This window comes from Podarcis liolepis, assembly GCF_965112155.1.
Source record: "Podarcis liolepis genome assembly, chromosome: 1".
In the NCBI taxonomy this organism is placed as follows: domain Eukaryota; kingdom Metazoa; phylum Chordata; class Lepidosauria; order Squamata; family Lacertidae; genus Podarcis; species Podarcis liolepis.
In genome coordinates this window covers 44,421,503-44,551,902 of record NC_139554.1, presented here as the reverse complement: position 1 = coordinate 44,551,902, position 130,400 = coordinate 44,421,503, and the positions used below count along the sequence as shown (strand labels likewise).

The 130,400-nt window shown below is 42.4% G+C and overlaps 3 protein-coding genes across 8 annotated transcripts; all 3 read left to right on the top strand.

Moving 5' to 3' along the window:
* Positions 1 to 5,549: 5,549 nt before the first annotated feature.
* LOC310708665 (cytosolic phospholipase A2 epsilon-like) lies at positions 5,550 to 43,073 on the top strand (the record flags this gene model as incomplete). 5 transcript variants are annotated; one of them, XM_083507287.1, is made up of 21 exons in its annotated part: positions 5,550 to 5,714; positions 9,662 to 9,734; positions 11,147 to 11,283; positions 12,452 to 12,580; positions 14,380 to 14,420; positions 15,086 to 15,128; positions 16,549 to 16,606; positions 18,313 to 18,455; positions 19,724 to 19,810; positions 21,916 to 21,953; positions 22,471 to 22,606; positions 25,543 to 25,679; positions 26,385 to 26,607; positions 27,795 to 27,909; positions 29,784 to 29,921; positions 32,505 to 32,612; positions 33,024 to 33,215; positions 34,578 to 34,747; positions 35,737 to 35,920; positions 37,770 to 40,570; positions 42,007 to 43,073. In XM_083507287.1, the coding sequence occupies 20 exons, from the start codon at positions 5,685 to 5,687 to the stop codon at positions 37,985 to 37,987; spliced, it is 2,400 nt and encodes a 799-aa protein (XP_083363413.1). In that variant the 3' UTR covers positions 37,988 to 40,570; positions 42,007 to 43,073. The 5 variants fall into 5 exon arrangements, with proteins under 5 accessions (XP_083363413.1, XP_083363414.1, XP_083363416.1 ...); XM_083507290.1 differs by having other exon boundaries at positions 5,706 to 5,766; XM_083507288.1 differs by lacking the exon at positions 42,007 to 43,073 and having other exon boundaries at positions 37,770 to 40,653.
* An 8,360-nt stretch (positions 43,074 to 51,433) lies between these two features.
* LOC310708536 (cytosolic phospholipase A2 epsilon-like) lies at positions 51,434 to 97,899 on the top strand. 2 transcript variants are annotated; one of them, XM_083507038.1, is made up of 21 exons: positions 51,434 to 51,574; positions 53,333 to 53,419; positions 55,297 to 55,369; positions 65,694 to 65,830; positions 66,470 to 66,598; positions 70,515 to 70,555; positions 72,403 to 72,445; positions 74,033 to 74,108; positions 75,635 to 75,804; positions 75,924 to 76,022; positions 79,471 to 79,508; positions 81,009 to 81,144; positions 81,793 to 81,929; positions 84,395 to 84,620; positions 86,912 to 87,026; positions 87,154 to 87,291; positions 88,560 to 88,667; positions 90,643 to 90,828; positions 91,152 to 91,318; positions 96,129 to 96,309; positions 97,174 to 97,899. In XM_083507038.1, exons 1-21 carry the CDS (start codon positions 51,548 to 51,550, stop codon positions 97,386 to 97,388), a joined length of 2,529 nt encoding a protein of 842 aa, XP_083363164.1. In that variant the 5' UTR covers positions 51,434 to 51,547; the 3' UTR covers positions 97,389 to 97,899. The 2 variants fall into 2 exon arrangements, with proteins under 2 accessions (XP_083363164.1, XP_083363165.1); XM_083507039.1 differs by lacking the exons at positions 51,434 to 51,574; positions 53,333 to 53,419; positions 55,297 to 55,369 and adding an exon at positions 57,576 to 57,865.
* Positions 97,900 to 102,722: 4,823 nt separating this feature from the next.
* Positions 102,723 to 130,165, top strand: EHD4 (EH domain containing 4). The gene is made up of 6 exons (XM_083508545.1): positions 102,723 to 104,125; positions 112,669 to 112,845; positions 118,787 to 118,884; positions 120,492 to 120,904; positions 123,464 to 123,628; positions 125,459 to 130,165. The coding sequence occupies exons 1-6, from the start codon at positions 103,893 to 103,895 to the stop codon at positions 125,993 to 125,995; spliced, it is 1,623 nt and encodes a 540-aa protein (XP_083364671.1). The 5' UTR covers positions 102,723 to 103,892; the 3' UTR covers positions 125,996 to 130,165.
* Positions 130,166 to 130,400: the final 235 nt, after the last annotated feature.

Here is a 130,400-nt window from a genome sequence, read left to right as displayed (position 1 = left end):
TGAAGATACAGGTGAGCTGGACACGATGTGAAAGGATGGCAGTGGCTGTCAAGCATTATCCAGATACCCACAGCGGTGACACGAAAGGCAGGATGCTGAAATGTAGGGCAGGGCTCTGAGACAGAGGGAGGGAGAACAGAGAGATATTTGAAGGATTTATAGACCACAGAAAGGCTACAGAGCAAGGCAAGTGAAATAAAGAAACTTGGGGAGAAAACGTCAGATTGCAAGGTGATATAATGTTAAAGGTGAAAGGTAAGGAAATAAGTTAGGAGAGAGCATGAGGGTGTGTGTGGAGGAAACCACTATGCACCGATAGGGCTGTGGATGGAAAGAGCTACGATATGGAAAAGAGGGTAGCTTACAGCTTCCTGTGATGAAAAGGGTACCTAATCCCAACTGGTGAAGATCTTACCAGGTGATCTCTGATAAGAAGAGAGAACCTGAACTTGCACTTGAGGCACCACGGAAGATGGCTGAAAATTCCATCGCTCTGGCTCCCACGGGGTAATTAGAGACTGACAGGGGAGTAATCAGCCTCCCAAAATCTTCCCAGGGTACGGGAAGACACAGTCTCATCCGCGGATGCCCAATAAACCAGTCTCAATTTTGTAAGGAAGGAGGGGCTGGGGGCACTGGAAGCCCCCAAGAGAGTCTGGCTCTCCTGGACACTGTCTCTGCGAGCCATCAAGTTTAATTTCTTAAGATGAAAAATTGGATTTAAGTTTTGGACATGCTTCGAGCGAGGAGGGAGAAATTACTCTGCCAATTAAGCCAGCCACTGAGGTGCCAAAAAAAAGACTGAGTAGAAGAAGGATTAACATCTAAGTTGGTATGTTGGAACGGAACGGAAAGGGGGGTTAAGCCTCTCCTACTATTGTACTCCTACTATTGTACAAGCTGGATTTCGAAGGGGCAGAGGAACCAGAGACCAAATTGCAAACATGCGCTGGATTATGGAGAAAGCTAGAGAGTTCCAGAAAGACATCTACTTCTGCTTCATTGACTATGCAAAAGCCTTTGACTGTGTCGACCACAGCAAACTATGGCAAGTTCTTAAAGAAATGGGAGTGCCTGGTCACCTCATCTGTCTCCTGAGAAATCTCTATGTGGGACAAGAAGCTACAGTTAGAACTGGATATGGAACAACTATTTGTTCAAAATTGGGAAAGGAGTACAACAAGGCTGTATATTGTCTCCCTGATTATTTAACTTATATGCAGAATTCATCATGCGAAAGGCTGGGCTGGATGAATCCCAAATTGGAATTAAGATTGCTGGAAGAAACATCAACAACCTCATATATGCAGATGACACATCCTTGATGGCAGAAAGTGAGGAGGAATTAAAGAACCTTTTAATGAGGGTGAAAGAGGAGAGCGCAAAATATGGTCTGAAGCTCAACATCAAAAAAACGAAGATCATGGCCACTGGGCCCATCACCTCCTGGCAAATAGAAGGGGAAGAAATGGAGGCAGTGAGAGATTTTACTTTCTTGGGCTCCATGATCACTGCAGATGGTGACAGCTGTCACAAAATTAAAAGACGCCTGCTTCTTGGGAGAAAAGTAATGACAAACCTAGACAGCATCTTAAAAAGCAGAGACATCACCTTGCCAACAAAGGTCTGTATAGTTAAAGCTATGGTTTTCCCAGTAGTGATGTATGGAAGTGAAAGCTGGACCATAAAGAAAGCTGATCGCCAAAGAATCGATGCTTTTGAATTATGGTGCTGGAGGAGACTCTTGAGAGTCCCATAGACTGCAAGAAGATCATACCTCTCCATTCTTAAGGAAATCAGCCCTGAGTGCTCACTGGAAGGACAGATTGTGAAGCTGAGACTCCAATACTTTGGCCACCTCATGAGAAGAGAAGACTCCCTGGAAAAGACCCTGATGTTGGGAAAGATGGAGGGTACAAGGAGAAGGGAACGACAGAGGACGAGATGGTTGGACAGTGTTCTCGAAGCTACCAGCATGAGTTTGACCAAACTGCGGGAGGCAGTGGAAGACAGGAGTGCCTGGCGTGCTCTGGTCCATGGGGTCACGAAGAGTCGGACACGACTAAACAACTATTGTACTTTGCTTCATTATAAGTTGGCTCCTATGGGTGGGAGTCAATCACATACTGGTAAACTTAGGTTGTACAATTAAAGTTTACGGGGAGGTCTTGTGCAGCAAATTCAATTCCCCCTAATATTTGCCTTTTTGAAATAAAGGAAATCAGTTGGGAAATACAGTGGAAAGTGTGACAAAACACTCTTGATGCAGCATTGTCCAGCTGCTGGGGGGGGGGGAATCAGAATGAATAAACAGAAGCACCTTGAGTCAAAACTACAAGCAAACACAGCAGTTATGTAAAACAACAATTAAGGTAAAAAGAAGTTGTGCCAAGTCTGATTTTAGAAATCTCCAGGTATGCCTACTGGTACTGTGGCTCAGGCACAAGTGAGAGCAAAACAAGTGATGTGATTTTAACCAGGTTTTGTGTTTCAAAGTCACATCAACCTGTGATGCACTTCCACACATAGATAAATTTGCTGTGATATTACTCCAAAGGCTGAAGGCAAAACAGATTGTGAGCCATCTCTGCCTTCTCCATCATGTGTCTAAACTCTCCTTTCCAATTCCTGTGACCCGGGATGACTTTGTTATGACCACTCTTTTCAAATTAGCTTTTAAAAGTAAGCTGTAATTGCAATTGCTTGCATGTCTAGAGAACACACTAAGATTATGTCTCTATTGTGGTATTTGAGGTGCCCAAAACCTGTTATACAGGTATTATCAGATGAATCTGAAGCAGGTGATTCTTCTAATTTTGAAGTTATTGTGCATGCAGAAGTCAAACTCAGATTGGTACATCATCTTCCACACACTCAGTTCTTTGGCCTTGTGATCTGAATGATTAACAAACCCTACTTCTCTAGTTTCATGTAGAATATGCCAACTGCCCACTCTCCGAACGTACACCTATTTGTTCTTATGTCCTCCTCACTTTAGTAGCTCCTAGTCAGCCAGGACATAGGTGTGTTTCAGTTAATTACATAGCATGTTCTCCCTGAAGGAGAGCACGTATTGCGGTGGGGTCCGCTGAGTCACCCCTCTGTTGCCAGGCAGGGTGGCCCAAACTGACCCCAGGCAATTGATTGGTTGGCTGGATTGCTGGGGAAATTTACTTGTTGCAATTTTGGTGGAAGGGATCGAACCTTTTAAATTCTGGGTGCTTTCTCTTTCGATGCGTGAACCGGATCACCCATCCACCCACCCTGTGTCTTGAAGGTTTTGCTTTGACCTTGCTATGCCTGTCATGGGGTTGTCTGCCGTTGGGGCAGGGGCCTGGTAGGAATTTTGTCCATCTGACCGACTGGCTGGGCCATTTGGTTTTTGCCTACTGCGTAGCAAATCATCACAGCTTGTAAGGTTGCGGTTAGGCATTGGTTATCAAATTGATTGGAGGAGGGGTAAGGATTGGCTGGGCCTGCCCCTCCAATGCTGCTGCGGAAGGGAATTCTGTTAAAGGAATCCAGGGGCTTGCCACGATTTCGTCCGAATCCCTGGAATGGGGCTAGGGCCGGCAAGCCCCCGGAAGCATGCGGGTGAGTGCTGAGGGCCTGTGACTCAGCTCCATTGCTCCCCAGTATTGTTTTCCCTTACTGGCTTCCGAGGGAGTTCGGAGGTCAGTTCTGTCCCCAGGCGGGGGGGACAGATAGTCTTAACCAATGCCTAAGCAACCACTCACAGATATGTATTTTAATAAAGTTGTGGCCAAAATTATGCAAAAAACCTTAAACAAAAATCATGTATGAGTTGTGAGTTATTTGAGGGGTGGCTTGGGGACCTCAACACGCAACTATTCTTGCCAGTAATGCATATCATCCTGCTAGAATTTCTGTAACATAAAATACAGAATAGAACAGGAACAAAAATCTTCAAAACTCAATGATTTTGTTTCAACAATACATTCTTCTATGACAAAACCATCGCCTCTTATCTAGTGGAGATTCCTTCCAGGGGAAGTGGGAAAGGCCATTCTTCCCAGTCTAACCTTCCCGTTGCATCCTTTGATACCACCAGCTACACTGGAAGGATCTCCAACCTACAGGGATGGGGCGTGGGTGGGGGGGAAGGCTATAGGGAAAAGGGGGGATATCATTTCTCCCACCATGCCCACTGCCCAGAACTTACAATGGGTTCTGAACAACATATTTTAGAAGACTCCGAGGGCCTTCTGGTGGTTCCCTCACTGTGAGAAGTGAGGTTACAGGGAACCAGGCAGAGGGCCTTCTCAGTAGTGGCCCCCGCCCTGTGGAATGCCCTCCCATCAGATGTCAAGGAAATAAACAACTATCTGACTTTTAGAAGATATTTGAAGGCAACCCTGTTTAGAGAAGTTTTTAATGTTTGATGTTTTGTTGTGTTTTTAATATTCTGTTGGGAGCCACCCAGAATGGCTGGGGAAACCCAGTCAAATAGGCAGGGTATAAATAATAAATTATTATTATAAGACTGGAATTAAGAGATTCCTTCCTCCTGCCTGGCACATGCATACAGATACTTTGACATGGAAAGATGACCCTCCAGCAAGGGAAATCCATGCATAGAGCCAGGGGAGGTGTGCATCTATAGCATTGGGTGGCGATGTGGGTTAAACCACAGAGCCTGGGACTTGCCAGTCAGAAGGTCGGCGGTTTGAATCCCCACGACGGGGTGAGCTCCCATTGCTCCTGCCAACCTAGCAGTTCGAAAGCACATCAAAGTGCAAATAGATAAATAGGGACCGCTCCAGCGGGAAGGTAAACAGCGTTTCCGTGCGCTGCTGTGGTTCGCCAGAAGCGGCTTAGTTATGCTGGCCACATGACCCGGAAGCTGTACACCGGCTCCCTTGGCCTATAGCGCGAGATGAGCGCCGCAACCTCAGAGTCGTCTGCGACTGGACCTAATGGTCAGGGGTCCCTTTACCTTTTTACATGACTAACAGTGCTCACCCTCCCAGACCCTGCTGCTCAGAGCCAGTATGGCATAGTGGTTAGAGAGTTAGAATAGGATCTAGGGTTCAAATCCTCACTCCACCATGAAGTTCACAGGGGAGCCTTGAACCACTTGCCAACTCTCAGTCTAACTTACCTGAGTTAGGTAAGTCACATAAGGGTGATATGGAGATGGAGAGAGCCACTTAGACCGCCTTGAGTTTCTTGTAGGAAATGTGGCATATAAGAGACATGCAATAATAAACAAATATAATTACATAAAAAGGACAGCTCTTGAGGACATAGTTTCAGCCAGTTTAACCCGGGAGAGAGGACATTCATTTCTGATCCAAATCTGTGTTAGGAAAACACATGCATATTGTATTTCAAAAGAAAACTGGAGGGTGGAGGGAGATGCAATAGCGTAGTTTAGAAGGAAAAGGAACACCTGTTCTTAGCAACTTCATTGCACCAGCTCTAGCACATTTAAAGACACTTCACGCTGACTCTTGTTCCGCATAGCAACGTAACAACGGAGGTGGGAGGGAATTTTTTTTGTTTCTGAAACGAGAGGGTGTGTGGCTCTGAATCACTTTTGAAACAGGCATTTATCCACCTCTGCCAGTTTAAAGCCTGAAAAATGTGTGTGAATATTTACAGTCTTATCCTTGGCTCCATCGAGAACATTTAGCCTGCACAAACTTGCACGGAAAACAATAATGGAAGCATGTGGAAGTTTATCACATCTGGTAAGCGTCATGGGTATTCCGGTTCAGATAGGCGGAGCAAAAAGCAGATTGTGTATGTTCTTTTCTTTCACTATAAAATTGTAGTGCATTTGTTGTTGTTTGTTAGCGTATACACACTACAAAATGACATTGGTTTTGTACCAATTAACTAGGGAATGACAGCAGGAGAAACTTGTTGTGCTCACATTCTCCTGCATGGTGTTCTATAGGCATGTTTCCTTATGGGATGCTGGTCTTTGGTCTGATTCAGCAGGGCTCTTCTTATGGCTGAGGATTCTGTTCCATGAGTCTTTCCCTGCCACCCCCCAGATTACAGTTTGCAATATTCCTTGGGGACAGAAAGTGATTGTTCAACCAATTCATGCTTTAAGTCGCAAGGTATTTCGTAGTGAAGATGCTTGTTTTTATTTTGGTTCTTTTGTCTTTGTTCTTTTTAGTTTTTATTGTATTTTCTTTGAATAGTGGGGCAGCTGCTCAGCTCAATCAGGAGGACACGAGACTCTTAATCTCAGGTTTGTGGGTTTGAGCCCTTTGATGGGCAAAAAGATTACTGTATTGGCAGCGGGTTGGAGTAGATGACCCTCGTGGTCCCTTCCAAACGTTTGATTCTGTGATTTTGTTATCTTTAAAGTCATTAGCAGTCTAGGCATTGTGTGTGAAAGGGTGGGATACAAAGCATAAATAAATTAGGATAGTGGGGAATGGGTCCCCCCCCTCTTGGATAGAAAATACGTAAAGTATTGGCTTTGAGTGTGGCGTTTAAACTGCTAAATGGTCTGAGCCTAGGATGCCAGAAGCAGGATCTCCTCTGTGTAGACCATTCTAGCTTTGAGATATTTTTTCTAGATGATATCAAAAAGAAGAAAAATTCAGAGGCTGTTTTCTAGAACATGTTAGAAGAGTGGGGAGGAGAAAGACTACATACACAACATACATTTAAAGCACTCCTGCAACAGAAAAAAAAAAGAATCCTGTGAAGGCAGCCCTGTTTAGGGAAGTTTTTATTATTTAATGCTGTATTGTTTTTAACACTCGATTGGAAGCCGCCCAGAGGGGCTGGGGAAACTCAGTCAGATGGGCAGGGTACCAATAATAAATTATTATTATTATTATTATTATTATTATTATTATTATTATTATTATTATTATTATTATTTGTACCCATGTGTTTACACATTGGGGCATGTGAACCTGCTAGCTGCTGCCCCTTCTCTTGTCTTGGGAGGCCATCGCGGAGCAGCAACATTTGTGAGGCTTCTCTTTCCTGTCGCAAGCCCTCAGCCGCAATGCAAGACAGGAGGGTCAGCACCAAAACTCCCTGGCCAGGCCCTCCATGATCCTCCAGAGACAGTGGCGTAGCGTGGGTTGTCAGCACCCGGGGCAAGGCAAGTAATTTGCGCCCCCTAACCCGTGGATTTGCACCCCCTAACCATAACCCCCATATGTTGCGCCCGGTGCGGCCAGACCCCCCCGCACCCCCCACGCTACGCCACTGTCCAGAGAGGCAGGCGGGCGGGCAGGCGGCTACTTGACAAAATGGGATCCTGCATATTTAAGAGCCCCTTTGTCTCTGAAATATCCTAAAGCAGTGGCGGGTTTGTCCCACATCGTCCAGTGCTGTGTGCAGTTGAGGAAGGATGGAATGGGGCGGGGTGAGAGAGTGTGGCTCCACATGGTGCTCTTCCCTGAGGTGGGGATGGAACCTGGCGAGGCAGGGGGCGCGCACAAGAGGATTAGCATGAGTGCCGAACAGTGCTGTACTGTTACTCACGGTAACAGTAAAAGGGAGGTCTGGGGGGGTGAGGAGTGAGGAGGAAGAACAAGAGTGAGCTCCCTTTGCTCTGATGAACAGAGGAGGGCCGGATCCGCAGCTTCAAAGTTCTTCTGTTTGCTTCAAAGTTCAAGGAGACCCTCATGCTAAAGGGGGCCGGTGCTAACGTTGCTACCTCACAGACTCAGATTGGCTCCCCGCAGCAGCCATGAGTGGGTGTCTGGCATGATGCTCAGATGCATGTAGTGTCCTTGTCACAAGGGAGTGCTTGTGTGGGACGGTTAGTTGAGGAAGAGGGAAAGGGGCCATGTTTAATTTGGGTGCTGCCTTTCTCTTTAAGTTAAAAAACCAAAAAACCCTGGCCATTCTGCCAAATTTAAAAAATCCACCTGGACAGAAATTTTAGCCCTGAAAAAGAGGACATGTCCAGGAAAAAACGGACACACGGCAACCCTAATTGATGAAAATATATGAGTGAAACGTAGTGGCAACAATTTCAAACCAAGGACCATTTGTTGCTGTGCTTGCCCTGGTCAAAGATGTTTCAAAAACGTTATAATAATAATAATAAATAATAAATTTTATTTATATCCCTCCCTCCCCAGCCAAAGCCGGGCTCAGGGCGGCTAACAACAACTAAATAATCAAACAATCAAATAATCTAACATCCTAAAACATTTCATTATAACAATTAATTAAAATCAAATTAATGGCAACCGTTAAGCAAAGTTCTGTGCAGGTTGCCAGAGGAGGGAGTCAGGCTGGGCCCTGACCAAAGGCCTGGTGGAACAACTCTGTCTTGCAGGCCTTGCGGAAAGATGTCAGGTCCCGCAGGGCCCTAGTCTCTTGTGACAGAGCGTTCCACCAGATTGGAGCCGCAGCCGAGAAAGCCCTGGCTCTAGTTATTTTGAATTATGCCGATGGGAACAAATAGCAAAGATCTGTTGAGTAAAATTACGCTTTTATTTGCACTTGCCACTCCTGTGTCTTACTCTAAATGCTAGCAATTTTATAATTATTTCATAATTGAGGCACTAGTCGTTCCTAAGTGCAACAAGTGGATACACTTTCTTCTTAGCAGGGACTTGGAGCTTATCCACCCTTACCTTCCCTGGAGGCTTCCCAGGCACAGTCCACGCTTTCAAGCTCCCTATTTGAGAGCTCTTTTTAGTGCTGAATCAAGGTAATCCACAGAAAACCCAAATTGCCATTTGTTGCGTGGGTTTTTGCAATAAGTGCTCAGGGGCAAAGAAAAGAGCTTTACAGCACAGACCTGTGCCAGAAAAGCATGGGGCAAAATGTAAGTGTGGGTAAGCCCTCAGACTACGGGCACTTCAATCCTATTCTGCACTAGTAAAGGCTTCTGTGCATTACAATCTAGGGGAAGAAAATTACTTGCATGTAATCCCCAGTTGTATAGGAAAATTTGCTCTCATGAGCAGGGCTCTCGTCTCCTAGGGGTGAGATTTCTACAGCCTAGCTCAGGGGTAGCTTGCATCATGATCTCCAGCTCTTCTTGGATTCAAACACCCAGCGTGGCCAATGAATGATGGGAATTATAGTCCAACAACATCAGAAGGGAACCATGTTGCGTGCAATAGCTGCCTTCAAATATCTGAAAAGGTGTCAGCCACTAAGTAGGTGGAGTGAGATTTGTCTTCTATTGCTCCAGGGCAGGACTAGAAAGATCGGTCAGGTATTGCAAGAAAGTCAATTTCAGCTTAACATTACAAGAGGCTTCTTAACAGTAAAAGCTGTCCAGCAGTGGAACAGACTGGGGATATGGCTAGAAGCTGGAGGAGATCCAATATTGAGAGGATTGGCCTGGATGACTTCCAGGGTCCCTTCGACTCTATGATTCACCCCCAGAGCTGTAGACAAAACTATGCCCAAACCATTCACTGTTCAAGATAACTCACATCCAGTGCCCCACTTCCTTGCATTGGTGTACATACCTGCTCTCAGAATACAGAGGATGAGACCATTAATGTTTATACCATTGAATTCTAAAATTAGCCAGAGATGGGGCAGTTGTATGCCTCCCCCAATAGCCATTAAGCACACTTTAATAGTCATCTATGGTTTTCGCCTGCTCAGTTCTTCTTTCCTCATCACTTTGATTCCCTGCTTTCAATCCACATTTTCATGTTGACTTTTGTACACAATTTGCATGCAGGTAGAAACATCACCTTGTTGTCTGCTTAGTGTAAGAGTGATCAGAGCAAAGAATCTCCGGCGAGCAGATACCCGTAAGTAGCTTTCCTATTCCTTTGTGGTGGGCTGGAATGCAATGAGACTATGGTGCCCAGTAAGGCTTTCACAGGCCAGTCTTTTACAGTGGTACCTCAGGTTACAGACACTTCAGGTTACAGACTCCGCTAACTCAGAAATAGTACCTCGGGTTTAGAACTTTGCTTCAGGATGAGAACAGAAATCATGCGGCGGCAGCAGGAGGCCCCATTAGCTAAAGTGGTACTTCAGGTTAAGAACAGTTTCAGGTTAAGAACGGACATCTGTAACGAATTAAGTACTTAACCTGAGGTACCACTGTACTGAAAAGGAAAAGGCAATTACCCTGACCCATGGCCATGCTGGCTGGGGCTGATGGGAACTGGAGTCCAACAACTTTCAAACAGCCACTGGTTCCTCATCCCTGTGTTGGAATATTGATACTAGACATTTCACTTAATATGATGTTGTGAATTTTCTACAAATTCTGATTAACTAAATCTGCATGCTGCACTTTAAATAATCAGGGATAATAGGAGGTGTAATACATGGAAAGAAGCAGAAGTCCCAGTAAACAAAGAATGGATACAAAAACCTATGGACTATGTAGAAATGGTGGAACCTACTGGAAGAATAACAAATCAAAATAACAAACTTTTTATAAAAGAATGGAAATGGTTTATTGAATATTTGCAGATAAATTGTAAACAGATAAAAACATTAGCAGGATTACATATTGTAATAACCTGCAGTTTTATAAGAGTATATATTTACAGTAGATAATTAAATGAGCAAGTTAAATGAATTTGGATCTGCAGAAGATATTAAAAAATAAATTTAAGGAATCGCAGAAAGAAGGGGGAGGAAGTCAAATTTTGAAATGTTAAATGAATTGTAAAATAAATAAAATGTATAAATTTGAAAACTATAAATAAAAAAACCTATAAAAAGGAGTTGTAATACAGTGACATCTGGAAGGCCACAGAATCCCTACCTGTGTTCAAACAGAGAATTTTTTGAAAGGATATTTGCCAACATTGGGTATGAATTAATTCTGTACAGATATCAGCCCAATGCACAAAGTGATATATATATAAGTGATATATATATATATATATTTAAAAAATAGTTGCAAGGTATACAGTGGTACCTCGGGTTACATACACTTCAGGTTACATACACTTCAGGTTCCAGACTCCGCTAACCCAGAAATAGTACCTCGGGTTAAGAACTTTGCTTCAGGATGAGAACAGAAATCGTGCTCCAGTGGCACAGTGGCAGCAGGAGGCCCCATTAGCTAAAGTGGTGCTTCAGGTTAAGAACAGTTTCAGGTTAAGAATGGACCTCCGGAGCGAATTAAATACGTAACCCGAGGTACCACTGTATTATATCAGCTATCACACAGTTAAAGTGCTACTTTCTCTCCCAACAGTAAGCCATACTGATTGCTATTTGACCCTATGGCTGCCAACGGCTTCTTCTGAAAGGTTCCAGACAAAGACTGTTCAAAATTCTAAAGACCCAGTCTGGAATGAAACTTTCCATTTCATGGTCCAGAGCAAAGTGAAGGTCAGAAACTGATGGTCACTCCTTGTAGGTATATCATAATCTCACTGAAAGTGATTTCTTGTGAATTTGAAACGTGCCTTGATTTGTAGAAGATCACCAGCTCACAGAACTGAGCAGCAGAGTTCCGACGTCAGTGTCATGACACAACCTGGCACAATAGGGCAGTTGGTGTTTCTATGCCTGTTGTGGCTTTGCGCCGATTCTAATATATGCATACAGTCCTTCACAAATCCTATTGTATGTGAATGATTGCTTCTTTGAAAGAATCATCAGTCTTCTCCCTAATGTGTGAGTTTTCCATGTGCAGGGAAATTTGGATGCATGGATGATTTCAGATGAGCAGTCGCTCACGCACATAGGCTCACATAAGTATTTGAATTTGCTTCCAGGACTGATTTAAATTTGGCAGTAGCCCTAAACTGTGGCGGAGCTTCATGCTCCGGCACTGGGGGGCGGAGAGCAGGCAGGGGCGGGGCTCGCATGCGTCCCGGGGGCATGGCGCGCCGCCGCAGGGGCATGGCGCATGTCCTGGGGGTGTGGCGCCCAGCACGGGCAGGGTGGCAGCAGCGATGGCACCCCACCGGGCTCATGCTGCAGGGGCAGTGCACTCCCCCCACACTCCTCTTCCTCTGCCAGTGGCCCTAAAGAAGATCCCCAAAGTACTTATTCAGGTTATGCACACAGTCTGTTTAACATTTAAAATCTTCATCCCACGCACTGGCTACATGCATGAAATGTCTACACAACTTCATCATACATCATTAGTGCAAGACTGTTGCATATGAATGGGATGAGTCAGTACATAGGGAGATTTCACCTTACATGATTGCCACCTCATTTAGAACAGTCCTTAGATATGCCATAGGTCAAGTGGGGAAGGTGTGGGTCAGCAGTTTCCCAAGGTCCAAAGACCACAAAAGCAATGAAGCTGTTGATGGAATACATGCCTATTTTTGAAAGAGCGGAGAATTGAAGGAAAATGTACCCCATGCCTAATTTATATTCCAGTTATCCAATTCTTTTCTAAATTGAACATGTTTGGTCTCTTCTTGCATGGAATTCCATGCCATTGTAAAATGTTTTCCTTTTCGGTCTGGGGTATACAGAACTGTAGAAAAGCTGTACAGTTCTTTTAGCATTTATTTATAGGTCTTTTCTCTCCTATCAGAACATGCTGGAGCTGGGTGTCTTCGATGAGGATGTCTGCCAAGACGAACAACTTTTCACTATTCGCTTTGATATAGCTGGACTCCCACTAAATGAAAAAGTGCTCTTGTCCTTTAAGTCCAATCCAAAGGTCTGTATAAGCAGAAAGAATGTTTAACAGGGCAATCCTATGCATGTTCACTCAGAGGTTCAGTAAAAAATTACTCACCAATAAGCTGGTTTAGCCCAATGAGAAAGGAAGTATTATTATTAAGTGGAACTTGTTTCTGAGTAAACATGTTTAAGATTGTACAGTACTGTGATGTGAATAGTATTTGTTGCCTGAAATGTCTAAGTTCCAGAATTCACAATATTGATAGGTAATTAAGTAAAATAACTTAGCTGTAATGCGTGTATTATTTAGGGATAGGAGGGATTTTTGATTTGGTTAGTGTTTGAGTATGAACCCACCTAATTGGCACTTTCTGAAACAATACTTGAACCAAAATGCACCTATCCTTTGAAATTCACACTTCTCTGAATTTTGTGAATCAGTTCTCCAGTAAGATATTGATACAGAAATGTGCATACAGTATAGGGAAAGGGGGCATAAAAATGCCTATATTTGTGAAAATAATGTACAAAAATGTGTTGCATTAGGGGAAATTGCTTACAAAGATGAGTATATTGGGTAAAATTGCATACATAAATATGTATAATGGGAGCAATCATACAAAATGCTGAAAAAATTTCAATGCTGACAAATTTTCAGCAACGAAAAATCACAGGATAATACAGAAATGGGGCAAAGTAAACATAAGAGTTTCTCATGTTTATGAACAGGTGGACATCCATATCTGTACTACATGTAGTTTGGTTTTATAGTGCTCTCTTGCAATACAAATGCAAAACACACACACACACACACACACACACACACACACACACAACCCCATTGCCCCAATCCAGCTCTGGTACCATTCACATGGAAGTTGGCTCTCCTAGCTGGATGAGAAACAGTTTTTCAAGCAAGATGAGGTACATGCAGTTTTCTTCTTTAATCCAGAGTCTTGTGCTGTATGCATGCATACCTTTAAAGAAGCTAAATTTCCAGCTATCAGCTGTTCAGGAGAGGAAACTAGAACTGGATTCAGTCCTTCATCCACCAGAGCTCTCCTTCCCCAACAAGAACTGATACATAGATTTGGGCCTTGGGGATCAGGGAAGTTCAGGGGTGCATAGTACTAAATAAAATATGTGTTTGTGGGAGGGGGTTTAAACTTGTATTTTTATCTTGTGAACCACACTGAGATCTTTTGATGAAGATCAAAATCTAATAAATCTAATAAAACAACAACAACAACAATATACTAGCCAAAGTAATCCATGGGAAATTTAAACTGATTTTAATGGAACTAGGTTGCACCTAAAAAGTTGGTGAGAAAGGAAACTCTGTCAAACTAAAGAATTTTGGTATATAGAAAATAAATGGTGATCAAAAGAGGAAAACATGATTATAATTCCCATGCCTTTTCCCAACCTCATCATTCCCCCTTCTAATTTTCCATAACAACTGTCATACGTTTGGCTATGAGGAATTGCTGACAGCATATGTCAGGTCTCACTAGTCTGCAGTTACATACAGTGGTACCTCGGTTTTCAAACATAATCTGTTCTGGAAGACCGTTTGAGTTCTGAAACGTTCAAAAACCAAGGCACAAAGGGCGGTCTGCAAATTTAATAAAGAAAATTGGGGGGGACCCCCAGTGGAAGCCGTTCAACTTCTGAGGTGCGTTCAAAACCAGAAGCATTTACTTCCAGCTTTTCAGTGTTCGGAAACCAAAACGTTTGACTTCCAAGATGTTCAAAAACCAAGGTACCACTGTATTTTGTAGTCAACAGAGTCTGTTATTAAAAGGGTTTAATTCACTGACCACCCTCTTATTTCAGGATCAGGAAGAGCTGGAGGTGGAATTTGAGTTACGAAACAGGTGAGTAAATTCAGATACTACAGATTACTTAAAGCAACATACCTTACCCTTCTGATAACCAGAATGTAAATCCATAAAAATGAGTTAATTTTTAGTACTCAGGGAACATTGTCAACATTTCTCTCAATGACAGTAAAAGAAACATGTATTAATGCTCCAGGCCTGGCCAGAATTTTGACAAAGCCCCATAAGAAATGGTGTATTTTTAAATTTCCCAGGCTACAATGGCAAAGCTATGGTATCTGGTATGTGGAAGGAGAATCAAAAGCAGAGAAGTTGTCAAATTCAAAGCCTTACTGAGCTCATGCCAACAGACTGGAAAGTCAAGTCAGGTCAAGTAACCTTTATTGGCATCACATAGGAACATTCAGAATACAAACAGAATAAATAGGCCAGTGTGATCTCGTCACCATTTCAACAGCACAGGACTGGAAAGTGTATTTTTCTTTATTTTTTTTCTCCTTCTGCCAACGTTGAAAATAAAAAAATTGTCTGAAGGGAAAATAAGCATGGCGGCAAACTTGCCCTCACACCATTCAAGGACCCCTCTTGCTCTCTCTGCTGTTGAACACTGACAGCACCTCAGCAATAGTTCCATTTTCAAGAGGAACATAAACATTTTATTACATGAATGTATATTCATTTATATTCCATTTATTTTTCAGTTTGAGTGTTCCTGAAACCATTGTTACGAATGGAACTCTTGTGGTAATTTTGTTATTTTCTGTCTGCTTTCTTGTACTTTAGATATATAGTGCAAGGGAAACAAAGAGATCATAAATTATATCAAAGTTAATGAAGTATTATATACTCTCTGAGACAGGAATAGTATAAAACTGAACATAATTTTCCTACTGAGCCATCAGGCATCTTCTCCTGTATGGGATGCTTAATTACTTGAGGGTTCAGTTGAAGTTATCATGACCCTTCCAAGCATGTGATAAACCCTATGAATACTTATTTCTGGAATAAGTCCAGTTGAAAAAGGTTTATTGTGGCCCTATTAAAAATATATAATCTGAGAAACAGGTTACTAAGCATGATAATATATTGATAAATCCAATCATTATTTTTAATCCAGTCAAGTGTGGGTAATATGTCATTTGTCATTCCTGATAAATTTACTGTCCATTTAGATTTGAGCCTGACTGAATAGGTCCCAGCAGAACCCAGCTTAGCCCTATTGGATGTATTCCCTGTTTCTTTAACCACAGACATTGGGTTTTTGTTCCTTTGAGAATCTAAAATATGGGCAAATATAAATACCATCCATAATACATTTGTCTGTTCTTCATGGATTGAGGTTCTGAAATTAAACATTCCATAAAAACTGTGATCCAGGTGGCAAGCCTATGGCCACAACTTTCTTACTTGCTTCCTTTTTTAAAAATGCTCTTCTTGTTAAAAAAAAATTAAATCAATACATTGGATCCAAACTAAGTTGTGTGTGTGTAGGCTCATTAATATCAATGAGTTTGGTTGTAAATTGCTTTGGGTTGCCTTGGGCAAGATGAAGCGACTAACAAATTTAATAAATAAGAATATTTTTTAAATGGGCTTAATTAAGTGGCGCTGTGGTGTAAACCACTGAGCCTAGAGCTTGCCGATTGGAAGGTTGGCAGTTCGAATCCCTGCGACGGGGTGAGCTCCCGTTGTTCGGTCAACTCCTGCTCACCTAGCACTTCGAAAGCACTTCAAAGTGCAAGTAGATAAATAGGTACCGCTTCAGCGGGAAGGTAAACGGCATTTCCGTGCGCTGCTCTGGTTTGCCAGAAGCGGCTTAGTTATGCTGGCCGCATGACCTGGAAGCTGTCTGCAGACAAACGCCTGCTCCCTCGGCCTGTAAAGCGAGATGAGTGCCACAATCTCAGAGTCGTCTGCGACTGGTACCTTTACTTTTACCTTTAAGTCTGACTTGTAATCAAACACTATATAAAATTATTTCAGAATCCTTGTTTTTTCTGTACTGTACTGTATTTGTGTTTCAGTCATTCAATTTTGAAAGGGATTGATTATTATGCCCCCCCCTTCCAAATGCTAACTTTTATATGGCGAAGAAAGTAATAAAAGGAAGTTTCAACTAGATTCTAAACTTTCAATGTTCTTCTGTCTTCTTGTATGCCTACAGGCTCGTGAAGTTTGTTGTTTGGAATTTGAAGTAGAGAAGAAAAAAAGACAGAAATCAAGTAAGATTTTCATCATAGTAATAATGGTTTCTCTAGTTTTCAACTAGTAATAATTATTTTGAAGAATGTTTAAAATGAATTAACACCATTGTTTTAAATATATAGAATGCCTAGTAAAACTTACCTAATCTTATATAAAGCCTAGTTCTCTTAAGTTGATATTTCTTCATACTGTATCTTTCATCAATATATTCTGATCATTACATTTCTCCTTGATTAGCCACATCATACACTCCAACTTTTGCAAGGCTAATATATCCCATACATATTTCTCTTGATCCAGCAAAGGAGCTTTGTATATAGAGGCTGTGTGCAAATGAAGATTCACCTCTAAGACTACAAACCTATGCACACTTACTTGAGATCAAGTCCCACTGAACTCATTGACACCTCTGAGCAGTGCTTTTTTAGGGTGGTACGCATACCCCTAAACATTTTGTGAATCCAAGTTTGGCCTCATTGAGGGGCAGTATTTCAATACAGTGGTGCCCCGCAAGACGAATGCCTCGCAAGACGAAAAACTCGCTAGACGAAAGGGTTTTCCGGTTTTTTAGCTGCTTCGCAAGACGAATTTCCCTATGGGCTTGCTTCGCAAGACAAAAACGTCTTGCAAGTTTGTTTCCTTTTTCTTAACACCGTTAATACAGCTGCGACTTGACTTCGAGGAGCAACTCATAGAACACGGTGTGGTAGCCTTTTTTGAGGTTTTTGAAGACTTTGGTGATTTTTGAAGCTTTTCCAAAACTTTTCCGACACCGTGCTTCGCAAGACGAAAAATTCACTAGATGAAAAAACTCACGAAACGAATTAATTTCGTCTTGCGAGGCACCACTGTATGCGTAGGAAAATGAGAGTACCCCTAAACATTATTTTTTTTAGAGAAAAAGCACTGCCTCTGAGTATACATGAAGAGGATTGTGCTGTGAATGTGCCTTTGCATTCAAAGGGTATTGCTCACCTCCTGGGTGAACGAATATTTATGATGGATGGGAATGCAATGAGCAAGGCAAATTCAATAAGGAGCTGTATATATATTTCACTGTTCGTATTTGATTTCCTCAAAAGTATAGTTTTTGTTCTGAGTCTTGTTGTTTAGTCGTTTAGTCGTGTCTGACTCTTTGTGACCCCATGGACCAGAGCACGCCAGGCACTCCTGCCTTCCACTGCCTCCCGCAGTTTAGTCAAACTCATGCTGGTAGCTTCGAGAACACTGTCCAACCATCTCGTCCTCTGTCGTCCCCTTCTCCTTGTGCCCTCCATCTTTCCCAACATCAGGGTCTTTTCCAGGGAGTCTCCTCTTCTCATGAAGTGGCCAAAGTATTGGAGCCTCAGCTTCACGATCTGTCCTTCCAGTGAGCACTCAGGGCTGATTTCCTTAAGAATGGATAGGTTTGATCTTCTTGCAGTCCATGGGACTCTCTAGAGTCTCCTCCAGCACCATAATTCAAAAGCATCAATTCTTCGGCGATCAGCCTTCTTTATGGTCCAGCTTTCACTTCCATACATCACTACTGGGAAAACCATAGCTGAGTCTTAGCATGGTGCAATAACAAGGCCAAGTTAACTAACAGAGCAAGTAATATATAAATTAGTGATGTGGATGCCATTAAGAAATCTGATTTTTGCAGAGGCCCACTTTGAGTTTAGCACAAAAAGTTATTGCAAGCAACAGACCTGACATGAACATTTTTCCTTCTTTCTTTCAGAAGGTGAACTATCCCTTATGATGAAAGGATCCCATGAAGGACACCAGGAGCTTAGTTCAGGCCAGTCCTCATTCCACTATGCCAAATATAAGCACCCGACAATGGATGTTAAACTACCGAAGAAGGATCTAGATTATGCCTTTGTACGTTATTCATCAGCCAAACACTAAGGGCTTATCCACACTTCCAGTTGGTCCCACTCTTTCTGGGCCTGCACTTAAAATCTCTGTGTCTGAGTGGTTTTGTGTTTTTGTTTGTTTGTTTGTTTGTTTTGTCCCAGAGCTTTTCCCCATTATAACCTGCTCAATTGGAGCAAACATCCATTCAGATTTTACATGGATTGCCATTTGCTCCAACTGAGCTTTAAAGAGTGGGTGTTAATGGGGAAAGCTCCAGAGCATAAAAACAGGGGGGAGATGTGCTTGGACATGGAGATTTAAAGCTCAGACCATGCCTAGAAAGAGAGGAGGAATTGTAAGTGTGCATAAACCCTAATGATAAAAAGGTTCCTTTTTTTCATTTATGTTTTATTTCGGGGGGGGGGGGCAGGGGATTAATTGTGAAAGCCACTCTGAGAATATATATCATGTGTTGTCAGGGAGCTGACATCAGAGCGAGAGGTGAAGGAGAGGCTCCCAGATTCTGCGGGCGAAGGACCCAGCACCAGGGGGAGAAGCAGCTCGGTAGAGAAGGAAGGAAATCAGCGCAACACCAGGGATAAAGGGGGGCAAATGGGGGAAGCGGAGGGAGAGATACGGGATTCTTCTCTGGAGATCAGTGAGGAGAGCACAGGCCCTCCACCACCCACGCCCTCCCTGCGCAGAAGACTCCCGCGCAGTGAGAGGAGGAGGCGACTGGGAGTCAAACAGCTTCTATGCTGGAAAAGGTTTAAGAAACACCCACAGACAGATACTGCTAGCGACTGAGACAGCCATGCAGAGATGGGCTGTGCAGTCAGAACGGTTTAACCAAGGCAATTAGGCCCCAGAAAGGCGGCAGTTTACGCACGAGTAACTCATAGCCATTACATGTGTATACTAAAGGGAGAAGCATACAGTTTTTAAAAAATAAAAAGATACGGATGAGCGGACTTCCACCAACCCTCCGGAGCAGAATATAAAGGTGTGCAGGAAGATGCTGAAGGGTGGGATCGCCATATTTCAAACAGTGAAAATCCAGACAAAAAAGTTGTTGAGCACTGCTGACATGGGCTGTCATATGGATTTTCCCGGACATTTTACCAATTTTCGCCCAGCCACTGTATGGCCACCCTACTGGAGGGAGAAGTGGAAACTGAAATCCTGTTCCATAAGTTCTTTCTCCTCAGGTGCAAACAGCATTGGACAAAATCCTAGACATGCAACTTTGCACTCTTTCTCATAGAAACATGTGGGTTTTTTTCTTCTTCCAGGGGCCAAGCTCTTATAACAGGAAAGAAAGATCCCTCAGAGTGGATATAAATTCACTTCCTACAAGCAAGAAAATAGTGCTCGCAGAGGTGAGAGTCAGTTGCTGTCCTCCTGAATATTGCTTTGAATGGATTCTTTTGGAAGAGAAATAGCCATCATTGCTTGCTTCCATAATCTACAGCGTAAGAGGCCAGTTTATCACTATCATTGTTAATTGTTAATATAATGATTAGGTAGACTGTGGCCTCTGCATCATGGACAAGGCCATATGTACAATGCAGTAAAAAATATTTCAATTCCAAAGTAAAATTCCAAAGCTATCTAAATCCTTAAGTCTGAATCAATTATTGATTTAAGGCTTATTGAATCACTTGCTTCTTATTTTGTTGCTTTTGAGGAATAATGAAATAATGTAAAAGGATCAAACTATGTATCTTTGCTCTGGCAGTTTTAAATCTTTTAACATATTGCTTAACTAACAAATATGATAAAAGTCCTATTTTTTTAAAAAAAAATCTAAATTCTGAGTAGAAATTGTAGAAAGAAGGAAGAACTTCCCCTTTATTTATGATTCCCAGAAAGGCAAATTTATCGACATGTTTCAATATGGGGGTGAATATAATTTTAATCAATTAATTCATGAGTCACTCAGAAGCCAGTTTATTGATTGTTACAGTCTTAATTGGTTGATAGACACTGTTGTATGATTTCATTTGGTCTGCAGTATTAAGGAAACCAAACCAATTTACACCTCCTGGATTAATGCACTGATCAGATTATAATTAACCTTCAGACTTCTCACTTCCATGTATTAAAATGTGTACATTGGGGGCAGGGGGGAGTATGCAAAAAGGTATTTTGTGATAAAATGCATATTTAAATTTTAATTTCCATGCAGATTTTAAGAGGGGATCGCATCTTAATGTGGAAATGGGATGGAATGGATTTGTGACTAACCACATAGGATACTAACACAGATCAGCAATAGACTGATCCATCCCTGTTATGTTATAAAGTGGGCTGCCTAGCCAATTGAAATAATTGTTAGAAATTATAGCATTTCTTTTTACCCTTTATCTAGCTCTAGTCATGCATAATCAAGATGCTAACATTTACTTAGCTGCTTGAGAACATAGAAGGGGGTTTGCATTGGAATGTGTATCCCATTCAAAGTAATATAGCCTGCATAGAAGAGGAATGGGAAATCTCAAATACAGCCCGCCAGGTCTCTCTGTTCAGCCTGTGTGACTCTCCCCAGGCTGCGCACCTCACAGGCCTTATTATCCTTAAGTATCTTCCTGTACGGAATGTGTTCTGTAACTGTGGTACAGTAATGCCTCTTATCTAGATGAAGGACAGAGAGGGGTATGTGGGTGTAAATGGCTCACCTTTGCATAATGTAGCCTACTGTACAAAGGCCACGTCAATTGCTGCATCCGCTGTTGGCTTCTAGGCCATATAGAAGGTTGTTCAAGAATGTGAGAGGCAATGTGATTCTCAGGCTGAAGAAAGTTCCTCACCCTTGTATCCTCCTTTCAATATTTATCTGAATTTGTGTTAGGATTTATACCCAAGTAAGTGGAACGTGTGAACCTAAGAACCCCTGCCGAAACAAACCAAAGAACTATCTAATATAGCATTCTGTTCTCACAGTGGCCAACCAGATTCTGATGGGAAGCCCACTCACAGGTGGGGACTGTGCTGTTGTGCTCAAGTGCTGCTTTCGGGCATCTGATTGGTCATGGTAAAAACAGGATGCTGGGTTAGACAGGCCATTGGCTCAATCCAGCAGGCTCTTCTTATGTTCTTAGGACCTACGTGCAACCACATCCTCCCCATTTGTGATGCCCAGAAACTGGTACACTGAAGATGGAACATGGTTAAGAGCAAGTGATAGGCTTCCTCTCAAGGAATTCTCTAATCCTCTTTTAAAGCCACACAGAATGGTGGTGAATTCTGGTGCCTCTTTTTCTAAAAGAATAGCACTGATGGTGGCCCATCACTACATCATGTAGGAGTGAATTTCATACTGAATAAGTATATTTTTTGTCTTTCTTGAAACTTCCAAAAGAATTCTGTTTACATGCATGCATCTTCAGAACTGACTCAGGGCATCTATGCACCTTGTTTCAAAGGGAGGCAATGTATTCCTAGGAGTGAAATTTGAGTTTGTATTCTGTTTTTGTTTTTTCAGAATAAAAAAATGGCATTGCATGTGAAAACAGAAGTCTGGTAAGAGATCCTTCCTCTGTTGGATAGCTATAATCTTAACTATTTTTCTACTTGTCTGTCTGTTGGAGAAATATTCTTACAGGAGATTAGCCACGTGTTCAGGATATTAGTCATTTGTATGCAGTATGAACACTGTACCTAACATTTATTGAATAAACAGAGTTTACATCTATATAACAAGAGTCACATTTTATACAGAGAGGGCTGATGGAGCCTATAGCTTTAGAGCTCTAGTAAGCCACACTTTTGTGGTGTCAATCTGCTTAGTCTTTTTAATCGAAAGCACTGCTGTGTAAAAACCACCACATAAGCCTTGCTGCCTTGTAAAAGCAAATGACTTGATGCCCCGTGAGGCTTCGCCTGCCACACATTTTGTTAATTGGTCAGCTCAGGGATGTTGGCAAGCAGTCTCTAAGCTTGACTCTTGGATGAGTAGCACCTTTTAAAAGTTCTGAAACAGATTCTGAGATACAATATGCCTGTGTTCCCCCTACCACCTTCTGTGTGGCTATTCCAGCCAGACTGACCTAGATGTGCGCTTGGGATATGGCCTTTGTACACAGGAGCAAGATTTCTTGTGCAAAAGGCAGAAGATTGTTGCTGGGGCGTTGAAAAATGTTCTCAAACTAGAAAAGGATCTGCAGGATCATGAGGTACGTGATGCAGAACTCTGGCTATCGCTGCTGTATGAATTATCACAATATGTGGAACAGAAATTGCAGAGAGAGTCTGGGAGCAAGAATAATATGTTTCATGGTCAGCACACCACTGTGGTAGCCTCCCATACAAAGTTGTTTTCCTGTTCTCTGCAGTGATTTAGTGTTACGGTGTCAGAGTGCTGCATCTGAACTGGCCACAGTGCACACAGGGAATAATTCACCAATGATGCCATCTTTTCCAAGGCTTGAGTGAGAGCTGAACTTTCCAAGCGACTGCCCAAAGCGGTATCACACTCGTGCCATTATTCATTCATGTGCCCTGCTGAAATTGGCTTAGTCGCCCGTTCTATTTTCTCATCCTCTGAGATGAAGGCGAGCATAATAAAATGCAGGCTAAAAGAGCTGTAGCTCAATAGCATAGGTTCAGTCCTTGGCATTTCCAAGTATTATTTATTTATTAAATTTGCATACCAGACTCTGAGGTCCAGCTCCGAGGGCCTTCTGGAGGTTCCCTCCCTATGAGAAGTGAGGTTACAGGGAACCAGACAGAGGGTCTTCTCGGTAGTGTCACAAGCAATGAGAGAGGGGCATTAGCTCACCACAGCACATGCGTTTTTCTTGCCTCTGACTACTTCGCTAAGATTGCTGTGCTGCCTTTAACCCTATTGACCTCATTAGACTGAAGAAGAAACAAGTTAGTAAGTTCTCCACCACTGAAAACAGCAGCCTTGAATCTGCTCCTCTTTTTTGCCTTGTGACATTTTATCGTGTTTTTAATTTTCTGTTGTGAGCTGCCCAGAGTGGCTGGGGAAACCCAGCCAGATGGGTGGGGTATAAATAATAAGTTATTATTACTGCCCTTCATCCAAAGATCCCACAGAGGTTCACAACAGAAAAATACATAATGAGAATTCAAAATACATAATAAAAATGAAACAATAACCTCCCTCCCACAAACGCATTTTAAAAGCCATAGAATGTTATTTAGCCGAAAGCCTGGTTGATGAGAAACGTTTTTGCATGGTGCTGAGAAATATTCAATGCAGGTTCCAGGCGAGTCTCCCTGGGAAGGGCATTCCACAAATAGGACTGGGAGTGTCTCCAGTCTGAAACCACAGAGAGAGATACCATGGGCCCTTTGAGTTCAGTATTTTCTACCCTGACTGACAGGGACTCTCCAATGGTTGATATGTTTTGATATTCCTGACACATTGGGCATACTGAATGTTTCAATAAACATTTCCACTTTTAGCATCAATTGGAGGCTCCCCATTTTTCCTTTGACTTTTTCGGCTTCTTGTTGTTGCCCCTTCCTTTGCATGTTCTGCTGATCTCGACAACACCAGTGGTGATGACATTTAATAATAGTTATTATCTATCAGGTTTCCCAGGCTTCAGACCCATGTAATGAGTTAAGCATGCAATTAGTAAAGCGACTGTTAAAGTAATTGCTTAAGCATGCACTAAACTCTCCCATTGAAATCAGCAAGACTTAATTAAAAATGAGGGGTTTAAGTCAGTAGTCAGCTAAAGTTTTCATCAGTTGTGGCACAGAGAGCAATTTTATTGATTTGATTCATTATACTTTTATACTGCTTAGCCAACTGTGTTCTCTTTGAATTTTAATCAGTGCAGGAAGGAGCAGTGATGATTACTAGGGTTGAGATTTTTAAGAGCACATGACTGCTCGAAACCAGTGGAGCACTAATTAAACATCCCATCAGCACAAGGAAATACACTTGGGCAAGGGCAGTTTCTCCCCACTCCTTCTCCCACTCCTCCCTTAAATCTGCTCTGGGTTGTTTCCCCCACCCCCAACTCTCTGGACCAGATTGGGGTGTGGGGCAGAGAATGAAGTTGTTGAAAGTGACCTTCCATTCAGGAGTGGTAGCTGTTGTTTTCAAAAATTACAAGTTATATTCCAAGTTTAGATTGCTTCAGGATCTAAAAAACCCCACCCCTACTAAGGTGTTCGTAATGTGCAAATGTCTTCAAACAGAATAATCAGTTCACTGGTTAAAAAGCAGTTTCTGCAATTTATTTTATTGATTGACAGCCATAATTAAAATACTTCAGTTTCTTGTGCATTAGCCTGCTTTCTAATTTGTTTTTTTTTAAGTAATATATTCCTTACATGCAAATTAATTTCAAAGGGGGCATACATATCATGAGATGTGTGACATGTGTGTTGCATGTCATGATTACATATTTCAGACAGCTGTCCAAATATGTATACAGTCATGCCACACTTTATGTATTACCATAGATGAGATTTTCTATTCAAATTGGTAAAACATGTATGAAATTGTGGTCTGCGAATAGGCTTATGTAGGGAAGGAGAAGTTGTGAGATGGAGGAGACTTTAAAGAAGGCATTGACCAAAGCAAATGAATGAGAGGGATGTGAGAGAGATCGTATTTTCAGTTAGCCTGGTTATGGAATGCTCTGAACTGATATGCAATGTCTAAAAGAAAAATAGGCTAGCTGTGAAACTGGGTATGAAGCAACTGTTTACTAATATCACAAACTGGCAGAATAACTGCCTGAATAATAATGAAGAACAGCTGATTCATTCTTTGCAGTTTGTAATTTATCTCTATTATTGATTATATTGCTTAATTAATTAATTACCACCTTTATAAAGGCTCTGTGGAGTAGAAAATATTAACAGTGAATTATCAGTTTCCACTTTTGCATCATCAAGCATGATGCGTCCTAACAGCACATTTCTTTCTTGCTGCCAGTCTCTTCTAATCCAGAAATAGATTAGCTGCAGATTTACTTTGCCAGATCCCATCATACCCCAGCAGGGAGGCCAGACCCCTCATGGGATCATGGGGCCGCCATCTGCACAGAGGTCATAATGGTGTCCATATGTGAAGTGTCCCTGCATCTTTGTGTGCTCTAGCTTGCTTGTTTGTGCATTGCAGGTTCCAGTAGTTGCAATTATGACGACAGGGGGCAGTACAAGATCACTGACTGCGTGCTATGGAAGCCTACGAGGTCTTCAGAAGTTGAATCTCTTAGATTGTGCTACATACTTAACCGGTTTGTCTGGCACAACATGGTAAGGACACAGACATTGGGTTCTATGCGGAGTTATAGAAGTTAGCCTTGTTTGATCTGTAGGTTACTTAACTGCTTGGCTGAACATAAACATATCAGTATCAAAGCTCTGGCTTGCTATTGTTTGTGAACCTTTTCCAGTGTTGTTCTAACTTGAAGCCACAGGAGCCAGTAGAGTCATTTACATACTTGGCTGGATCTAGACTTATTTGCAGTGAACTTGCAGTAGACCCACTGAAATCAATGTTAGAAGTTAAATGTGATAAAAAATAGCATGGCACCAGCCCTTTCATTAAAAGCCATCAATTCTCCAAGAATCTGTAGTGATGCAAATAAGACTAGAATCTGAAGTTGCCAACTGAATGTATTTGTAGGTTTGGAATAGACAAAAGAAAGTTCCTCTTTCCATAACTGTTTATCAATAGCTAGCAGCTATGATCACTAAATAGAAATCCCATGTTGAGAGATAGCATACCTTTAGAATACCATTAGGGTACAATAGGAGAGCCGTTGACTTGTGGACTTCCTAGAGGCATCTGTCTGGCACCGCTATTGGAAACAGGATGTGTTGCTAAAAGGAACAACACCCAAATGGATTCCAGGATCAAGCAACATAGCAGCCCTCATCCAAGCAAAACAACTGGAAGGTACCAAACTGCATAAGCTTATGTTCTAACACTGTCCTTCCATGTCTTTCCTTTCTCAGGACCATGGGGAACTTGTACAGAGATGCTTGTTGGTCCAAAAAAGATTTGGATGAGCAAATCAAAGAGGTGAAAAGACATGTGACCAAGTGCAAGCTGGATGGCTTTTCCATAGAGCGTTTGAAATATTACAACAGGCAACTGCGTGAGCGGAAAGAAGAGGGACAAAAGACATCCTGTATAGATCTATGGGGGCTCCTTATTGAATATTTGTTACATGATGGGGTACAGTACTTTTGTTACTTCCTGAGTTTATTTTTAGCCTGTTAAATAGCACAGATCATCCAGGCATACTGGATATAACTTAGACATTTATAAATCTAGGCCTTTGAGTTGGGAGAGATGCTAGTGTGGATAAGCTAGGCTGACAGGAACTGGGTTTGAGAGGGTCACTGCTGCCATCATAGTACACTCACAATTTTGTTGTCTCGTGCCCCCTATGGTCAAATAAATTTTGTGGATAATTGAAAGAATACGGGAAAAAACAAAAACCAACCCACAAAGCCTGCTGTACCAGAGGTGAAAGTAGGGTGAGTGCATAAAGCATGAACAATAATCTTTCACCTTGCACTCAACTGCCTCAAAAAATAATCTGCCTCCAGGCTCAGCATTAGAAACAACAAATTAACAAATTAATAGAGAACATGATGCTTAAATGAAACCTTCATTATGCTCAGAGATGTTGCTCCTCAGTATAACATTCTATTTCGCCCACAATGTGATGCCAGAATCACATTGGACCAGTGGTTTTCAACCTGTGTTCCATGGCACCCTGGGGTGCCTTGAATGATGGCCAGGGGTGCTGTGGGCAACACTGGCCTCTGTCCCTCTTTCCTTGCCTCCCTCCTCTGATTCCCTCTCACATCTCTGCCTCCCCAAGGCTTGCACAGTTGTTTGTTGCAGCAGCCCTGGCTACAAGCTCCTCAGGGGAGTGGTGCCTCTGGAGCTGGCCAGGGGGTCCTGATTGCCAGAAGCTGAGGTGGTCTCAGAGTAAGCAAGCAAGTGGGTGAGGGAGCCCAGCCAGCCAGTCCACCAGCCCTTGCTTCTGGGAACGGACAGACAAGTCCCAGGCCCCTGTGGGGCAATGTGAGGAGGCACCTTTCTCTGGGGCTGGGGGAGGGGAAGGAGCTCAGAGACCAGGGGTGGCAGCAGCGGCTGTCTGGAGTACTCCCAAAAAGAGGGGGGAGGAGATGAGGCTGAGGGAACACTCCATGAGGGTATTTGAAAAAGGGTGAGGGGCTGCCAGTTCTGCAGGCAAGGAATGACCTAACTGGGCTCCTGAGCCCCACAGGGGTGCCGCAGAAAGAATGTAGTTGGTTAAGGGAGCCGTGGACTCAAAAAGTTTGAAAACCTCTGTATTAGACCACTTTCTTTTTCCTGAGCTAATCTTATATTTCTTTCAATCAACACAGAAAGACAACCATAAACTGTCTGATCAGCAGCAAGCAATTAATGAGGGCCAGAATCCTTTACCAATCTACACTGCAATCAGTGTGAAAGAGAAGTACAGCACTTTGGATTTCAATGGTAGGATATTTTGGTTTTTTAATCTGTCGCTAGATCCTCATCTCCAATTGTTTTTTGTGAGAGAAAAATGAGGGAGTAGGAGTTTGGTATTGCCTCATGATTGGAAAGCCACCTTAACCAACTATGTAAAAGTTGGGTAAAGGTAAAGGGACCCCTGACCATTAGGTCCAGTCGTGGCCGACTCTGGGGTTGCGGCGCTCATCTCGCTTTATTGGCCAAGGGAGCCGGCGTACAGCTTCCGGGTCATGTGGCCAGCATGACTAAGCTGCTTCTGGCGAACCAGAGCAGTGCACAGAAACGCCGTTTACCTTCCCACCGGAGTGGTACCTATTTATCTACTTGCACTTTGACATGCTTTTGAACTGCTAGGTTGGCAGGAGCAGGGACTGAGCAACGGGAGCTCACCCCATCGCGGGGATTCGAACCGCCGACCTTCTGATTGGCAAGTCCTAGGCTCTGTGATTTAACCCACAGCGCCACCCACGTCCCAAAAGTTGGGTACAAATGTAATAAATACATGAAGTCCAGAGGCAATGTGGGTATCATAACCCCACTGAGAATGCTGTCCCTAAAGATGTGTAGAAACGTAAGAGTGATCACTCTAGCATACCCTCAAACTGCCCTGATTTTCCAGGGGCAATCCTAGAATTACAAAAGCCATCTCGGCTTCTGATCTGATCCCGGAATGTTCCGCAACTGCTGATCCCGGAATTTCCTCCGCAACTGAGCTCAAAGAGGAGGATGAGCCAGAGCTCCTGCCAAGCGACGGCAGATGTGGCTGTGAGGGGAGCATCCTCTTGCCTCTCTCTCCATGGCTGCTGCTGCCAACTTCCTCCCATGGGAAGCTTGTAGCGGCTGCTGGAGAGCAGGCAAGGAGGAGGAGGAGAGGCTGCTGCTGCTGCTGCAAGACCCAGGCCCGTGTGGCGTGCTGGCTCTGAGGGGCTGGCTGAGGGCAGGGCTGCCCTGGGCAGGAAAAAGGGGGAGTGGAGCACAAGGAGTCTTGATTTAAAATAACAACAACAACAACAACAACAACAACAACAACAACAATGCTTTGTGCATCTGTATCTAATCTTGCCCCTTTCTTAAATTTATTTATTTGTGTGTGTTTTTCTTTTTGTAAATCTACCAAAGAATAAAATAAAACTGGGACAGTGGAGGGCATGTGTTCTGTGTCCCATTGGTGTGGTGGTGGGGGGGATGACAAAAATGGGTTGAGGAGGGTCAGTTGGGGGGAGTGAGAAATGTCCCTCTTTTGATCCGAGGAATGTTGGAGGGTATGCTCTAGCTGGCTTGCAGTTTCCACCTAAGGTCTGCTTCAGAGTTGAGGCTTCTCCACACTTACATTTTGCTCCATATTTTCCAGCTACAGGTCCACACTTTAAAGCTCCATGTCTGAGTGCTCTCTTTTTTTGCACCAGAAAAACCTGCTCTTTAAAGCTGGAGCACAACGAATGGCAATTTGGGCTTTCCGCGGATTGCCATTTGCTCCAGTAGAGCAGTAAAGAGTGGTTTTCGTAGGGAAAGCTCCAAAGCAAATAATAAAAAAAAAAAATAGAGCGCTTGGACATGGAGCTTTAAAGCACAGACCATGCCCAGAAAGCACAGAGGAAAGAAAGGTAACTGTGGCTAAGCCCTTATAATGCAATGACCTAGTTTGCACATGACATTTAACCAAGCTATGCTTTAATGTGAGCAACAAGTGTGCTACTGCACACTGTGATTTCTTTGGACAGGGTGAGCTATAAGTTAAGCTAAAGAAGAAAATGTGTCTTAATTCATAGATGGAGAGAGAGAGAGAGAGAGAGAGAGAGAGAGAGAGAGAGAGAGAGAACACTTTGCTCATGTTCTTCTAAATGTGATTATAACTGCAGAATGGGTTGAGTTCACACCCTATGAAGTGGGGATACTAAAATATGGAGCTTTTGTCCGTGCTGAAGATTTTGGAAGTGAATTCTTTATGGGGCGTCTGATGAAGAGGATTCCAGAGACTCGGATCTGTTACCTGCAAGGTTCTTATTATTTTTGTTTAATAATGAAGTAGCAATAATATAACCGATTTAGCAACCAAGTCCATGTAGTATGGGTAGTAACCGAGCTGTATGATCTGTCTAAAATCATATTGATGTACATGAGCATGTAGGGTATATGAAACCCACACCAAAACTGTAATGAATTACCTTTTCTATGAATAGGTCAGTTTAAGGCATAAATGCTAGCTGGAACATAAAAAGGGCCTGCTGGACGAGGCAGCCTGTTCCCACAGTGGCCAACCAGATGCCTGTGGAAAACCTGAAACCAGGACCTGAGCACAACTGCACTCTCCTCAATTGTGATTCCCAGAAACTAGAAATATCAATAAGCTACAACTGCAGCCCAAATTGTCACTCAACCAGTTCCAGTCATTGTTTAGTATTGGTAGAACTAGTCTAGACCATGTGAAACAAAAGGAAAACAGACTGTTATCTTTAATGTTAAGTTCAACAATCTTTGTACAATAGTTCAGGTACCTCTATACAATTGTACCCCAATTGTACGGCCTCGGCCCAGTATATCTGAAGGAGCGTCTCCACCCCCATCGCTCAGCCTGGACACTGAGATCCAGCGCCGAGGGCCTTCTGGCAGTTCCCTCACTGCGAGAAGAAAAGCTACAGGGAACCAGGCAGAGGGCCTTCTCGGTAGTGGCGCCCGCCCTGTGGAACGCCCTCCCATCAGATGTCAAAGAGATAAACAACTACCTGACATTTAGAAGACAGCTGAAGGCAGCCCTGTTTAGGGAAGTTTTTAATGTGTGACATTTTAAAGTATTTTTAATCTTTGTTGGAAGCTGCCCAGAGTGGCTGGGGAAACCCAGCCAGATGGGCAGGGTACAAATAAATTATTATTATTATTATTATTATTATTATTATTATTATTATTATTAATCCTTAAGAGCACCTTAGAACACTCAGGATGCTACACAGAGATTATCTCAGTAATTCAACAACATTGTAGGGTGGGCCAATACTACTGTCCTCCTATGGGACTGGGAACTGAGGAACAGTGACTACCTAGTGAGTTCATAGGAGAATTGATATTAGAGCCAGGAGCTTTGTAATTCATAGCTCATATGTCACAAGCAGTGAGAGAGGGGCATTAGCTCACCATAGCACATGCATTTTTCTTGCTTCTGACTACTTCGCTAAGATTGCTGTGCTGCCTTTAACCCTATTGACCTCATTAGACTGAAGCAGAAACTAGTTAGTAAGTTCTCCGCCACTGAAAACAGCAGCCTTGAATCTGCTCCTCTTTTTTGCCTTGTAGCCCAACAAGATATCGTCAGGTGAATTTCTCTATCCCTACCTAACTTCATTGGCTGGCATTTCTGGAGGCAGGGAAATTCACAATGCAATGATATCACAGCAGAAAGAAGAGATGCAAGCCTCGTGCTTTTGATGGCTAGAGAATCTCCCATAGCTTCAGTCACTGAGTATTTGTGCATGACAGAGGCCTATACCAGGAGCTACTCTGGGCCACCACTCTGATGTCTGGCATTATTTGTTCAGTGTTAAAATAACTTTGCATATGTTATGTCAGGATCCCTTCCACTGTAACAAATGCTAAGGTAATGTAGATGAAGTAAGGATTGAAACAATGCTTATAATCTGTGAAGGGATAATGATTTGTCCAATGCTACCAGTGAATTGTGTGGGTGTGTGGCTCTGATTCATAATCACAGTAGCGCTCACAGAGTCCCCTGATTAGTGGAAAGAAAGGCAAACATGTTCTGAGTTTACACACCCACACAACTGAAAGAATACACCCTGTACTTGCCTTAGCCAAGCCATTAAAGCAAAATGGGCAAGCCGCCACAAATAATCTGCTGACACAAGGGTAGGTACAGCAGAGGCAAATGGCGGCAGGGCAATTGATACATTGTCAGCACAATGCCAGGCATCAGAAGACTTGGGTGTCTCAAGACATGGAGCATGTGCAGCCGGTGGTAGCCTATTTAAGGCCAGTGAGGCTGCGGACAGGAAGGAGATGCCCAGAGTTGAGCAAGACTGCAGTACTGGAAGGGCGGAGGAGGAAGAAGTGCCTCCCCACCCTAGCCTGAGGTTACTACAGGGGTGGCTGTGTGATGCAAAGAGAAGACTGAGCACAGTGCATAGAAGATACAGCACATATGGCAGAGTGTATGGAAGCCCTCCAGGACCCTTGGCAAATAGTTTGCAGCCCACAGTCAACCTCTTCTTCTGACCACATGGTGACAGAGGATTCCTGCTGTGCCCCAGTCCTCTAGGGCAAGCCTGCGGAGAGTGGGGGGTAGCCAGGTGCACACTTGCCCCAGGTCTTGGGGGGCTAAGTTGGACAGAGGGCCCTGCCAGGGGCCTGCCAGACTGCCTGCTCTGGGGCATGAGCTACAATGGCACAAATGGAATTCCTAAAAGCAAGGACCGTTCTGCCTTCATCATAGTTCCTTAAGCATGCGTCTGTTTGAACATGGAGATTGCAAATGTGTGCTCTGATTAAACAGTGCAATTTACGCAAAAATTAAATAGTATTTTTTCAGTAGAATAATGCTAAATTGTTATCAATTATCCCTCACTGTACAGGCATGTGGAGTAGTATATTTTCCCTGAATTTGCTGTATTTCTGGAATGATTCTCAAAGTCCAGAGGACTTCTGGCACAAGTGGACACAAGACCAAATAGCTGACATTGGTTAGTTATTTTCCTAAGTGGCCTTTGACCTATTGATGGTGTTCTAAACTGATCTGTGAGCAATGAACAAATATTTTGGAACTTTGCTGCCTGTATATTATTAATGTTGGCTCCTTGTAAGCACATTTGTCTAAATGTTTTCAGATTTGTCTAAATGTTTTCAGATTTAGTCATCCTTGTATTAGACAACTGAAGCTCTAAATTGTGTGTGTGTGTGTGTGTGTGTGTGTGTGTGTTTAATGTTAAACGATGATTTTGAATGAGGGCTCAAAATGATTTTCTGCTTTTGCTGATTGAGCAGACACCTTCACAAAATATTTCTCTTTTGGAAAGGATTGTAGTTTGGAAAGGATTGTAGTTTCAGAAATTTATAAATTTTATAAATTCATCGTTGCTGCTTTTGCTTTGTAGATACAGAGCCTCATCTACCCACTCGACCACATGATCAAAAGACACATCTGTACACCCCTGCTGGACCGCTATCCAGTGCATTTAGAGATGTGCTTACTGATCGCCTATCAGTTGCCCAGTACCACAATTTTCTCAGAGGTCTCCAACTGGACAATGGCTACCTTGAGAATGACAGTTTCCGTAGATGGAAAGGTATTATCATTTGGGATATATATATTCTAATGTAAAAAACATGCTGCCTGAGCTCAGTCTGAAATTAGAATAAGCACACTGCTTGCCAAGGCTCCTCACTCAACATTCAACCCAGATGTCCAGTCCATGGGTATGTCGTGTTATTGTTTGTGCACATGCTAGATCATGCTATGGACTTGAATGCATTAGGTGGCAGTGGCTGTGTGCTAACTGAGCTTCAATGGGCCTTTGCCTAGTTACTGTGCCCCTCCTATGAGCCCCAGGCAGAGAGGTCAAGGGTCAAGGATGATGGGAGCTGTAGTCCAATGATATCTGGAGGGCACTACATTGGCTATTGTGTAACCCATTATATAGTGTTGATGCTTTGTTCCTAAATTCACTACATGAGGTGCTGTGCATTAAAGTGTATTTATACTTTTTCGGATTAATTAGCTGTGACCTTACGAACTGCTGTCCTTGTTTAATTGGTGTCTCCAAAGCACAGTAATGGCATAAATCATCTGATAATGAGACATATATAATAGCATTGCATTGATAATAGCAAATAGAAATGATTCTACATTGGGTTATAGCTAGGGTTGCTACCTCTTTTGGGAGGGGCTTGCTCCCATGCCTTTAATAGCAGCTCAGAAATTAAGAAGGTAATACCTTGACTCATTACTTATATCAGTTCCCAGAAAAGTTACATTTGTTGAATTTGTGCCACATACTTGATAGTGCTTCCTTTAAAGAAGAGCAGAGCTGTAATTATCATATAAATATTCTAAAAAATGAATGAGATTCCCCACCACCACCACCACTCTTCTAGAAATGGATAGCCACTTTGCAGAATTTTCTCTGAATAGTCTCCATCTCCCTCCTACCTCAATGCTTTGGAATGATGCTAGGTCCAGGGCATTTTGTAGCATGCAAAATGGTGGCCAGGCTGCCATGCAATTGCTGCCACTGCTATCTACAGCAAAAGCAAAAAATCTTAGGAAAAAAGACAGAAGCTGTGCTATTGCAATTGCCAATAGTTAGCCCCCACACCCAAGAAACCATTGGAGAAGTTATTTGCCCCAAAATAGGTGGAGAATTTTTAGGAGTCATTACTGGACAGCTCTAGTTTGGGGGCCTGTGTTTATTAAAACAAAGCATAGTTCCACCCTTAGGCAAATAACTGAAACTTTAGACAATATTTGTAAAGTACTCAACATCCGAAACTGAAGAAGAGAAGTTGTAGGAGAAAATTTCTAAGTACGGCTCTTCTTTAAAGTTGAGTAGGAACAAATAAAACTCCAGGTTGGAGAAGATTGCCTCTGTGGCAATGAAAACTCGAGCTTACTCTGTTCCACTTAAAACTGATTCTATTTTGCCATTTAGGTACTATACTCGATGCTTCTTCACCCAATCAGCTGACTCAAACAGAAGAGTACTTGTCACTAGTAGATACTGGATTCTTCATCAATACAAGCGTTGCACCTATACTGAGAAAAGAGCGGAAGGCAGACATTATCATACATCTAAATTACAGTGCAGGATCACAGAAGTTGGTGAGAAATGCATCTTTCCCATTTCTGCCCATCTCTTTATGATGAGTATCATAAATGATGGCTATAGCTAAGTACAGTCGTACTTGGATCCTGAATGCCTTGGCTCCCAAACAAATTGGCTCCTGAATGATTGAAACCTGGAAGTGAGTGTTCCAATTTTCAAACGATTTTCAGAAGCTGAATATCTGGCGCAGCTTCCATGGCTTCTGATTGGCTGTAGGAGCTTCCTGCAGCCAATCAGAAGCTGCACTTTGGTTTCTGAATGTTTTGGAAGTCGAACGGACTTCCGGAACAGATTCCGTTTGACTTCCAAGGTACGACTGTATATTACAGTCCAATTGCCCTGTATCCTTTCCCTCCAACTCCTATCTTCCTTCGGACATATCTAAGGCAAGTTTCAGTTGTGGGGGGAGGAGAGAGAAGAGAAAAAGTACTGAAAAGAGGAGGTCTAGAAAAGAAGGTAGGGAGGAAGCTGAGAGACGAGAGCAAGTTTGACTCAGGAAACAAGCTACAGGAGTAAGAAAAGACTAGGAGAAAGCCCTTGAATAAGTTGGAGGCTGGGGTTACTGTAAATGTCTCTGACTGTGAATAATCCTGCCCTGAAATCTGAATTGCTATGATGTCACAGAATGTTCAGGAGAAACTACTAACACAGAGCCTAAGGACACAAGGAACACATTGTTTCTCGTAGGACAGGCTGTGCAGAGACAAGATGAAATAATTTCCCCTGATCCCTCACCTACATATGAGTCCTTTGTGTTACCTCTTAGTAGCTAACATTTCCCCGGGGAGTTTCAAAGAGAGTTCTGGTAGGTGTCTGCTCTTGGAAGGAAATTGTACAGAGAAATGAGTACTGAATTTAAAATAAGCCTTTCCACATTTAGCATACTATTATATTACTAACCACCCAGAGTGGCTGGAGTGACCCAGTCAGATGGGTGGAGTATAAGTAATAATAGTTATTACTACTACTACTTCTTTCCACCTAGCCCCTGGAACAGTCATGCAAGTACTGTGAAGAACAAGGAATCCCATTTCCCAAAGCTGTGATACATGAAGATGACAAACACTTGAAGGAATGCTATTTGTTTGACAATGCAGAGAATCCAGAAGCACCAATATTAGTATTTTTTCCACAAGTGAATGATAGCTTTCGTTACTACAAAGCACCCGGTATGCCATTATTATTATTATTATTATTATTATTATTATTATTATTATTATTATTATTATTATTATTTGTACATTATACTTATAAAGTTATATTTTTAAAGGCAGTTCTGTATTTAGTGGTTTATTATCTACATCTTTACAGATGAGGAGAAAGAGGATAACAGAGGAAAGGGAGACACACAGAAAACCCATTTCCCCCACACATTTTGGAAGCAAATAAATTCCTCTAAAAACCACTAGAGTCAAGCATCTGTCCTCAGAAATCACAAAATCTGCAAATTTGGACTCAGTTATATATCTTATGAGGACCCACTGTTGTACATCTTCTTTAGCACAGCTAAGGAAGTCTAGCTTCAAAGGAACTACCGCCAGTGCCAACCTTACCATGGCAAGTCTAGCTAACATTGGCTGAGCTTAACCTGGCCTTTTGAGGTTGAATTGACCTGCCTCCTAAAAGCTAATCCTTCCCACCACTGTTCTCTAAGACCTTCCTGTTAGGTCGGGCCTTTGGAAACCAAGGTGCTGACGATGCTGATCATTGGGCTTCTGTCAGGGCAAATTATATTTAAAATGCTAGCTTTAGATATGTTGTGATGTATTTTAATTTTCATTTTTAACTAGTTTGTTGTTTTAATTATTCTGTATTTTATAATGGATGTTTCTAAAATGTTGTAAGCCACCTTGATTGAATCCCAACTCGGGAGAAAGGCACACTAGAAATACATTGAATAAATAAATAAGTTAAATCTGTATTCATGAGGCAGTGTGATAGTCAGATGGTTGGCACTGGCAGGTGGCAGAGTTTGCTCATCATCAGGTAGTGGTGGCTGGTCAGCCACCAGCACACTAATAATTCTCAGGCACCTTGCACCAGGCATCTTCTTCAACAACTCTGCATTTGTAATGCTCATAAACTTGGCTCATTGAACCCCTTAACCTCCTCGGTTCCTCATTAGACCGATCTATTCCTGAAAATGCCTTGATTATCTCCTTGGATCAGAGGTGTGAGGCATGCTGTTTCATCAAGATCTCACTGTCTTTCATCTTTTTTTGTTTTGCTTTTGATTGAATAAAACTGTTCTCTTAACACTATAGCAGAGTTGTAAATGGAACCTCCTCTTCTTCAAGGTTGTCAGCAATGGCCAAACTAGTCATTTCACAAAATGCACAGTGTGCAACTAATTCTTGTTTCATTCCCCTGCTTTATTTAATGAACTACAGGCACAGGGGCCCCAGATTGTCATCAAATCATCAGCTCCTTTTTCAGCCACGATCCACAACCTTCCCCCACCCCCAGGGATGCCTAGAAGACTGGGGGAAAGCTCCCATTTTTATCCTAAGCTTCATAGCCATGCCAAGGAGGACTTTAGTCCAGAGCATAGCTGGAGAGGGAAGGAATACACCTCTTCTCCCTGTGCGCTGTGGTCCTGATGACAATTCTAGATAAAGATATAGAGATAGATATAAGTAGAGGGGGGGAGAGATAATTGCTTGCTATTCACTGCAGAAAAGCCCCTTGTACAATATATGAAGGGTCTTAATTTCCTAGCATTGATGTATCAATAACAGTACCACTCAATAACAGTACCACTAGCAGACAATCCAATAAATTCAGTTTTTAAACAGTAGTAGTAGTAGTAGTAGTAGTAGTAGTAGTAGTAGAATTTATATACCACCCTATACCCAGAGGTCTCAGGGCAGTTCACAAAGAAGAAAACATGTCTTCAGTCAAACAGAACAATTTCCACAGGAAATCTGTGTGCCTTAGCTGCTGTTGAATATGCATGTATGAACTTAATTTTGGTAAATCCCATTCTTACAGCACTACCTTACTGCAATTTTTTCATAGGTGTTAAACGCTCTCCATCAGAAATGAAAGAAGGCAAAGTCGATGTCTCCAGTAACTGCACCCCTTACTCTACCTACTCCCTGACATTCACTGAGGAAGAGTACGATCAACTAGTGAAACTGAGTGAATACAATATTCTGAATAACCAACGTATGATCCTGGAAGCTTTGCATATGGCAGTGGAACAGAGAAAAAAACTGAAGAAATGCACGAAATGAGATGCTGGAATATGGACCCAAGCTCTCTGAGCACTCGTAAACCTCACTGAACTTTGGTTTGGGCCAAGGGGTCCTACAGGATAAGCCAAGCAATTCAGGATGTCAACAGAAGTTATCTTTTCCCAAGACTGCTTGTGCTTTCTTTGAGTGACTGAGATTCTAAATCAGCATGTCACTTATTTGAAAACTCAGCATCAGCTGTGCTGATTCTCCCAAGTTGGTTGCTGTGAATCTATCTGTACTTAGCAGGATTAAGGATTATTGTGTTCGTATCCTGTCCATGGACTTCCCATAGACATCTGGTTAGCCAAGATGAGAACAGGATGGCAGACTTGGATGGACTTTGGCTCTGATCCAGCAGGGCTACTATTATGTTCTTATCTCAGGAACAAACCAATTGTCATGCAAAACTTATAATATAGCTCCAGATCCCTTATGTAACAGGTACCATCTCTTACATTTCATTTCTGGGTTTGCCCTTACTATTGGACGGGGGAGGTGCTGACATTTGAAAGCAACCTTCAGTGATCTCCCAGCACATCCTTGTGTGTGTTTACTCCAGCGTAGGAGCTTATCCACACTTCCACTTGTGCCATACCAAGAAAGCAGACTGGGACTGTCTGTGTGCATGCTGAGGCTCTCAGCTTCTAATCCTGTCCTGGAGGGCCCTCCTTCTCCTGAGGTCCCTTGATGACTCAAGTCTCCTGTTTCTAGCCGCTCCCAGCTCATCCCTTCTGCTGACTGCTCCTCAGTGTCCCACCACCAGGCTCAAGACTCTAAGGTATCATCTTTGGAGCCTTCCTAGGGGGCTTTTGGGAGGCAGGATCCCACCACTCCTCCTCATCCAGCCTGTCCTTGACAACTGCTATAGATGTGGAGTTTATTTAACCTGCCTATTCTGAGATAGACCAATAACAAAAGGAATTGGGTGCCAATGTGGGGCTGCAGCTGCTTTGTAGGAGGCTTTTAAGTGGCAGATTCAGACTGTGCCACATGAAAAGCAGTGTTTTGCATGGGAATGCACAGTGCTGGGCACCATTAGAGTTGCCACCTATCCTGTATAATACAGGATTTTTTCTGTATTTCAATGTAAAATGCTGTGTCCTTCATTGATACAGTTTTGTCCTGTATTTCAGGTCTTCTCTCTCTCTCTCTCTCTCTCTCTCTCTCTCTCTCTCTGTGTGTGTGTGTGTGTGTGTGTGTGTCTCCCTCTCTGTTTCTGTCTCTGTCTCTCTCTGCCAAGTTAGGGATCCTCTCCAAATGCATGTGTTTGAATGGGTGTGGGAAAGGACATGCATTTAACCTCTGGGTAACCAAGCACAGACAGATTTACAAATTTGTGTGTGTGTGCACGTGCGTTTGTGTTAAATTCCAGAGGGGTCATCCACTTAGGCTGCAATAGATTGTAATGGATTGCTTTTGAGTCACTTCAGCACCAGGTTGAGGGGGGAATCACCCCCAACCGCTCCACCCTGCCCTATCCTGTATTTTGCCAGAACAAAGGTGGCAATCTTACAGAACTAATTTGTTTGTAACGTTGGAACATCCTGTGAATTCTGGTAATGATTTAGGAACGTTGGAACATCCTGTGAATTCTGGCAATGATGTAGAAACACATAACTGAAACGGAAGGCTTGGCACCGTACACACGATTCTGTATCTATAAGTAGCAAATGGCATTTCCAAAGTCAACGCGACTAGATTATTTTAATACTTTATTTATTGACAGCAGCCTGAACTCAGCAGTGTGGCTTGTGCTTCTGCTGCTGCTCTGTTTGGCTTTTGTGATTAATTCATCAATATTAAAGAAAACATGCTTGTTGGCTCAAGTTATTATTTGTAAGATTAGAAAAATAAAACCTGTTGGTTCAGTTGGATAATAATGATGAACGTAATGGAGCATATATAGTTTCTGACTTGAGAAATGCTCTTCCTGCTTTTGGGCTTCTCATGAACATCTGGGAAAACAGGTTGCTAAGCTAAATGGGCCACTGGCCTGAATTAAGAGGGCTTTTCTTATGTTCTTATGAGCAGTACATTTCTAGCAGCTTTCTTCAAGTATTCAATTGCAGTAACAGAGCAACCTGAAAGCTGACTCAGTACTCTGAGTATCACATAATTACTGCCAAATAAAATGGAAGTCAATAAAATCTCTTGGATGCAGCCATGTTTCCCATTAAGAATGCTTAATTATTCTCAGGACAACATGTCCTGTTGTGCAACAGAATCATGCTTCTGTCTCATGTTCATCCATCAGTATCACCTCAGTCTTTCTACCCAGCACAAATGTCTACTCAATCGCTCAACTTTTCCTAATTAAATTTGGCAGATGTCCATCACCCACTATCTGCTAATTAAATCTGGGGGGTGCATTTCTTCGATTTTGAAAAGACTATTAGCACTGAACCTAGCAATGCATATGATTGCTTCTACAAAGGTTATGTTGGAGTAGGGTTGCCATGTGTCCGAGAAATCCCAGACATGTCCTCATGTCCTCTTTTGAGGGGCCAACATGCCCATCAGGGTTTTTGTTTACATTTTAAAGGCAATGTCCTGGTTTGGGGTCTTTTTATTTCGGAGGGGGTTGGCTCAGGTGTAAGCAGATTGGGCTTGGGCTGCTCTACACGCCGTGGCCGGACTGAGCCGGGGAAAGAGGCACACAGGCGTGACAGCAGCCCCACGCGCCTCTATTCCCTTCTTGGATGGGCAGTGGCTCAGGCTCTATTTTGCTCTTCAAGATATGGCAACCCTTCATTGGTGAGAAAAAACGTTTTCAGCCTGAGGGCCTGAGATTCTTCTTGCAGGACCAGGCATTGGACTTCCTATACCCCAGCCTGTATAATAAGAGACCAATAAGACTGGTTTTGGGTCAAAACAAGCCACAACTTCATTGAATACAGATGAAAGAGGTTTGGCTTGGGCATGGGGCAATCGAAATACTTCCGACCCGCCGGCCGGAAGTGACGTATGGTCAATCCAGGCGGCGGTTCCTAAGACTTACATCCAATAGGGTGACCCCCGCAGCGACTGCCATCTGGGGGAGGAACAAACAGGCTGAGCCCCAGGTGCTGGCTGCTTAAAGGGGCAAGGGGCAGATCCGAGGGAGGCCCACAATCAGCTCCATTGGCTCTGCCCCCAGCACAGCCTAAGTCCCAGCCTGCATCCCAATTTGCCAAAGCAGGGTTCAGGCTAGGATCCAATTCCTGATAGGCAGAGAGGGCTTATGCCCCCTCCCCTATCAGGAAGGGCACAGCCTCCTCCACTCGCAAAGAGTGAGTGGGCTTGTGCAAACTTCTGAGGGCTGCATCCTGCAAGTGGCTGGTGGGCAACAATGTTTGGTGGGTGGAGCAACAGCACATTTTTGACCTTGACTCACCCACCACTTGGGAGGACAATAGCTCAAGGGTACAGCATCTACTTTGCATTCAGAAAGTCGGCTTCTCCAGGTAGGGCTGGGAGAGGCTTGTGTCTGAAACTTCCAGTCAGTGTAGGCAACAGTGGTCTGATTTTGTATAAGGGAGTTTCCTACGAGACTACAATAAGGGACATTGCAGCCACAGGAAAGCCATCTGCACACACTCTCCATCCTCCAGGCAAGAGGCATCATCAAAGTTCAAGGACCTGTTTCAGCCTCAAGGAGGCTGCAGATGTGGACCAGAGAGGTATGGCCCAGAGAAAGGACTATTGTGAAGAACTGATGCTCCCTTTGGAAATAACTGGTGTTTCCCATTTAATTGTCTTTGTAGCCAATTAATCTATATTTCAGAAAAGGAATGGTATTGTTGCATGCCACACCAATCTCCCAGCAGTGTGAGATTCCAGGGGTTCCAGGCACTCACTCAGGGTTTGCGTATCCTTTTGGAAGTGAAGCACAGTGGAGACTGTGGTGTCTTTATGATATATGGTTTATTTACACATATATACAACCTGAGCCTAGGATGGAGGGGTACACAGGATTTACACCCCAATAGGGTCTTGTTTCTCCCATATCCACAGCCTTGGATATCAGCAGAAATCAGCCATGGCTCTTACCATCTCTCCAGCTTGCCACCTTTACCACACTACAACCTTGGTGGAATCTAGACACATTTAAAAAGAAAAGTTATGAAAATGCTTTATAAAAAAAGTTTTGAAAAATGTATTGAATTTGTCATAGCTCACCATCGCCATCTGGTGTCAAATTTGTATAAGGCACTTTACAATACAAAACGTTTTATTTGTAGCTGTATAGCTGAGTCCCTTTTTCCTCCAGGTCACATCCCAGCCAGCTCTAAACCCCTGCTTTAACTCTAAGATGGAGGAGCGGCCCCATCCAGAAACGCCTCCCTTTAGCTTTATTGACAGGCCATCATCTTCCCTTTTGTTTTCTTAATGGCTCATCATCCAAGGTGATTACCTCATGAGGAAGCTGGCCTGACTTATTTGGCTTTCAGAATTTGATTAAGTGTCTGGCACCCACAAACTCATAATAACATAAATTGTTATTTTACTTTAGACTATTGTCCAGTAATTCTGGCAGCTGCTGTAGCCATCATATGATTCTAGCCACAGCTTGAAAGTGTTGAAAAAAACTAAGATTGCTGTTCCTTGAAGTCAGTGATAACATTCCATGCACAAAATTGCATGTTGTTGTGTTTATGTGGGATTACACAGCCCACAGTGGGTGGAGTGGGTTACAAATAATGCAATAATGTCAAAGGGAACTACAGCAACTGACATACAGAATCCATTATCATATGGATCTCTTAGATTCACTTTGCTGCAGTAATACATGTACACATCATGTTGATGCAATGATAGGGAAGGCGTCAGAGAGACATAACTTGTTAAGAAGCCTATTTGTCGCGCAGCAAAGGTTTTGGCCCTGATAAAATACAAGAGCTGCCCATCACAGCTGAGAAATTTGAGGTCAAGAAAAAAGCACAAACTCAAATGAACATTTAGATTTGCATTCAGAAAACTAATAGAATTTGCTAAAAGGTAGCATGACTCTCTTAGAGCTACATCTCAGGTGATAACACGAATGCAGCTCGCAAACTAATGCAGACCAGTGTGACTGGTGAGTATTTGGTGACCTTTATATTTTGCATTTCTAATTTACACAAAGTAGATAACAGATAGATAATGCATATTATGAAAAGCCAATGTATTGAAAGAAAAAAAAGGACTCAGTAAAAAAAGATAAGGAAGAAGCATGGAGCAGCAATGAATAATAATAATAATAATAATAATAATAATAATAATAATAATAATAATATCTTTATTGTCATTGCCCCCTTCGGGGACAACGAAATTACTTGACTGCTCCATAAAAACACTAATTAAACAATACAATATAATACAGCAAGGGAGATTAGATGACTTTCAAAGTCCGGGCTTCCCATTCAGGGCCGAGATCGCTCTGGAGAAGAAGCTGTTCTTAAGACGGCTCGTTCTTGTCTTCATCGTCCTGTATCTCCGTCCCGACGGCAAGAGCTCGAAGAGACAGTGACCAGGATGTGATGGATCTTTTACTATGTCCAGTGCCTTCCTATGGCACCTTGTGGCATAAATCTGCTCTAAGGTGGAGAGTGGGCAGCCAACAATGCTCTCTGCTGCCTTAACAACCCTGCACAACCCCATACAGCTTCCGTACCACACACATAAGCCATAAGTGAGCACACTCTCAATGGCACAGTGATAGAAGGCAAGCAGCAGTTTCTGCGGAAGATGGTTTTTCCTTAGTATTCTCAAAAAGTAGTCTCTGCTGCGCCTTCTTCACAAGCCCCCTTGTGTTGACACTCCAGGACAGATCCTCTTATAATTCAATGCCCAAAAATCTGAACATTGTTACCCTCTCCACACAGACCCCATCAATCAAAAGTGGCTGGACGTTGCTCTTCTGTCTCCTGAAGTCCACCACAAGCTCCTTTGTCTTCCTTGTATTTATGAGCAAGTTGTTAGCTCTGCACCACTCTGTCAGCCGCTCCACCTCATCTCTATAATCCGTTTCACCCTCCCTTTCAGCGATGAGCCCAATCACAGTTGTGTCATCTGCAAATTTGACAACCCTATTACTAGGGTGAGTAGCGACACAATCGTACGTGTAGAGAATATAAAGGAGCGGACTGAGTACGCATCCCTGTGGTGTTCCTGTGTTAGTCTTAAGCATATTAGAGGTATAAGGGCCCAGCCGAACCCTCTGGGGGCGGTCTGACAAAAAGTCCAATATCCACCCACAAAGTGATAACGGAAGCCCCAGATCTTCCAGTTTAGACATCAGACGTTGTGGTAGAATGGTATTAAATGCCGAGCTGAAATCTAAAAAAAGCAGTCTGGCATAACCCCCCCCCCCACTGCTCCAAATGTGCAAGGACAGCATGGAGGGCCGAAGTGGAGGGAAGTCGATACTAAAGACTAAGACTTAATGTAGCAGTATTATCTGATGTTGAATTATTTTGGATTCATGGTGTGTAGCTTATTATGTCTTCAATAACATATGGATTAACTGTATAAATAATGAAACTCAATAAAGAATATATGAAAAGAAAGAACAGACAACCATTTAGCTGGAAGAGCCAGAAGGTAAATTGGAATCTACCAGAGTAGATCTCTGGCTTGTTTTCAATAGATTGGCAAGGGCTCCTGGCTCTTATTTATTTAGCAACAGCAGCAACAATAAAGAATATAATGCTGAAATTAAGAAAGCTGGGGGGGGCAGGGGTGGATTCTCATGTAGATGGAGTGTGAGATCCATTCAGTTTTGGTACTCAAAACCAACCCCTAGGCTCAGGATTGTTTTGTTCTAAAGTGTATTACTTTTGCACTAGACTTCAATCTAGAGTAAAAAACAAAGTTGATCCTGCAAGCCTAAGGTGTGCCTACCCTTGCCTTAAGACACCTCATGTGTCACACCTCATGTGTCACCTCACAAATAAATGGCTGAAGGAAGTGGGATAAATGTTGTTCCACTAGAGGACAGGAGATCCCACTGGCAAGAGGCACTTAATAACACCAGAATCCCCACAGTACACAGAAAGTTGCACTAGTGTATTCTAATGCAGGGATGAGGAACCTGTGGAACTCCAGATGTTGTTGGACTCCAACTCCCAGCAGGGCTAGTGGTCAAGGATGATGAGAGTTGTGGGGCAAGAGAGGCCCTATGTCCTTACTTTATCTAAGTAACACATAAAATCTCTCTCCCCCCTTCGCCCGATGATGCCTTTGATAAGTAACTTACAGAAGGGAGGAGATGCTACAGGCTCTGCCTAAGATGCTGGGTTAGGAGAATTATTTCTGGGTGGAGGAACAAATTAAACTCTCTCTCTTTTAATATAGTCACCAGGTGTTCTAGAGCTGTCTCTCTCGCCGAAGCTTTTAATTATGCTTTATTGGAGAAGTGCATTTCAGATCTCAAAGATCTGAATGTTGTGGTTCAGCCATTTGGAGCACAATATATTGGCATGGCATTAAATGCAGCCCACTGAAATGAGCACGATCCCCCTTCAATATTGCATGCACATGAACTCTGAGGAACTCTGTTATGACCAAAGGGTACAAGATTGGGTGGTATGTAAAATTAGCCGAATAGAATTTCCCTTTATGTGGCATATTGGATGGCTTTGTTCACAGTCAACGTTTGATAAATCACACTATTTGGGGGAGTGAAAATGAATTTTCCCTGACACAACCTTGTCATTGTTTTGGCACCAGCCCCCCACCCTTTTTGGTTTGTTTGTTTGTTTTTGCTTTCACAGGGATTTGGGCAGCACCAATGATATGGTTGTACTCTTAAATCTGCTTTTAATAATGTTGAGGTGATTTTTTTAAAAAAAATTAATTGATCGTAACTCATTTTGGGACTTTCTTAGTGGGAAGCAACATATAAATCTAATAGGTAAAGATAAAAGGTAAAGAATCCCTGGACTGTTAAGTCTAGTCAAAGGAGACTATGAGTTTGTGGCATTCATCTCACTTTCAGGCCGAGGGAGCCGGCGTTTGTCCAGACAGCTTTCCGGGTCATGTGGCCAGCATGACTAAACCGCTTCTGGCATAACAGGAAACCATGATGGAAACCAGTGCGCATGGAAACGCCGTTTACCTTCCTGCAGCAGCGGTGCCTATTTATTGACTTGCACTGGTGTGCTTTCGAACTGCTAGGTTGGCAGAAGCTGGGACAGAGCAATGGGAGCTCAGTCCATCACAGAGATTCGAACTGCCAACCTTCTGATCAGCAAGCCCAAGAGGCTCAGTGGTTTAGACCACAGCGCCACCCACATCCCCTCATAAAACTAATAAATCTAAGCTCTTCAAAAAAAATTACCCTAATATTCCTGGGGAAAGAGTGAACCTTTGTAGTGCACTGCTGATAACATAAAGCTGTTATAGAAATATATTATACAACCACATTTGAAATACTGTGTCATGTTCCGGTAGCCTCACCTCAAAAAGGATATGGTAGAGTTGGAAATACAGTGGTACCTTGGATGTCAAATGGCTTGGCTCCTGAACAAATCGACTCCCAAATGCTGCAAACTCAGAAGTAAGTGTTCCGGTTTGTGAACGTTTTTTGGAAGCTTCTGCAACCAATTGGAAGCCGCACCTTGTTTTTCGAAGAGTTCCAGAAGTCGAACAGACCCCCTGGAACAGATTAAGTTTGTGAACCAAGGTAACACTGTAGTTCAGTAAAAGGCAACCATAATGATCTAGAGCAGCAGTTTCCAATCAGTGTTCCACAGAGCACTTGGTGCTCCACAAAGCATCTCCAAGTGCTCCGTGTAGAGAATGGAAATAAAAATAAATACTTGCCTTTGGCTTCACGACTCAAAATATTTGGGAACCACTGATCTAGAGAATGGAGCAACTCTCTGATGAGGAAAGGTTGGGACTTTTTGGTTTAGAGAATAGTTGAGTAAGAGGTGACATGATAGATGTTTATAAATGGGCTTGGAGAAAGGTTCTACTTGTGCAATTTCCTCTCGTTGGCCTCTGTGAAACCAGGATGCCTGACTAGATGGTCCATTGGGCTGTTCCAGCAGGCCTTTTCTGCGTTCTTATGATGTACTTATCCTGCCAAGGGCAGAGGAAGGGGGTGGGGGGGCGGGCTGTTGGGAAACGCCGAGGCATTCATGGTTATAATCAGGAGCCTTACCCAACTCTACTTGCATACCATCCAATTGCCCCTATTTCCCAGGGACAGTCCCAGAATTACAAAAGCCATCCTGGCTTCTGATTGGATCCTGGAATGACTCTATTTACCCCAGCAGTGCTGCCACCGCCGAGTTCAGGAAGGAGGATGAGCTTGGCATTTGTCCCAAGTGGTGGTGGTGGCAGCAGCTGTGGGAGCATCCTGTTGCCTCTTCATGGCTGCTGCTGCTGCTGCTGGCCTCCTCCTTTGGGCAGCTTGTGGCAGCTGCTAGAAAGCAGGCAAGGAGGAGGAGGGGCTGCCACACAGGCTCTGAGGGGCAGGCAGAGGGCCAGAAGAAAGAGGGAGCGGAGCACAAGGAATCTTGATTATTTTGGGAAACGCTTTGTGTGTCCACATCTAATCTTGCCCCTTTCTAAAATTTATTTACAGTGGTACCTCAGGTTACAGACGCTTCAGGTTACAGACTCCACTAACCCAGAAATAGTGCCTCGGGTTAAGAACTTTACCTCAGGATGAGAACAGAAATTGTGCGGCGGCAGCAGGATGCCCCATTAGCTAAAGTGGTACGTCAGGTTAAGAACAGTTTCAGGTTAACAGACCTCCAGAACGAATTAAGTTCTTAACCTGAGATACCACTGTATTGGTATGTGTTCTTTCTGTAAATCCCAAAGAATAAAAATGTTTCTATTTTCTTTTTCTTTTTTCTATTTCTGCATGCATTTGTATTGGTTACACACACACACGAGAGAGAGAATGAAAAATAAAATAATATAAAATAGGGTTTAAGGGGTTTTCTCAGGCATGTATGCTGTGTCTTGTTGGCGTGGTGGTGGCGACATTCGCCCTTCTTCTGAAAGGAAATGCTTTGTGGGGGGTGGGGGAACAGGACTCAAAATGGGGGCAGGGGTTGAGGAGGGTCAGTTGGGTGAGGAGTGGTAAATCTAACATATGATCTACCACTGAGTTACAGCCAATCCCCTGTTGTTACATTTATGTGCTTCACAATACTGTGACAGGCTAAAATAATAAACATTACCGTAATGTGGCTGTGATAACATGGGAGCGATGGCAAAAGAATACATTTTGTTTCCTGGCCACAAAGAATTGCCAACTAAAGTTTAAGACGAACTGCAATGGCTAACAATAGTGCCAACTATCTTATGGGCCCAGCATTAAATTGATCCTGCGAGTGGCCTTGAAAATCAGAGTAACAAGTTGGACCTGTAAAAAAGGAAAATGTTGCAGTGTAGAGTGCTCCTTTTCATGGAGCCTGCGAGCCCCTTTCCAGGATATTCCATTCCATTTTCACTCCCCCTGGTTTTTGGATTTCCCCCTGCAACAGCACTCAGGTACAAAAGGCAGGGGTGCAGGTTCCTGGGGGTCCCAAACAGCTATGTCCCCAGGAACTGGCGCCCTTGCCTCTTGTACCTGAGTGCTGTTGTTGGCACTACATAGATAAGTGTCGGCATTCTCCTTTGAAGATCATAAACAGAATATAACAGATAATTGTGTGGTAGCTGAGGTATGCTGGGGCTTTGCTTCCCAGGTAATTTCAGAATATGTAGTATTAAAATATCCACCCCCTCCCCCGTTTATTGACCTGCAGGGATTGTTACATGTGACTAACCCAGGCATTGTTACCGTATTTATGAGTAACCAGACACATCTGGCATTTGAAGTGGTGTGGAGAATTGCAGCAACTGGAGCTTCTCCTTTGAAAGCAATTAGCTAATCATTTGAACAATGTAAAGGAAGTGTTTGTGTTTTCTTTCTCACTATTACTTCAGCCCTGTAAGCAAAATATTAAAGGCAAGTGAGTAATTAACACAGCTGAATTACTGAAACCAATTGCTCAATTGAATTAACCTGGGGAAAAATGGTTTCAGGATGACTATTCCTTTGAAAAAGTTAGCAAATAGTATGAACATCAAGACAATTCCAGCAAACTGGCCATTAAAAGACACATGGGTTTGGATCACGAAATGGAATTAGAGGTGAATAATGGAATATTGTGACTGCCGAGACTATTTTATTTTATTATTTGTTGCAAAAAGTGAAATTTGGTTCAAATTTTGAAGTTCTCTCAAAGCGGAATTGCGTTTCAAAAGAGTTGGCAGATATCGCTCAATTACAAATGGTGAAGCTGAGTACATATACCAACTGTTTTGAAATAGCCAATCAGAAAGACCTTTATTGATTTCAGTGTCAGTGCAACAAGCATTCTATAGCAAGGCCCTTCAGATGTTTTCTGACCCTGACGCATCTGAAAAGCCTCAGACTCCCCAAGTCCTATCATCTCATAAGATCTTTATTCCCACAATATTTCATATAAAATCATTTTTTTGTAATCTAAACTGGCTCCCTTCTGGTTGCCCTTCTATCAGCAGATGAAGATCAGTTGTTTAGTGCTGTAACAATTGTTTTCTCAAAATTTATCTTCTGTAGCATGAAAATAAAAACAGTATTATTATTTTTAAAAAAAGATTTTTATTCTGACAGGCATTTGAGAGCTGATTGTTTAGGAAAGGGCTTTTAATAGCGCTGTACCATCATTCAGCCCAGACACTGAGGTCCAGCGCCAAGGGCCTTCTGGTGGTTCCCTCACTGCGAGAAGTGAGTTTACAAGGGAACCAGGCAGAGGGCCTTTTCAGTAGTGGCGCCTGCCCTGTGGAACACCCTCCCACAAGATGTCAAGGAAATAAACAACTATCAGACTTTTAGAAGACATCTGATGGCAGCTCTGTTGAGGGAAGTTTTTGATGTCTGAAGTTTTATTCTGTTTGTAGCGCTCTGTTGGGAACTGCCCAGAGTGGCTGGGAAAACCCAGGCAGATGGGCATGGTATAAATAGTAAAATTGTTGTTGTTGTTGTTGTTGTTGTTAACTATCTGTTTGTTAATAGGTTTTTAAAAATATGGTTTTAATTCTATCAGTGTTTAATTACTTCTTAACTTTTCTCTTTAATAGGTTTTAGCTTTTTGTATTTTATCTGTGTTGTTCTAATTCATGTAAGCCACCATCTGGGGAAAAAGTGGGATATAAATAAATATTATTTATTTTCTAATAAATACAAAATAAAGGCGATAATTGTAATCGCCTTTAACCCCACAATAACATTATGGGAAATAACGTTGTGTTTGCACCACTATAAAGAAACCCAATTGGTGAAACTATAAGCAAAATCTGGCCACATAGGCACACCTAATCATTTGTGTAGGTTTAAGAAGGCCAGATGCACATTCAAACACAATTTTTAAGAATTTCTATCACAAATGAAACCAACTGGGGGTATGTGAGACTGAGTGGGTCCTGTGGTCAGCACATCTTTATGGGAAGGAGTGATCCGAACTGTAAGAGATAGGGTGGGAGTGTGTCCTACTTTACAGAGGACACTCCCCCATTTGAAAGGCTGGCAATGGAGAGTCCTTCCTTTGAAGGAGTCCTCTATTAGGCAGGCTAGTCTACCCAAGTCCTGTTTATAGATCAAGAACCTTAAGAAGGGAGAGCAAGCACCACAAAGTTGTTGTTGTTGTTTAGTCGTTTAGTCGTGTCCGACTCTTTGTGACCCCATGGACCAGAGCAGGCCAGGCACTCCTGTCTTCCACTGCCTCCCGCAGTTTGGTCAAACTCATGCTGGTAGCTTCAAGAACACTATCCAACCATCTCGTCCTCTGTTGTCCCCTTCTCCTTGTGCCCTCCATCTTTCCCAACATCACGGTCTTTTCCAGGGAGTCTTCTCTTCTCATGAGGTGGCCAAAGTATTGGAGCCTCAGCTTCACGATCTGTCCTTCCAGTGAGCACTCAGGGCTGATTTCCTTAAGAATGGAGAGGTTTGATCTTCTTGCAGCCCATGAGATGTATTTTATTTCTATTCAAATTAGAGCAATTATTTCTACCTTTACAGCTATGCAGAAAAATTAGAAAATGCAAATCTCTGTTTATTCTTCCTTGGTAATGCATAAGTTATTGGGTTGTTTTGTTTTTATTATGTAGTTTGTGATTTTATGTTGTAACCGCCCTGAGACCTGTGGATATATGGTGGAATAAAATTTAATTAACAACAACAACAACCACCAGACTTCGGGGGCCCTTAACATGGTGCCACCAATGAATGCCATTCTTAAAATACTTGTTCATGAGCAAAAACCAGTGACCTGCAGTTGTGGAATCTATGGAACATGGGTTTCCCTTGTTCTAGGTCTGCTGACACCACACACACACACACCTTTCTTGCAACAGTCTTGTGCACGGTGCAAGCTAAGTGGGTGGGGATTCTTTCTGCTTCTGAAATCCCAAAAGAGGTGGGGCTCTGACTCAGTGTTTATAGCACCTGCTGTACAGCTTTTACCCATTCCGAGGTCTGTAAATATCTTTCACAGCTACATACCAGAAGTACTCTTAATAGCATGTGGCAGGAATCCAGTGGTTTCTACAATGGGATCGCCTGCTGTTTTCCCTCAGGTAGGCATAATAAAACCAAGTGGCTGCTATAGGGGCTCTGAATGTGCTGCACTTACATGTATGCATGCTATTTCCTTTTTTTCTTATCTGGATTGTTGATACAAAGCCGGTGCTTCTTCCATATCACACAAGCCTTTGCAAGGGGGCAGCCTTTCATTAATGGACTGGCTATTTCCACATTATTAGTAACTGTGGCCTGAGAGGTACAAAAAGGGCAGAGTGTAAAGGAGAGCTTTTGCAAATGCAAAACTCAAATGTAATAGTGTGCTCTTTATACAGCGAGGTGAAACGAGTAAAACAAGCAGGGCACATATCTTCAGGGTCACCCTCTCAGAATGCCATTAGCATCTGAAATTAAGCAGGAGACAACAAGGTCGGGCTTTTTCATTACTAGTGTTTTGATTATTCAGTTTCCATCCCTTAGGAAGTTGATCTGGTACCTAACTTGTTGGCTTTTAAGGGACAGGTTAAGATTTTTTTGTTGTCTCATGCATGTTAAGTGAAATTATTGTTTTCAGATCTGATGGGGAAAGAAGCCACATTTTAAACATTGTAATATAGAATGCAATCCTCATTGGGTTCAGTGAGACTTAACATCCAGATTACTGAATATACAACTGACGCATAACTGCAGAATTATTATTACTGTATTTTTTCCATGTATAAGACTAGGTTTTTTCCTTTAAAAATAATGTAAAAAATTAGGGGGCGTCTTATACATGGATGCATCTCTTACCCCCATTTTCTTGAATCTGAGTCCCCAAAAATAGGGGGCGTCTTATACACAGGGGTGTCTTATAGATGGAAAAATACGTTATTTTATTTCTTTGTCTCTGAAGAATCTTACAATGGCAGTTGGCTGAACCTTGTCAATAGGGTTCTTTAGGCATATGTCTGGCTGCTTGTTTTCTAATGGGGTCAAATGTTTTTCATGAGTCAACTGATGTGATCTTGGGAGAAGCAGTCACTTGTACTCTCCATCACAGAGACTTCTGTGATTCAGTAAACACAGGGTGGCAATTTGTCCTGCTTTACAGAGGACATTTGAAGGGTGGCTGAGTCCAAGTCCATTTTAAAGATAAATAACCCTGAGAAGGTAGAACAGGGGAGCTAAAGTTGCTCACTAACCACTAGCACATAGGCAGTGTTGTATTTCTATTTAAATTATAGCCACAGTTTCTAAAATTGTGTCAATATGTCTACATTTTATGCAACTGTGTCCTTTTTTGTTATCTATTTAGTGATGAATATGTAGCCACCCGAAGTATTTTTTTAAAAAAATGCAAATGTAACAAAGAAAGAGAGAAGAATGGGAAGGGGGGAATCTATCAGCTCACCCTAAAAATACAGTGACCGCCAATACATTCACCTTAATTTAAACATATGAATTGATATAAGTCCTCCAAATGCCAGATAGGTATCCACACAAAGCTGACATTTATAAGGAAGGTGTTCAAATATAACAGGCACAGCGGGGCCCTCACACCATTGCATAATAGATGGGTATTTGCAGTGCCTTTTTCCCTAAAAAAATATATGTTTCGGGGTGTTCTCCTTTTCCTACTCATATTGAAATACTGCCCCTCAATGAGGCCAAACTTGGATTCACAAAATGTTTAGGCGTATGTGTCCCCCCCCCCCCGAAAAAAGCACTGGGTATTTGTAATAAACACCCTTCAAGAATGGGAATTATGAGAAATGGAGGAAAACTTTATCACCCCTCCACCCAACATTGTTCTTTCTCTTCTTTTTGGACAGATTCTAAATAGCAAAACAAAAACCTCGGGAACTGTAGCTGTTCAGTGGATGCACCAGAATACTGTCCAACAGGATGCTGAATGCAAGGTACTGTTGCATGGAGAAGAACACAAAAGAGTGTGACTTAATTGAGGGTTTGCTTTTATTTTGAGGTATTTGAGCACACTACTTGCAAGGCCTCTGCAGCTGGAAGTGTGGAGCAATTTTATTGGCCAAATTCCCTGAGCATTCACACCTTGATTATTTTCTTTTCTTTTTAAATGGTTTCATAATGCATCTGTTTGGAAACAGGTTTCATTTGCTTCCTGGAGTTTCTGGCTGCTTAAGATTGCAGCCTATACATCTTTCGTTGGAAATCAGTCTGGCTTATTTCCTCAAATTAGTGATGTCAGCAATGTTTGTAATTCCTTGACTTGGAATATGAAGCTCAGTTACAAAATATCCACCTTCAATACTAGGATGCACATTACAGAAGAAGTCTCCTGACCCTTCCACCTCCTTTACCTGGTGACATCTGCTTTGGTGGCAGCAGAAGAGAGGGGGGAGGTTTCTTTCTTTTCCTCCTCTGTTCCATCTCTGTCCCCATGGTGCTTGGAGTGCTGCAACTGTACTGGGTGTGTGTGACAATTCTGACCAAATATTGAACACTTAGGCAGAAAAACAACAAACCATCTCCAAATGTTTTTCTCCACATTCTTCATTTTTGCTATCTATCAAGTCCAAGACATTTTGGCACCTGAGGCGAATCACAAAATGGTTCTTCCCCCTTGCCAGCGGAGAAAGGGGTGAGAGAGGATTTATATCAGGAACAGGGAGGGAATAACAATCTACATCAGGAAGAAGGAAAAATGAATTTTTTCAGTTCATATAGAAATTTTAAGGTGACAATTGGCAGTTGGTCACAGCAATCCATGACTGGGCCTTCTTGGTTGTGGCACTACCAATTTTGGAATGCTCTTCCTAGGGAAAATCACTGAGTCTGATATCCTTTTGGCACCAAGTTAAGAATTTGTTTTTATTTTCCCAGACCTTTTAGTGTCTTTCATTTTATCTGGCATGTAGATTTTCTACTGCTCTGTTATATGTTTATGCAATTATTCTTGTTTAGGAACTATAGGAAGATTTGGACCTGGAAAGTGATACACATAGAATACTCATACAAATACTCATAAATTACAAATTGAACCTGCGGTTGTTGATTTTCAGCACATGCACTCTGTGATCCATTTGGAAATAGTTTTCAAAGGCTCTTAAGGTCTACTCAGTGTACTATTTCGAAGTGGTGACCAGAGATGGGAATGAGACCTTGCTTCTTCCCCTCTCTCCACAGACATTGTTGCCACTGCTGTTGATACCACTGTGAATAAGTATGGTTTACACAGGAAAAGGAAGGGCAATGTGGGGTCTGTTGGGTGCATGGATAGAAGGGTAAACTAGGAATTCTTCTCTAGTGTGGATTTTAATCTGAAATTGTGAGGGGTGAGGGTGCTGATAAGCTAGTAAAGCAACACTCCGGGCTTTGCACCATCTCTTCACAAGATTTATTGTTCAGCTTCAAAGCCGTTTACGAGAGATCAAACACATACATCCATACTCAGCTATCCAGATGAGTCATCTGACTTTCGTCTATGACGCTGCCAACAAGCCCAATCTCGGAAATGACGCTTCCTTTTCGTTTTGCCCTGTTAATGGCTGGGTCCTGCTTTAGGCTCCCCCCTGCCAGTTTCCCCTTCTGACGAGGAAGAGACACTGCTGAATGCTGGCTTGGGCTCTCTATATTTGTCTCCCTCCCTCGTGGTTTCCCCTGCAGCCTCCAATTCCTTGACAGAAATGGAGAGAAATTTGGAACCTCATAACGTTCACTTTCTTTGAGATGGGCGTTGTATGCCCAGAAAGCTTATGAATCACAAGCAGTACATTCAACACTTGAAAGGTTCATTTGTATATTTTGTCTTGTTCTGCAGAGTACAGAATCACCATGCTATCTTCTCACAGTAAGAATCATACGGATGTGGAATGTCCGCCGAGAAGATTATTGTAAGTATTTTCATTCTTTTACTATGGCTTCTTGTTATTCCAAAATATTGAGCATGCTTGAGCAATAATGTTAACCAAAGTTTTACACAACTTTGCTAATGCCATTTTATGGGTGAAATTAGTATTTCTGAACGTTTAAGTGGTTTTCTCAAAAAATAATCTATACAGTGGTACCTCCAGTTATGAACTTAATTCATCCCAGAGGTCTGTTCTCAACCCAAAACCTTCTCTAATGGCACCTCCTGCTGCTGCCACACTGCTGGCATGCGACTTCCGCTCGTATCCCAGGGCGAAGGTTGCAACCGGGAGCATCTACTTCCGGGTTAGCAGAGCTCGTAACCCGCAGCGTTCACAAGGGGGATGGTATGTAACACGAGGTTCCACTGTATAGGCACTGGTGGAGGAAGAGGAGTGCGGGGGGAACGCACTGCCCCCGGCAGCGCACCGCCCCCGGCAGGGTGCCATCGCGGCTGCCCCCCACGCCCCGCCCCCAGGACACGCGCCAGCCCTGGTTGGGAAAGTTGGGACTCCACAGCACCCTCTGGTATCACAGTGTTATATTGCATATACAACACATATAAAACACTTTTTCTTTACCAATCTAGCTCAGTCCTAGGTGGCCTTACAAGCCACTATCTCTCAACCTCAATTTCCATTCTATATTATGGGGACAATAATGCCAGTTGAATCACAGGGTTGACTTCTTCGTTTGAGTAATATGTGGGAAATTCTTTGATCATACTAAAGCACTATATTAATTCTAAGAATTGTTATGGCAAAAGTTAACTCAGGAATAATAGGTTCTTCAACTGACATTAACCTCATTGTTGTACACATGAAAAGGGAAAAGTGGATATATAACTTCAGGGGAACTTTTTATGAACCAGGGGTAAAAATGATTTTGTTTTTCTACTTAGAAGTGCATATGTGATGTGCAGACATACTATGTGGGAAGTAATTATGGTAAACTTCGACATGTGAACATAGCCTTTGAAAAACTACAAAGTAAGCTGTAGCTATCAGATGTAGCTATTAATTCAGTTTTCACCTGTGGGAGTATTATTGCATCTGATCTTCCCAACAATCGAGACAAAGAATGTTTCTCATCCAAGTTAATTACATCTCTAATAAAGGACAACATAGGGACATAGCTAGAAAAGTGTACCTAACTAAAGCTTTAACAAGGCATTTATTTCATGTGTGGTGGATGTACCCAAAATAAATACTACTGTTTAGCATCTTTTTTATCAATAGCCTAAAGTTCTATCTTAACTAATCAAGTAAGAACATCAAATTGTGGTTTGAGCTTCCTTAGACAGTCATGGCTTAAAACTACTTGTCTGCTTTCATATTCTAAGTGCTCGTTGAGGCAGTGTATTCTGTCTTGATATCTGTGAAGGAACATAGGAAATTGTCCTTTACCGAGTCAATTGGTCCATCTAGCTGGCAGCTGGCTGAATGGCTGTGCAAAGTTATAGACAGGGGCCTTTCTAGCCCTACCTGAAAGTGTCAGGGATTGATTCTAGGAACTTTTGCATGCAACAGAGATGTTTACCACTGAGGTATGACCCCTTCTCTAGGAGGCAAAGCAATGGCTGTCAGTTCACTTGTCATCCTGACAAACGCAAACGATAGTTTGCAAAACCCTTTCAGACTTCAAACCCCCTCAGTTTCTAATTCTGATTTCATGAACAATTTGCTAATTCAGACATCATACTGAACTATTGTAAACTTCACTGGCATGATGTCTGAACTGAGCCAACATTGTGGTTGCTGCTGAATTGGTCTCCCTTCTGAAAGATACCAACTTAGAGAATTTTTTTAAAATACAAGAACATAATAAAATTTTTACAAATTTATATCCCACCCATCTGGCTGGGTTTCCCCAGCCACTCTGGAAGAAGAGGAGTTTGGATTTGATATCCTGCTTTATCACTACCCTAAGGAGTCTCAAAGCGGCTAACAATCTCCTTTCCCTTCTTCCCCCACAACAAACACTCTGTGAGGTGAGTGAGACTAAGAGACTTCAGAGAAGTGTGACTGGCCCAAGGTCACCCAGCAGCTGCATGTGGAGGAGCAGGGACGCGAACCCGGTTCACCAGATTACGACACTACCACTCTTAAGATATATAAAAACACAACAAAACATCAAACATAAAAAATGAACAAACAAATCAATAAATCAATACAGTCATCCCTTGGTTCTTGAATGGCTTAGTTGCCCAACAAATCGGCTCCTGAATGCCGCAAACCCAGAAGTAAATGTTTCGGTTCATGAAAGTTTTTTGGAAGCCGAACACAGCTTCCACTTGAGTGATGGGAGCTCTTGCAGCCAACTAAGCATTTAACCAACACCAACCTGACAAAAACAAACCAGAGGAACCAAAATTAGAACCATTTAAAACATTTTAAAACATCTTTGCCAGTTGCTCCAACACAAGAATTGTTCCAGCAATGTCCCAGCGGCCTCCCGGGAGCCTCTTTTAGCTGCTTAAGGTGAGTCTGGGCTCCGCCTCCTAGACCAGGTGGAAATGGGCCTTATAGCAGGGAGCGGTCTTCCTTCCAGCACTCACAGCAGCAGAATTGTGACAACAGTACATAATTTCAGTCTCCTCATAGAAGCAGTGATGGTTTGTTTGTTTATTTATTTATTTATTTAGTTAGTTAGTTAGTTAGTTAGTTAGTTAGTTAGTTATTTCATTTGTTTGTCACCCTTCATCAGAAGATCACAGGGTGGTTCACAACATGAGAATACAAAATGAGATTACAGAATACAAAACGAAAACAAACCAATGCCTCCATTCCCACAAACACATTTAAAAGGCCATGGAATGCTAACCAACCAAGCGCCTGGCTGAAGAGAAACATTTTCGCCTGGCAGCTAGAGATATGTAATGAAGGCCTCCCTGGGAAGAGCATTCCAAAAATGGGGAGCCACCACAGAAAAGGCCCTTCTCGTGTTGACATCCTCTGGACCTTTCACACAAAAATAAAGGTGCTCAGATGGTGATTGCAAGGTTCGGGTTGGTTCAGATGGAAAGCGACAGTCCTTCAGCAGTTAAGGTACTATCTTGTAGTTCATTTGGAACAGTTTCATTTTGATTGAGTGTCTGGGTTCAACCTCGCCTAGACCTCTGACTTGAGATCTCCTCAGTGGAGGAGCAGGAGGAGGACTCCCTGCCAAACAGAACTCCTGCACTTTCGTGATCCCTACCGCAGGACTGGAAGTTCCTATATGAGCTGCTAAGATTCCTGGCTGTCTCTCATGCCCTCCTTTATCCACCTCAGGGCCACAGGAGCAAGACAGTGAGCCAGGCAGAAGTTTCAGAGCCACTGCTAAAGTGCAAGGCTAGCTGCATGTGAGGAGGTGGAAGTGCACAGAAACACCTGCCTGGATCAGGGCCAGACTGAGAACTGGGGAGGGATGGAGTCTACGGCTCCTATATAAACTCCCAGTCTGAGCTACTTCATTGTGCAATAGTCCCAGCCTGGGTGAATAGATGTTGAGCCAAGTCAGATTAGGCTTTCTGAAACAATATGTAAATCGAAGCCCAGCCATCCTTCAGCATTTTCACTTTTCCAAATTCTGCACTGCAGTTTGCAAGCCAACTAATGTGTTAAAAAATGCTTACTGTGTGGCAAGGTATGCATAAAAATGTATAACAGTGAAAGTAGCATGCAGTAATATGTAAATTAGCAGGCAAATTTGCTTTGCCCAAATATTGGGAGACATTTTTGCAAAAATGCTGATGAATTGTCATGAAAGAAAGAAAGAAAGAAAGAAAGAAAGAAAGAAAGAAAGAAAGAAAGAACAACCCAGAAACTGATGTGAAGTGTGGAGAATTGAACTTAAGAATGGAAAAAATGAGAGAATGAGAAAACCCCAAAATGACAGATTCACCCTAGTACAGCTATCTGACAATATAAAGGGAGCAGTGCTTCTCTTATGACTAGATCAGCTGGATGCTATCAACTAGGGTAAAGAATTCTTGGTAGTTCAATCATTTAAGGCAAGACAAAATCTCTATAAAAGCGCCACTGCATTTACAGAGTATATTCTTGTGGTTTCATGGTTCTTTCCAGCTGGGTGAGGCAGCAAGTATTGCAAAATGTGCCCTCTTGCTTAAAACTGTATGGGTTTTCAGATGCTTTAGATATTCCCATCTTGCACAACTGGATTTCCATATATGCAGGTAATAAAAACAACTGCCACCAAGCACATTTCTGCATCTCGCATCTTCATCTAAATCATGACAAGGCTACTAGTTTAAGAGTGCAATCCTATGCATGTCACCTCAAAAGTGAGCCCCATTGAGTTAAATGGGACAGGATAGGATCAAAAAGTTTCAACAGTTCAAGTTATGTTGTAGAGCTTTGAAGCAAGACTACTCCAAGGTAAGTCCTGTTGAGTTCTGTGTGGCTTAATCTCAGGTAAACGGATATATGATACCAGGCTGCAATCAGTATATCCACTTACCTGAGAATAAGGTCCACTTAATTCAATGGTATTTCTCTTTAGTAGACATGTATAGGATGCACTGCTCTTCTTTTTAGCATTAGATACAGTGGTGCCCCGCAAGACGAATGCCTCGCAAGACGAAAAACTCGCTAGACGAAAGGGTTTTCCGTTTTTGCGTTGCTTCGCTAGACGAATTTCCCTATGGGCTTGCTTCGCAAGACGAAAACGTCTTGCGCTTTTTTTTTAAAGCCGCTTGAAGAGGCGCAGTTGCGACGGACCGTGCTTCGCTAGACGAAAAACATCGCAAGACGAAAAGACTCGCGGAACGAATTCTTTTCATCTTGCGAGGCACCACTGTAATAAACACAAGCTCACTGCTGGCCAGTAAGGTTGTTACTGCATGCAGTGAGCCACCAAAACTGTGGTAATTTCAGTGAAATGGCAGTGAAGAGATGATCTCTGGTTAGCAAGGACAACTTCAGTAGTGTGCAGAGGGTAAACCAGATTGGAGTGGGTTCAAGACTGATTGGAACAGAGAAAATCAAGACAGCAGGAGTGAATTAAGATGCAATGGGAAAGAAGCTCAGCTGGCAGTGAGATGATGAGGCTGGGTAAGGCTTTTGAGAAAAGGGGTGTTGAAGAAACAGTGACAAAGATGAACAAGGTAGGGAAAGAGTCAGAGAAGAGAAACAGTTGGGTGATGTGGGTGGGTGATACTCTGGAAGATAATAGGATAAAGATCGGGTGGCAGTTCAGGTGAGGACAGCAGAGTCTCTCATCATGAGATACTGGGGTAAAAGGGGACGTGGGTGGCGCTATGGTCTAAACAACTGAGCCTCTTGGGCTTGCCGATCAGAAGGTTGGCAGTTCGAATCCGTGTGATGGTGGTTAGCTCCCATTGCTCCATCCCAGCTTCTGCCAGCCTAGCAGTTCAAAATCACACCAGCGCAAGTAGATAAATAGGTACCACTAAGGCAGGAAGGTAAACGGCATTTCCATGCACTCTGGCACTTGTCACAGTGTTCCGTTGCACCAGAAGTGGTGTAGTCATGCTGGCCACATGACCCGGAAAGCTGTCTGGGGAGTAATGCCAGCACCCTTGGCCTGAAAAGCAAGATGAGTGATGCAACCCCAGGGTCATTTACCTTTACCTTTTTTACTGGGGGGATAGCAAAGAAGTTAGGGAGATGGATGAGGGTCATTGAATAGAGGGGTAGAAATATTGTGGAAGATGGTATCAGTTTTATAAGTGAAGGTGATGAGTTCCTGGCACAGGAGAGGCAGGTGTTACTGTAGCAGCAAAGATAAGGAAGGGGCTCCAGAGGATTGTTAGCAGGGGTGTGGGTCAGGGTGGTGTAATGTTGTTTGGCCACATAAATGACAGAGGAGAAGGAAGGACAGCATGAATGTAAAGTGAGCCTTTTGATTTCCTTCATCCTCATTTAGCAGCCTGAAAGAATGAGTAGAAATTACAAAAGAAAGCAGCAAGCCAAAGTTAGGCGCCAAGATTTATCATGCCTACAGATGCAAAAAGGTTGGGGGTTGGAAAATGTATTATTAAACACATCTACATCCCTGAAGGTGCTTTTTTGAAACAGGTTGGGCTCAGCAACATTATTTCAGTGCACCCAGAATCTTCTCTCTCCCCCCCCATCACCACCACTTGAGGTCAACAAGTTAGAAAGACAGAAGGCAAGCTGAGATTTATAAGATACATAAGAAGGTGGAATGGAGGAATGGGGAACAACATCCCACAGCAACAGAGAGTAGAGCCCTAAATAATGGCTTTTGAAAGCTTCTGAAGCAATAACAGGGAACACATTCTCTCCCAACTGCTTGCCCTTATTGAAACATGGCCGCCCCTCCTCTGCTGCCCTGTCATTTGGAGGCCTCTCTTCATCCCACACACCCTGCTCCAGTGCCAGAAACACAGACCTCTTGCCTAATCCCTGTTATTGCTTCAGAACTTCCAGAGGGATAGCCATGTTATTCTGTTGCAGCATAAAGAATATAGATGCAAATTAAATGCAAATTTATTAGGACGCAATCCAGCTTTCGTCAACCTGGTAACCTCCGGATGTTTTTGGACTACATTTCCCATCAGCTCCAGGCTATGCTGGTGGGGCTGATGGGAGTTGTGGTCCAAAAATCTGGAGGGACCCAGAACTAGAGCCCACTTTTATCAGATGCATGGAGTGTTATGCTAAGTTGGGAGGTATGCGTGTGTGTGTATGCGATATATGTTCTTTTGTGTGTGGATGTGCGTGCATGCAAATACAAAATGTCTGCAAACTTATTATATTATATCTATATCTCAGGTTTTTTCTCTCCAAGGAGCTCAAGGTGTTTTTCACACTTCTCCCTCTGTCCATTGAGCCACACAACACAAAAGGTTAGGCTGAGATGCAGTGATTGACCCAATTTCATTCCCCAATTTTCATGGCTGAGTGGGAAGTTTGACTCCTGGTTTCCCACCAAATCATATACTTCATGCATCTGATGAAGTAGACTATAGTCCACAAAAAAACTATGCCATGATAAATGTGTTAGTCTTTAAGGTACCACAAGACTCTTTGTTACACTTCAGAGAATAATAATAATAATAATAATAATAATAATAATAATAATAATAATTTTTATTTATATCCCGCCCTCCCCAGCCGAAGCCAGGCTCAGGGTGGCTAACAACAATAAAACAGTACATCAGTACAACACAACTTTGTTAAACTCTAAACTGATTCTGATTTTTATCTAATAATGTGCTGGAATGGAGCCAATCTGTGTGTTTAGTGCACAAACATAGAAAGAGGGAAGCCTGCCTAAACCCAGGGACGAAACTAGGATTTATTTCACCTGGGTCAAAGACCCAGTTTGGCAATTCCTCTCTACACAAATTTGCATACACACACAGGCTGAGAGCCTCAATGGTGCCCCTTTGGCGGCTTCCCCCGGGGCAAAATTCCTGGCTAGCCCCACCCTATATAGCTATGGCTCTGCATGGTCCCCAACTTCTATTCACAAAGGTCATAAATGGGCACCAAATTGACCTATTCAGAAGCTTCTTTGGCTAGGAAGGCACTAAGGAGGTTAAAAGAGTGACCACAGCAAAGTTGCAGCTGGATCTTGATAAGATGCGGGTGAGGCACAAAACAGAGCACATTTCCTGGTTGGCAATGTCTGACAATGCCAAATGTGCAACCACAATTCTTTGTTCAAAGGAGGAGAGAATCCTCAGTAGGATGGATGCAAATAGGCAATAAGAGCCTAATTGAACCTGCTGCTTCTTAACCCACACAGGAATTTAGAAAGAGCAACAGCTGTTTCTCTAGTTAGCCAAGAGATAACCTCATCTCCTATATTTCCAGTGGGGTGACTGTGTTTGTCTCTTGTGGCAAAAATAGGACAATCCAAGAGTCTTGTGGTACCTTAAAAACAAGAAAACATACTATGGCGTAAGTTTTTGGGGGCTCGCTTAATCAGAAGCATATAAATAGAGCAAATTAAAATTGAAAGCAAGTAAACACAGACAGTGTTGGGCTACAGCACATTTGAATGACTTAGGTTGCAAGCCTAGAACAAGGTGGTCCAACTCTTCATACCAAGTGGGCCGCAAGTGTACTTTGACACGGAACCTATGGGCCACACACTGCCTTGTTGCGCATGTGGGGGGAAAGAGAGGCCAAATTTTGATGCCCACCCCCCCTCAGTCCTTGCGCTGCCTTCCCAAAGCTGGCTAAGCAAGGCACTGAGCTTTAGGAAGGAGCCACGAGGCTCTGGCCAAAGTTGGGAAAGCACTAACTAGGCTTTGGGAAGGAGCAGGGAGGACTCTGGGACCTTTGTCAGAGGCCTCATGCCTCTTTCCCAAAGCCCAGCGCCTGGCTTACTCAGCTTTGGGAAGGCAGTGTGAGGGCTGAGGAGAGCATCAAATCTTGCCAAGGGCTGCAGGACTTGTGGAAGTGAGAGAATTATAGCAATGAGGAAAAATGAATACAGTGGTGCCCCGCAAGACGAATGCCTCGCAAGACAGAAAACTCGCTAGACGAAAGAGTTTTCCGTTTTGGAGGTGCTTCGCAAAACGAATTTCCTATGGGCTTGCTTCGCAAGACGACAATGTCTTGTGAGTTCCTGCTGGTTCCCCCCCCCCCTTTTTCTAAGCCGCTAAGCCGCTTATCAGCTGATCCGATCAGCAGATAAGCCACTAAAAGCCGCTAATAGCGCTAATAGCACTAATCCGCTAATCCGTCAATGGGCTTGCTTCGCAAGACGAAAAAACCTCTAGATGAAGAGAATCACAGAACGGATTCTTTTCATCTTGCGAGGCACCACTGTAAATTTTTCCAAAGCAGGATCTCCAATAGATGTGTCTCTGGCTTTCTTCCTCTCCTCTTCTTAATTTGCCCACATTGCCTTTCATCATGACTGTTCCTCAATATAGAACCACTGAGATGGGAATTTGAGGTCTGGAGCTTTGAGTATGGCTCTTGTCTATACATTTAAAAATGCAGCTGAAGAAATTAGGTTCTTAAATTTGGATCCAAAGCCTTGTTTCCAAATTTTACACCACTGGGATAGACAGACAGACCCCACTATTGACATGGAAGAAAGTCTACCTCCTTCTTTTTGTGCATATATTTGTGGAGTGGGAGAGGATTTTGAGTGGAAATAAAACTGAAGTTCATGTTTAATTAGATGGGAACATGCAGTGGAATGTTGCTCTAAGGATATTATTTGTTCTGTTTGATTTTATATTTGACATGAGAGGGTAAGTTGTTCATCTGCCTTTTATGTAAGTATAGAATGAGAGTTTGCCTCCTGCTGGACAAAATAGAAATACAGTCATACCTTGGGTTAAATATGCTTCAGGTTGAGCGTTTTCAGGTTACACCCCGCGGCGACCCGGAAGTAACGAAACACGTTACTTCCGGGTTTCGCCGCTTGTGCATGCGCAGATGCTCAAAATGGCATCACGTACATGCACGGAAGTGGCGAAATGTGACCCGTGCATGCACAGGCGCGCTGTCACATGTTACGTTCTACTCAGGATGCGAACGGGGCTCCGGAAGGGATCCCATTGGCATCCAGAGGTACCACTGTAATGACCTCTTGAATGAGATTTGCAGAAGTAAACATTGCTCCCCGCCCAGACTTTCTCTCTTTTAAAAATGATTTGCCATACATTTTCAAGAATTAAAATGTGTCAGCATAGTTTTCAGAGCTTGCTTCTCATGCTCATGATTGGGAAACAGCAAAGCAAGAGCAACTAGGCATTGTAAGCAAGAGCAACTAGAGTCAGTCCTGGATTTACAGAAGCCATCCCAGTTTCTGTTTTGGTCCCGGAATGTCCCACTTTCCCTTAGGACAGCCCTATTTTCATCAGAGAAATGTTGGAGGGTATGGAGTTATGAAGTCCCTGAGCCAAGGAGATAAGTAACTATGCAACCTTTAGAAGACATCTAAAGGCAGCCCTGTATAGGGAAGTTTTGAAATGTTTAATGTTTTATTATGTTTTTGTATAAGTGCCTGGGACAACCCAGTCAGATGGGCAGGGTATAAACAGTAAAATTATTATTATTATTATTATTATTATTATTATTATTATTATTGAATAGGACATCCCTATTTTCATTGCAGAAATGTTAGAGGCTAGGTTGTAAGTCATTAACCATGATTTACGAACTGGGCCACTGCTCCCAAAGATCAAGCTCTCCTCTTGCAATAGTTAAGAGACACGTGGTACACCTTGAAAACATTGAATCTGCTACCCCCCCCCCACAAGATTGAACTAAATCTTCAGTCTAATCCAGTATGCTAATCTCATTTTGGCCATAATTAAAACTATGAATTACTCCATATTCTCCCCTACAGTAAGTGAAACAGATTGTTATGTGACCTTGTGGCTGCCTACGGCTTCATGTGAGAAAGTTCGTACCAAAACAGTGGCAAATTGCAAAGATCCAATATGGAATGAAACATTCTACTTCAGGATCCAGAGCCAAGTTAAGGTAGGATAAAAGATGGTATATGCATAGGTTCCTCTAGGAGAATCATCTCCATGTTGCCCTAGTTATTGATCTTCTGCATCTGTGACCACTTCTTTGTTTCACTGACTTTAAACTATGTACTAAAGAGTCCCTTCTAAATAAACCTAGGCTAGGATCTTGGCTTCTCCTTTATCGCAGCTTCCTTTCTTTTGCTGCCACCATTTTGAAAAGTATCTGCTATTCAGACACACATACTGTACGGTCATTATTAGTTGTTCTACACAGGAGTCAGACCAGTGGCCTATCTAACACAATATCACCTACAGTGTCCAGCAGCAAGTAACTCTCTAGGGGTCTTTTCAGTTTTACTACCTGAGATTTTTTTATTATTATTATTATTCTAACTAGAGGTGCCCTATGATTCAATTTGGGGCCCTTTCTCATGCAAGCGAGTACTCCTGTTTGATAGAGCCTTCCCACAGGTATACGTAGCACACTTCTGTTTCTCCTTTGTAGCCCACAGTTGGACTAAAATAGCCTTCTCTCTCTCTCTCTCTCTCTCTTTCTCTCTCTCTCTCTCTCTCTCTCTCTCTCTCTCTCTCTCTCTCTGCTTTGTGTTTCCATTATTCATTCATAATACTTCTTAATTTCTGATTCCAGAATGTTTTAGAATTGACTGTATGGGACGAAGATGTTATTCGAGATGATGACTACCGTGTCATTTTTTTTGACATAGCTAAAGTCCCCTTTGGAGAATCAGTTTTTATGAAATTTGAATTGAATCCCCAGGTGAGCATGCATAGAGACCAATCCTTAACTGAGCTTTCTTTGCATTTCTCGCATATTGTCCTGCCAGGTACAGGTAGGTTTAGAACACTACAACACACACGTAACTGGATGTAAAGTAACATAACATTATATGTAATAAAACTGTAATTTAATCGTCATATCAAAAAATTGTAAAGCACAGTTCCTGATGGCAATAACATATCATATTACTATTAACCTTCTATATGTATTATTGTCGTAAAGTCCAAAGATTGTCAAGTCCAACAATTACAACGTACAGTTCCTGTTGGCAATGCCATTTCATACTGATATCTTCCTTCTGCATCATCCTATGTCTTAAAAGTGTAACAAACAAAACTTCCTTCTGCATTGTCCTATGTCTTGAGAGTGTAACAAATGGAACTACTTAGTGACAACAAGGCAGCTGATGATAGACCAATTCTTAGGATACACCCTTGTTTTGCCCATCGGGCTTCTTCAGTGACAAGGTTTCCGGGAAATTTTTCATTAGGTTTTTTCAGCCGAAAGTAGTCCACAGGAACGCAGAAGTTGCTAGTCAGAGACGCTCTGGTACCTCAGGCTACAGATGCTCCAGGTTACAGACACTTCAGGTTACAGACTCCGCTAACCCAGAAATAGTACCTCGGGTTAAGAACTTTGCTTCAGGATGAGAATAGAATAGTGTGGCGGCGGTGGGGCGGTGGGAGGCCCCATTAGCTAAAGTGGTACCTCAGGTTAAGAACAGTTTCAGGTTAAGAACGGACCTCCAGAACGAATTAAGTTCTTAACCCGAGGTACCACTGTACAGGTCGTACATAGTCGAAATTAAAAAATTGTCCAGTAGCATCTTAGAGACCAACTAAGTTTGTTCTGGGTATAAGCTTTTGTGTGCATTCACACTTCTTCAGATACTTCTAGACCAAGGATGAGGAACCTATATTCCCAGAACTGCTCTCTTCTCCAAACCATCTTTGCCATGCAACCTAACACCCTCATATGTGATTAGCCTCCCTCGTGAAATTGGCACCCTCTAACAATTAGAGCTTCCTACTCATTAGATACAAAACCCAACAAGAGATACCAAGGTATTGCAATATGTGGGACATGTCTGCTCAATGGCCATTCAGCCTACTAAGTCTGCTGATAGGGCTGAAGAAGGTCGGTGGCAGAGGAAGGGGGCTGCAGTAGGTGCGGGCCACCACGGATGTCACCACTGAGGGGGGTGACAAAATGCCGGGCGGCACTCACCGCAAGGCTGCAGAGATGCAGTGGCTTGGGCGTGTGCAGGCTCCACGATACCCAAACGGTCCGCCCGCTGCCTCCACCCCAGCTGTAGGGCAGCTGAGTGGGAGGAGGCAGGCAGACTTCGGAGGCCCCGTGGTGTGCCCTGCCCCTATGGGCGGCTCACCCCGCCCCAGGCACCTGAGCGGCTTCCTCTGCCACTGAGAGTGGTACTACATATCAAGGTGAGATTACCACATGGACTTAATTCACATTAGGAGACCCTGTTGTTCTCATCATCCGCAATTTAGTTCTATGTAGCTATATACAGTCCCATGCTGAGAAGATGTATAGTGACATATGCTTCCTTTTCTAACCTTTATCATATACTTAGCCTTTCACCTTTGACAAAAAAGTCCATCCGGATCCTTAAATCCAAACACTTTATTTGAAAAGGCCATCTTTTAAAAAAGGAAAGAAAATGTGCACACTGTGAAAAAAAATTACATAAACCAGAGGCGGGTTACCTGTGGACTACCAGATATTGCTGAACTACAACTCCCATCATCCCTTGCCTGCACGGTCAATGGCCAGGGGTGATGGGAGTTGTAGTTCAGCAACATATGGAGGACCACAGGTTAGCTGCTCTGAGTGTGAAGAATTTGGGATATTCACTGTTTCTTTTTTAAGTAATATTTATTGAAAATTTTAAGATTACAAAGAAACAGAGAAAAAAGAAAAGAAGGAAAAAACAAGTAACAAAAACAAAACACATAATACATCAAAATCAAAAAGCAATAATAGATAAAAAAATTAAAAACAGATCCAATATTCCCAAATCATTAACTGTCATTACCTTGTTTCATCGACCTCCTCAAACCTCCCTTTTTTGTATTCTAGTTGTTAATTATCTCAGCAAATCCTTTCCATCTTTCATAAATATTCTGTCTTTAAATTACCTTAATCTATTTTAACGTTATCTTACCATAAAACGCCCTAAAACTTAAAATTTAAGTCCTATTTATACCAAATTCTCTTAACCATGACATATTCTTACATAATTCTTTTTAACATTTCTGCTAAGGCCAAATAATTTCATTCCAACATTTTTCTAATACTCTTTACTTTTACAAGATTTCCCTAAATAAATTGTTTAAAACTTTCTTCCAATCTTCATCCAACGTCTCTTTCTCCTGGTCTCAGGTTTTGTCAGTCCTTTCTATCCCATCCATCTAGTCCATCAACCTGGTAACCTTATATCCGAGGCCCTTGGATCTCTTCCATGTCACATCCGCAGATGTTCTTCATATTTATACCTGTACTTTACTTTGTCTTCTGTTCCTTTCACTCAGGGAGACTCCAGCCTGACAATGTTTTTGTCCCTTCTCGACAGATCAGCTCCTTTTCCAAAGTCAACACTGAACTCCATGTGGTATTTAATAGCATGTTTCAAAGTCCCTCCAAAGTTAAGGGCCCGCACAACTCCGAACGCCTCCCGGCCCAAAGCCAGACTTGAAAGGTCAAAACATCCCTGCATAGCGGGGTCTATCCAGCCCCCCATCTCCAAACCAAACAGAGCTCTGTCTCTCCAAATCTGGCTTTCTCCAGGTTCATTCGTCAAACAACTCATGTTCCTGCTGGGCCACAGTTCCCTCCATCTCTGCCTCACTAGGTCCAGCAACAACCTCCTCCCTCATCTGATCTGTCAAAGCACACTCCTGAGTTAATTACTGAGTGGGTTCTATATAAGTGCCCACTGCCTGTCCAAACTTTCCGATCCCAACAGTCATCAAATCCATCTTCTCATGTAACTGTTCCAGTAAAGCTCTCGTCTTACAAAAGGCCAACACCAGAGCCTCCGAGTACATTGTTGTTGAAGGTCAGAGTGTTCCCACGATCTTAATCTATTGCAGCTGCAAAGCTCCCCAGTTCGAATTTAATAACAGTTTCACAAGTTCCCTCTAGGGGAAAAAGCTTCTATTTGTATCCATCTCTCTCTCTCTTTTTTTTTTTTTTTAAAGCAAATCTAACAACAAAGTTTCCTTTTTCAGATATTTTATTCACTGTTTCTGATGACCTAGACAGCAAACAAATATGAAAAGAGGAATCCGTAAAGCTAATATATAGGACTCATAGTTTAACAGCAGCAACAAACCTGACCTTATTGTGCACATCTGAACATACAAACATGGGATTTTAAACCTCTGTATTTAAACAAACATGGGATTGTTAAGCCTTGCAAATTGCGATTGGGCATCATATTCAAAAGGGTGAAAACAGACCTGAAAGCAACAGTTCTGCATGTTTTTTCAACTGCCCTATGGTGTGGTGCAATGGGTCAGTGTATCCAGCTATTAACCAGAAGGTTGGTGGTTTGAGCCCACCCAGGGAGGCTGGGGGCAGGATTCCTGCACTGCAAGGGCTTGACTAGATGACCCTTGGGTGCCTTCCAATTCTACAGTTCTGTGATTCTATGAAAGAAAAAAGGGTGTGTGAGAGAGGAGTGCTTTTCACCAAGCTCTTTTTCTTTTTCAAGTTCAATTTTCAACATTCAGTTTTAATTTCTGCAATAAGATCGGGGGGGGGGGTTGATCTTTGATATATCCCATTCCATGCCAGGAAAGACAAATTCTCAATGTCTATGGAACAACTATTTGCAAAATTTGTGCCATTTATGCTGCATTCTAATTTTCAGACACATGAACAATTGGAGGTTGAATTTGCACTGGAGAATATGTAAGTAACCCAAGTACTGTAGAAACCAATTGCTATAGAAGCCTGTCTGCTGCAATGAATTGTATTCTCTTGTTGTTTGTTTGTTTGTTTGTTTGTTTGTTTGTTTTTATTAAGAATAAGGTAGCTTGTGTTACTCGGTGTATTAATGTTCGCTTGGTATTTCATCGGCAATCATTTGTAGCCCAGCGTGGGATCATCTTGTATGTTGAAGAGTGGGACAGAAATGTTTTAAATCTAAAAGTTACCATCAGCAGCTAATGGCCATAGAATGAGCCCATTTGTATAAACTTGCTATTTATAAAAATTCAAGGCGATGCAATTCAAATTAGCTATCCATCTCCCTTCCCTGGTATAGGTGAGGAACTTGTTAATGGGGGGACGTTTTCCTTTCTTTCAACACATGTGCCTACGTAGCAAATAAAACGCACCTTAGCATGCCTTCAGACGTCAACTTTGCCTGTGATGATTTCCATAAACTGGAGAGCAAAAGATGACTTCCTCATAAGAACTCTGATTTACATAATGCTTCATCTTCTCCTTGTACTAATCCTTCCTGTGCATCTGGAGTAGCAGAGGCCAGAATTTCTTCCATCAGTACTGATTCCCTCAGATGTCTAGTTTGCATGTGCCTGGCATACAAATACAATAATGTATTGCTTTAGCTCAAAAGCACTATGATTGCTGGATAAAATTGACATCAGGGATTTGTACCATTTCATCAGAGTCTTCCCCTTGGGTTACTATTGGGTTACTACTAAGAAGAGTATTCAAGCTGCCATACTCAACCTAACAGTAAGTCTCATTGAATTCAGTGGTGATTACATCTGAGTAGGCATGCATAGGATTGTACTGGAAACAATTTTTAAAAAAAATAGAGCAGTATTATTTTGAAATAATTGCCTGGTGTCTCCTACAAGAACTAAGCTGTCGATGCAAGGCAGAAGTTAGGGATGGGTCATATTGCTACAAGGTTCTGAATTTCCTTGTCCTGGGAATTTTGCAAGAATAAGTAGTGTGTCATGCTAGAGTCACAGGCAAAGAAACGTGGTGATGACAAAACGGACTAGATTGCGGTGATGTGGCAGTAAGATGATCTGAAGGATCTACGAATTAGAACACTGACCTGATTAACCCAGTCACTTGGCTTTTGTATTTTGAAATCCTCATCAGTAGAGCATGCCTAAAATCTGCTTAATATGATGATTGCCATCGTTGCTGCCATTCACAAGCACAGCCTTGCCCTCTGGCTGAAACCAAACCTTTCCTGCTAAGCAGTAAGAATTTAGGAACTCTTTCCCCGGAGTGACCAGGGACTCAGCTATACAGCTGCAAATGAAACATTTTAAGTGTGTTTGTAAAGTGCATTATACAGATGTGACACTAGATGGCGATGGCGAGTTATGGCAAATTCAATTTATTTTTCAAAACGTTTTTTTAAAAAGCATTTTCACAACAATTTTTTTTTAAATGTGTGTGTAGATTCCACCTAGGGGTGATGCCACACCACCAGTCTCCTGATAGTGTTGTTGATGTTACTTACCAAAACTAGGGGGGAGCAGGGCAGTGGAGTGGGTCAGGACTGGAAGAGCCAATCCCACCTGCACTCACATGCATCTTGACCTCACTGCTCTCCCAGCCCCACGCCATTCTGGTGATCAAAAGCAATGTCTCTGTTGGGAAAGCAGCAGGGCTGGCTAGTGCTGGGGGTGGTAAACAGCAAAAGGAAAAGGGCAAAGTTAAATTCTAAGACATAAGTTGACTGTTCAGCTCTAAGTTATGTTGAACAATTGTGCCTTAAATCATTCAAGTTGTAACATCATCTATATATATGTATATTTATTTCCTAGATGTGGTCCAGCTGAAACCATCATTACAAATGGAACAATAGTGGTAATTTCCATTTCTTCATGTATTTACTGTGCAATATCTCTGGGTTGCAGGAACTCTGTAAGCTACCTCTACTTAATGTTGACTGAACAAGATCCTGAGTGAAAGTGTGAAAGAGAAATCTTAGATATGGGTATGGTGGAATATTGAATACTGAAATGCAAGCATCACACAGTGTATGGGAGAAACTGCAGCTTTCTCTCCTCCCCCCCCCCACCCTTTTTCATTCACACTCTTATGATATGCATACCATGGGAGCCAAATCAGATGTTACCAAATCATAAAAATAAGTTTTGGGTGGTCAGAACTCAACTTGGCTACAGAAATATTTGAATTGGCTTCCCATGTGAGTTGACTCAATCATGTGATAAGTGCTCACAACAGGTTATATACCAGAAATGGAATGTATGCATTGGCCCATACAGATAAATGCCCAAACTGTGTCAAAAGAACCTTGATGTATAGAATAGTAAAATGAATGAATCTCAGTATTAGGACACCATGAGACAGCAAAACCAAGCAGCTGCAATGGACTAAAATCTTCAAGACCTGATGAACAATTCATTGCAAATGTGGCCCATCATCTTTTGTTTCAATGCCATCACTAGGTTTCAAAGAGGTACAGACAGAAAGAGAGAGAGAGAGAGAGAGAGAGAGAGAGAGAGAGAGAGAGCGCACATCCAGGTTTTTTTTTAGAGTTACCCTATTTTTAAAAGTGTCATTTCTAAACACCGGAAGTACTCTTTGAGATCTCACTTTGAAAAGCAGTCAGTGACTAGGCACAAGAACTCTGGGATCTGTCTGTGTACATTTGTTAACTCTTCTTTATATAGTAAGTTATGGAGAGGTAATTAACATGGGACCCTCTATGTGTTGTTAGACAACAATTCCCATCATATGTCTGAAAATTAGCCATGCTAGCTGGACCTGATGAGAGCTGAGTTCAATAACATCTGGACGGTATCACATTGTGATATCTAGCAATAAAATTGCCTTCAGGTTTTGGGCAATATTCATAGTGGCTGCATCCCAAAAAAGCCCACTTATAATTAGGTAATTGTGAAAGTGGGCCTTCACACATCTGAGAATTTAGTTTAGGAAAAGGCCATGTCTTTCTCCTCACAAAGCAGGCCCTGTATCATGCAACTACTGCTGTCAAGTAATATCTGCTTGGGGGTGGGGCGTGGTTCACATTTTCTAGAACAGTTGCTAAGTCATTTATTAACTTGATGAATCTCCAGAGCTCATAAGTTTAATTCAATCAATTAAAAGCATCATGTGAGAACATGAATATATAGTGTTTTCTTTCTGGGGGGACGCAAGGATACACATACCCCTTAACATTTTGTGAATCTTTGTACTTTTGTCCATTTACTGTATTTATTTTTCCTGATTTGATCTAAAAAATGGTGATTTTCTTGAGTCAAAATGAGAGTACCCCTAAACATTTTTTTCATTTTGTTAAGAAAAAAAGCACTGAATATATGGCATTTGGCCAAATAAATTAAGTTTGTGGTTGCATAACATTCATGGCGCAAACTGTGAGATGAAAAATGTTATTCACTACTTTGTGGGTTGCTTCTGTTGCAGTGTCGTGAACTTTGCTGTTTAGAGGTTCAGGCGGATCAAAGGAAATGGAAGAAAAAAAAGAATACGTATTTTAAACGTGAGGGTTATTCCTTCATTAAATGCTTTTCCACACTACCACCCATTAGACCGGATGATAGAGGCCTCAGGTTTGGAGTTCAGGTGCTAGGTCCAGTCTGGAATGGGTAAAATTGCTAGCAAACACACTCAGGCATTTTGCTGACGTGGCTTCCACCTTAGATGGTACTATAGTATACTCTGAAATGTCAACAGCCCAGACTGAAAGAGTCAAGTTTAATATCTTCAACCTCTGTCCTCGTGAGCACATCACATTACACCATGGTGTAAAACAAACAATGGTTTAATGTGAGGAAGCAGCTTCCATGGCACACCAATGAAACAAATCTGAGCCTGAGCCTATGGTGTGTTTCTCTCTCAAAAACCATTAAGTAGCAACCAAGGTTTGTTCTTGACTTGCCACCAGAGGGTTGTATGGGGAAAGCAGTGGAGGTGGCAGGGCAGGTGGGGAGCCCATGGCGGTGGTGCCTCAGGAACTTCTGCCGCCTGAGGCAGCAGCCTCACCCTCCTTAATGGCTGAGCCAGCTCTGGTACCATGTCTCTATAAAATCACTGTTGTCTCTCCTTCCTGTTAAGGCTTTAACTTCCTGGATCAATTTTTCTGAAAGTGCTATAGTCCGAACTTTTTGGACTATAGCAGCATTCGTAAGAGTTTGTCACATTTATTAAACTCCAGAGTGCCACCTGTTCTTGAAATGCCCATTTCCCCAGATTGGGACAAGGCAGATTTTGATGTAGAGATGAACTGTTAGGCTCCATGAAATGGTTTTTAAGGTTATGTTTCTAAGCATACTTACAGTGCGATCTCATGTGTCTTCTCAAAAGTAATCCACATTGAGTTAAATGGACCTTACCCAGAGGCAGGTGTGCATAAGATTAAAGTCTTAGCTATAGATACATCCAGGATGTAGAACAAAATGCTAAACAGAGTTAATTGGAGCTAAGACCCACTGAACACAGTGCAGCTTACTTCTAAGTAAATATGTATAGGCTTGCACTATCATTTATTCATAAACCTCTGTAGCATAAACAGCATAAAAAACTTTCATAAAATGCATGTCTCAATCTGCATGAAGAGATCTCAGTGGCATGGAGGTTGATATTATTTCTGATAGGGATGCAAGTGGCGCTGTGGTCTAAACCACTGAGCCTCTTGGGCTTGCTGATTGGAAGGTCAGCAGTTCGAATACCTGCGATGGAGTGAGCTCCCATTGTTCTGTCCCAGCTCCTGCCAACCTAGCAGTTTGAAAGCACACCAAATGGCATTTCTGTGCGCTCTGGCTTCTGTCACTGTGTCCCATTGCACCAGCAGTGGTTTAGTCCTGCTGGCCACATGACCTGGAAAACTGTCTGTGGACAAACGCCGGCTCCCTTGGCCTGAAAGCCAGATGAGCGCCGCAAGCCCATAGTCGCCTTTGATTGGACTTAACCGTCCAGGGGTTTTTTTGTTTGGGTTTTTTGTTTGCTTTTTTAAACTGCTCTGCTTTCTTTTTTCAACAATGTCCTCTTTTTCTTTTCTTTTTTTAGAACAAGATGTCAGATGTACATTGAAAGGATCCTTTGAAGGAACTCAAAACATTTCATTAGGCTGTGTCTCCAACTTGCATTTCACTGATCCTTCCCTTTTCCACTATGCCAGGTTTAAGCAAGCAGAACTGGATGTTCTACTCCCAAAGAAGAGGTCACTTCCCACCTTTGTATGTCATAGCTGAGCATGGTAGTAACCTGGATAATTTTAGTTAGTCGCGCCTTTTATTGGGAGAGGTGTTTTTAAAAAGCAATTCTGTTTTTAAAGAGGCAATCTCTTTATTTTCAGTGTTGTTGTTGCAACTCATGTGGAGCTAACGCTTACAAAAACAGGAACCTGACTCTGCCTCTGAATGCACTTCCCACTGATCAAGATATAATCAAAGAAGTAAGTACTCCTTCTCAGCCCCTCTGTACTTACGCTGCAGTGTTCAACGGGGTTCTATTCTTTCTCCCATGCTTTTGGACATCTATAGGAAGCCGCTGAGAGCCATCATCCAATTATTTGAAGTCAGGTGTTCATCAGTGTGTGAATGGCACCCAGCTCTGTCTCCATTCCATCTGAGTAACCAAACAAACCCCTGTGTTGCAAAGAGAACGTCAGCAATGTCTAGGCAACACGATGACAGGTGTACATACGCAATAGACAATCTTTATTCCTTCAGTTACAGATAGGTAGCCGTGTTGGTCTGCCATAGTCAAAATAAAAAAATTCCTTCCAGTAGCACCTTAAAGACCAACTAAGTTAGTTCTTGGTATGAGCTTTCGTGTGCATGCACACTTCTTCATGTGCATGCACACGAAAGCTCATACCAAGAACTAACTTAGTTGGTCTTTAAGGTGCTACTGGAAGGAATTTTTTTATTTATTCCTTCAAACCATAACAAGTACAAAATGAAATCTTTAGTCTCAAAGTCTCAGAAAATCTTTAAATGAAGCGAGGTACCAGACTTTGTATGATGAAAGACAAGCTGTGAAGCTTTGCGTCTTCAGCAAATATGATGTCCAGCACTGAACAGTGATTCCGGATATTGACTACTGTTTCGTAGAATTCTTCATCAGTGTGGTGGGCGGATGTAGAATTGCTTCATAAACCCATCTTATTTCGAATGAATGTATGTAAATGAAAATATCAAATGCTGAGGAACAGTGCTCATGTAATAATGTAGTCACTGGGTTTATGAAGCAATTCTACATCCGCCCACCACGCTGATGAAGAATTCTATGAAACAGTAGTCAATATCTGGAATCACTGTTCAGTGTTGGACATCATATTTGCTGAACAAAGCTTCACAGCTTGTCTTTCATCTTACAAAGTCTGGTACCTCGCTTCATTTAAAGATTTTCAGAGACTTTGAGACTAAAGATTTCATTTTGTACTTGTTATGGTTTGAAGGAATCCTATAAAGATTGTCTATTGCGTATGTCCATTCCATCCATCTGAAGCAGGAGCGTCTGTGTGGATGCTGGACTGTGTCTAGAGGTAGTAGCAGGCTGGATGAGGACCAATAAACTGAGACTGAAACCTGATAAGATGGGGGCTTTTCCTGGATCCAGGAGCTGTGCAGAGGGCCTGTTCCAGATGGAATTGCATTCCTCCTGATAGAACAGGTGCATAGCTTGAAGGTGCACCTTTAGCCATCATTGTCGCTGGAGACCCAGCTGGCCTCAGTGGCTATGAGAGGCTATTCCTAGTCCAGCTATGGCCCTTCTTGGTCCACCATAGCCTGACTATAGAAGTGCATGCTCAAATAGCATTACATTTAGACTAGGAATGGGAAACCTTTCCCTTCTGAACATCTTTTTGAGAGCCACATGCCAGTGGTGAGTAGGGGGGACCAGAGGCGAAGATTGACAGATCAATGAATATAAGCTTAACCTTTGTGCAGCAGGCAGGCACACACACACACACACACACACACACACACACACACTCCACACCTCTGTTGTCCATCTAAGCAAAATGTACAAAAGAACTGAAGCAACCACAGACAGTTTAAACAACATATTATATATTATATATATTATAATGCTATATATTATAAAATACACAGTTACATGTAAAAAATACTGCATTAATATGAAGTTACTAATATCTACAAATCAATATCCATTCATTTTCCTTCTGTCACACCCTCCCTCTCCTCACCCAGGGTCCAAACAAACTCTCAGCATACCAGATGGGCTGGTGGAGTGTGTGGTCTGGGAAGATGGGGTGTGGTTGAGGAGGTGTAGCCTTGGGAGATCTGACCTCTGGGCCTGAGGTTCCCACCCCCATTTTAAACTATTGCAGTGTGATCTATGCTGGTACAGAATGTGACTACCATGTTATTAGCCAGCAGTACTAAATGTTCATGGATCCTCAAGGAGTTATATGGGCTGCCTATTCACTCCTAGTCCCAGTTTGTATTCCAGAGTTAACACTTAAAAGTTTTATATGCCCTGGGATACAAATATTTGAAGGAATGTCTTTCACACTACCTGCTGATCCATTCCTTATGATTATTTAGGGAAGCACTGCCTGTTGTTCCCTCAGTGGGTACAGTTTGTTGTATGACAGCACAGAACAGGGCCTTCTCTCATTTAGAACTCGCTTCTGTTAGAGATCTGCTTGTCCCTCACATTCATCGCTTCTAGGCATCAACTTAAGGTGTAGCTTTTTATTCAGGCCAACAGAAATAGCTGATTTAAGGATTGCTTCCTTTGCTGTAGCATTACCACTTTGCTGTGTTTATTGTTTTAAGATGCTGATGTTATTTACTGGCTTTATGATTAATTGCTATATTGTAATTGAATGAATTGCTATATATCACGCTGGCCAAATATTCTTTCAAATACTTGGGTCCCAGGCCAGTGTTGTGATGTCATCACATTACGTTTCCCCCAAGTGAAGCAAGCATTGAAAAGCACCATAAGGGTACTATAATGGGTGGAATCCAATACAGTCGTACCTTGGTTTTCGAACAGCTTAGTTCTCGAAAGTTTTGTCTCCTGAACTCCGCAAACCCAGAAGTGACAGTTCTGATCTCCTGCAGCCAGTCAGAAGCCGCACCTTGGTTTTCGAACGTTTTCGGAAGTCGAACAGACTTCCAGAATGGATTCCGTTCGAGAACCAAGGTACGGCTGTTTAGCATTTTTTTCCCCTGTCAGAGCAAGGATTTATTTTTGCACCACAGAACTTTCTCCCTCTCTCTTCCCCCACAACCCATGTGCCCCTGTTCTAGGGGTTCCCCCAAACCCCTGGAGCAGATCTGGGGATAAGCATGGTGCATGCAGGAGGAAAAGTGTTGCACAAACAGTTGGGTTGCACAAACATTGGGGTGATGGAGTGCAGTAGTTGAATACTGCCCAATGGGAACAGGAGGAAAGCTTGACATGGGGCTGCTGTCTTCATTGGCTGCATGAAACAAAACCACTATAGTGTGTGGGACTAGTTAGAGAAATGGATGGTCCTGTGGAATAACTGCAACCTTAAATACATGGGAGATGCCCTGCCCACATCCTTCCTAAATATTATCACAATATATAAACTGCAGTCGCATTTTCCAGAATATGTTGAGGTCACTTTATAAGTCAGTAAAGGTACTAGAATCACCGACTGCAGAATGAAACCAAAATTATGTACATGATGTTGTGAATTCCAAATTTTAGAGATTGCCAACAATCATTAGAAAGAGTATAAAAACAACACACAGAAACCATCTCTGATTTTTGACATTCACAACAGCATATGCAAACCTGGCACAGAACAGGAAATATATTTTGTCTATTTTTGGAAGTTGGGAAGGCTTTTATGATATGACATAATTGATTGTATTTAAATTCTTAACTTTTAGGACAAAGAAGTTAATTTACACTTCAAAGCAAAGACCTGGTAAGATTCAGTTGAAATAAAATAATGTGGTTTTTGGCTCTTCCGCTTTATCCATTTTTAAAAGATGTGACCAAATTTCCCCCCTTGCATATTTACTTCACAGAACAACTTAGCTTTGTGAAGCTTAGATTCAAGGAACCAAATTTTGGGCCTTCCATTTCAAGTTGAGCGATCTCCTCTCAAATATTTGTATATAGTTTTGACTTGAAAACTGGAAAATCTTAACATATGCCAAAAGTAAATTTAGGATCATAATGAATATGTTTATCACTAACACTATGACTTTGAAATTGTCCTTCTCAAACCCCTTAACTACTGTTTGAGAGTCATTACATTCAGAATTATAGTCCTCTTCCAATACAGCGTGTCCTCCCTAAAAGACCTGGAGACTGACCTCCTGGTTGTGGGTGGATATATTGGATAGCAACAACACCCAATTGGTAGGTCCCTTGTTGCTGGGCTTAATCTGGCCAGTGGGGTGCAGTCTAAACAGATCAAGGGACCTATATATACCTATGCACGTGACCCAGAGCTTCCTCTTTCGGCTTGTGCATCGGAACACCCGCCCACCTCTCCCTACTTTTAGGGCATTTTTGCAATTGGCCTTCCTATGCTGTAGTGTGCCGTCTGTCGTTGGGACAGGGCCACGGCAGGAATTTTCCCCACTTGGCTGATTGGCTGTTGCCATTTGGGTTTCGCCTGCCACGTAGCAAATCGTTGCAACTTGTAAGGTTATGGATAGGCTCTGGTTCATGTGATAGGGATGGGAGAACGGTCTCACCATCCCTATGTGAAGGGTATTCGATTAAAGGAATCCAGGGACTCAACTTGGTTTGGTCAACCCCTGAGAGGGGGTTGTGCCCGTGCCTGAGTCCAGGGGAGCATCTGGGGAGTGAACATAGTCTGTTCCTGAGCTTTTCACCTACCTCAGGTGTTCACCCTTGGCTGACCTATTCTGGTGCTCTGCGTCAGCGCTGCCTGCAAGGGTGCAGGGACCTAGTCGAACCAGAACCTATGCAACCACTCTTCTGTAATCAATAACATTGTGGCCTAAATTCTGCCAAAAACCAAAACTAAAATTTGAGTCAAATGTGTGTTTATTTAGGGGGGAGGTTTCTGGGTCTGAACACGCAATGTGCTCTGCTCACCATTATAGAAGTGGAGGAAGAGTTTTTTGCAACTAAAAAATGTACTTTAAAATTTCTGCATTATTGTGAATTGGATTTGAGGTTTTCTGGTTGGAGTTAAATTAACATAGCATCATCTATCAGTTTGGTCACAGCCCAGCATCACACATTATGCAAAGTGCTTTACATTTTTGAGGATCAATGAACTGGATGCAGGCCTGCCCATTTTCAGTACTGCTTCATACAAGCATCTGGTTGGCCACTGAGAGAGCAAAATGCCCTGGACCAGTTGGACCTTTGGTCTGATCCATCAGGGCTCTTCTTGTGTATTCTGAAAGTTCTGGTGTATGATACATTTTCACCTGTGTTACAGCACATCGGGCTTAGATGTTCGCTTGGGGTTTGATCTCTGTCCAGAGGAACTGGAATTCCTGCAGAAAAGGAAAAAGGTTGCTGCTGATGCCTTTAAAAGGGCACTACAGCTTGAGGAAGATCTGTGTGAAGATGAGGTAAGGGGGGGCACACATTTTACATATGATTTGATCTACTTCTGCAAGCAGATTAGCTGTCAAACAAACAGGTGTAGCAGTTTTGTACACACATACTTGTGTGCTCTAAAAATCTGGACTCATCCCATGACCTGCTTTGGTTCTTTGGAGGAAAAAAAGTCATCAATCTTTTTCTAACAAAGTTTACAATTTATGCCAGCAGTGAATATTGCCTCAATGTGTACTCTCATATCCCATCTTTCCCCTGAGGTCACTGCTGGGCAAATAAGCTGGGCTAGTCCTGTTTCCCCAAGTCAGCTAAATTTCTTGTGACCTGGATTCCAGGAACAAGACCTGGAAGGCTTTTACGTTTGCATTCCTTTCTGCTGCTCCCATTGACACGCTGTTTGAAGCTCCACAAATCTATTCTATACCTGCCCTACTGGCTTGCCCGCATGTAAGGGCTCTGCCAAGAACCTGGGAATGGCTCCAGGGAGCAGTGACTTGCACAGAGTTCTTTTTGAAATGTTATGGCTGTAGCTCTCCAGATATTGAAGTACCAGCTGTATCTATATTTTGTAGCATCTTCTATCCTTGATATAATTATAAGACCCCTTCCCTTTATAAACCATCCTAATGAATGTTCTGCTTTTTTCTATATCAAAACAGGTGCCAGTGGTGGCAATTATGACGACAGGAGGAGGGATGAGAGCACTGACAGCATTATATTCCCACCTGTTGACTCTCCAAAAGTATGATCTTTTGGACTGTGTTTCATATTTTACTGGCTTATCTGGCACAACATGGTAAGGAAATGTGAGCAAAAGAGTTAAGTAACCCATATTTATGTCCACGACGCAATGAAATGAATTAGCGTATTTTTTGCTCTATAAGACTCACTTTTTCCCTCCTAAAAAGTAAGGGGAAATGTGTGTCCGTCTTATGGAGTGAATGCAGACTGCGCAGCTATCACAGAAGCCAGAACAGCGAGAGGGATTGCTGCTTTCACTGTGCAGCGATCCCTCTTGCTGTTCTGGCTTCTGAGATTCAGAATATTTTTTTTCTTGTTTTCCTCCTCCCAAAACTAGGTGCGTCTTGTGGTCTGGTGCGTCTTATAGAGCGAAAAATACGGTAATATAACAAGATGTTCCTTATGCTGCAGTGAGACTCCTTACGGGGCCCTCGCTGCGAGATCACATTCACCCGGTGCTATACCAGCTGCACTGGCTCCTGGTGGAGTACAAGATCAGGTTTAAGGTGCTGGTTTTAACCTTTAAAGCCCTATACGGCCTAGGACCCTCGTACCTACGGGACCGCCTCTCCTGGTATGTCCCACAGAGAAACTTACGGTCTTCAAATAAAAACATCTTGAAGGTCCCAGGCCACAGAGAGGTTAGGCTGGCCTCAACTAGAGCCAGGGCTTTTTCAGCTGTAGCTCCGATCTCTTGTGACTCTGTCACAAGAGACCAGGGCCCTACAGGACTTGACATCTTTCCACAGGGCCTGCAAGACAGAGCTGTTCCACCAGGCCTTTGGCCAGGGCAAAGCCTGACTCCCTCCCTCGGCAATCTTCGCGGAGCTCTGGCCCAATGGTTGCCAGTGGTTTAATTTGAATTAATTTTATAAGGAATGATTTTAGAGTGTTGTGTTGTGTTGTGTTGTACTGTTTTATTGTTGTTAGCCGCCCTGAGCCCGGCTTCGGCTGGGGAGGGCGGGATACAAATAAATTTTATTATTATTATTATTATTATTATCAACCTTCGCATGATGGGGAAGTGGTAGCTACAGTCAACTTTCAGTAAATATTGGTTCCTTTGGAGAAACTTGTTTGTTTTTGAAACTAATACCCTGTCTTTCCTTAGTATAATCAAGTCTAGAGAAATAAAACACAGTATTAAAAACAATAACAATTTAAACCCATTCAATACAATGGATGGATTAAAAGCAGCTTGAAAGACAGTGGCAACTTAAAAAAACAATTGAGAGCAAATTCTGCAAAATCTCACTGATTTGTTTTTTTTAAAAAAACAACAACAAAAAACAATGTTATTGCTGCTCATTTAAAAGAATGCCAGAATGGGATTAAGTGGATGCTTCTAAGGAGGGTTTATCCAAATCTTGGTCACAACTGAAAAAAGTACTTGTGAGTATCCACTGGCATAGCTCTGAAGGCAGGAGGAAAAAGCAGGTGCCAGTGCTTATGATATTCTGGTTACAAACAATTTTAGGGCAGAGATGGAGAACCAGAGGCCCTCTAGATGTTGAAGGACTGTAATTTCCACCATCCCCATCCATTTGCTAAGCTAGCTGGTGCTGGTGGAAAGGGCTCCAATCATCTGGAAGGCCACAGGTTTCCCACACCATATATAGGCTTTTAAAGGTCAAAACTAGCAGCTGGAAATGAGCTTTTGAACAAATTGGCAATCAGTATACCTGGTACAAGATCGCTGTAATGTTATCTAATTAATTTGGTTCTAGCCAAAACAAGCTGAAACATCTGGGCTATCTTCAGGCGCAGCTCCAGGTAGAGTGAATTACAGCAGTCTAGGTGGATGGATTTTGATTCTTTTTCAAATCTGACTGATCACCAAGTTTGGGCTCAGAAATGCACTTCCTTCCTACTGTAGAATGGTCAATGTTGCTTGAATCATCTCAGGCTATTAATTCTGTAGCTTTTTTGATGTAGTTTTGGTTACCCATCCCACTTCTTAAAATGGAAGTGCTGGGCTTTTAACAACTGCATAAGAAGCAGAAATCATTAGGTAAAGCTTTGTCTATTATTCCATATACAAATCTTGATTGTGGTCATTAGTGAAGAAGAGTTTGGATTTGATTTCCCGCTTTATCACTTCCCGAAGGAGTCTCAAAGCGGCTAACATTCTCCTTTCCCTTCCTCCCCCACAACAAACACTCTGTGAGGTGAGTGGGGCTGAGAGACTTCAGAGAAGTGTGACTAGCCCAAGGTCACACAGCAGCTGCATGTGGAGGAGAAGGGAATCGAACCCAGTTCACCAGATTATGAGTCCACCATTCTTAACCACTACACCACACTGGCTCTCAAAGTAGTGAAAGCTGAGTTATCATCTTTGGCTAGCACAAATGGCCAATCTTTTACTGGGAATGCTCCAATAATTGCTGCTCTCAATACAGTTCACATGGATCCCCCAAACCTAGAACTCAAGTAAAGACATGGCCACAAAGTGTCAAACACCTACATTTCATGTTTCTCCTCTTCTGAACCCAAATCTGTATTTACTGTGTTTCTTTCCAGGACAATGGCAAATTTGTATGATGATCCTAATTGGTCACATAAAAATTTAGAAGAGCCACTCGTTGAAGTCCAAAAACAACTGAAAAAAAACAAGTTCCTTGCCAGTTTTTCCCCAGAACGTCTAGCATACTATTCAAAGGAGCTGTGGCAGCGTTATCAAGAAGGGCATCATATCTCTTTTACAGATCTTTGGGGACTTATCATTGAAGCCATGCTACACGATACGGTATTATATACTTTACTCTAAAAACACCAGCTAATGCCTAGTTTTGATTAGGGGTACAATCTAGCAAAAATGAAGCATTTCAAGTTCCATCATACTCAGAGTAGACCCACTGAAATTAATGAACTTAAATTAGTTGTGACAAGCTTAATAGTTTCAACAGCTTTACTCTGATTAAGTCAAATACATCCCAACAGTGTTCAAAATTCTCATTGTTCTAGGCACATTTTGTGACAGGCAATTTCATTAGCATGAGCAGTTTCTGAGCTCTGGGCGCAGTACTGCGCCTAAGATTTCAGATTAAAAGATTTGCAGAGTGGAAGGAAAAGAGGACCCTTTTCTGACTTCCCATTTCCAGCTACTGCCTGAAGACTGGAGAAGAGACCCTCTTAAGAATATTAGTGAGGGGTGGGGGTGGGCAGGGGAAGGACTAGACCATGTGAAAAATGAACATAATATTTTAGCTGTAGTTCATTCATTTTCAGTTTTGTAATCTTGTTATAAAAAAGCATGCCTAGACATTCTGTTGTTGTGCCCACAACCAAGGTTTAAGGTGCCATTTAGCTGCTAGCTTTCATATCTCAGTTTCTAACACTGCATCCCAGTAAGATGAAGTGAGGCATCTGGGCAGGATAATTTTTTTAAGTTACAAAATAGTAGCGTATATCACAGAAGTGTTTGATTCCATAAGAAAGACCCAAAGACAGCAATCCTAAATTACTAGTAAAATCCATTTTGTTTTTTCTTCACCCAGAAAAGTGCTAGGTAATGGATGGTATTCAATTAAATAATCGCAGAAGTGCAAGAATTACTGGTAGTGGAATAGGACTTCCCTCCATCCCCTAATCTGCTCTAGAGATTGTGGGAACACACACACTAGAACAGATTTAGGGAGTGGGCAGACAGAGGAGAGGAGGGAACATTACGTTTTGCAAGGATTGTGATGATCATTGTGCTGATGGAATGAGCTGCTTAGTGCTTCATTGAACACAATCCCAACCATGCTTCTTAACATACCAAAATATAATGTCAGATAGGAGTGTCAGTTTGTCCCTGGGGCTGTGGGTGCCATCCAGCATGCATGGCACTGGCACGAAAATTTGTGGGTGCTCAGCCCCTTCATGGGGAATTTTGTGGGTGCTTGGGCCCCCAGAGAGTTGGCACCTACCAGTAGGTGCTGAGGTGGGAGCACTGTAAATTCTGCCTGAGCGCCATATTGTGGAGGTGTTGATGGAACATCTATATCAATCTTCATTGTACACTGTGATGTTTGGTGTCTGAAGTCAGAAAAGGATATACGTGCACTGCAAATAGTTGGGTGTTTATCATACATTCGATGCATATAGGAATCCCTCAGCTTTCACGTGTTATCCCACACGAAGAAACTCCATATGGTGCAAGGGTCATGGGGCCACACTGCTCCCAATCACAAGTCTAGCCAGTTCACACTTTAAATGTACAGAGGCCAAGGATGGAACTGGACCAGGCACAACTTCAGGAATAAGGATTGTGGGACAGCCATGCTACCCTTTAATTATGTGGAGCCCCTTTGCATGGAATGAAGTGTGAATGGGGGCTTATGAGCCTCCTCTAATCACTCCCATCAAATGATATTGGCGGAAGGGATATCGCTCAGTGGTAACAGCATCTCCGGGGGGGGGGGGGGAATTCCTGGCATCTCCAGGTAGAAAACCCTGCCTGAAACCCTGGACAGTCACTGCCACTCAATGTAATCAGTACTGAGCTAAATGGACCAGTTGTCTGGCTCATTATAAGGTAGGGTGGCCATATTGCAAGAAGTAAAAAGCACACAAACACACACTTCCTGGTTCTGTTCTGGCAAAAACCCTAACATTTTGTCAATTTTTTTGAAATTCCCGTTTGGATCCTGAACGTATGGCAACCCTGTTATAAGGCAGCTTCCTAGGGAGGCTTCTCAAAGAAACATTTGTTTGTACAGAAAATTTTAGCAATATGCTCTTCACAACTGTGTCCATTGTTTGAGTATCTGTACCTTTCATTAAGAAAAGAGTTTTCAATGCAGGAAGCCTCAAGCTCTTTCAAAAACCTTTCATTAATGTTCATTTTGAATGGGGTTGGGCAGAATTTAATTGCACGTATCCCTTTTTGTTTAGAAAGAGCAGCTGAATCAAAGTAGGCTAACACACTAACTTAGCACAATAGTTTGGGCTTCAGTTTAGAGTAAGATGCCATCACTAGAGTATAAATTCTAGAACAGCCTCTTACACCCTTTTCAACTACATTAACTGCTTCTTTCTGCCTTTCACAAACAGGTAGATCAGAATAAACTCACAGATCAGCAGCGGGCGTTGACTAATGGCCAGAACCCTCTGCCTGTGTATCTTTGTCTCAATGTAAAGGAAAAACTAAGTAATCGGGGATTTAGAGGTAATTGCAAATATTTTATAAATATATGCTTGCATTTAATTCTCAAACAGTAGAACTGAGGACTAGAAAGGCTGATTCATGTAATTTAGGAATACTAAAAGATACTCTTCTGTGGCTTCCTTTTTAGAATGGTTGGAGTTCACCCCATATGAAGTGGGATTTCAAAAATATGGAGCCTACATTCGTGCTGAACATTTTGGCAGTGAATTCTTTATGGGTCATTTGATGAAGAAAATCCCAGAATCACGGATCTGCTTCTTGGAAGGTAATTAATAGGGCAGTCCTATAGACACCTATTCAGCAGTAAGTCCCATTGAGTTAAGAACATAAGAAGATCTGGCTGAATCAGACCAATGGCCCATCTAGTTCAGATTAATTGGCACAGGATTGTAGCCAATAATAGTAAAATATTTTTATTTTTAGGAGTATTTGTGTCTTTAGCACAGAGCTCTAGCAGATTATAAATAGTTCTGTGTACAGTAAGGTTCTTTTGATAAACAATCTATTTGCCACTGCTATGAGCACATAAAACCCACTCTATTTAGAATTTTCCTATGTTGGCTTAAAACACTGAAAGACTAAACATATTTGGGACATATCTATCTTATTATAAAGCACATTTAAATTAAGTGTGTGCTTAATTATCATCTACTGTGACCAATATGTATTAGAAGACCATGCACAAAACATTTCCTATACCTTGTTGCTGGCAAATAGGCACTTCCACATCCTACATGCAATTAGCAAGAGGGTGGGAATGCATTTGATGATTGCACCAAAGACGCAAAATAAATTATGATAGTTCCATAATTGCAGCGTTTGGAGTGTTGCTACTAATGAGCTACTTACTTAGATGTTCTTGATAACCAATAATTTCAAATCCCATCATGTGCTCTGTTCTAATTTACCAGTAGGTGGCTCTGTGTGCTTATACTAAGAAACTATAAATTATAATGACATAGCAATCTTAAAACATTTTATGTGTTCATAACTAGAACAGAGCAAAAACAACTTCCTGGATTTTTTCACCCTATTCATAGGCAGCAAAAATGGGTACCATTTTGTCAATTATTCTCTGGAGGGATAAGAAATTATCCAGTTTCTAGGAAATGTGCCTCACCATTAGGTGTGGCATCAACATTGCTTCTTCTCTCTCTCCCCTTCCAGCATTTATATCCTTTTTTTTTTTTCCTTACGGTGGCAACTGTGTTGGCAGCCAGGCCAATGTCCCCAGCCTAGCTTTGTTCCTTAGCACTCTTGGGTGATCTTCTGAGAAGTTTTGGCTCAATTCTTGTTCAAAGTCTCTTATATACATTATCTCAGTATACCCTATCAGTCTTGTAATGTATACCAGTATTAATATATTTGCATAAACAGAAGGCTGAGTAGAGGCTCTTCCTAAAGGTTCATGACTGAGGTGAGATTTCAACCAAGAAATAGACTCACAGCTCACCCACTTTTAGGCACTATGTAACATGGGCATCTCAAACATGAAAACTACACAAATTATTCCCAATTTCTTCCCTAACACAGGAATCTGGAGTAGTGTATTTTCTATAAATATTATGGATGTCTGGTTTATGAGTGTTAGTACGGAAGATTTTTGGCAGATGTGGACACGAAATAGAATAACTGAGCTTGGTAAGTTACTGTTCCATTTTTGTTTCTGCTCTGTTTATTTATGGGGACAGAACATTTATGTACTTTCCTTCTGTAGTCCTATTTATGTGCTATTTGTGTGTATGTTATAGCTGTGTTTACTTGGGAGTAGTGCTTTTAGCCTTGCCTCTCTCTTTTCAGTAACCATCACAGTTGCCCATAAAGCAGCTCTTAACACACAGGCTTCTGCCTGTACAGGTGTTCAGATCATGCACACAAGCAGGAGCTTGCTTTTTGGGGTGACTTCACGGACAACTGTAGGCAACCTGTGGTTATCAGAAGAGAGAGACCTGATGTCAGGGCAGGGCAAAAAGTACGAACATGACTATGCCCTACATGTGCACAACACATCACTGGGCCTTTTGTATTTCAGTGATGTATTTTACAATTCTTTAAGGCAATGCTACAAAACACACCAGTAATTATTAGTGCCATATACAAAATAATCACAAGCTTACTTTGGCCTGGTTTTGTCCCTGGGACTGACTTTGTTGCCCTGCTAGGTGACCTTTACCAGAAAAGAAACAGGATGGTGTGTACCTGTTTGTTCTGCTGTCCTTCTGGGCATTTTCCAGTATCATAGACCACAGGATTTCTCCGGATTGGCTAGCTAGGCTGGGGCTGAGATGGCACTGTATTGTGATGATTCCAGCCCTATCCGGAGCCTGATTCCAGAAAGTGCCTCTGAGGGACTCCATCTTGTCATGGGTTCATCTTGTTATCCTTGTGCTGTTCATCACCTACGTTAACCCAATGGGAGCAGCCATCCACAGTTTTGGAGTACTGTCCCCCATAACTCCATCTCTTAGTTCTAGCAGATTCCAGAGAAGTAATGGAGATTCTAAACCAGTGTTTGGGATCTGTACTGGACTGGATTTGGACAAAGAAACTGAGGCTAAATCCAGATAAAATGGAGATACAAATGACCAGAAGAGAGCTAGCCTACAATTGGTGATACACAGAGTTTCTGATGGGATAGCACTGTGTCTGAACAATCAGGTGCATTGCACTGAGATGCTGCTGGGCCACCCATGCTCTTAGAGGAGCAATGGATGTCTGTGGCCAGGAACTTCAGTGCATAGCTTCAGCTGGAGTTCTAGTTACACATTTTCTAGAACAGACAGATCTGGCCAGTTTCACTTCCCTGGGCACATTTTAGTTACCAACTACTGTATTCCAAAACACAAGTTTGCAACAAAGTGTAAACCCTGTATGGTGCCTGTGTTAGCAAAGACATGTTTTTTTAATCAGGTACACTTTAAACAAAATAGTTTTTCTTTTTTTAAATAAAGTATGACAGTGATAACAGGGACATATTGGTAAAGTATGACTTTGATTTTCTAAGTAAAAGGAACTAAGGGACTCAAAACCTCATTTAAAAAACAGTTTACCCTATTGGTACCCAACACTGACAATTAGCACAAGGGTGGGGGCACAAGTGAGTATTATACTGACTGAATGAGCTTAGAGTGGAATACTACCAACAAAGGTGTTTCCCAATGTTTGCTTCCTGCAGCAGTGATAACACTTTTGAGCTTAACTCCTGCAAATCAGATAGGCTTTGGGCTGGATCTCATGGCTATTGCTGCCAGTCCAAATGGCTAGTAAATGCTGGCCCTACACAGCAGTGCAGGTTATATCAACAATAGATGACACCTATGACATATGTTGGTGCAGAACAGAGCTGGTGTAACAGCTGTCTACCTACATGACGCAGGCAGATGAAATGTTGCACATAATCACATTAAGAAACCATATATGAAGCAGACCATATATAAGCAGACCAGCTTTGGAACAGTATTTTGGAGTTTTAGGTAGATTTGAGACAAAACCAAACTTGTAGAAAGCCAAGATGGTATGGGGAAATGAAGCACTGTAAATTCCAAGGATCTCATAGCATGGTTACTATTTTCTAACATAGAAAAAAAATGCATTTCATATGTTGTTCCTTCTACAGAGGAGTGTCCTTGGTATCCGTCAACAGATAAACTCCCTACCCGTATGCAGTATCCTCCGGACAGCCTTGCCAATGCTTTTGAAAATGTCATTATGTGGCGACCAGCAGTTTCGGTGGTCCCTAATTTTCTGAGAGGCTGCCCGATGCACAACGAATACCTGGAGAGCGAATTTTCAAAGTGGAAAGGTATAGCAAGAGCTCTTTTTTAAATGAAAGTTCCCTTGGGTTAGCTTGCTTGGCCAATACCTAAAGCCTTCATATGGTAATCAGGGAGTCTTTAAGGACTGACCATTTCATCTTCTTCCAGAGGGGAAGGACTTCCTGGGTAGGCAACAGAAACTGTGTGCTCTACCCAGTTACTGAAAGGCAGAAGTTCAGAGACCAGAAATGGACAGTCTCTTGAAATGTCATGAGTGGGGAGAACTATATTTTGAGTGCATTTTCTGTTTCTTTATGTTCCCCGTAGGAGCAGCACTGCCTGTTTCTGACCACAAATTCATTTCTTTCAGACTGTGATCTTGATACCTTTCCGAACCAGCTGACAGGAGCTGAAGATTACCTGTATCTGGTAGATAATGCTTTTGCCTTTGAAAGCAGCTACCCACCGCTCATGAGGCAGGGAAGAAATGTGGATCTCATAATACACTTAAATTACAGCGCAGGATCACAAATAATGGTAAGTAATCTTGAGCACAGCTCCTCCCCCCCAACACAGATAATGGGAGTGTGCATAACTTATTTGCTTTTGACAGTCGGTTACTCATTTCTGTCCCTATCATACAAAGAGGAAGTTGATGGTCTGTGCCTTCTCTTCTGTTGAAATCATCTTCTTGCAGCTGTTTCCTCCTCTGCCATCAGCAATACCAGGGCTGTGAGAAGGGGAAACTGACAAATGCTGTCTTTCACACATCTTCCCTGTCAGATGGAAGAGAGATAAGATAAATATTCTGCTAGCTTTATTCACATTGCACCACGGCTTCTGTGAAAGCAGTTAGGTCCACCAAATCAGTTTTTTCTCTTCGAGACAAGTTCTGCTGCTTTTTGTTTGCATGTACACAAGACATATATTTGGAGGTCAGTTCTGAATACACAAATAAGGAGGTGACTTTTGTGTGAGAGCTGTTAAAAGCCTATGCACAGGATGTATGCACAGGATGTATAACCTAGCAAGGTTATGCTTAAAATTCTACAAGGAAGGCTCAAGCAGTATGTGGACTGAGAACTCCCAGAAGTGCAAGCTGGATTTAGAAGAGGCAGAGGAACCAGAGACCAAATTGCAAACATGCGCTGGATTATGGAGAAAGCTAGAGAGTTCCAGAAAGACATCTACTTCTGCTTCATTGACTATGCAAAAGCCTTTGACTGTGTTGACCACAGCAAACTATGGCAAGTTCTTAAAGAAATGGGAGTGCCTGATCAACTCATCTGTCTCCTGAGAAATCTCTTTGTGGGACAAGAAGCTACAGTTAGAACTGGATATGGAACAACCATAGGCGCCGACTGCATGGGGCCTGAGGGGGCCCGAGCTCCCTCAAAAATTCGTTTGGGGGGCTCAGCCCCCCCAATAATCTCGGGCGGCGGTGGGCGCGTCCGCGGCTTTTATAGGGCGCCCGGCGCGCACCAGCTCGATAACGGGCACCGGCGCGGCGGGGGGCGCCGGGCCGGGGGAGGGGGCGGCCGGCCTGTCTCCTTGGCAACCCCATTGAGCAGCGCCAGCTCCCCCGGGAGGGCCATCCCCCCGCGCCGCCGATCGCCAACACCGCCGACGCTGTGGCTGCCCGAGTCCGAGCCCGACCCGGAGCCCGAGCCCAAGCCCGTCAGTCAGGAAGGAAGGAAGGAAGGAGAAATGGGGAGGGAGACGAGGGAGGAAAATTGCGCGCAGGGTGAAGAAAGGAGAAGGGCGAACGAGACGAGCTTCCAACCCAAAAAAGGGCTGGAAGACTGGGAGGATGAAGGATCAGGAAAGAAAGCGACGCCTTCCCCGCCCGCGACGTCGCCCGCTTGTCATTGGCAGCGCAGCGGGCGCCCAGAGGGGCTGGGCACCGGCGCAGGGCCGCTCCGCAGCCGCGGAGGACAGCTGCGCGGCTAGCAAGGTGCGCCGCGTAGAGCGCGGCCCTTGTGTGGCCCGGTGGCCAGGCAAGCTCGGGCGGGGACCCCCATGCGAATCTAAGACGGGAGAAGAGGGCAGAGCAAAGGGGGTCCCTTCCCCAACCTCCGGCTCTGAGACTTCCCTGCGCCCCAGAAAAGCGAAAGGATTTTCTCTTCTTCTTTTTTTATAAATATTTTATTAAGTTTTCAAATACAAAGTTAGAAACATACACTGAAGAAAAAAGTAAAAGAACAAGAAAAAGAAAAAAAGAAAAAGAAGAAAAGAAAACCAACCATTCAACACATTTTTTATATAACTAACTGGACTTCCTCGCATCTCCCTTACCCTGCATTCTTTATAATAAAGATATCAGCAAATTATTCCCTTGTTTCGTACCTTATTTTGTACTTTTCAAATACTATACCTCTAAATTTAACATACTTTTCATCAGTTACTTATATCTTAAATTAAACATAGTATTACCTTAGATTTTGACCTTTTCTTACTTAAAATATAATTTCCTGTTTCCCAAATCTAATTGCTGAAGCTATAGTTTCCGAATCGTGTAAATTTTTAACATTCATACAACTTATATTGTTTTTGTAAATAGTCCTTAAATTTTTTCCAGTCCTCTTCCGTTGTTTCTTCTCCCAAATCTCGGATTCTGCCAGTCATTTCAGCCAGTTCCATGTAGTCCATCAATTGCGTCTGCCACTCTTCCAGTGTGGGCAAATCTTGTGTCTTCCAATATTTTGCGATAAGTATTCTTGCTGCTGTAGTTGCATACATAAAGAAAGTTCTATCCTTCTTTAACACTTTCTGGCCAACAATGCCCAAGAGGAAGGCCTCTGGTTTCTTGGGAAAGGTATACTTAAATACCTTTTTTAACTCATTATAGATCATTTCCCAGAAGGCCTTCACTTTTGGACAAGTCCACCAGAGGTGAAAGAATGTCCCTTCAGCCTCCTTACATTTCCAACATTTATTATCAGACAGGTGATATATTTTTGCAAGCTTGACTGGGGTCATGTACCACCTATAAATCATTTTCATAATATTTTCCTTCAAGGCATTACATGCCGTGAATTTCATTCCGGTGGTCCATAACCTTTCCCAGTCCTCAAACATGATGTTATACCCAATATCCTGAGCCCATTTTATCATGGCTGATTTGACTGTCTCATCCTGAGTGATTTTCTCTTCAACCTGCCCTCCATCCTCTTGCAGAAAACTCTTTGCCTGCCCTCCCCGTATCTCGTTTTTGCTTTTTAATTCCACACACGCACCCTTCGGACTTTGTGGCAATCGGGCGCGCGGGTGCGTTTCCTAAGAGAGTGAGGACCCCCGCCTCCTCCCCACCTGCTCCCTCGCCAGCCAGCCAGCCGCGCGCCCTAGCCGGAGAGCCCCGGCCGTCCCCGTCGCGCAATCGGCTGGATCTCCCTTCAGCAGGCCATGCTCACAACTCGGCCCAGGGACCCCCAGCAGCGGATCTCCGGCTCAGCTGAAGAATCCAGCAACAAGCCCCCTCCTCCCCAATCGCTCCGCCGAAATACACTCCAAAACCCCCCAGATAGGCCGCCGGCCGCCAAGTCTAGTGGCTCCCTGAGCGAGGGTCTCTCCCCAACACCGCCACCTCGAACTGTGTTCTCCCGGCTACCCGAGCGAACCAGCGGCAGGACCCTGGTATGGGCCCCCCCCCCAATATTTTTTATAAGTCGGCGCCCCTGGGAACAACTGATTGGTTCAAAATTGGGAAAGGAGTACGACAAGGCTGTATATTGTCTCCCTGCTTATTTAACTTATATGCAGAATTCATCATGCGAAAGGCTGGGCTGGATGAATCCCTAGCCGGAATTAAGATTGCTGGAAGAAATATCAACAACCTCAGATATGCAGATGACACAACCTTGATGGCAGAAAGTGAGGAGGAATTAAAGAACCTTTTATTGAGGGTGAAAGAGGAGAGCGCAAAATATGGTCTGAAGCTCAACATCAAAAAAATGAAGATAATGGCCACTGGTCCCATCACCTCCTGACAAATAGAAGGAGAAGAAATGGAGGCAGTGAGAGATTTTACTTTCTTGGGCTCCATGATCACTGCAGATGGTGACAGCAGCCACAAAATTAAGAGACGCCTGCTTCTTGGGAGGAAAGCAATGACCAACCTAGACAGCATCTTAAAAAGTAGAGACATTACCTTGCCAACAAAGGTCCGTATAGTGAAAGCTATGGTTTTCCCAGTAGTGATGTATGGAAGTGAGAGCTGGACCATAAAGAAGGCTGATCGCCGAAGAATTGATGCTTTTGAATTATGGTGCTGGAGGAGACTCTTGAGAGTCCCATGGACTGCAAGAAGATCAAACCTATCCATTCTGTAGGAAATCAGCCCTGAGTGCTCACTGGAAGGACAGATCGTGAAGCTGAGGCTCCAATACTTTGGCCACCTCATGAGAAGAGGAGACTCCCTGGAAAAGACCCTGATGTTGGGAAAGATGGAGGGCACAAGGAGAAGGGGACGACAGAGGACGAGATGGTTGGATAGTGTCTTTGAAGCTACAAACATGAGTCTGACCAAACTGCGGGAGGCAGTGGAAGACAGGAGTGCCTGGCGTGCTCTGGTCCATGGGGTCACGAAGAGTTGGACACGACTAAACAACAACACAGGATGTATGTTCTCAGTCCTGTTTGCAAGAACAGTGCCAGCCAAGTTTCCAGACCACACTGAGAAAAACTTCTTTCCCATTCTTTCTTTCTTTCAGTTGCAAAGAAAAGGCCTTTTGCTTTGATACTGCTGCTACCACTGGGACAACTGTGGATTGATTTATTTAATGAGGTTTTTATAGCACTTTTTACCAAATGAAAGGTCCCAAAGCAATTAATCCCCTTGAAGACTTACTTTCTCAAGGGCTTTGGGGGGGTTTCTTCTCTTGCCCTCAGCACTCCTTTCTCCAACTCTTCCTCTTATTTACTCGGAACAGAGATGGAAGTTCTGGGAGTTGAGCAAGGTTGAACAAAATTGATATTAATGGGTGGGGTTCTTTAAGGTTTCCAATCACCCTACAAGCTGTTCACATAGTTAAGTTTGGGCAACTAAGGGCACCCTTCTCCCCAAAAAGAGATGGCTAACAATATAATTAGTTCATTCTGCAGCATAATTTGCCTTCCACACAGCTGAGATAGAATCTCAAAGCCCTTTAATGGAGAATTTAAGATGACCTTCTGGTCACAGGTGAAGTGCAAACACTGCAGTGTTCCATGTTGCTGGGATTGGGGAAACCAGAGATTTTTTTTTTAAAAAAAAAAGTCTACGAATTAAGCGTGTGTGAATGCCCTTCCAGTCTATCAAGTAATGGCTCCACTATTAAAATCATGCTTGGATTTTATCCCCCTTACATAGCCTCTGGAAAAAGCCGCAGAGTATTTCTCAGAACAAGGAGTCCCATTCCCTCAAATTATACCAAAGGATGATGGTGATCTGAAGGAATGCTACTTGGTGGGAGATCAAGAGGGCCCTGAAATTCCAATAGTGCTTCTTTTCCCCTTAGTGTGTGACACATTCAAAGAGTATAAAGCGCCTGGTAAGTCTGTACAAGTCTGATAATTTTTGCTTTTCATTACATTATGATCAATTCTGTTCTTTGACTAAGTTGGAAATCTAAGAGAGTTGTTTCAAAAGGAAAATGAAGAAGCAGGGGGAAGACATGCTTACTACTAAACAGAAGCAGTACACAATTCAGGATACGCCCCCCCCCCTTTCCCCACCAGTCATATTCTTTGCAACATCGGAGGTGACACTGGGCTGTGCATGTCCCAGATGACATGTGGCTTCATGTGCTCTTCTAAAAATACTGCCACCCCAAAAAGCTATCGAGTTTTTTTCTGCAGTTGTACTTGGGAGATGGGAGATGTCATAGGTCTTCCATGCCAGCATTTGGACCAAAGCATTGATTTTTGAGATAGCACAGTCAGCTGGATGAAGTATTGCACTCAGACCTAAAGACCCAGTTTTAATTCAGTCCGGTCTCAGCCACACATTCCGAAAGAAGATTGGGGCACACTGCTTCTGTACTGAGGAGAAAATGAAATAAAGGGAAGAATAATTACACTCCAACAGAATGATTTTCCAAAAGAGATGCTTTAAAGTCTGTAATGCATTTTGCTGTACAAATTATTGAAGACAATAATAAGCCTTCCCTATTTTCCTCACCAAAATGATATCTTTATTTCTTTCCGGGTTATTTCCCATGTACATATACCTCATGCATGACAATTAACAATTTATATATCTGAAGAAGTGGACTCCTGCCCACAAAAGTTTATGCTGAATTAAATCTGTTAGTCTTTACGATACCACAAGACTCTCTGTGGTGTTTGCTGCAACAAAAACCAGGCTATCCCTCTGAAATAAAACTACCTACTTATATATTGTTTTTAAATCTTAGGTGTGAAACGAAGCCCTGAGGAGATGGAAGATGGTGACATTGGTGATCTTACCAGTTCCTTTGGCCCATATGATGTATATACTTTGCGGTATTCAGAAAAGGACTTCCAAAAGCTAGTAAAACTTTGTGAGTACAACATCCAAAATAACATAGATTTGATTTTCAAAACTTTGCGCATAGCTGTGGAACGGAAGAAGCAGAAGAAGAAGAGTTAACAATTTCAAAATCCACGGCAAGCCTTTTAGCGGAAAGAGAGCCTCAAACCTCTGACATTGTTCAGTACTAGGGAGTAATCGGCATTCATTCCAGAAGGAAAAACAAAGAACTCAATCAAACAAATATTAAAGTCGCTGTTCAACCCCTTCAGGAGGAAATACTGGATATTAGAAATTATTAATGAATACTGTAAGTCATTCTACTTTTGTTCTTCATAGACAGTTCTGTGGCCGTACATTACATTATCATCTTGGAAGCTACTTTTAAGTGCTCTGAACAAATTATTGTAGAAATACACTGTAAAACTTCTTTCTTACAGTGCTATTTATGCTCTACATATCACTCCCTTTCCCAATGCATTTGAGGTGTTTTATGTATCGTTTCACGGTTTCTGTACAAATTATGTAAGAACAAGTGTTTTGCATAAAATTGTTTTGCTGAAATATGAGTAGTGCTAAATTATTTTTATTAAAACAAATAAAACCAGTTTCTGGTACCTATGCAACAGTATCACTCTGGAAAAGTCTCCATGTGCAGGAACAGGCAGTACTCATACTGTTCTATCTAAGAATCTTCATTGGATGAATCTGATTGGTCCTATGATTTGATAGGGAAGGAGGGAAAGCTGTTCAAAACTGTCGACGAACATGGTGCTGATCATGTTTTGATGCTGGGGCGGTGGTGGTGAATCCTTACACATCAGTGTTTACACAACAGGATGATGGGGCAAAGATTCCTGGCTACTGGAATAAGGGTGATTTCTTCATATAAAGGTAAAGGTAAAGGACCCCTGGATGGTTAAGTCCAGTCAAAGGAGACTATGGGGTTACAGCGCTCGTCTGGCTTTCAGGCCGAGGGAGCCAGCATTTGTCAGCAAACAGCTTTCCGGGTCATGTGGCCAGCATGACTAAACCGCTTCTGGTGCAACTGGACACCATGATGGAAACCAGAGCACATGGAAACACCATTTACCTTCCCGCCACAGCGATACCTATTTATCTACTTGCACTGGTGTGCTTTTGAACTGCTAGCTTGGCAGGTACTGGGACAGAGCAACTGGAGCTCACTCCATCACGGGGATTTGAACTGCCAACCTTCTGATCAGCAAGCCCAAGAGTCTCAGTGGTTTAGACCAGTGTTTCCCAACTGGTGTTCCGCGGCACACTAGTGTGCCGCGAGACATTGCCTGGTGTGCCGTGGGAGGGAGGCGGGCGAGTCGGGCGGCGAGAGGCGGGGCGGCGAGGAGAGGCCGCCCAGCGTGGGGCTCTCGCCGTCTGCCTGCCTGGCTGCCTGCGTGGCGCTGACGTCACGGGGCTATAACGTGCCCCACATAGGCACACGCGGGGCGGCGAGCGAGCTCCCTCCCACATCCCATCGCCGCTCGCTTCGGCCGGCCTACTGGGCTGTCGCAGGCGGAAGGCCTGCGCATGCGCGAGGTTTTCGCGCCTTCGGGATTCCCTTCACGCCTTCCTCCTCCCGGGTCCTTGAGAGCGCGGGAAGCGGCAGCGCGAGACCGGCGTTGAGCCTGGTAGGTATTGCGCTTGCCAAGGCAGTCATTTGAGAAATGAAAACTTGCAAAGCAAGCAACCAGTTCAATCTGAAGTACGTGTATGCTTAATATCCTGTATCTGAAACCTGTTCTGCCCCCTCCCCCACACTTGGTGCCATTTTCATCTACACATGCAGCAGAGTAAGTTGACCCAGAATAGTACCAATTCAGATGGCAGATGGGAGAATGACAGTGCTGAATGCTTTCCCATGTAGAACAGTCCCTGCAAATAAAAACCTAGCATATTTGGAAGAGGGATGCTAGCCTAACCATTACCTTCTATGCTGTTACTATTTTTTAATTTTATTTTTACATAAGTAAAAAGTGACCTTTCCCCATCTGGCATGGTGGTGTGCCTCAAGATTTTTTTCATGAAACAAGTGTGCCTTTGCCCAAAAAAGGTTGGGAAACACTGGTTTAGACCACAGCGCCACCTCCATCCCTATCCCATCCTCATTCTTTATATAGCACCCAGCGCAACAGACAACCCCCACAAAAAAGTCTGTATCTACACACAGAGACTGAGAAAAAAGAAAGATGAATGATTTTTATTTAAGAGAACTAGTCCTGGGTTTAATGCAGAGATTGCATGGCTAAAATTTATAACATAAAGGGTTTCGTTTTGCACCTTCAGGAAATCATTTTCTGCATGTACAAAAGCTGCAAGCACATTTCATTAACTGAAGATCTTACCAGCTGGTGCACTAGTAGTTTTCAGAATGCACAAGATTTCAAATAAAAGAAAAGTAGATTTAATTCTGCATGGGATGCCTTGTGCCCATCTTCAGAAACAGACTGAATCACTATTCAGAGAGCCAGTGTGGTGTAGTGGTTAAGAGCGGTAGTCTCGTAATCTGGGGAACCGGGTTCGCGTCTCCGCTCCTCCACATGCAGCTGCTGGGTGACCTTGGGCCAGTCACACTTCTGTGAAGTCTCTCAGCCCCACTCACCTCACAGAGTGTTTGTTGTGGGGGAGGAAGGGAAAGGAGAATGTTAGCCGCTTTGAGACTCCTTAAAGGGAGTGAAAGGCGGGATATCAAATCCAAACTCTTCTTCTTCTACTACTATTATTCAGCATTCATACTGGATAGGGATGGGAATTGTACTGTACCAACAACAAACTTTTATGGTTTTTGTTGCAGGAAGATACATCAGCTCTTCCATTGTGGGAAGATGTTTGGGTTCTCGCAAGTAAGATAGATAGGATGGCAGGGCATAAAAATCTTAGGTAACAAGGATCTCTTTTACACTATCAAATTATTAAGCATTAATATTAACATTTTTAGATTCAGTACCAGAGCAAGATGCCTAACATTTCACCTGCCAAATCAATAATTTTGGGGATATGCTGCAGTGTTACATTTATGAGATGTAAGGAACTGGTATTCAAAATGAATACAGATTCTGAGATGCCACCATAATTGCAAGCTGTTGTGGGAAACTTTCATATTCAGTACTAATGCATCTAGCTACAAGCCTTGCAAGAACCCTACAATGCAGGGAAGGGGAACTTAGTGGCCTTCCAGCTGTTATTGGACTACAACAGCCAGCCAGCATAATCAATGGTCAGGGATAATGGAAATTACAGTCCAGCATCTCAACAACTACAGTTACCCCTGCTGTAAGGTCAATTATTATTGTTATCCCACATTGTAGGGGTGTAGCTTGGGTACTTCATTAGAGACCCATGCTCTCTGAGGCTAGGAGTGCCTTTTACCAGCTTTGTCTGGTTTACCAGCTACAGATGTTCTTTTCCAGTGTAGTCCATGCACTGGAAACCTTGAGGCTGGATTACTGCAAGGTGCTCAGTGTGGGGCTGCAGAAGGCACCTGACATGTGACACCATTATTAAAACATCCTTTAGCACCACCAGCTGTGTCCTGTGGAACCCTTTGCCAACAGGCATTCAGCAGGGGCCCTCTATTTCAACTTTGCTGAAAACTTTTCTATTCTGTCAGGCTTATGCAGGCAATTAACAACACATCTTTCCATAATAATCAGATCTGATTTTAATTTTTTCATATGGTTTTCTTTATAACTGTTTTAAATCACCCTGATGGGGTTTTTTTTGAATGAATAGTGGTATATAAAAATATTTTAATAACATGAATAAATAAGGGGGGAGGTCTGAGATTGAGATTGACTTGAAAAGGCCACCTAGTTAATTCAGGGTAGAGGGAAAATTTAAACTAGGAACATCCTTGTGTGTAGCTCAGTCTCTTAGTCACCAATTCCTATCACTGAATGGTTGCAGTTGGTGAATGTACTATGACAAGCTGAGGACTTAACAGGAATTGCAGGGAAGGGCATGATTTAAGTTGCCCATTGTGCAATAGTATGAGATTCTGCTAAGTTCTAGGGTCTAGATAGGACCCAACACCAAACCTGAGAATCTCAGCATGGCAATCCAATTACTGTAAAGCACTGACTGCAGAGATTTGGGGTAAACTGAGCAGGAAGCTTTGGGGTGCATCCCCAAACTTACCGTAGGTTCACCAAGCCTTCCAGGATAATTCAAGAAGCTACTAGGGTCTTTGGAACCCTTGGAGGAGTTATTAATTAAGCAACTAGGAATTGCTTTTCTTCCAATGCCAATTCATTTCTCTCACCCAGAATTCTTTTTTACTTCAATGTGGCCAATGCCTATTTTGAACTAAGAGAAGGGGTGAAAGCCTTATGGTATACCTAATACCCTTATGGTATACCTAATTTGCTAACCTAATACCCTTTTCCAGGGCATGATAAACGGTCACTCGCTTGATCAGGCTGATTATGTTCTAGCCCATGCTGTTTTTCCCTCTCCCTCCACTCCCAATCTCCCTGAACCCTCAACACTCCAGAAAACTCAGTCCTCAGGAGGTTGTTTTGTTTTAAATTAAAAACAAATATTATTCTAGATACCTGGGGCATCTCCAGACTGGTGGGGTTCCCCCAACCAGGTGTATTCTGCAACATGTTACTGATGCAATAATAAGCCATTAGCAGATTTATAGTTGACCATCCACACATCATTCTGCTTTACTAAGTTATGTGATGCTTCCCAAATGACGACACACTATTGCTACCCAGAAGGTCACTCTTGCTCTATGGCGCAACAAAGTCTGGGAAAACAAAACCGGCAGCATTTGTGGTATGAAAAGTTATAGGACTTCAGCAGAAAGCTGTGGTGCATGCTCCAGAATGAAGCAGTAGGTCTGCGCCAAAAACTTTGCAGGTGCAAACAGTACTGAGAGTGGGATCAAGGATAACCACTCTGTTCTACCATCTTGGTTGGTGACAGATAGAGAAATAATGAATGCACAAGAAAAAGGAGCACAAGAAAAAGGCTTCTGGATAGGGACTAGTAAACCTGTCCAAAAAAACCGGGCAAAAACAGAGGAGGCAGCAATGGCTCCTTATCGAAAGTAGCCCTCTGTGTTTACTTTTCTCTCTTGGTAGCTCAGTCGAGATAATTATTTATTGTTCATTCCTGTATTCCTCTCTTCCCTCCACAGGGCCCCAGGATGGCTAACCACCACAAAATACAAACACGATAAAAGCAATAGTTACGCTATCAGTAAAATATATTATGAATAATTAAAACGTAAAACAATGAAAAATCAAACTATAACTGCTAGGCTCCTGTCCAGTTTGTCCTATTCTGGTAAAACAAATTACATTTTTAATTACGTCCATCTGGGAGAACCACCAATTTCGACCACAGTGTATATTCCACAGATGTAGCCACGAAGAAGGCCCTGCTCCTTAATGGGACTGTAAACAGACTTCTCCCCACCCCCTGATGCCACCTCTCACTCACCTGTGCACTTCCCCTTTGGGTGGCATAATGGTGGGAGCTGAGCGTAGGGAGCCCAATTGTCCCCTCCACCTTGAGAAGCAGACAGCGAGGAAGTAAAGCCTTCCAGCGCAGGAAAGTACTGTACGGAGAAGACAGGCAAGCAGTAGTAGTTGCCCCTTGTCACCATCACTGAGAATTGCCAGAGACCAAGGTTCAAATCCCTAGTCAATCATGAAGCTCACTGGTTGACCTTGGGGGCCAGTCACTGCCTCTCAGCTTAACCTACCTCACAGGGTTGTTGTGGAGATTAAATACGGAGGGGGGAGAGCCATGCACGGCACCTTGATCCCCTCCCCGATTGCTATGCCATCCAGAGAGCGAGTGCCGGAGGAGCCTCCTCTCTGTAGCAGCAACAACAATTATTATTATTAAATATTTATACCCCGCCCATCTGGCAGAGTTTCCCCAGCCACTCTGAGCGGCTTCCAACACAATATTAAAATACAATAACCTATTAAACATTAAAAGCTTCCCTAAAGAGGGCTGCCTTCAGATGTCTTCTAAATGTCAGGTAGTTGTTTATCTCTTTGACATCTGACGGGAGGGTGTTCCACAGGGCGGGCGCCACTACCGAGAAGGCCCTCTGCCTGGTTCCCTGCAGCTTTGCCTCTCGGAGTGCGGAACCGCCAGAAGGCCCTCGGCGCCGGGCCTCAGTGTCCGGGTAGAACGATGGGGGTGGAGACGCTCCTTCAGGTATACTGGACCGAGGCCATTTAGGGCTTTAAAGGTCAGCACCAACACTTTGAATTGTGCTCGGAAATGTACCCTTGGCTTGCTCGCCTCTCCTTTCCAGTTAGCACAAGGGGGAAATGCTCATGGAGAAGAGCAAGATCCCTATAGTAACCTCACCATAACGTGGAGCCAAGCCCCGCCCCTCGAAAGCAGCTCTGTTGGGTGACCGAGAGAAAACTGAGTCTGAGGTGCTTCCAGCCTCCGCCCCGCCGACCGAGAGAGGCCGGCGCAGAGCGAGGGCGGAAGGCACGGAAGCGGGGAGGAAGGGCGGGGCTCGCCGTCTGCCGGCTCGGCCTTCCAGTGCGGGCAGCGGCGAGGCGAGCGAGGTGGGTGGACGGCGGCTGCGTCCTATTACTATTACTACTGCTGCGAGAGGCGGTCGAGATGTTCAGCTGGATGAAACAAGGCGGGCGCCACCGGCCCGGGGAAGGCGAGGACGTGGTGGAGACGGTGACGGGCGGCCTGAAGGAGCTTTACGCGAAGAAGCTGCTGCCGCTGGAGGAGCACTACCACTTCCACGAGTTCCACTCGCCCGCGCTGGAGCCCGCCGACTTCGAGAACAAGCCCATGGTGCTCCTCGTGGGCCAGTACAGCACCGGCAAGACCACTTTCATACGGTAGGTCCGGCGCGCGCGCGCGCTCGCCGCTTGGGGGAAACGCCTCCGGCCTCGCCAGGCGGCGAAGGGCGCGTCACCTCAGGCGCGCACGTCTCCCTTCTGGCCCCAACTGGCCCATCTCTCCCTCAGTGAAGCCCCAGGCGCCTCCTCCTCCTCCTGCTGCTGCTGCTGCTGCTTCTCCTCCTCCTCCTTCTTGTTATTAGTCTAAAGGTGATATATATATGTACATGGAGGTCTTCTTATAAGGTCTGCCACATGCCTTGGCTGGGCTCCTGTGCCTGCAACCACAAGGGGGAAATCTTTCAGCTGCTCGGTGTCTCCTTGACCTGCCTTTGGAAGTGCAGGAGGGGTGAGGCAGCCCTCTTGTCATTTCTGAGCATGTAACTCAAATATGACTAACTTCCAGGTCATTGCCCCACAGTCGTTTGAAAAAGTGACACCTGCCAAAGTTTGTTATATTGTCCTTTATATTTATAGCCTCTCTTTCCTCCAAAGAGCGCAAGATGGCCTTCGCCATCTGTCCTCACAACAACCCTTTAAAGTAGGTTATGGCGAAAGGAGGTGACTCACCCAAGGAAACTCGAGAGGATTTCGTGGTCAAGTGGGAATTTAAACCTGGGCCTAGTTGAACCATTGCACCTTGCCTATTAATTCCAAAAATGATTAGCAAATTTGGGTTGCAGGGGTTTTTTGTTTGTTCCTTTGCTGTGTGGTCCACTTGATTACTGTTATCCATCGCTGTCATAAAAGTGGGGAGAAATAAAGTAAGCACCCTGTGAATGGTGCTTGTATGTATATTGTCACATTTTGGAAATGTTTAGATACATTATTGTTTTATGGCAGTATTTTTAATCTCTTCAGTGGTTGCTGAGCTACTTTGGAAGGAAGGGCAGGATGAAAATTCAGTAAACAATTATAACATCCTTGGATCAGTCATGATTTGGAAGGCATGGGGTTATAAACCCCAATGTATGTATGCTATTGAGGGACGCGGGTGGTGCTGTGGGTTAAACCACAGAGCCTAGGTCTTGCCGATCAGAAGGTCGGCGGTTCGAATCCCCGCGACGGGGTGAGCTCCCGTTGCTCGGTCCCAGCTCCTGCCAACCTAGCAGTTTGAAAGCACGTCAAAGTGCAAGCAGATAAATAGGTACCGCTCCGGCAGGAAGGTAAACGGCGTTTCCATGCACTGCTCTGGTTTGCCAGAAGAGGCTTAGTCATGCTGGCCCCATGACCCGGAAACTGTACGCTGGCTCCCTCGGCCAATAAAGCGAAATGAGCGCCGCAACCCCAGAGTCGGTCACGACTGGACCTAATGGTCAGGGGTCCCTTTACCTTTACCCAGCCAGCCTAACTAACACATGGGTGAACTTAAGAGGCATTCCGCTCCCGTCATCACTGCCTTGTTGTGAATGTTGTTGTGTTGACGATTGTATCTGTGTGGATATGCCTCCCTTTTTGGGCAGTGTGTTGAACTAGGATAAGCTTCAGTGTTCTGTCTGTTCTATTGTTAGGGTCTTGCTGCGTAACTACCATATTCTGTCTGTCTGAGTGAACAGCACAGGCCGGCCCACTAATATTTTTAATGCTTTGTAATCCAAGTATAATTCGTCTTTCCAAATAACATGTAAGATAATGTTCCCATTCTGCAAACTAAGAGTTCAGGTTGAGAGTACAGTATATGGGCTGTACTAGCTCTTATTGCTAAACAGTGGCAGTACTGTACTTAATCCTGTCTGTGCCTCCTCACAAATTGGGCATCTTCCCTTGCCATCTATTATGTATTGTGGTGTTTTTTTCCAGTAGTACGCTGAACTGGATCTCTACTTTGATTCAGTTTGCATAGCAGAGCTGTACCTTTCTTTTTGTCATGACATGTAGGGATTCTGGAGCCAAACTAGTCCCGCTTCACAGATGCTTGCATACCAAATATTCCATAAAAGCTGATGCTGCATAATCTCTAATTTTCCTAGATATTAATCCTGTTAGTGCTCTCCCTTGCTGTAGTGAATATTCACTGCACACATTCCCTCTTCTTTAGTCCCACATAGCTCATTGGTTAGTACACATGTCAGGGCTCTTTTTTGGTGCATGTGCATGGAAACTAGTCTACTGCATAAAAGTAAAATTCAGATACATTTTCTCTTCCAGCTTTTCTTCTGGCCCTGCCCATCAACAGTTTACAAGCTCAGGAAGGTTGCACAGAAGGGATTTTGCCCCATTGGCTGAAAAAGAGCCCCAATGTGTGTACTAACCAATGCAAGATACATTGTCATAGTTCAAGGACATATTCTAGCCAGGTAAATACACTCAAGAAAGGTGTGAAATAGGGTCAGTGAGGGAGAATCTCAGAGACTAGAGAAAGAGACCTGGAAGGTCACATTTGGTTCCCATGCTTGAGGCTTCTCATGCCTTGGTTGGTATGTCGGAGTGTAGCCCTTTCAGCATTTTACCTTTCTCATTGTCCAGTTATCCTGAGCTTTAATATTTACCTTCACAAAGTCAGTGCTACACCCCATAGGTAAATATCCCAGGAAGTTTTTCTTAATAGGCCTTAACTTGCAAAAAAAAAAAAAATCCACTTGCAAATGTCAGCTAGATGAGAAGATGTGTTAGTATTTTGTCTTGTGACAATAGCACATGCATTACTAACAAATGATGTGGACTTTAGTCATGCCATTATAAATTAGTTAGGCTTTAAGGTACCACAAAACTTTCCAGTTTTGCTTTCAACACCTAAGGACAATTAGATGTAAAGATATTGAAGGAAAGGGAGGTGGCTAAGGAAAATAGTGACCTTGAGGTTGTAGGTGCTGTTGTGATGGATACAATAAGGAATGCCTACTGCTGTGCAGAAGAGTGTACAATATTGATGACTGAAATTATGTAACACAGGATTTTTTAAAAGTGTCCTTTAAACCACATCTTTGAATTTCTTTACATTCCAAAGCTGTACAGTACACTTGCAGTAACAGCTTTCCTGACTTCAGACCACAAAGATGATTCTGCCATTGTGTTTTTCTACTATAGCTGTGTTTTCAATGTTTGCCTAGACAGCTTTGAAACAAATATCAAATTTTAATTCAAAACCCTAATAACTAGGTTATTTTACAGACGGAATTTAAAATTCATGTAGAACAAATAATTTTATTTCTGGGAAATTCCCTTCCTTCCTTTTTACTTTTCCTTGTACAGGAAAAACACAACTGTATATGTAACAATGTGTATATGTTACACATTACATTGTATATGCATTATACTATACATTACTTAGTTGCATTCTTCTTTCATTTATCAACACACTGCTCAGACTTGTAACTTGTCTGAAATGTTCACTTTAAATTATTGCAAAGGTAACTGTAGGCATTAATGGAATAAGATTTTGACCAAAGTATTACTTTTATTAACAATTTGCTTGTAAGACATTTTTGAATTAGATAGAATGCCAATTTTCCTTACTAGGTTGCAAACAAGTAGACATTTCTTTCATAAAGTGTGTTCTTTTTAACAGATATTCACATCAAACAAAAGTGCAATGTAATTTGTCTTTATTGTAAAGCTATACAAATGCCACAGGATATATGTGAATATCTGGAAAATCTAGACACTCCACTCTATTCTCTTCTAAAACTGCTTTTTGGGAATTTTGACCATTCTTATTTGTTCACTTTTTCATGGTCAGCTCAGGGGAATGATACACATCTGTTGTTTCTGAAGATGACTTAGATGATTTGTATGTAGGTGGGGCATTGAACAACCAGTCAGCCTTCAAAACAACAAAAAAGCATTGTTCAGAAGCAGCAAACTCTTTAATGGCCAGTTAGAAGCCTGGAGAAACAAAATTGTTCTAACCTGGCACCTGAAGGTCATTGGGTCATGCGCCAGGTAACTGAGATTAAGAATCTGATATGCCACCACCAGAAATACCATATCCCTTGTAGTTGCTCACCTCTTCTCTCCTCACTCCCTGATTGTACAGAGAAAGGTTAGTTTGTGAACCAGACAGTACATGTGTGGGTTGATTGTGGCTATGCTTCTACCAGAAGGCATAATCACATAAATATTTTCTGGTTTGTTGCATGCGCTTTCCAGTTTATGGTATTTCTCCTCCATGATTTCATGTATGTAAAATGTGGAGAAATGAGTATGAAACAGTTTTCTCTCTTTGACCTTTTTAGTCTGATTGTGAGGCAGAACAGAGAGTGCCCACATTTCGCTGTACTGCTGAGATTTCATGCGCTCCTTAACCTCCTCACTTTCTATTCCTCCTTACTGGTTTCAAATGCCATGTGTTTTATTGCAAACAGGATTTCTACTCTTCAGCAAATCTAGTACCACAGGACTGGCCTTTTCTTTTCTTTTTTTCTTTTTTGCTTGTAAGTCAAAAATAGTTTTTAGCCTGGTAATTCAGGGTGGAGTGCTCATAACAGAGGAAAGAGATCGGCCCTGATGCTCTGCACTGCCCATCAGAACAATTTATGGATTCAACTCACCTCATCCTAGAAGCCCAGCAGTGCAAGTGAAGCATTTCCATATTGCTGAAGCAAGTATGCTTCAGACTGGTTGTTTTCAAATATTTCCCTTCAGGATAAACTTTCCATAGTGGGCTGCAGAACCTCTGCCTGCCTGCCTGTCTGTAATGGAACCTCTGTGTATTAGAAATGTTTTCATTGTGCAGCTTTTAATTATGAATAGGAAGATGACTGGTTAACAACCTCTCTAGAGTGTAATGGATATGAGCAATATTTCTTATAGCCAAAAGAGTTAGCACAAACAATAATTTAACAATTAGAATAAACCAAAGTACAAATGAAGTTAGCCTCAAGTCCTTTTGTTACATTAAGTTGTTTGTAACTAGCCATAAGAAGTTCATTTCGGTCTATTGGCTCTCTTGCCCATGTTGACCACATTCAAACAAGCTTATGACACAAAATATGATAGCTTGAATCAGCTCTTCCTCTGCTTCCTGGTGTCTTTCTTTTTTATTCCTAAGGTTCTGTCTTCAGTTTCTCCTTCCCCTCCAAATTGTCACCAAGTTACCCCCCATCCCCACATCTTTCCTCCACCCCCTTCCCTCCCTTCCTCTTTTACAGCAGTCTATGTGCTTCCTTTCACTTGCCCTTTTATGACTTCCTAGGAGTAGGCATTCTATGATTGACTTATGTGGAGCACTGGTTGGGCTTAACTGGGCCTCTTCATTGTCCTGTGTGAACTAACATTCCACCTGGGACACACCATACCCTCTGCTGCGACTGAGCAAGTGCAGGAAGGCTTGTCTGGCATTACAGATTCTTCCCACTGTGGATTCCCCAACATTCCCCGGAGTGGAGTTTGAAAAGGACTTCTGCGATTACCACAGCAAGGACTCAAGGATAACTCTTAGCACAGCTCTAGTTTGAAGCTCAAATTGAACTGGGCTTCAGGAAAAATTGACTCCATTGAGCTGAAAGAGGATGGGGGTGAGAATGAAATGTGAGCAGAAGACAAAGAATCAATCTTCAGATATCCTCAGGATGTCTGTTGTGTGAACTACTCTACATTTTGCAGATTATCTTAAAATAGCCTTCCTGTATATCACTCTATGCCTTTGAACTTTTGCTCCCCTGATACCTACTGGCCACATAAATCCTTGCTTTTCCTGTGTTAATAATATAACAGAGTGGAGTGGGGAAAATTCACTTTTGTCCGCTTTTATTGTACTCTGGCTCTATTTTTTATGAGCAATTTGCAAGTTGAGAAGGAAGATGGTAGTGTGTGTGTGTGTGTGTGTGTGTGTGTGTGTGTCTGTGTCTACTTCTTAAGGCACTAGGTTCGCAAACCTCTGACATGGAGCAACTTAGTTCAAGTTAGTCCTGTTCATATTTACTTGGAAGTAAGTCCTGCTGAGTTAAATGCTATTGAATGTGTTTAGGATTGCAGCCTGAAATGCTGTATCAGAGCACAGGTCTATCTTGTCTAGCATTCTCTCTCCAACATTGGTTAGCCATATACCTTGGGAAGTACACAAATGGCAGAAGTGTTCACACATTACGAGTGAGAGATCAGCTGTTTCGAGTCCATGATGTTTTTGTTCGGTATCCCTTGGTTTATCCTAAAACTTTTAATAAAAAACAATGGGCGGGGGGCTAATGTTTATCATGCCATATGGTGGTTAATTAATCCCATAAAGTACTTACATGAGGTGTAATGAAGGAAATGTTTCATATTCTGTATCCATTCCAAATATATCATTCCTAACCATGTACATATTTATCTATATTTTATCTATGTCTATATATTTTTCTAAATGAAAAAAGACCTGTCTTGCTCAGTCTTCTTCCACAGGGAAGATTATTTTTTTATTTTTTTATTATTATGTGTTTATTATATCCCACCTGTCAGAGTTGCTTCTAGATCCTAGCTCACAGAGGATCACGCTAGCCAGCGATCATTAAATAAAAGTCTTTATTGAGTTACAGTTTCCATTCTCAAGCTGCTGCGTGCAACTCTACGTCTTATGCTTAGATCGGCGAAGCTCCGTCTGAGTCTCCGCCCCTTGTGCACCAACTTAATATCCTAGCCCTGCTCCACCTTTTCCGCCTGACTGTTCTTCTCTGGGTCCCTCTGCCCCCCGGGGTCTCTTCCTTCCGGGATTCTTCTGACGCTGACCCCCCGGACCCTCCTGTCTCCTTGCGCCGGGCTTTAGGACCTGGCTCCCTTTCCGGGCTGCCTACTGCGTCACCTTCCTGTGTATTTGAACTTGGCGCGCGCACCCAACCTTCCACCTTCCGTCTAACCGTCTCTTCGCTCCCCGATGGAGGTGTGGCCACTCCTGACTCGTGCCCTCCCTCCTGTTGTGAGCTGCCAGCGTTTGATCCCTGGCGCCCTTCCTCTTCCCTGCTCTCTGGCGGTGACGCTGGTCCCGATTTCCAACTGCTCCCCTCTGAGTCCCCTCTGGCTCTATCTTCCTGGGGTGTCCCCCTAGTCTCCCCCCTTGCCCTGGCTACTGGTGCTCCTTTCTGTGAATCTTCTGATTCACTGGAAAGACTCGGAGATCTCGGGTCGTCGTCATCACTCATCTTTTCTTCTGCCTCCTCCCCCTCGCTCTCTGTTTCCTCCCTAGCCCTCGCCTCTGCTCCTGAAACCCCTGACACCACCTTTCTTCCAAGGACCTCAAAATGGCACAAATAGTTCTCCCTCCCACCCCATATTATTCTCACAGCAAACCTGTGAAGTAGGCTAAGAGACAGTGACTGACCCAAGGTCACCCAGTGACGTTCATGGCTGAATGAGGATTTGAACCCTGGTCTCCCAGGCCCTACCTAGCCTGACATATTGTAGAATAGAACACTGAGCACTACACAACACAGGCTCCAACCCCTAAATTGTTTTAGTTGCCTTTTTCTGTACCATGTCTCTTAGAAATTTGTTGATCAGAACTCTTCGCAGTGTTTTAAATATGGCTGCACTACAGTGCGCCATGATACATGAAATTAAATATTCATTCCCTTTCCCAATATTTGAATTTGGCTTGTTGCTATAGCACCCAGAGCTGACGTCTTAGTGAATTGCCTATTAGCACAGATAGCATGTGAAACTGGTTGCAGTATGGTTGCCTAAATGTAGCAGGGAGGGTGGACTGCCTTTTAAAAACAAGAACAAAGTTAATAGAGCACAATTACAAGGAGCTGAAGCTTTTCTTTTATTGACAGTGTGCAACAGAAATACAGAATTTCTGTCCTGCAACAATAAAGAATTCCTCGTATCTTCTATTCTGCCTTTATTTCCCCCCGGTGTAAAGCAGGAAATTGATAACCCAATGAAATGTTGCTAGGTAATTGTTTATGGATGTGGGTAGTGGAAAAATAATTGTCACGTGGTTTATTTGAGAGCAGATTGGAAATAATGCTACTTGGCATGCCAGCTATAATTGAATTCATCTAGCTTTTATTGTGGCTGTCAAAGTCTGTTAATTCTTCATTTATGTTACTAAAATAAGTGAATTATATCATTCAGGGAAACACTGAACAAACATAGTGATTTTTACATGTTTTCTCTTTAGGACTGGCAACCTAGGCAACTGACTAGTCCAATATTGCTATTTGTCTGCCAATTAGTTGGCCATGATCAAATGCTCCATAAGGCAAAAATGTTGCTATGTGGGTGACAGGCGAACTTGTTTCTGTAATCAGTCTAACTTTCAAATCTGATTGATTAAAGGGTTGTTGGCTCTTTTGTTCTTATACATAACCATTCTTTTACAAAAATTTGATCAACCAGCTAACTAACCAAATCTCTTTCATCTAGCCGTAGGGCCTAACCTTTTTTTTTACTTCTGTACACTCCCATAGATTTTATTTGCAGATAATGGTGAACTTACAAGCCTGCAGCAGACAGAAGTGGAAATATAGTGGGTGACTCAGTGATGGTGACAGTTGTAGAAATCCCCATTCAGGGAAAGTTGGCTACTGATCTCCCTACTTACTGTTAGAAGGGTTGCCCTTCATGTTTTGTGTCTCAGTTTGTTGATTGTTTCAATTTTAGTATTCTTATTTCCCATTCCACAGGTATCTGTTGGAGCAGGATTTTCCAGGAATGAGGATTGGTCCAGAACCAACTACAGATTCCTTCATTGCTGTCATGTATGGAGACACCGAAGGGAGTGTTCCAGGGAATGCTCTTGTAGTAGACCCTAAAAAGCCGTTTCGCAAACTCAGCCGTTTTGGAAATGCATTCTTGAATAGGTAAGGAATGGTGGGTGGGAGAACAATTCTTGATGCTGTGTGCAAACTTGTTTTATTCTTGGGGTTGAATTGCACTCAATGAATACTCCCAAGCTGGAGTGCTAGAGTACTGTAAGTATTCATTGTATGAGTTGCTTGTTGGCTGCAGCTATGAAGCTTTCTCCTCCCTCAAAGTATTGAATTCAATGTTTTTAAAAACAAGAAAATCCAGAAATTATAAATTATTGGGCATGATCTTAAATATGTGCCCAGCCCTCTTCCATTGATCAGATTGTCCCTGCTGTTTGCTATCTTGGGAGTAGAATATGTCTACATTCCTTAGTTTTGATTAAAATAATGGCAGGTGTGTGTCAGTGGTGGAGAGGCGGCTGCATATTGCATATTTATTTATTTATTCCTTCACCATTTTTCTTTTCATTTGTCTCCTACTCCCATGAGAAATGTAGAAAAATAAGTGATCAAAACAGTTGTGTGTTTTTTAAAAAGAAAACTTCTTTCTGTTAGACTAAATTACATTATTAGAATTGCTGTGATGCACATCTAATATTAATGCTTTTAAAGCAAAAGCTCACAAAATGAATGTCCTTGTAGAGCAGGGTTGGAGAATTAGATCCATATGACAGCCTGAATCCCTAGTGCCTTCCTGCCCACCTATGGGCCAGCTTTCGACAGGTGAGTGGGACCAGCATATGATGTCAGGGGTGGGGCAGGCAGACATAGCTATGGCAGAAGGCTTCACAAGGCCAGATTGGGACCCATCTCAGAACTGATTAGGCCTGCTGGCTGTGGGTTCTCCAGCACTGCCTTAGAGCACTGAGTAAAGACCAACACAAAGTTTGGGTGCATGCTGAAAGTAATGTGTGGGTTTTTCAGAAAACAATGAGACTTCTAAGTGTAAATAAGAATTGCAGTTTTATCTAGCCCCATGTAGTACTTTCAAGTACAATATTTAAGGGGGACCAAATGCAAACTATATTAGTGCTTAGGTTTCTTTAATGGGCACTCCTCGGATGTAACTGGGGCAAGACTGCTCCACATTATATCTGTACCGTATTAGTAGTTGTCATTCTGTTGTTACTCTGCTGTATTCGCAGTACCCCTTGTAAGTTCTGAATGCACCCATTTAAGTGGTTGAAACAGCTTCTGAGTAGTGATTTCTGGAGGGGTTTGGAAGACCTTCAAGGATGATGACTCAAAACTTTCCAAATAGTAAATGAAAACCTTTGAAAAATGAATAAATGAGCCAAGAAGAATATTATTTGGGGGTGGGAGCCATAAACTACTTCTCTCTTGGCTGTGGGTGAGCCTCACACTATGGAAAGGGCCGTGAAAATATTAGACCAACTCCCATAGCAATGACTCAGGCTTTGCATGGTTTGTAGGTATTTGCTTTCTAGCTTGCCAAATACCAGAGCTGCTCCAGATAAGACACCCTGGAAGTTTGAGTGTCTAAATACATAAATTTAAGCTCTGTATCTCACTTTGTCCATGGAGTTTTCTTGGCAGGGATACTGGAGTGGCTTGCCAGTTTCTGCTCCAGGTGGATCACATTTGGTCAAAACTCTCCACTATGACCTGTCCATCTTGGGTGCCCTGCACGGCATAGTTCATAGCTTCTCTGAGTTATTCAAGCCCCTTCGCCACGGCAAGGCAGTGACCAAACTGCGGGAAGCAGTGGAAGACAGGAGTGCCTGGCGTGCTCTGGTCCATGGGGTCACGAAGAGTCGGACATGACTAAATGACTAAACAACAACAATCTCACTTTACTGGCATTAATCTGCTAAACGTTGGCTGCTCTCTGCGGGCATTAGTGTTTTGACTGATAAGCTACATTTTTAGTACCATGTTACTCTGTTTTGCCTGTAGTTATCAGCAGGTACAGCATGCCAATGAGTTCATAATGTTCTTCAGGTTTCCACCACCACCCATTGATCAAGGAGAGCCCTAAAGGGGTTCATTGGTCACCACTGTGTGTGTTTGTTTCTGGCAGCATAAGTAAGAGACTGAGAGAGCTTTATGATGAAGTATTACTGTGAGGCAGATGTTTTCCATACCTCTCTCACTCTTGACATGGAAACAGTTAGAGCTACAAGCTCCAATTCTGCTACCCTGGCAGGAGCAAAACAATGCTGCTAAGTTTTGTTAGCTTCGCTGCACCCCCTCCCCAGGCCCACGCCATTGCACCCCCACCCCCAATATTGGAACCAGTTTCTAAACTCTGGTTCTGCTTTTGTGGCATGAGCAATGGGAAAGGGAAGACAAGGGTGGGGTGCATCCTGTTCTCCAAGTGTACTCACACCCCTCTTCGGCTTTGGTTGTTTTCAGTTATTCTCTGTGGGGTTTCTTCCGCTCTCCCAATGCACATAGAAACAAACTTGCCTAGCTCTTTCTAATCAGATAGATGCTGTTAAACATATTGTTACACAGGGCTGTTTCTCATTTGGAAAAGGTTTGTAGAATGCTAATTTTAATAAGTCTATATTAAAACTTCAGACACCTTGCATTTATACTGCTATATAATGTCTTTCCCACTTTTTTACCTTTTTGCTGCCCTTACACCTTTGCCTATAAATAGCTTAGCTGTATTGCACAGTGCTATCTCCTTATATCACTGCAGTTCTTGTTTTTCTTGTAAAACTTGCTCCTACTTCTTCATTGCTTGGCTTCCGGAAAATTTTAAACATTGTGTCATTGTTTAGCTGGAATAAAAGAGCTCAGTCTTCTCCTAATACTGGCTTCTTTAGCTTCCAGTAATACTCAGCTGAAGTCAAAAGGATTTTGCAGAAAATATGATAGCTCAGGCGGAGGAAAATCACATTCTCTAGAATATGTTGTAAAACTTTTTTTTTCCCAGTTCAATCTTAAATCTGGTTTTAAAGCTCTTTTTTAAACAATCTGATTTTTAAAAATCTGCAGCCCACACCATACAAAACATCAGTGATTTTATCCAACTTTAGATGCAATGAGAGGTGCATGCTAACAGGAGGGTGAGAGATTTTTGCCATGCCTTCCTCCTCCTGCAGCCTGGAGCATGCTGCAAAATCTGTTCTTAAGGGTCAGCCAATCCCCCAGAACAGATTTGTGGGGTGAGTATCATTGAGAGCTGCAAGGAGGAGAAGGATTTGCAAAAACTGCCACCTCTTCTCTTCTCTTCTGTTAGCAAATATCTCTGTTTGAGCAACAGCACAAGGACAACCAATAGGATTGCACCCTAGGAATTATTATTTTTTTAAATGGGGGAAGCAGTATTAAAAGTGCATGAAACTAAACAGCATACATTACTCCACCTGGTATGTTTTGCTTGCTGTGTTTTCTTAACTTGTGCACCAGTGTGAAAAGACTCTCTTAACTAGGATATGGGTTAGAATTTGTCAATAGCCATGTGTGTTTTATAGTTTTTGGTCACTTTTTCCCCCTTTCAAGAATGAGGAAGAAATCTTACTCTTGCTTCTCCTTCACTACTTGCTGTGGTTGGTATGTGAGAAATTGGGGACCAGATGCCCACTCCATCATGAACTGATCTGTCGTTTCCCCCCACCCCTTTCCCTTAGCCCATCTCATATTTATTGTAACATTAATTCAGCACATCCAAGTCACAACTGTAACCAATGATTATTCTCTATGTGGCATGGCTCTTCCTAAAACTACATGAGTTTTGTTTTTGTACAAGGATGCTTTGATAGGAAATCCTGTATGTATTGAGATAATGTTCTCAGGAAAGAAACAAGTCCATCTTGACAACTGATCATTTGTACTGACATTGATCACGGAGAAGAGAATGTCTATAATACAGCAAGGCTTTTCTTCTTTTTGTATGGCAGGAAGGTAGTTTAGAATAACACCCCTCACATATTGCAAGTTAGTGGGATGGTAAGAAGGGTTACACCCAGCCATGCATTCAATGAGCATGAGAAGTGCCCCCTGCATTTCCCAGTGCATGGTAGAGTATTTCCATGTGAGGGGGGGGGGAATCTCAGGATATTCGCTCTTGGAATTTTACTTCTAGAAATATGGCAGCCCTGCATGAAAGAGCTCTTTCTCACATGTATGGCTGAAGGGGAGGTGCTAGTCCACATGACTCCACAACCCCCTCTTGCATTCCTTTAACTTTCAGAGTGGTTTCTTTCTCTGCATATATCCATATAAACATATATAACTTCTTGTTGTTTAGTCGTGTCCAACTCTTCGTGACCCTATGGACCAGAGCACGCCAGGCACTCCTGTAGCACCCTGCTTGTGGTTAACGCTTAGATGGAATGAAATATTCAACGCAGCAATAGAGAAATTAAAATAATAATTTATTTGTCAGACAAATAAATGAGAGACACAGTGGTATATGGATACCAAAGCTCTGCCCACTCCAGCCCTGATGGCCAGCACTTATATTCCCTCAGCCCAGCCCCCTTGCTCCTCCTTTGGCTGCCTCTGTCCAATCAGTCTGGTTGAAATTCCTATTGGCTGTTTGCTAGAACCAATCATAAAAGATACACCCATTTCCTATTACCTTTTATGGGAGACAAAGAGCTATATTTCCTTCTATCCATAAATGGCAGACAAGTAGCCATATATCTTACATTTGCCTCGACAAGGCACCTTAATTATCAGATCATCTTTGCCCTATTGCCTTATTGCCCTATTGCCCTATTCACTCCAAAACAGATGGCTCAAACAGATGGCTCATGGTTTTAAATTTTTATCTTAAACAGAGATCTTGGGTTCACCTTCTCACACACCATCAATGAAATAAGAATCTAACATAAGAATCTAACATTTCTTACTTTCTAAATCCTTTGCATAATTGCATTTAAGCCAATATATTTCATACATAACATATATAGATTTTTAGAAGAAAAGGCCTTTTCAAAGTAAAAAGAAACTTAGTAAAAACAGTTTCCAAAAGCAACCCCTTAAATTTACACCCCCCCTTTCAAGCCAGCTGCTGTTTCTATTAGCTCTTGCCCTTTAACCTTATGAAAATATGGCTCAAGTCTAATGGGAGGCACCTGGTATTATTTTCTGTTAAACAATAAATCTCACTATTTACCAACTCTTAATTGTGTTTTTGCAGCTTGATTGTATTCTGTAATATGTATGGTCAGTATGACCTTTTGCTCCCAGCCTGTAATTTTATAACCCTGAGGTACTGCTATAGATCAGGGGGGCCCTTGATCAAGAAGATAAACAACTGCCAGAGTACTCAGCCAGCTGCTTTATGTCTGGCATGAAACACACAAGCATCTGCAAATATATCTTTTAAGCTCATTTTAAAATGCAAGCCTTGATCAGATGCCTCACTCCTATCTTCCACTGCCTCAAACTCATGCTGGTAGCTTCAAGAACACTGTCTAACCATCTCATCCTCTGTCGTCCCCTTCTCCTTGTGCCCTCAATTTTTCCCAACATCAGGGTCTTTTCCAAGGAGTCTTTTCTTCCCATGAGGTGGCCAAAATATTGGAGCCTCAGCTTCAGGATCTGTCCTTCCAGTGAGCACTCAGGGCTGATTTCCTTAAGAATGGATAGGTTTGATCTTCTTGCAGTCCATGGGACTCTCAAGAGTCTCCTCCAGCACCATAATTCAAAAGCATCAATTCTTCGGTGATCAGCCTTCTTTATGGTCCAGCTCTCACTTCCATACATCACTACTGGGAAAACCATAGCTTTAACTATACGGACCTTTGTCGGCAAGATGATGTCTCTGCTTGTTAAGATGCTGTCTAGGTTTGTTATTGCTTTTATCCCAAGAAGCAGGTATATATATATATATATATATATATATATATATATATATATATGTATATAACTTAGTCTAACAGAAATGTTATCTGATATACTTAGGGGGTCCCTCATTTGTTGTTCAGATACAGAAAAGGATTTGCTTGCTTTTCCTAGAGGTCTGAAAACTAATATTAAAATAACTGGGCCCTTTTGTTTTTCTCTGTAGGTTCATGTGTGCTCAGTTGCCCAATCAGGTTCTGAAGAGCATTAGCATCATAGACAGCCCCGGCATTCTTTCAGGAGAGAAACAGCGAATACGCAGAGGTGAGCTTGTTGCTTTGTTTTATCTATAGTAAAATGTATGCCCCACCCTTTCCCTGTCCCAGAGTGCTTACAAGAAACAAAACAACATCAGGTTCTTAATTAAATAAGTAGTGCAGAAAAATAATTGCAGGGACTAGTGACCTGTTTTGCTGTACAGGCTAATCTAGCTAATCTCTTGAGTGCTTGCTCTATCAGCTTGGCGACAGCATGGTCCAGTAACATTCCTGGAAGTCTCTGGTGCCTTGTTTTAAACTAATGCCTGCTGAATGGATAGGGACCAGGTTTCTTAAATCTATGTTTTGTATTCTGTTGAGCATGAGTTAGTGTTGCTTTCTATAAGGTGAAAACTCACAGCCCTCATCTTTATACAACTAGAGTTAATTTTTTCAAACAGACAACAGAATATATACTGATAGCGGAATAAAGGTCTGTTTCAATGCTTGACCTCCCAGTTATCATAGTTCCTCCTCATGGAGGCTTATTCAATGATCCAGTTCAAAACAAGCTGTGGTTTAATGTGCAGTGCTCCTCTTCCCCAACTCCTCCAGCTGCTGGGAATCAAGCCAGACTCTGGCTTGTTGTGATGTCTGAATCTGAGCTCATGGTTCATTTCTCTCATCCTGACCCAACAAACCAGGCTCATGGTTTATTCTGTTTTGGAGAAGCACAAGTTTCTGTTCCCTTGCATTTTTGTCCAATACCAGGCTGGAGGATAATATTAATTTCAAAACTGAAGCAGAATCTGTTGGATTGTTAAATGCAATGGAGCTCTTAGATGTCAACTCTGTGTGAAAGTTCACTATTTTACTTGTTGGATCACTGTGTGTGTGTGTGTGTGTGTGTGTGTGTGCGCGCGCGCGCGTAAAGGGACAGAAACACACACACACACACACACACACACATATATATATATATATATATATATATATACATATACACAGAGAGAGAGAGAGAAGCCTCATTTTGCTTTCCAAAATGAAAATGTTTATTTTAAAGACCACCCAGCTGCTTTCCTTGAGCACTTACATAGTTATCTTCTTCCTACCATTTCCTCTTCTTGGCTGATATCTGATTTGCCAGTGATATCATATAACCTCTCCATCTGTCAGGAAATCTCCTAATCTAGGGTTGCGTGTGTGTGTGTGTGTGTGTGTGTGCGCGCGCGCGCGCACGTGTTTTAGAAGGTCTATTTCTTAATTAACTTAAAAACAGTGAGTACATTGGAAGTGATCCAGCCAAGAGTAATGGCAATTTTTAAAAAAAAATCAATAGGAGAACTAGGTGCATGATTAAATATTACTTTGAAATTCTGTAATAATTGATGACAGAATTTCTGTCAGATAAAAGTTCTACATTTTGTGATTTAAAATACCCTTTGCATCATCAATGCTAGTATGAACCTGCAAGAAGTCTCACTGAATGCATCTAAGGTATCTTGAGTTTGCCCCAATGCAACATCTGAACTTGCTGTTTTCCCAAGCATTGTAAAATTATGTCCAGACTCTTCTCAAAGTTACCCCTGTTAGAAAATTTAAATTACTTCTAAATAATTCTAAGCAATGTCAGATTTTATACCCTCCCCTCTCTTTCCCCCCTTTCTCTTTCAGGCTATGACTTCTGTCAGGTTCTGCAGTGGTTTGCTGAGCGTGTTGATCGTATCATCCTCTTATTTGATGCCCACAAACTTGATATTTCTGATGAGTTCTCAGAAGCAATCAAAGCGTTCCGGGGTCAGGATGACAAGATCCGGGTTGTGTTGAATAAGGCTGACCAAGTAGACACCCAGCAGTTAATGAGAGTCTATGGAGCACTCATGTGGTCTTTGGGGAAAGTGATTAACACTCCAGAGGTGTTGCGTGTCTACATTGGCTCTTTTTGGTCTCAGCCCCTGCAAAACTCAGAGAATCGAAAGCTGTTTGAGGTGGAAGCACAAGATCTGTTCCAGGACATCCAGAACCTACCACAAAAAGCAACAGTGAGAAAACTGAATGACCTTATCAAGAGATCACGACTTGCAAAGGTAAAATTGTGGGATAAAGCTTGGCTTTCCTTGAGCACTTCTTGGTGAAGTGCCGTTTTTGTTATCTTCTCTGCTTTCTGTGCAGCAGTGGACAGCCTCTGTAAAGTGAGTTGAGGTGACAGTATTAAATCAAGGTATTATTGTTTTACTTTTATGGGAGGAAAGGAAACTTTCCAGACCAACAGGGACCTGTGGTCCTTAACTTATTCATAAATGACTTGGAGTTCAGGATGGACAGAAAAAGATTGCTGATGACAACAATTTTCTCAGGTTGGGGTTCAAAAAGGGATTGCAGGGAACTCCAAAAGATCTCTCCAAATTGGGTGAATGAACTTTAAAATGGCAAATGCCGTTTCAGTGTAAGCAGCTATAAAGTTATGCACATTGGGGCAAAAAAATCCTAACCATATGTGGAGTGGTTTAGCAGGAAAGACATCTTGGAAATTTTAGTGGACACCCAGTGACACTTCTGACCTAGTGTGCAACAGCTGTGAAAGGAAAGGACAGTTTCTCAACCCATCCTCCTTCCTCCAATCATGATCAGCCCCTCAAAAGCTCATCCAGAGAGTCTGGGGCCCTCCTGAACAATCTGGGATGGGGTGGTGGTGAGGGCATGGGAAACATTCCTTTTATAAACATCTTAGGATCAAAGTCCAGTTTTGGACAATGCTCCCCACCCCAGTCTCGTGGGGCTTGAAGGGGTGTTGTAGCTGACTGCAAGGGTGCATGGATAAGAGGTGAAACTTTGCTTCCTTGAACTTCCTTAGCTTAACATAGAATCTAAGCCAAACTGTTAATTGTCTAAGTGGCAAACAGAGTTGAAAAGGAAGTTTGAAATGACTTTAAATGGATTCCAATCAATACAGCAGTTCTTTTAGAGCACCACATTCTTTCTTTCTTTTTGTGGGTGTTTGTTTTCTTTTATAGAAAAGCAAAAGTATTATGTAGCTTCTCATTTTGATGTTGCTTTCCCCTCCTAAGCATACTCTTGAAATTCCTATCATGTTAGAATATTTGAGTAAGTCAGTTGTCAGCTCCCTATCAACTTCAGGGTCTTATCAGCCGCTCTGGTATTCCTTGTGCGCAGTGTGATAGGTCATATTTAAATGCTTTGAAGGCTGAAAGCCTCATCTGTAAAAGCACAATGGGGGCTTTGAAGAAATGTAATTGGTTAAATGAGGCAGGGGGAAATACTATTGAAGGCATTCAGCATTTGACTTCCCATACTCCTTGCATCAAAATCTTGTCATTCTATCATGGATCACATTCAGTAAGAATGTAGAAACTTGCTGGATCAGTGTCATAATTTGCATAAAAATAATATACAGACACCATGTTGTAAGCTCATTTGCACATACTTGATCAATACATCCTAAATGGATCCTCACCTTCATTCTGTTACAGTAGCTCGCTCACTCTTGCTTGCTTGCTTGCTCGCTTTCTCTGATCTTTGCTTGGTTCTTCTCTATGTTCCTTATGTCTGTATTTGTCTGTCTATGTAGTTAAGTGCTTGATGTTTCTGCTTCCCATTGTATTAGATGGGTGATTAAGTGATGGATAGGAAGAAGGGTTGTAGGGTTTGTTCTTGCTAAAGTGAATATTCAGTAAACTTTTAAAGTGATTCATTTCAATCAGTTTACTGTCCATGGTAGGTATGATACATAAATAGTAGCTTAATTTTTCATAGACAGGAACTGCTCTGCTTTCCTCATGGCATCTCTTTGTGGTTGTCTTTAAATACAGAGGCAGCAAATATATAACACACACTTCTATTTTGGTTACATTCAATCCATATCATTGGCCTTGCTCACATGCCACTTTAAACCATAGTTAAACTTAAGTAAGCTATGGTCTGGCTTAGCAATACAGCTGAACCTGGGCAAACAAACCATAAGCAGAAAGCTAAGAACAAACCTTGGTTACAGCTTGTGGTTTGTTTGGAGAAAGACAAATCACAAGCCCAGCTTTGGGTGTAATACTAAACCTGACCATGGCTTGTTTCCTGGCAGTCTAGCAGCAGCAGGGGAGGAGTGAAAGGTGTGTGGCTTTAGCCCATGCACAGCTAAGTTTAACTATGGTTTAAAACTGATGTCAAAACCATACATTTTAACTGATAGATTTGTGTGTGTTTTTTGGAGGGCGGGGATGACAACCACATAGGTTAAATTCATAAAGGTTTATGAGCAAATAATATGCTTTCCCTTAAGGAGGCCCTACCTTTCTTTAACGTAGTCATTATCTGCCATCTCAGCCACCTGTATTTGCATTAAGCTGCAAAGCGACATCTCAGTAGTTTTCCTGGCTACCACTTTTTTCTCTCTTTCTTCAAGAGACAGAATGTTATAATCCCTTTTTTTTCTTCTTTTGGAGATGGGGAGCAGTTTTTGCAAAGCTAAAATGAGTGTGTCACTTATATGGAATGTTTAGTATTTGTGTATTTTGTACAATACAACAAACATTAAACTGGTGTCTCTTGGGGGTTTTTCTTGTTCACATCTGTTGTGAGGTAGGAGGCATGAAAATCACTGCTAACTTGAATCACCTGCTGTTCTGTTTTAGGTACATGCTTATATCATTAGTCACCTGAAGAAGGAAATGCCTTCGGTATTTGGAAAAGAAAATAAGAAGAAAGAACTGATCAACAAGCTACCTGAGATTTATGTTCAGTTGCAGCAACAGTACCAGATCTCACCAGGGGACTTCCCTGAAGTCAAGAAAATGCAGGTACAGTACCTCAACAGATGGATAGTTTGTTTACCTCTAATTATTTCAACCACAGCTTTATCATTAAAAAAACTCTACCAAAAAACAACAGCTTTATCTATTGTATAAGGAAATCAGACACTTAATTTGTTTATTCAGCACATTTATTTCCTGCCTTTCAAGGTGTCATGCATAGTTATTCCTCACTCCTTTTTTTTAATCCTCACAGATAGTAGGTAACCTCCTAGTTGAATCTGGCTCGAAATTAGGACCATGTAGAAGGCACATCAGTGGGATTACTAATAAGGCATTGCTCAAAAATGGCTGTTGTTTCAGGTTTCATAAGCCTGGACTACACATGAGCCAAGCTACACATGATCCTGAGTTGCATATAGTTTTTTTTGCCTTGAAGTGGGATTTTTTACTTTACAAATCGATCTTGGGGTGGTGGTATTTTTATGTGAAAAAGAAGTTCTGTGCAGAAGGAAGATGGGAAAGGCTTTAAAGGCTCCCATCTCCAGTGTTTTTCCCCCTTGGATCTCAAGAGGTAGTGGGGGAAATCAAAACCCTGTAGGTGCAGATACCAGTACCCGCTCCCTGGGGGACTTTGGGGGAGAGAGCTACTGAAAGGGTAAGGAGTCAAAAGCCCCACTCCCCATACTGGTCTTCTACTTGATATTGTAGCCTCTTCAGCTGCATTTGGTGGTGTTGGGACTTATGGCAGAACTTCTAAGTTTGGCGTTGAAAGGTATGTAGATTATGAGAATGTCACCAGAAAGTTAGTCATATCTGTTTCTCTTCAAGTTGCTCAATGCCCTTCTGAAACAGAGAACAGCTGAGACAATTGAGAAATGAGTTGCTAACTGAAACTGTCACTTCATGAACAAACAAAAAAAGATGTATCTTTAAGAATATCATCCAGTAATTAAGGCTGACTACACAGCCATTGTTTTGGCTGTATTGTGGTAAGCTGATTTTTTTGCAGGCTGTCCCAGAGTGGCAAGTTTCTCTCTGGATTCACATGCAGGCACCTCTTCAGATCATAATTTGGCCACAAACTGGAAGCCATTTGAAATGTGTGTTATGACAAGCTGTGACTTTCACTAGATAATTCCACTGTGCCAGAACTGCCTGGAAACATCAATTTAGGGTGATTTTGTTATGCAAGAACAGCCCTAAGAGAGCCTCTTTTGTAAAGTAAATAGATAAGTAGGGGTGCAATATAAGAACAGCCCTGCTGGATCAGACCAAAGGTCCACCCTAGCCCCAATTTCCTGTGCTCACAGTGATCAAGCAACTGCCTATGGGAAGCCTACAAGGAAGGCATGAGTATAATAGCACTATCTGCTTATGATCCCCAGGACAATATTTAGAGGCATCTTGTCTTGGTTCTGGGAGTAGTCCTTGGATGGCCATCATGACTAGTAGCCATTGATAACCTGAGCCTTTGTGAATTTATCTAGTCCCCTTTTAAAGCTTCCCAAGTTTGTTGCCATCTCCACATCTTGCACAAGCAAATTCCATAGTTTATCTGTGTCTTTGCTGGTACAGGGTAAATGTTTGTAAGTACATGGTCTTACTGTCAACACTCTGTTGTTTCTCTTCAAGTATCTTGGCTTCCTTCTATCTAAAGCATTTCACAGAACTATATTTTTGTGTTGTTTTTCTATGGTGCAGCCTGGGTAAATATAAACATGGACATAGCTTCCTAAACTATTTGTATTGAAGGCTTCTTTCATGCAACGTTCATTCTGGAATCATCCTTATTCACACTTGACAGATGCCAAGAATTTTATCAAAGAATTGTTGAACAGTGTTCTTACTTGCAATCATTGTTTTTCCATTTCACAGGAGCAGTTGGAGAACTACGACTTCACCAAATTCCATTCTCTGAAGCCAAAGCTGATTGAAGCTGTAGATAATATGCTGGCAAACAAAGTTGCCTACCTCATGACTCTGGTGAGCCAGGAAGAGCGTAACACGCCTGCGCAGAAGGTTCAAGGTGGGGCATTTGATGGCAACACAGTAGGACCATTTGACCAGGGCTATGGGGAAGGTGCCAAGGAAGGAGCCGGCGAGGAGGAGTGGATTGTTGCCAAAGATAAACCTATATATGATGAAATCTTTTACACTCTCTCGCCAGTCAATGGTAGAGTCTCGGGGGCCAATGCAAAGAAGGAAATGTTGACCTCCAAACTGCCCAACAGTGTCCTGGGAAAAATCTGGAAGCTTGCTGACTGTGATAACGATGGCATGTTGGATGAGGAGGAATTTGCATTAGCAAAGCATCTTATCAAGATAAAACTGGAGGGATATGAACTCCCCAGTAGCTTGCCTGTCCATCTGGTACCTCCATCGCACAGAAAACCTTTGCGTGGGGCACAGTGATAAACGCATTCTAAAAATGTTAAAAGTTCAGTACCTGTTACAGTTAAAGATTGTATAACACACTTGAAGGTAGGGTTCTTGTCAAGCATTTTAGGGCCACTTCAAACATTGAATCTGTCCTGTATGGATACCACTTGCACACGAAAAAGCACAGAAGCTATCTTGTACCTCATGCACTGGGGAGCGATGCTTAGTGGCAGTTCTCTCATATGTTCATTTGTCCAACATGTATATCTTGTAAAATAAACATGTGTGTAGTCATGGCATGTGTCATGACAGGCTCCACATGCTTTCTGGCATTTGAAGTGGCCCTCAGTTAGATGCTGCATTCCGTGCACATTACAGGAACTGGCAACATAGCACAGGGATAAACCTATGTTAATAGATCTGAAGGCCCCTCAGTAAAAGGGCAGCAGGGGGAGTGTTTCTTACAAGTGCCTTTGAAAATTACCTTCTGGTTTTTGTGGGTAAGGTTTTTGACATTTTTTCCACTGTGTTTACAATCAAAATACTAAACTGGGATTGAGCAGATGTAAAAATAGTTGCAACTATATACTAAACAATACTTTGATAACACAATGCAAAACTACCTTTATTTTTCATAAGGAAATCTAACATATTACACTTCCAAGGAGGCAGGAATTTGTTCACTAATCATACTTGAAAAGAAAATCCACCTTCTCCAATTCCATTTAGAGATTGTAAGAATGTGCTTCAGTTCAGTTTTTTTGTTTTTTTTTGTTTTGTTTTAGCCAAAAATTAAAGGCCCGTCTTGGACTAGACTTCGTATTTGTTTGGGGAAGGAGAAAAGGGGAATGTATGCATGGAAAGAGCTTTCATAAAAAATATGTAATTTTATTTAGAAAATCAACAAATTACTATATTTGAAAGTTATATATATTTAAATTGACATTTTTTAAATCTTACAGCTCTTTAGCTACTGTAGAGGTTATCACTGTTGTCTCTGTATAAGTAGAATATATATGAAGAGCCCTGCTGGATCAGGCCAAGGGTCCAACAGTGGAACCCAGTGTCAGGACATGAAGGCAATAGTCTCCGCATTATTTACCTTCACATCTGCTAGTTGGAGGTGTGCTGTTCCTAAACATGGAGATTATTTTTTAGCATCATGCCTACTAGATAGAACTAGTCTCTATTTATCTTAGGCATTTTTCAAGCTATCAAATACAGAGGCCTTTGCCACATCTTGTGGAAATGAATTCCATAAGTTAATTTTTGTTGTAATACTGTGAAGCCCCTGGTAGTTGGTTGGTTGGGTTTTTTAAGAAAAAGAATAATGTGCATTATATACAAATATTGACACCTCTGTTCACTGCAATGATGTTATGCAAAAGTCCATTTGGAGGGCTTAATCCCAAAGTACGACTTTGCTGAAAACACACCTACATACGTGACAGAGCTACTTTGCAGTGTGTGTATATATATATACACACACACGCTTGTGTCAGTGGAGGGTGAGGTGACTTAAATTAGTTGATTGTAGTTTGCACAGGTTAAAGTAGTTTTATCTACTAATTCTAAGGCTTTATTTTTAACATGCACAGGAAACCTTCCTGTATATTCTAACCTACAAAGTGTTATTTTCACTTCTTTCATTTATGGACCACCACTAGATTATGACTGTCTTGTGGCATGAAACCTGTACAGTGGAATGCATCAAGGGAGGGCTACAGCAGTCTAGCCAAAAGGCCTGTAGGTGTCCTTTCATGAAAGACAGAGCAAATGACTCAGTTTCTCCTGTTGCATCAGCAAAGTACTATTGATTGTATAAGTGATTATCACCTGTGGACTCAGTCTGAGCAACAAATGATGTCACCCAGAAATCTCCACACTTTATATGAAACTTCCTTATACACATTACTGGTCCATCTGTCTTAGTATTATCTACTGTTATCTATTCTGGCACTCCAGTGTCTGGGGCAGGGTCCTTCCCAAACTAGTAACTTCAGATCTTTCGAAACTGAGTTGTCAGGGATTAAACTTTGAACCTGCTTGAAAAGCAGAAGGCCCCTCCATGTGTTATGTGAAGATCAGCCTATCCCTATACAGTAGCTGAGAAACTTAAGACTGATGTAATCATCATCTTAGTGCCTCCTGTTAATGCTATAGTTCAGTGAGAAATCAATTAACAAACTAACAGCTCTGTTTCTACTAGGCTTGTGTGTGTTCTTTGTTTACAGGCACAGACATCACTCGGGATAAGTAGCATAGGCTAACTTAGTGTTCTTCTTGCTTTCTGGGGCTTATGGATTTCAGAATAGTTTATTTATTTTTTGGCCAGGATTGTGATGGGATAGGGGAGGAGGAGAATGGGAATGGGGAGGGTGATGGGGGGAGGAGAGAAAGGAAAGAAGACAAATGAGTCAAGAGACCAGACTTCAGAAAGATGTTTGTTCATGTTCTTGTTGCACCTTGAGTCTTTACCTGCTCCTGTGTGTTTATTTCGAGACCACTCTTTGACAATGCTTTATTACCTTTTCAGAAGAAAACTGAAGTCACTGAATGCTAGCAGATAAGATACTGCAAGATCAGATTTTATCTGTTACATCACATGTAGGCAGAATATATTATTTCTCTTACAGCTAAGATATACAATTTTACTCCTATTTAATTGACCTCACGTTCTGGAGAAAAGTGTCTCTCTCTTGCTGCTCTGTCTTTCTCTAGAACAGTTGTTAGTATTTATCTAAGCATCTGCTTTTCTTGTGCAATTTCCTCAGATCTTTGTTTCTCCCCACCATGAAATCATATTTCCTGTTATTTATTATCCTGCAGTGATTTTAGAGGTTTTGTAACTGAAATGTGCTGCAATTTCAGTCGGCTAAGTCGAAACAACCATCTTTTTGTCAACTACAGTGTCAGAATTTTTGAATGACTTTTAAACGTGGTAGAGTTGTGGTTTTAAGTAAAGGCACACAAATAATAAACTTGTTTGCTTGTTTTGGCTATGATCCTTATTATTTCAAGAACCCGAAGTTTTGATCCATGAGCCTCTTCATGCGACTTCATACTTGGTGTAAGAATCAGTGGAATATGAAACATGACTGATCTGGACATCTTTTTTCATGCTTCTAGAGTCTTTTGTGAGTTGCCCTTATGCAAATCTCCCTTGTGGCGAGCTGCATTCTACATTTATAACACACACTGCAATGTAATGCAGCCTAATCCTTAGTTTCCAAAGCTAGGCTAGTTGGGCAGCACAGCATGGCCATTAACAGAACCCCTTATGGGTGAGTGTGTTTTTCTGAACTAAAGGATTGCTAAATTGGCTATTGGATCCATAGAGGCCACAGCCCAAAAGGGAGAGCGCTTCTACTTACACTAGAAGGAATACAATAATTGTTGGAGGGGGCCTTGTATGCCATGTAGCGCTGGATGCAGGACATCCAGATGTGGAACATCTGCAACTGATGGTGGACCAGCCACTGCACCCAGCAAGGGAGAGCTGATCCCTAGAAAAAATGTTTCTGTGAAATCCCATCCAGCAGAAATCCGCCTTTCTGAAAATAAATGATGACATGCACCTGGGGTTTTTCTTTGTGCTGGGGTATTTCAGAAACATAAAACTTGATAGTGAATTCAAAACTAGCTACTCACAAATGACATGTTTCCGCATGTTTCCAGGATATATGTGGCCTGGAAGTTTTGAAAAGATGTAAAATCTGGATTTAGAAAAGAATCGTTCTTTCTTCAACTCCTTTTCATTATCACTCAGATATTGTCATCTTCATTATACCTGTTTGTAATTAGTTTTCTTTCCATAGTCTAATAGTTCTAAACATCCTCAAGGATATGAACCACTTTATTTAATCAGAGTTTCTATACCATTATTGTTACATATTTATAGATCCAAGATCAGGTCACTTAAAAAAAAACAATGATTGACCATTCCTTATATTACTGTGAAATATTTCAAGTGTCATCAAGAGAATATATATTATTGCTTTTTGTTTGCTAAGGTTCAAATAACAAAACTCTTGGTAGAAATATTAATTTTCTCCCCAAGAGCTTAAATTCATTGGTGTTGCACTTTGATTATCTGCACGAATCATTACAGACGCTGTAATATATTTTTGTATATGTTTATAAGATTTCTCCTTTTTGTGTGTAACAGTTCTGGGAAATAAAATTCACTGTTTAATAAAGTTACTTGCATGCTTGTGGTTGGTTTATTCATTTGTCTGTTGCTGTGGAGGGCTGCTCTCCAGTGGTTAGAAGGTAGTATTGCAGGAGCTGGACTTACTATACAAAAGTTCTAGAGCTGATACAAACTCAGTACTGAACTTGGTAATTTGGTAATATTGCATTGTACCTTTTCTGGATTTAAGTTTTTAAAATATTATTGCCAAATTATAGACAGGAAATTGGAAGATTTCAAAATTTT

Coding starts and splice junctions, on each gene's coding strand:
- EHD4 (XM_083508545.1), top strand. CDS start 103,893: ATGTTCAGCTGGATGAAACAAGGCGGGCGCCACCGGCCCGGGGAAGGC. Junction 112,846..118,786: donor GGAAATGCATTCTTGAATAG/GTAAGGAATGGT, acceptor TTTTCTCTGTAG/GTTCATGTGTGCTCAGTTGC. Junction 123,629..125,458: donor CTGAAGTCAAGAAAATGCAG/GTACAGTACCTC, acceptor TCCATTTCACAG/GAGCAGTTGGAGAACTACGA.
- LOC310708536 (XM_083507038.1), top strand. CDS start 51,548: ATGGGATCGCCTGCTGTTTTCCCTCAG. Junction 79,509..81,008: donor CACTTCAAAGCAAAGACCTG/GTAAGATTCAGT, acceptor CCTGTGTTACAG/CACATCGGGCTTAGATGTTC. Junction 87,027..87,153: donor AAGTAATCGGGGATTTAGAG/GTAATTGCAAAT, acceptor CTTCCTTTTTAG/AATGGTTGGAGTTCACCCCA.